At 44.3% G+C, this 144,179-nt stretch overlaps 2 protein-coding genes across 3 annotated transcripts; one reads left to right on the top strand and one right to left on the bottom strand.

Moving 5' to 3' along the window:
- The first annotated feature begins 29,532 nt into the window (after positions 1 to 29,532).
- Positions 29,533 to 85,132, top strand: LOC121554222 (beta-galactoside alpha-2,6-sialyltransferase 2-like). 2 transcript variants are annotated; one of them, XM_041867709.2, is made up of 7 exons: positions 29,533 to 29,931; positions 64,339 to 64,390; positions 64,529 to 65,684; positions 74,646 to 74,743; positions 75,460 to 75,561; positions 77,605 to 77,779; positions 84,179 to 85,132. In XM_041867709.2, the coding sequence occupies exons 3-7, from the start codon at positions 64,613 to 64,615 to the stop codon at positions 84,424 to 84,426; spliced, it is 1,695 nt and encodes a 564-aa protein (XP_041723643.1). In that variant the 5' UTR covers positions 29,533 to 29,931; positions 64,339 to 64,390; positions 64,529 to 64,612; the 3' UTR covers positions 84,427 to 85,132. The 2 variants fall into 2 exon arrangements, with proteins under 2 accessions (XP_041723643.1, XP_041723637.1); XM_041867703.2 differs by having other exon boundaries at positions 64,339 to 64,395.
- On the bottom strand, positions 79,150 to 141,795 carry LOC121554240 (parapinopsin-like). The gene is made up of 4 exons (XM_041867716.2): positions 140,775 to 141,795; positions 91,508 to 91,833; positions 89,513 to 89,746; positions 79,150 to 79,864 (listed from the first exon to the last, which is right to left on the bottom strand). The coding sequence occupies exons 1-4, from the start codon at positions 141,139 to 141,141 to the stop codon at positions 79,640 to 79,642; spliced, it is 1,152 nt and encodes a 383-aa protein (XP_041723650.1). The 5' UTR covers positions 141,142 to 141,795; the 3' UTR covers positions 79,150 to 79,639.
- Positions 141,796 to 144,179: the final 2,384 nt, after the last annotated feature.

Raw genomic sequence — 144,179 nt, 5'->3', positions numbered from 1 at the left:
TTAGCGAGCCGGGCAGTTTGACGACCGCCGGGAACAAGTGGAGATGTAATGTCCCGAGCTACCACAGTAGAGGCAGCAGTTGGTCTTACGTCTATGTTGACGCTCCTCCTTGGTTAACCCGTGCCGCCCCACTTGCATGGGTTCAGAATCGGGAGAGAGGACCTCTCCACTAATCCTTTGTGGTGGAGAATGATCGACGTGTTCTGGTCCACCACCCGACCCGACTGGGAACTGAGAAGCTGATCGATTGGACGGACCCCATTGCTTCTCCCTCCTTCGCTCTCGGACTCGATTATCCACCCGAATAGACAAGGCTACCAAGCTGTCCAGGTCACTAGGCTCCGGATAGGAGATCAACTCATCCTTGAGCTGCTCCGACAGACCCTGGTAAAAGGCCGCTTGCAGAGACTCCTCGTTCCACCCACTCTCCACAGCCAACGTCTTGAACTCGATCACGAAGTCGGCCACGCTGTGAGTTCCTTGGTGAAGCGAAAACAGGCGCCTAGCTGCGTCCCTCCCTCGGACGGAATGGTCGAAGAGCTTCCTCATCTCGGCCGTGAACCCCTGGTATGAAGCCATGCAGGGGTCTTGTCGTTCCCAAACGGCTGAAGCCCACTCCAGCGCTCGACCACGCAGCAACGCAATCACAAAGGCTATCCTAGCCTTGTCTGTGGCATAAGAGTAGGGCTGTAGATCGAACACTAATCCACACTGCATAAGGAAGGAACGGCATCTTCCCAGCTCCCCCTCATATTTATCCGGCGTCGGAACCTTGGGCTCACGGAAGGACACAGCTCCAGAAGCGGCAGGCGAGATGGGTGAAACCGGTAGTGGATCCTCCACCGGAAACTTGCGTTGGTTCTGGACCTCCGTCAGACCGGTAGAAAGGTTCCGAACTGACAACGCGATCTCCTGTAGTACCGTGCTATGATGGCCCAACATCTTCTCCTGATGGGTAATGGCATGGCGAACAGAGTCCAGGTCCGCTGGGTTCATTACTGGCCGGATCGTTCTGTCACGAGTTGCTAAGCCAGAACCCAGAAGCAGACCAGGACAAGGTAAGTTGAAACGAAGGTGAGTGTTTATTACAAATTCAAGAGTGATGCTGAATCCAGGGAACAGAGCGGGCGGCGTTGATTAGTTGTTGGGGGTGCAGTGGTTGATCCCATCCTGGAGTCGGCAGCCGCCCGACCACCAGGCAGAGGTTGGATGAAGGTTCCGGACGGGTGACTGCAGATGGAACAAAACGGGGGTAAGTAAGCAATAAACCAACAAGGTGCAAAAACAACAAAACTAACGCTAGGCTCTAAGACTGATACTCTGGTAAACCTACTGTTCATGGCTAACGATCCGGCAGGGAATGGATGTTAGGCCAGAGCCTAAGAAGGGTGATGATCAGGACCAGGTGTGCAGATTGCTGATGGGATGCAGGTGCGGAAATCAAGAGAGCTCCCCGGAGCGTTCCCGAACCCTCGGGAAACTGGAGATCACGAACAGAAAAACTAGTCCACAGACAGGACCCGACTCAGACTGCCGGGATCGTTACAGTCTCCTGGTTAGATAGAGTGGGTCACCTTCTCCTTTAGTTCACCTGTGGGGCACAAAACCTCTGACATACAGGTGTGGTTAATAAACAACCTTCTCACGTGTTCTGCTAGGGTGCTCTCTAGTTCTATGTCTGCCTGTCTGGTCCTGCCAACTGTGGCATTCTGTAAGGTCTTTCAAACACTTTCTCAAAGGGGGATAACCCATCTTCATCTGGGGTTACTCTAAATTTCTTCCCTTCACTCCGTGATAACTCTATAAAATCAATTTCCAATTGCTGGAAAGGGTACTTAGCCGGAGGATACTCACCCTGAGGTGCCCTTTGTCTGCCCTGGTGATTATTTTGAGCACAGATAACACATCTTTTTTTAAATAATTAGTAATCCCATGTGCAACAAAGTGTTGTCTAATCTGTTCTACCATCCATCCCTCCTTTTGACACATGTCACTGCCCATGTGTCAATATTATCACCTACCTAACAATCACTTAGGTAATATTGGTAATTTATCATCCAATTGCCATCCCTTATTTTTATTTATTGGTAAAATAAACTATCTTAAAGTCCTTCTCTCATGCCTTTAGAATTGACCAGTGTGGATGATTAATTAACACCAGAAAGTTAAAACAGAGTTCAGAGGCAATTGAAATTCCATCCCATAGTATACAAAACATTACCATTATTCTAAATATTTAATAAATGTTACTTATCCCAAGTGTTCATTAATCCTCATGACATTCATTCTCATAAGAAATCATATATACCCCAAACTCAGCCAAAACCTAAAAACTCCATAAAATTCACTGTGTGCTCCTCTAAGACCTATCACCCTTGACCTGCTGAAAACCCCCCAAAATTGAAACAACAAGGCTTTATAAACATCATACTAGGTGTGTTGTTTTTTATTTGAAAACCCAAATTAAAAAACAACAACCAAACAGCCAGGTCATGAGGACTCCTGATTTCTCTCTTCCCCTTCTGCCTACAGTTTCTTAACTGGTGCCCTTTCCTTGCACAGTAACTACACGGTTCCTCACATTCTCTAGCAAAATGTCCCGTTTTGTCACAATTGTAACACTTCCACTCACTCCTGTCTCCACTATTACCATTTCCTTCTTGTCTGTCTTTGCTACCGTAACCTCTCTTCTCTCCTAGGTATTGACTAATAGTCTCACTGTCTCTAATTCAACACAAAACCCCATCATCCAATGTACTCCCAGCAGAACTGAAAAAAACAAAACAGACTGTGATTTCCAGGACACTGCACCTTTGTTTCTGGCCTCACTATCTCCCAGAGAATTGGCCCTCCCTCAAGGTCCCTCACAATCTGCTCTTGGTAAACTGCAAACCTTTTATTGCTTCTGGTTTCATAGGGTATTGCTTCTGATACGGCCTATGATTAGATTTGGGTATCACCTGTACTGGAATTACCCCTTTTATTAATCCTACGTATGCTGGACCCCGGGACCACAAATGCTCTGGAACTTCTTTTAAGTCTGACTCCTGTTGTTCTGTCAACAGGTATTCCTCTCCTCAGCATCTGCTATTCTCATCTAAATGTACTATCTGTGGATGGGCTGTGTTGATCGCCACTCACAATATTGACCCAATCAGTGATCCTCTTACCCTTGGATACTCACTGGCCCATGTCTTTCCAGTCCTCTGCTGGCTCCTTTGCTAGGGACACATGTGGGCTCCATATTTCCCTGAACAGTCTCTGACTTTGGGGCCCTAGTTCCACCTCCACTACTGCGTGGGTGTTGTCATAGTGAAACCATTTCAAGGCTATAGTCCTTTCTGTGGTTTTAAATAATGCTTCCTCATATATTGCATCTGGACCTGGGTGTTTGTTATACCAGAGAGTACAGTGTAGGTAATCGGGGGACATTTTAGTGGGGCCTGGTACTACATCATCAGCAAGTTCCATCAAGGTTCGGGGAATATCAGTTATTCCCCTCCTAAACAAATCTTGCCTATACCAATAACATGGCTCCCCTTCCCCACAGACCACCATATTGTCTCTGACTATGTGTACTTTCATTCCCCTCTCAGCGGAAATGACAGCCACATTCAATTTAGTCATTACATCACGTCCTAGTAAATTTACCCGACACAGCTTAGATATCAGGATGGGTATGGTTGCCTCTCATCCTGATTGGTCATGTTTTAGGGTTATTGGGGCTGATAACCTTTCAATAAATTGATGACCAGAGGCAGATCGCACTATGATTTTCTCCCCCATCAATCCTGACTCCATCTGGCTTGTCTGTTGCACAGGTTGCTGTCCTGCAGGCTCCCGTATCACAAAGGAATTTAATTTTCATACCCATTACTGTCAATGTCAAATAAGGTTTCTGTTCCTGTTGAAGTGCTAAGTCAATAGTAGCCAATTCAAACACCTCACAATTTGGATCAAAGGGTTCCTTAGTCTTCCCCCCACTAGAGTCTACTATTTCTCCCCCAAGGACTAGTCACGCCTTATCTTCCTCTTCCTCACGCTCAAAGCTGGGGGATGGACTTCTCTCTCTCTCTTCTCTCTTTTCTCTCTTTTCTCTCTTTTCTGACTTTCTCTGCCCTTGTCCTGTACTCCTCTACCTCTGGCTCTTCCTCACCTTCATCTTGGCTCTGTCCTGTCTGTTATTCTGCTCATGATGGATTGCATGTCTCTCTGAGGCTATTACACAATTCAGTTATTTTCCCAACATACTCTCTGTGATCGGCCCATTGCAAAAGTGTCCTCTGGGCATCCCCTGAAACCCACTGCCCTCTAACGGCAGCCCAAACCTTACTATTCCTGTTTTGGGGTGGGTCATTCCTTCTACCGCTCTGGCCACGTCCTCTGTGTTCATGGCCTGTCTGCTAAATGGCATATTATTATTATTACTGTATACATCTAAGGTTGCTGGGGCCCCTTTCATTCCCCGCCAATAGATTAGGTAAGGCTATCAGCGGGTATTGGCCCCCTCCTACTCTCTCTCTCTCTCTCACTGCTTATTTCTCCTTTACACACCTTATGTATCTGTTTAAGCATGGATTCGAGTTTATCTGCGTCTAGACGTCCCTCAAAACCATACCTCTCCCTCCACCTGGTTACATAATGGAGATTTCTTCTATCCCTGGATTCCATTTTAATTACATAAAGTATTTCTCGTCCCCAGTAAATTCTGGGACCTCTTGTGAGGATTTGCCCCCCCATGGTTGGTACTGTTAAAAATCCCTTAGCCACCTCTTCTATATAACAAGTCAATTTAACAAGTAATTCAAAATAGCTTCACACAACAACACCTTGAATCACCCCTTCCTGTATATGTAATCTTGACTAGTCCCCCAGAATTATCTCATACTTTTACAGAGGGATTGATCCCCACAATGTAATCTTGATAATTCCTGACAGTCTCATACAACAGGAATGGGTTCTCCCTCCTCTATACAACCCCCTGGAATTATTCATAGGATGTGACTTTTGAGCAAACATTAGGTCTCACACGTATACAACCTTACATGATTATTGGTGTTATATCGGTAACCTGGAGTTTATAAGGCTCCAGAACGGATAGAGTTACAGCAAAATCTACAGTTGTTTGTGACTTTTGACTTTACTAATATTCTATTTCTCACACATGCTATTTTCATTCCTTCTGGTGTACTTTTTGTATTTGTTTAACCCGGATTATTTGTTGACTGTTCAATAATCTCTTACAGGTTCCATCCCATAGGTGTACTTTTAATAGTTCTTTCTATTTCAACACCGGGTAGTTTATTTTGGTAATGGCCTATTACCGTGAATCGTTACGGACCCACCAACAGGTTGACTAGTCCCCCAGAATTATCTCCTACTCTACGGAGGAGTCTATCCTCACAATGTAATCTTGATAATTCCTGACAGTCCCCTACATTTCACTTAAAATGGCTACGCATTGATCAATTTGCTACTTTTCAATATTTTAGCAAGTTCTCAAATCAATTTCACCAAGTAATGAATAAAGACTACTGACCTTATCCTTGCAGCCGAGATTCAATGTAGGTTTGGATTCCGTCACCGTCTCTGTCATTAATCAGGTGTCCTCTGGCCTGTTTTAACCCTTAATGTCAAAGGGCAGGACTTTCTATTTACGAATGTATCATTCGCCCGTCGACGGTTTTCAGAGTTACCTGGAATGACAGAAACAGGGTATTGGAGTCCGGCTCAGAAGGACCAAGCTGTTATGTGAATTATTTAACAAACTATTTTAGTGTCTCTGTGCGTCTCCCAAAAGGTTGTAAGTCTTAACCGTTACACCAAGAGGTCCGAACCACTTTACGAGGACGCTAGGTGTTGTGTTAACGTCGCTACATTACCCCCTTCCTTCATGAAAGTGTATCCCCATGCTTCTCTATACCAAGACCCTCACGTGTACACACCTATCTGATGGCGTCACAGGCACCATCCCACTCTATCAGCAATGTAGCAAACGGCAGGGCAGGGAAGTGAACCCAAATCACTGGTGTGAAAGGCAAACTCCCACTTGGTGGGAATTGTAACGTGGCTCATATAGCGAGGATTGCTGCAGAAAGTTGCTACCATCACTTTGCTGTTCCTGATGTCCCTGCCTTCAGCCCATCTTCTAAGAGCCAAACCAGTTGGATCCAGAGGGCGTTGTGTCAGCACTGCTTTGTGACGTGTTGACACATATAATTTTCAATCAGTGGCGACATGCTAATCAGTGGAAACAGATGGGATGAAATGACCAGAGCTTTAAGCCACGGGACGACCGCCAAGATAGGACGGCTCCATTGCTATGGAAACGGCTATGCTCGTTTGCATTGCTAATGGCCCTGATTACGGTGGGGGAAACGGCATTCTGGGATGGATCCGAGCGGTGACCAGATGTTCAGAGGATGTTTAGAGACCAAAGATGATACGTTCACTGACTCCATGGTCATCACATGGTCCTAGTACTGAACGGAAAATGATTATGATGATGATGATGATGTGGGGAAGGACAAACGCAAATAGAGGACGTAACAGTGATGACATCCATGATGATAACCATAAAGACGAGAAAGACAGTAGGAACTAGAGGATGACAATAACAGTGATGACATATAGCGGATAATGATGATCATGCTGATGGAGACTAATGAATTTGAGAGTAATTAAGCAGGAGATTAAAAGGGAAACCGTAGAGGTTTCAAAACATGAAGCTGACTAACTATAGTACCAACGGTGTCAGTCAGAGGAAGAGTAAAGGAGCTCACCGACTAACGAGAGAGGTGATTTCACTGAAAATGGGGAGATGGGGGGCATGAAAGAGGAGTGTGTCTTTGAGAGTAGCCTGACTCATAGCCCTGAGAGAGAGCCAACAGGAAGCCAGATGCAGGTTCCTACAGTATTTAGAGCAGCAAGCCTGATGAATGGCCATGTTCAAAGAGACTGCTCAGAGGAGGTATGTTGAAAGGTGAGCTACGCATGCATGCACACACGCACACACACACACGTGTCTCATACACAATGCTCTCTCTTTCTCATATTGACAAACATGCGTACACAAATCAAATCAAATCAAATGTTATTTGTCACATACATGTGTTTAGCAGATGTTATAGCGGGTGTAGCGAAATGCTTGTGCTTCTAGCTCCGACAGTGCAGTAATATCCAGAGGTGTGGACTCGAGTCATGTGACTTGGACTCGAGTCAGACTCGAGTCATGAATTTGATGACTTCAGACTCGACTCGACAAAATGTACAAAGACTTGCAACTCGACTTGGACTTTAACATCAATGACTCGTGACTTCACTTGGACTTGCGCCTTATGACTCGAGAAGACTTGCTACTTCCCATGAAAACTGGGGAAAAAAATTTTCACACGGCCGCGCCGCTCTCCGTTTATCTGCATCTGTGAAAAAAATGTGCACCATCCACCTGTATGCATACAGAGAGCGCGCGCTGCCTGCACGTTATCCAATCACTGTAGTCCCACGTTGTTTTGATTCGACAGCATCTAAGCAGGCACATTGCAAGACAACCAATGAAGCACATCAAGCAACAACGCGCCAGTTGTCAAAATGATACCGAAGATAGTTTGGTTTGGCTATAAAAATTACGAGGTAGTCGACAAAAAACGAGTTGCAATCTGCAAAACATGCGGATCGAAGATTACAGACGGAGCTGCCACAACGTCCAACTTTGTTCGACACCTGAAGTTGCACAAAGAAAGGTAAGTTTTGAACGAATGCTACGCACCTTATCGGATGTACCGTAACTTACTAGCTAGCTGCTGCATATTTACTGTATCAACGAGACAAACGCACGTCTCCCTTGCTGGTTCATGCTTACAAAAATATGGATTTTTGAACTGCTATTATATGGACATTCTAAAACGCTTTCGTGAAAAACGCTTAACGTTCTTTAATGTACTAAGACAGTGTTATTAAAAGACCAAACTCTGTAAATATCATATTAATAAAGTATACTATGTACAAAACATCAGATGAGCCCAGAATATGAACGCAAACACGTTTAATAACACGTTGCGTTTTCCTCCCATAGAAAACTATTATAAGAAAAGGCTTAACGTGTCTTAATATACTGAGACAGTAATATTAAAAGACCAAACTATAAATATCATATTAATAAAGTATACTAAATGTACAAAACATCAGATGAGGCCAGAATATGAACGCAAACACGTTTAACAACACGTTAAGTGTTTTCCTCCCATAGAAAACCATTATAAGAAAAGGCTTAACATGTCTTATGTAGGCTACTATGTATTCTGGGCTCATCTGATGTTTTGTACATAGTATGCTTTATTAATATGATATTTGCAGAGTTTGGTCTTATAATATTACTGTCTTAGTATATTAAGCATTAGCAACGTTAAGCGTTTTTCACGTTAAGCGTTTTAGAATTCAGTTTCAGAGTTGCTGGTGTGCTGCCTCATTGAGGTTGTTTATGTAATTTTGGTTAATCACAACTAAGCTGAACTGTCGCTGAAGACAAAATATCACAATTAAACAATGAATGCACCCCCTTTCACAACTCGGATGTAGTTGGTGCATCCCTAAACCCATCCAAGTACAACAGGAAACATAGTAAGACGTATACATTGTAAAGAGGAAAATGATAACACAGTCACAGTAGATCCACCATTAGCCTTCCCTTTTCATATCATGCCCAAACAGCAGACAGCGCATGGACAGAGTGCTACCGTAGTCTACAGTAGGTCTGTGAGGCAGCGCACCACTGGGATATATACAGTATATAATAAAATAATAACGATTATAGTAGTAATGTTCAGAGATGCAATAGATTATTATAGTGCAGTTCTTAACTAATGGGAATATTGTTTAGCTTATTTTTGGTTTAATTTGGTTTACTTTAGTTATTTAATTTATTCAATTATTTTGTTTTTCTATACTTTTCATGCCAACTTGCCATGGCCCCCCTAGAACCCCCTCGCGGCACCCAAGGGTCCCCGTCCCCACTTTGAAAACCACTGCTATAAAGCATATGACTTCAGTTTCTTGAGGGAAAGGGCTTTCTTATGAATTTTGAAGCAGTGAAAATATTCTTAATATTGCATACACTGACACTGAAATGTATTATCGTAAACCGTAGTGTACAATAGGCAATGAATATTAACACAACAACATTGATATGAGTAAAGAGTAGTTTCAAATACAACATGTGTGGCTGTAAAGGATTTTCTGACATCTGTTTCATATTCTTCTCTGTTACAGGTATGAAGAATACCAGATGAACAAAATCATCGTAGATGAACCACAACAGCCTTCAATCTCACAATTCCTTGACACTCGTGTAGGGCGTTACAGCCTGACCCACCCACAGCAGAAGGCCATCTCCAATGCGATACTGTCTGACTTGATTATTGATTGCAATTTCCCTCTGTCTATTGTGGAAAATAAGAGCTTTCGTCACTTTCTGGCTGTGCTGGACAGCAAGTATACCCCAGTATGTCGCCGAACGCTGACCACAAAAACAGAGAGCCTTGCTGAGGAGAGACGGTCAAAGTTAAAAACTCAATTGAGCAACACTGACCATGTTTCAGTCACTGTGGACATTTGGTCTGATCGAAAGATGAGGGGATTCCTTGGTGTCACTGTGCACTGGATGGAGCGAGATGCAGAGAGGGTACAGCTAAAGACTAATCTCTTGGCCTGCAACCGCTTCAAAGGCTCTCACACAGCAGAGCGAATCTGTGACCAATTTGAGGCAATATGTGATGAATACAACATCAAAGCTAAATTGGACTATATAATTAGTGACAATGCTGCTAACATGCGCAAGGCATTTACAGTCTGCTTCCCCAGCGAACAGGAGGAAGATGAAGATGCTGGAGATAATCTTGATGATCCTGAGCTATGGCATGACTTAACCCAAGAAGACCAGCAAACCGTCGATGCTGCTATGGCAAAGAAACAGCGCCTGCAGTGTTTTGCACACACATTGCAGCTGGTTGTGGGAGACGGTTTGAAAGAAACAAAAGCGGCATGTCCTTCTCTCTCCAAGTTATCAAAACTTAGCTCCCTGCTCCACACAAGCACAACGTTTAAAGACATCTTCGATGGTGAATTTGGGGAGCACAGAGGCATCCCTGCTGCAGTGAGCACGAGGTGGAATTCCACACTGCGGCAGGTAAAAGCAGTCCTTCATTGTGATCAGCAAAAGCTCTGCGCAGTTCTTGAGAAGGCCGGGCATAAAGAACTGTCATTCACACCACCGAGAGTGGAATCTGCTGAAGGAGTTGGTGGACATCTTAAAACCGTTCGGAGAAGCAACTGATTTGACACAGGGGGAGAAAGTCATTACAATCAGTGCAGTTGTTCCATCCATCTTGTCCCTCAATCACCATCTTGAGAAGCTGAAGCCTCAAGTTCGTTTCCTGAGTGGCCTGGTCAGAGGTCTGCAGGCATCCCTGAAAAAAAGATTTCTTGGGATCTTCATTAATGTAAAAATGGCCCAGTCTCAAGAAGGGATCACTGCCCCCTTTTCAGACACAGTCTACCTGAAAGCAGCTGCCTTGGATCCAGCCTTTTTGTCTGCTGTGGATTGAGCCCCATGTGCTGGTCAACCGTGACATCAAGGCAGAGGTGGCACAACGAGTTAAAGGTAAATATTATTGACTTGCAATGCAACTTAAATGCAACGTACAATAATTTGATCTTAATCTGATATAGGATCTAATGTGATATTAATCTGACTTTAACAATAATAAAAATTTCAGTCTTGAACAGTATCATCAACATCAGAAATAAGGGCTCTTTTGTTTCTGCTGTTGTGACACGTTTTTATTTTTATTTTTAGAATTGATCCTGCAAGATGCTGCAGAGACAGAGCAGCCTGTGCCGGTGCCTGCTGAAGAAGAACTAGAGGACATGGAAGGAGAAGGGCTGTTTGCTGCATACCATAAGAGGCAGAAAAGGGATGTTGGGACCCCACCAGCAGTACAGCTAAGTCACTACATTGACATGGCAGAAGGACAGAATGCCCTTTTGTTCTGGGCACTGAACAGTAAGACTCTTCCTTCACTCTTTCAAGTAGCCATCCGAGTCTTGGCAGTGCCTGCTTCTAGTGCTCCAGTGGAGCGAGTTTTCAGCCATGGTGGCATCATTCTGCGTCCCCATCGTGCACAAATGACTGACAGACTTTTGGCCAATTTGATCTTTTGCAAATGCAATGCAGTATAGGGGCCTCCCTCCACCTGTCCACAGCACGCATGCGCGCACACACACTCACTCTCTGCTCATCACCTGTCCACACAGCTCTCTCTCCTGTGGTAGGAGTTTCACATGGAGTAAGATCTGTTCATTTGCAGTGCAGGTTCCCACACTGTTTTCACTTCCAGAGCTTTGGTGTTTGTCCTTCCCCGTAAACCATTTTCTCTCTCTCTCTCTCTCTCTCTCTCTCTCTCTCTCTCTCTCTCTCTCTCTCTCTCTCTCTCTCTCTCTCTCTCTCTCTCTCTCTCTCTCTCTCTCTCTCTCTCTCTCTCTCTCTCTCTCTCTCTCTCTCTCTCTCTCTCTCTCTCTCTCTCTGCATTGTTCTAGTGCAATATGCTGTTCAAATACAAGCATTTTTTTTGTGAAAATTAAATGTTATGTTTTTTGCTGTATTTGATTAATGTTATTGTATAAAAAGGTTTAAATAAATAAAAATCTTACAGACATACATGATTTGTATACATTTTATTTCTGTGGTAAGAGGACTTGAAATGACTCGAAACTAAAATGGTAGGACTTTGGACTCGACTTGGGACTTGCCTCATCTTTGACTCGACTTGACTCGGGACTCGAGGGCAAAGACTTGAGACTTACTTGTGACTTGCATAACAATGACTTTGTCCCACCTCTGGTAATATCTAACAATTTCACAACATATACCCAACACACACAAAAAAGTAAGGAATGGGATTTAAGAATATATACATATATGGACAAGCAATGACAGAGCGGTATGGACTAAGATACAGAAGAATATTATAGAATAGAATGCAGTATATACATATGAGATGAGTAGTGCAAGATATGTAAACATTATTAAAGTGACTAGTGTTCCATTCCTTAAAGTGGCCAGTGATTTCAATAGGCAGCAGCAGCCTCTAATGTGCTAGTGAGGGCTATTTAACAGTCTGATGGCCTCGAGATAGAAGCTGTTTTTCATTCTCTCGGTCCCAGCATTGATGCACCTGTACTGACCACGCCTTTTGGATGATAGCGGGGTGAACAGGCAGTGGCTTGTGTGGTTGATGTCCTTGATGATCTTTTTGGCCTTCCTGTGACATCGGGTGCTGTATGTGTCTTGGAGGGCGGGTAGTTTGCCCCCGGTAATGCGTTTGGCAGACCGCACCACCCTCTGGAGAGCCCTGCGGTTGTGGGCGGTGCAGTTGCCGTACCAGGCGGTGATACAGCCCGACAGGATGCTCTCAATTGTGCATCTGTAAAAGTCTGTGAGGGTTTTAGGTGATATGCCAAATTTCTTCAGCCTCCTGAGGTTGAAGAGGCTCTGTTGCGCCTTCTTCACCACACTGTATGTGTGGGTGGACCATTTCAGTTTGTCGTGATGTGTACGCCAAAGAACTTGAAGCTTTCCACCTTCTCCACTGCGGTCCAGTCGATGTGGATAGGGGGTGCACCCTCTGCTGTTTCCTGAAGTCCACGATCATCTCCTTTGTTTTGTTGATGTTGAGTGAGAGGTTATTTTCCTGGCACCACACTCCCAGAGCCCTCACCTTCTCCCTGTAAGCGGTCTTGTCATTGTTGGTAATCAAGCCTACTACTGTTGTGTCGTCTGCAAACTTGATGATTGAGTTGGAGGCATGCTTGGCCACGCAGTCATGGGTGAACAGGGCGTACAGGAGGGGGCTGAGCACGCACCCTTGTGGGGCCCCAGTGTTGAGGATCAGCGAAATGGAGATGTTGTTTCCTACCTTCACCACCTGGGGGCGGCCCGTCAGGAAGTCCAGGACCCAGTTGCACAGGGCGGGGTTCAGACCCAGGGCCTCGAGCTTAATGATGAGCTTGGAGGGTACTATGGTGTTGAATGCTGGCAATAGTCAATGAACAGCATTCTTACATAGGTATTCCTCTTGTCCAGATGGGATAGGGAAGTGTGCAGTGTGATGGCAATTGCATCGTCTGTGGATCTATTGGGGCGGTAAGCAAATTGAAGTGGGTCTAGGGTGACAGGTATGGTAGAGGTGATATGATCCTTGACTAGTCTCTCAAAGCACTTCATGAAACCAGCCACTGGGGCGCCCGTCGTTGCAGTCAATACCAACATGTCCATTTGGGTGGCAGCGGTAGGCAGCTCCTACATGTACAGGAGCAGACCTTAAAAGTCACCGACACGCTCACTCTTTACACTTTCGAGCTTCGCGTCCAGCCCTTCGAAGTCAACAAAGGCGAATTCGCTTTAGGTAGGTGACTTTCTGAGATGGTGAATTTGCGTCATTACCCTTATGTTGTTAGCCGTATGCTACAGGTTACTAGGGTTACTAGAGTCAAATACAGCTAACATGCTTGAAACTGAGACATAAAACTGAGACATTGACTATAATAACCATTATGGGCTTCAGTAGAATAGGTTACATGTCTAGTTTGGTGAGAAACAGGTAAGTACTTGAGATCATGCCATGCTTCTGCCCCTTTTTAAACTGATTAACAACCAAATGATCATGAGAAGATGAGATGTTCCAAGTTGTGCTCATTGATTCTCTCTCTCTTCTGCAGCCCATCAATGTTCACTGGATGACACCAGCATCTTAATCCCAATCATTGTTGGTGCCGCCCTGGCCGGTTTGATTCTCATTGTAGTGATTGCTCACGTGATTGGTCATAGGAAGACCTATGTGGGATATCAGACCCTCTAAAAAGCAATCTGTGATCATGAATCTGTGATAATGAATCCAGGACACAGGTTGATCCTGGATGGCTGTCCCAAAGCCTGATCCTGGATGGCTGTCTCAGTGCAGTCTTTCAATTGACGACTGACTCGTACAACTGGAGTAGTTAGACTATAATCTCCTTACTTCAGCCACTGTTAAGAGCTGCTCTTGAGCAGCTTAGTCTAGCTTCGCTTAGGTTTAGACTTGAGGTTAGCCTAGCTTAGATTAGGTTTAGACTTGAGAGTAGTCTAGCTTCGCTTAGGCTCAGGCATGAGTAGCTTTATTCAGGTAAATCTGAAAATAAAAAATGCTCTCCAGGACCAGGTTGGACAACCCTACCCCTGTTATTTGTTTGTAATTTCAGTTTTGTTTGATTTGCTTTCTTTTTTCATTTTTTCTCCCTTGTTGTAAAGGAGCAAGCGCAGGATTATTTGTTAGCCAGTGCAATTTGTTCGAAACCTTTGGAACCAGTAAAGGCCTTATTTATTGAAAGATCTCTGAATGTGATTGCATCTGTATCACTTGCCAGATGATTCTCATTCAGGGTAGGGACGCTTTTGATCAAGTAGCACATTTCATAGAAACTCCAGTTAAAGTCCTACAGTTTGCACATTTTCACGAGGAGCTGTGACAATTGGGGGCTGTGCCCTTTTCACTATGAATCATGTACTTGCTCCCTCCCTACCTTTTGGCATTCCTTTTTTGTTCTTTTTGTTCTTATTTCATTTTTGTGTACATTTTAGTTCAACCTCTTGTGGTTTCATTCATCCACATAATTAATCGTAGCAGCGCAACATTTGGACTGACTTAAACATTTCAAATTTGCCTCGCTGCTCAATGAGACGTCATTGAGTAGCTTTGTTGATTTGGCTCAGGAACTCTTTTACTAACTAACCAGGATCAAGGTCTGCTGCTTTGCGCTCCTCGCACTTTCAGCCCATTACTGATCATCCACTAGTCAGTCAGTAGTTTGAATTTGCAAATGTATGACTTGACTGAAGTCTGTGTGGCCACAACTCGGGTAAAAAGAAAAGGTAGTATTACTGGCATATAGTTCTGTCTCTAAGTTGACTTTACAAAACAAGGGATCTGTCGTTTATATGTTCACACAAAGCAGTACTTGACATTATGGTTGCCACCAATGTCAGTCTGTCTCTGTGACTTGTGTTAGCCCTTTGACTGACTGGCTCACTTTGGGTAGTGTGAAATCTACCAAGTGTTTAATTTTTTGAAAAGTCCATGCCTAGTTTGAGGATGCAAAAGACAAACCTGAAAAGAAAGGTAACACAAAACCCCTCTCCTGTCATTACATGTTGGCATCAGGTTTAAAAAAGGGATAGCTCTGGTTATTTGCTGTCATTCAAACCTGTTCTTCGCAGATGGTGATATTCTTATAAACATACAGTGGGGAGAACAAGTATTTGATACACTGCCGATTTTTGCAGGTTTTCCTACTTACAAAGCATGTAGAGGTCTGTAATTTTTATCATAGGTACACTTCAACTGTGAGAGGCGGAATCTAAAACAAAAATCCAGAAAATCATATTGTATGATTTTAAAGTAATTAATTTGCATTTTATTGCATGACATAAGTATTTGATACATCAGAAAAGTAGAACTTAATATTTGGTACAGAAACCTTTGTTTGCAATTACAGAGATCATACGTTTCCTGTAGGTCTTGACCAGGTTTGCACACACTGCAGCAGGGATTTTGGCCCACTCCTCCATACAGATCTTCTCCAGATCCTTCAGGTTTCGGGGCTGTCGCTGGGCAATACAGACTTTCAGCTCCCTCCAAAGATGTTCTATTGGGTTCAGGTCTGGAGACTGGCTAGGCCACTCCAGAACCTTGAGATGCTTCTTACGGAGCCACTCCTTAGTTGCCCTGGCTGTGTTCATCTTCAATGCTCTTACTGAGGGAAGGAGGTTGTTGGCCAAGATCTCGCGATACATGGCCCCATCCATCCTCCCCTCAATACGGTGCAGTCGTCCTGTCCCCTTTGCAGAAAAGCATCCCCAAAGAATGATGTTTCCACCTCCATGCTTCACGGTTGGGATGGTGTTCTTGGGGTTGTACTCATCCTTCTTCTTCCTCCAAACACGGCGAGGGGAGTTTAGACCAAAAAGCTATATTTTTGTCTCATCAGACCACATGACCTTCTCCCATTCCTCCTCTGGATCATCCAGATGGTCATTGGCAAACTTCAGACGGGCCTGGACATGCGCTGGCTTGAGCAGGGGGACCTTGCGTGCGCTGCAGGATTTTAATCCATGACGGCATGGTGTGTTACTAATGGTTTTCTTTGAGACTGTGGTCCCAGCTTTCTTCAGGTCATTGACCAGGTCCTGCCGTGTAGTTCTGGGCTGATCCCTCACCTTCCTCATGATCATTGATGCCCCACGAGGTGAGATCTTGCATGGAGCCCCAGACCGAGGGTGATTGACCGTCATCTTGAACTTCTTCCATTTTCTAATAATTGCGCCAACAGTTGTTGCCTTCTCACCAAGCTGCTTGCCTATTGTCCTGTAGCCCATCCCAGCCTTGTCCAGGTGTACAATTGTATCCCTGACACAGCTCTCTGGTGTTGGCCATTGTGGAGAGGTTGGAGTCTGTTTGATTGAGTGTGTGGACAGGTGTCTTTTATACAGGTAACGAGTTCAAACAGGTGCAGTTAATACAGGTAATGAGTGGAGAACAGGAGGGCTTCTTAAAGAAAAACTAACAGGTCTGTGAGAGCCGGAATTCTTACTGGTTGGTAGGTGATCAAATACTTATGTCATGCAATAAAATGCAAATTAATTACTTTAAAATCATACAATGTGATTTTCTGGAATTTTTTGGCATTCTTTTTGATTCCGTCGCTCACAGTTGAAGTATACCTATGATAAAAATTACACACCTCCACATGCTTTGTAAGTAGGAAAACCTGCAAAATCAGCAGTGTATCAAATACTTGTTCTCCCCACTGTATAAATGCACAAAATTGCTCAGTAAGTTCAACATAAATTGAAAATGCGTGCTGCAATGTTACACCTGTGTATAGTATAGCCATTGCTGCGGTGTTGCTCCCGAAAGCTGCCAGTTAGTAAGGGAGCACTTGTGATCAGGGCTGAGGTCTATTCCATTTCAATTAAGTCCATTTCAGTAACTGAAATTCTAATTCCAATTTTCCTCACAGCTTTTTCATGAGGAAAATTAGAATTTCAGTTTACTTCCTGAATTGACTTAAATGAAATGGCATTGACTCTAACCCTGCCCAGTTAACCACTTGTAAGTTGCACCAATCGACAGAGTAGGAGAAAGGATGATTGTCCACAGGATGTGCCGTACATGTGTATATTTCTGTACTGTTAGAAGGAAAGGTGACAATGGCTAGTTGCTGTGTATTATCACCGTTTGCATGATGGGCCCCGTGTAGCTCAGTTGGTAGAGCATGGCGCTTGCAACGGCAGGGTTGTGGGTTCGATTCCCACGGGGGGCCAGTATGAAAGAAAAAAAAAATGTATGCACTCACTAACTGTAAGTTGCTCTGGATAAGAGCGTCTGCTAAATGACTAAAATGTAAATGATGACAGAGGTGAGTGCACACAGTCAGTCACCATGTAATCCAAGCCCAGTAGAAAGGCAGGGATATAAAGTGTTAATGATTTACATTCTGTACTGTACATTTATGGCATACCTGGTTAAGATGATAAGCACCTGGTTCATGTGTTCAGCTACCGTACCTGATTTGGGGGAGGGTAGGACTAGGAGTAAAAGAAAGAGGTGAGGTGGAGAGGTTTCAGGATATAAGTCATAGTATGTTTAGGGCCTAAGGCAACTTACTATGACTTACATCTTGAAACTACTTAGGCCGTACAGACCATTTACAGTTCACACACACACACACACACAGACAAACACACATTCCCAACCCCTTTACATTATGTAATTTGAGGTGTGAGAGAATTCAGACACTGATAGCTCACCTGTGAGTGTGTGAGTCATCTGCTCTGAAGTGCTCTGTGTGTGTGTTAACAGTCAATGTCTGGAGAAGTCTCTGAGTGAGTGTGTGTAATCGCTCATCCATTTGCAGTAGATAGATCTGTAAGTGTGTGTATAAATGTATGTTTATGTGTAAAGGTTGTGAGTATTGGTATGTATGTGTGTGTGTTTCTCTGTGACTGTGTGTATGTTAGTCCACTCTGCAAAGGCCTTTGAGTGTCTTTCACTGCTACACATCCTCTGTTCTTGATGTGGCATCTAAAGGGTCTTGAAATGTTTGGAAGCATGCAGATCTGTTGCTTTCATAGCACACAGCACACTGGCCAGTGTTAACTAGTGTTGATTCAGGAATTAAAGAAACCCTGTAAAGAGTTAACCTACCACACATTGGTGTAAAAGAACCCCAGTGTTGGTGTTAATAACCAGAGTTGAACCAAAACCACGCCCATCAATATCATATTTCCCAGCAAGCTCTCTTGCAGGTTGATTTTTTAAATTGTTTGTTTCAATATCTACGTTTTTGCACGTACATTGATTGATTAATTAATCTTATGCTACTCAACCATAAATAACAATTTTTTTTGGAACTATTACAATATTTTACTTGGACTTATTGTACCCTGTTACTGAAATGGTTGTTCCAGTTGATATATTTAAGGTATTCTCAAATCTTAGTCTTCCCAACCCTGGCAGTCATTCTGAATGCAGGTTTCGGGTGAATAAAAATTAAAAATGTTTGATATCCCCCACTCTGGCTGGATTCCAATAGGAATTACACATCACTTTGCAAGCCAGCATAATGTGAGTTGCAGGCCTGCAAAAGTTATACAGCTGCACCATCGAGAGCATCCTGACTGGTTGCATCACCGCCTGGTATGGCGACTGGTTGCATCACCGCCTGGTATGGCAACTGATCGGCCTCTGACCGCAAGGCACTACAGAGGGTAGTGCGTACGGCCCAGTACATCACTGGGGCCAAGCTTCCTGCCATCCAGGACCTCTATACCAGGCGGTGTCAGAGGAATGCCCTCAAAATTGTCAAAGACTCCAGCCACCCTAGTCATAGACTGTTCTCTCTGCTACCGCACGGCAAGCAGTACCGGAGTGCCAAGTCTAGGTCCAAAAGACTTCTCAACAGCTTCTACCCCCAAGCCATAAGACTCCTGAACAGATAATCATGGCTACCCGGACTATTTGCACTGCCCCCCCAGTAGTCACTTTAACTCTACCCACATGTACATATTACTTCAACTACCTCAACTAGCCAGTGCCCCCGCACATTGACTCTGCACCGGTACCCCCCTGTATATATAGCCTCCCTACTGTTATTTTATTTTACTTCTGCTCTTTTTTTCTCAACACTTTTTTGTTGTTGTTTTATTTTACTTTTTTATTTTAAAAAAATGCACTGTTGGTTAAGGGCTGTAAGTAAGCATTTCACTTGAATGTCTGCACCTGTTGTATTCGGCGCATGTGGCCAATACAATTTGATTTGATTTGATTTGATGTGGCCTCGAAACTATGGGTTTCAGGCCACTGTATTATGTACTGTCTTAAATACTTTAACTTTAATGACATCATACAGTATATTCTCTTAGGATCTCACTTGGTGAAGTCCACAGGACTGAAAATGAATCAATGCAACAACCATTTCTCTGTCACTAGAAAACACAGTCATGGGTGGAACCAAATACAGTACAGTTTGAAGATATGGAGAAAGTGCTTATCCAGTAGAAATCCCCGATCACACTTGTAGGTGCTGTCATGACGACGTTGGCTAGCTAAGCACATGTGCAGAAACAGGTGAACAGGCCTCGAGTCTTCTTGGGCATGACGCTACAAGCTTGGCACACCTGTATTTGTGGAGTTTCTCCCATTCTTCTCTGCAGATCCTCTCAACCTCTGTCAGGTGCACAGCTATTTTCAGGTCTCTCCAGAGATGTTCGATCGGGTTCAAGTCCGGGCTCTGGCTGGGCCACTCAAGGACATTCAGAGACTTGTCCTGAAGCCACTCCTGCATTGTCTTGGCTGTGTGCTTAGAGTCGTTGTTCTGTTGGAAGGTGAATATTCGCCTCAGTCTGAGGTCCTGAGCGCTCTGGAGCAGGTTTTCATCAAGGATTTCTCTGTACTTTGCTCCGTTCATCTTTACCTCGATCCTGACTAGTCTCCCAGTCCCTGCCGCTGAAAAACATCCCCACATCATGATGCTGCCACCACCATGCTTCACCGTAGGGATGGTGCCAGGTTTTCTCCAGACGTGACGCTTGGCATTCAAGCCAAAGAGTTCAATCTTGGTTTCATCAGACCAGAGAATCTTGTTTCTCATGGTCTGAGGTGCCTTTTGGCAAACTCCAAGCGGGCTGTCATGTGCCTTTTACTGAGGAGTGGCTTCTGTCTGGCCACTCTACCATAAAGGCCTGATTGGAGGAGTGCTGCAGCGATGGTTGTCCTTCTGGAAGGTTCTCCCATCTCTACAGAGGAACTCTAGAGCTCTGTCAGAGTGACCATCGGGTTCTTGGTCACCTCCCTGACCAAGGCCCTTCTCCCCCGACTGCTCAGTTTTCCCGGGCGGCCAGCTCTAGGAAGAATCTTGGTGGTTCCAAACTTATATAGACAGGTGTGTGCTTTTCCAAATCATGTCCAATCAATTGAATTTACCACAGGTTGACTCCAATCAAGTTGTAGAAACATCTCAAGGATGATTAATGGAAACAGGATGCACCTGAGCTCAATTTCGAGTCTCATAGCAAAGCGTCTGAATACTTATGTAAATAAGCTATTTCTGTTTTTTGTGTGTACTTTTTACCCCTTTTTCTACTCAATTGGTAGTTACAGTCTTGTCCCATCGCTGCAACTCTCGTATGGACTCGGGAGAGGCGAAGGTTGAGAGTCATGCGTCCTCCGAAACACGACCCGCCAAGCCGCACTGCTTCTTGACACACTGCTGGCTTAACCCGGAAGCCAGCTGCACCAATGTGTCGGAGGAAACACTGTACAGCTGGCGACCGAAGTCAGCGTGCATGCGCCCGGCAGCCACAAGGACGCCTTACAGCACGATGGGACAAGGACATCCCAGCCGGCCAAACCCTCCCCTAACCCATACGACTCTGGGCCAATTGTGCACCACCTCATGGGTCTCCCGGTCACGGCCGGCTGCAACGCAGCCCGGGATTGAACCTGGATACAGTGCCTTAGACTGCTGCGCCAATCAGGAGGCCCTCTGTTTTTTATTTTTAATAAATTAGCCAACTTTTCTAAAAACCTGTTTTCACTTTGTCATTATGGGGTATTGTGTGTAGATTGCTGAGGATTTATTGTTATTTAATCAATTTTAGAAGAAGGCTGTAACATAACAAAATGTGGAAAAAGTCAAGGGGTCTGAATACTTTCAGAAGGCACTGTATGTTGTGAAAATTAACAACTAAGGAATAATTTTTCACTTCTCTCATTGTCTAATCAAACCCCAAACCCCGGCCTGGTCTGTTTGGTCTGTTTCACAAGCGTTCCCGGAAGTCTCGCAATGTTGCGCCTCTGGGTTTAGAAACTCTTTGGTGGTACTGGTCATTCTAAAATTCACTCGAAATGAACCCTGGGAAATATGCAAATAAGGCTTAAAACCCTAAAGCAGGGATATTCAATTCCGGTCCTGGATGGCCGAAACATTACGGTTTTGATTTTTTTTGGGTTCTTCACAGAACCAGCCCATTTATGGTTCTTCAGAGACCCTAAAATGGTTCCCCCATGTCATCGCTCTCAAGAACCTTATTTGGTTCCAACTTGCACCTTTATTTTTAAGAATGTAGGTCATTGCTGTAAGACAATATGCTCTCAGCTAATATATCTAGCATACCTGCTAAAACCACGGTAAAATTAAATTAGAAGTATTGCTCTCTTTATGTCCATTCTCTTTGTGCAACTGTAACTTTACATGGCCATCCGGCTGGCCAGCTCTAGTTGTGTAGTGATTCATTATTCATGGACCTATATCTGTGCTCTGCTGTAATTGCAGCGTGCCGCAGCAGTGGCTGCATCTGATGGAGCACAAATGAATAAATAAATCGGGACGGAGGAGCCATTTGGACGTTTGACATTTACTGATGAGACAATTAAGAAAGCAGCGCACAAACACACAGGCAAAGGGGCAGGAAAACACACGCCCACACACATGCTGAGCACAAATGAAAGACCAACACACACAAACCAATAGTGGAGCTCCAACAAACACCCATTTGCCAACTCACACAAAAGCACACAAACATACACACATGACTGCATGAAAACTAACACAATTGCACACGTGTGTTATGTCTACTACCTCATTTGTAACTTTCTTTTTTCCCAGGGTCCTGTTCTATTCTAGAAGACACATGGACTAAAAGAAATAGGGGCACCAGATGAGGTAAGTCTTGGAAAAGACAATAAGATAAACACAAATGCAAACACACACACGCACGGACGCACACACACGAAAGCAGCTGCCATGCCTCATTCCATGGGACAACATAGATGAGACGTTGCTATATAGGCAGCATCCTAGAGATAATATGACTCCATGGCTTCATCAGGGAATTGTAGTTCTGCATAATGATTTTAAGGATTTAGCAGTCCAGCACATTCGGCTACAAGTCTTTCATGAGGTCTACATTTGGAGTTGACATGGTTACCCCTGGGCTATGAGTGTCACGCCCTGGCTCTGGGGACTCTTAAAAGTTGAGCCAGGGTGTGTAGTGTCTGTGTTGTGTTTTCTATGTTCATGTTCTAGTTCGTGTATTTCTATGTTGGCCGGGGTGGTTCCCAATCAGAGGCAGCTGTGGCTCGTTGTCTCTGATTGGGAACCATACTTAGGCAGCCTGTTTTGCACAGTTCATTGTGGGATCTTGTTCTGTATAGGTTTGTGTTGGTGAAACTTTTGACTTCACGTATCGTTTTGTTGTTTTGTTGTTCATGTATTAAGTACTCATTAAAAGATGTACGCCTATCACGCTGCACCTTGGTCCGGTTCTTACAACGATCGTGACAGAAGATCCCACCAAAACAGGACCAAGCAGTGTGTTCAGGAGCAAACGCCGGGTAAGGAACTGGAGAAGTTGGCGATGTCCCAGGTGGGCGAATGGTGGTCTTGGGAGGACATGTTCGTGGGCAGAGGGCCATGGGCAAAAGTTAAGGCCCTGGCGAGAGAGGAGGTACGGCGCCAACAGTGCCGTCGTCGGACAGGCGAGAGGCAACCCCAATAAAAAGATTTGGGGGGGCACACGGCATGGACGACAGGGATGCTGGAGGCAGCTACAGGACGTATCGGCGGATTAGGAGAGGAGGCCACCAGGTTTGGGGGGCTGGAAGGGAGGTTGGCGGAGCCTAGAGGTAGAGCAGAGCCAACTCCCCGTACTCAGGCTAGGCAGCAGGAGGCAGCGACAGGGCGTATCTGCAGAATAGGAGAGGAGGCCACCAGGTTACGGGGGCTATTGGTCATGAGGGAGCAGGAGTTAATTGGTCAGAGGGAGGAGCTACTGGAGGCGATAAGGGAGAAGGATAGTGTAGAGGCACGGCGAGAGGAACTGAGTAGGCAGCAGAGGGAGCGGAGGTTTATGAGGAAACCCAGTCCCGCTCCTCGCACCAAGCAAGTGGTGTGTGTCACCAGTCCGGTCCGGCCCGTTCCTGATCCCCGCACTAAGCCAGTGGTGCGTGTTCCCAGTACGGCCCGACCCATTCCTGCTCCCCGCACTAAGTTAGTGGTGCATGTTCCCAGTACGGCCCAACCCGTTCCTGCTCCCCGCACTAAGTTAGTGGTGCGTGTTCCCAGTACGGCCCAACCCGTTCCTGCTCCCCGCACCAAGCAAGTGGTGTGTGTCACCAGTCCGGTCCGGCCCGTTCCTGATCCCCGCACTAAGCCAGTGGTGCGTGTTCCCAGTACGGCCCGACCCATTCCTGCTTCCCGCACAAGGCCAGTGGTGTGTGTTCCCAGTACGGTCCGGCCCGTTCCTGCTCCCCGCACTAAGTTAGTGGTGCATGTTCCCAGTACGGCCCAACCCGTTCCTGCTCCCCGCACTAAGTTAGTGGTGCGTGTTCCCAGTACGGCCCAACCCGTTCCTGCTCCCCGCACTAAGTTAGTGGTGCGTGTTCCCAGTCCGGCCCGGCCCGTTCCTGCTCCCCGCACTAAGTTAGTGGTGCGTGTTCCCAGTACGGCCCAACCCGTTCCTGCTCCCCGCACCAAGCCAGTGGTGCGCGTCGCCAGCCCGGTCCGGCCTGTTCCTGCTCCCGCACCAAGCCAGTGGTGCGCGTCGCCAGCCCGGTCCGGCCTGTTCCTGCTCCCCGCACCAAGCCAGTGGTGCGCGTCGCCAGCCCGGTCCGGCCTGTTCCTGCTCCCCGCACCAAGCCAGTGGTGCGCGTCGCCAGCCCGGTCCGGCCTGTTCCTGCTCCCCGCACCAAGCCAGTGGTGCGCGTCGTCAGCCCGGTCCGGCCTGTTCCTGCTCCCCGCACCAAGCCAGGGGTGCGCGTCGTCAGCCCGGTCCGGCCCGTTCCTGCTCCCCGCACCAAGCCAGTGGTGCGCGTCGTCAGTCCGGCACAGCCCGTGCCTGTTCCAGCTGCTCCACACCGGAGCCTGAGCAATCCGCTCCACCGGTGTCCAGTCCAGCTCTGGCCAGCGGGGCCAGACCAGACCAGGGGCGCTACGGGGCGGCGAGAGAGTGGTGGTCACGCCCGGGAGCCGGATCCGCCTCTGAGGCGGAATGCCCACCCAGCCCCTACCCTCTTGAGTTTGGTTGGCGCGGTCGCAGTCCGCGCCTATGGGGGGTACTGTCACGCCCTGGCTCTGGGGACTCTTAAAAGTTGAGCCAGGGTGTGTAGTGTCTGTGTTGTGTTTTCTATGTTCAAGTTCTAGTTTGTGTATTTCTATGTTGGCCGGGGTGGTTCCCAATCAGAGGCAGCTGTGGCTCGTTGTCTCTGATTGGGAACCATACTTAGGCAGCCTGTTTTGCACAGTTCATTGTGGGATCTTGTTCTGTATAGGTTTGTGTTGGTGAACCGTTTGACTTCACGTATCGTTTTGTTGTTTTGTTGTTCATGTATTAAGTACTCATTAAAAGATGTACGCCTATCACGCTGCGCCTTGGTCCGGTTCTTACAACGATCGTGACAATGAGGTAAAGTATCTTCCCTTATGAACCATTCCTACATCAAAACTGATTATTGTAGGAACTATAGATGGGTTAGCTGACAACGTCACAAAAACAATGTGCACGCCTTAATGGGGCAGAAGTCTGTGAGTTACTGTGATTATAGATGGACAGATGGCTAGAAAAAATGGCAAGAAACTGCCATGTGGGGAATCGTGTCTCGTTTCAGCTAGTTTAATCTGGTTCTTGATACCATTTCTTGTTTTGAGGTGTTTTGACTGATTTCATGTCAATGCTTATATGCCAAAAATTCTAAGCCAACCCTGTCTGTTTTGCCCCATAGTTGCACATGCGTCGGTTTTGTTGCTAGGCAACCAACCGTCTATTGGTAGCTAAAATAGGAAATTACACTTTACTTTCTGACAATTTACCTCTTTAAATTGCAGTTCTTTGCTTCAAGTCAACTCGTGGCTGATGATCCCCCACACTTAAAGGCTCTATATTTCACATAGGTTACAACCTGGTAACAACCAATGATGTAGGCCTATATAAACCCTGGATTGCTGATGCTATATATTGGCCAATGAGAGGCTTTGAAGCCACAGGTCGGCCATATTGGCACTTCCTCCATAGGACAAAATTACATATATTTAAGTATTTTTGTTGTTGTAGTGGGGCTAGTAACATTAGTACTTTCTTTTTATGTTTAGCTCATATAATATAATTGAAAAGTGGTCGAGTAGTCGAAGAATGTGTCAATTTGTTAGTAGGTAAATGGAAGAGTGTCCTCCCCTCCTCGATAGTGTGACACTCTGGCTCCACGGACCTTGATATTTGAGCCAGGGTTGTTTAGTTTCATTGTTTGGGTGTATTTCTATGTTGGGGATTTCTGGTTGGGCATTTTCTATGTTTGGTTAATTGTTCTTGATTAGTCGTATGACTCCCAATCGGAGGTAACGAGTGTCAGCTGTCGGCTCGTTATCTCTGATTGGGAGCCATATTTATACTGTGTGAGTTCACTTTGTGTTGTGGGTTATTGTTTCTTTGTTGCTGTTAGTAGTATTCAGTATAGAACTTCACGGATCGTCATTTGTTGTTTTCTTCGTGGTTGCTTTAAGTTAATAAAGTCATCATGTTCACTCGCAACGCTGCGCATTGGTCTCCTCCTTCAGACGATCGTGACAGAATAACCCACCAAAAAAGGACCAAGCAGCGCGTCCAGGAGCAAGGGTCTGGACACAGGAGTTATGGATGCCTCCTAAGGACTTTTGGACATGGGAGGAGATTCGGGCTGGAAAGGGTCCTTGGGCACAACCGGAGGAACATCATCGCCCTCGTGAAGAGCTGGAGGCAGCTGCAGCCGAGAGGAGGTGGTCTGAGGAGGAATATCACCGCCCTCGTGAAGAGCTGGAGGCAGCTGCAGCCGAGAGGAGGTGGTATGAAGAGGAAGCGCGGAGTCGAGGCTGGAAGCCTGTGGTTACTCCCCAAAAAATTTTTTGGGGGGCACATGGCTTAGGCGCCTGGGCAGCAGGAGGCTGCCACAGGGAGAAAAGGAGAGAAGGCTATCGGATTACGGGAGCCATTGGCGAGTAGAGGGAGGGAAGTTGTTGTGGCACGGCATGAGAGACTGAAGTGTGTTCCCAGTCTGGTCCGGTCCGTTCTTGATCCCCAGTTAAGGCCAGTGGTGGGTGTTCCCGGTACGGTCCGGCCTGTTCCTACTCCACGCACCAGGTCCACGATGTGCGTCGCCAGCCGGCCTGAACTGGCCGTCTGCCCAACGGCGCCTGAACTGCCCGTCTGCCCAACGCCGTCTGAACTGCCCGTCTGCCCAACGCCGTCTGAACTGCCCGTCTGCCCAACGCCGCCTGAACTGCCCGGCTGCCCAACGCCGTCTGAACTGCCCGTCTGCCCAACGCCGTCTGAACTGCCCGTCTGCCCAACGCCGTCTGAACTGTCCGTCTGCCCAACGCCGTCTGAACTGCCCGTCTGTACTGAGCCTGCAAAGCCGCCCGTCTGCCATGAGCCTTCAGAGCCGTCCGCCAGACAGGATCAGCCAGAGCCTTCCGCCAGACAGGATCAGCCAGAGCCTTCCGCCAGACAGGATCAGCCAGAGCCTTCCGCCAGACAGGATCAGCCAGAGCCTTCCGCCAGACAGGAGCAGCCAGAGCCTTCCGCCAGACAGGAGCAGCCAGAGCCTTCCGCCAGACAGGAGCAGCCAGAGCCTTCCGTCAGACCGGATCAGCCAGAGCCTTCCGCCAGACAGGATCAGCCAGAGCCTTCCGCCAGCCATGAGCAGCCAGACCCGTCAGCCAGCCATGAGCAGCCAGATCCGTCAGCCAGCTATGAGCAGCCAGATCCGTCAGCCAGCCATGAGCAGCCAGATCCGTCCAGCCAGCCATGAGCAGCCAGATCCGTCAGCCAGCCGCGAGCAGCCAGATCCGTCAGCCAGCCATGAGCAACCAGATCCGTCAGCCAGCCATGAGCAGCCAGACCCGTCAGCCAGCCATGAGCAGCCAGACCCGTCAGCCAGCCATGAGCAGCCAGACCCGTCAGCCAGCCATGAGCAGCCAGACCCGTCAGCCAGCCATGAGCAGCCAGATCCGTCAGCCAGCCATGAGCAGCCAGATCCGTCAGCCCGCCAGGATCCGCCAGAGCCGTCCTGCCAGGATCCGCCAGAGCCGTCCAGCCAGGATCCGCCAGAGCCGTCCAGCCAGGATCCGCCAGAACCGTCTAGCCAGGATCCGCCAGAGCCGTCCAGCCAGGATCCGCCAGAGCCGTCCAGCAAGGATCCGCCAGAGCCGTCCAGCCAGGATCCGCCAGAGCCGTCCAGCCAGGATCCGCCAGAGCCGTCCAGCCAGGATCCGCCAGAGCCGTCCAGCCAGGATCCGCCAGAGCCGTCCCGCCAGGATCCGCCAGAGCCGTCCCGCCAGGATCCGCCAGAGCCGTCCCGCCAGGATCCGCCAGAGCCGTCCCGCCAGGATCCGCCAGAGCCAGCCAGCCAGGATCCGCCATCTAGTCAGGTACTGCCCCTTAGTCCGGTACTGCCCCGTAGTCCGGTGCCGCCCCTTAATCCAGTGGGGTTTAGTTGGGGGGTGGTCATGAGGAAGGGAATACGGAAGCGGATAGTGACTAAGGCGGGGTGGGGACCACGACCTGGGCCAGAGCCGCCACCAGGGACAGACGCCCACCCAGACCCTCCCCGAGACTGTAGGCTGGTGCGCCCGGAGGTCGCACCTTTAGGGGGGGGTAATGTGACACTCTGGCTCCACGGACCTTGATATTTGAGCCAGGGTTGTTTAGTTTCATTGTTTGGGTGTATTTCTATGTTGGGGATTTCTGGTTGGGCATTTTCTATGTTTGGTTAATTGTTCTTGATTAGTCGTATGACTCCCAATCGGAGGTAACGAGTGTCAGCTGTCGGCTCGTTATCTCTGATTGGGAGCCATATTTATACTGTGTGAGTTCACTTTGTGTTGTGGGTTATTGTTTCTTTGTTGCTGTTAGTAGTATTCAGTATAGAACTTCACGGATCGTCATTTGTTGTTTTCTTCGTGGTTGCTTTAAGTTAATAAAGTCATCATGTTCACTCGCAACGCTGCGCATTGGTCTCCTCCTTCAGACGATCGTGACAGATAGCCACTTTCATGGAGGATACTCTTGGCCTTTTATCAATTAGATTTTTTCACCTTCTGCATCCTCTCTCGCCTCCTTTTGAAAAAATTAAAAGTTAATTGAGGAGAGACGGCGAGGAGAGTGAACGTGGATGGAAATGCGCTTGTATGAAATGAGATGGTCCTTCTCCACATGTGTGTCATTAGGCAAATGACGTTTACAGGGGTGGATCCCAAAATAAATGTGTAAAGTGTTCAAAACAAATTAAGTTAGTTGTGCAAGATGTTTTATAGATAAAATAATAAGTAACATAGAGGGTGTGGCAGATTTCAAAACTCTTACATTTTAGTCATTTAGCAGACGCTCTTATCCAGAGTGACTTACAGTTAGTGAGTGCATACATTTTCATAATGGCCCCCCGTGGGAATCGAACCCACAACCCTGGCGTTGCAAGCGCCATGCTCTACCAACTGAGCTACACGGGGCCTCTTCTGTGGTGATACACATGAGTATCCTCGATGAAAGGTGGATATCGAGGAGGAGAGGACACTTGTTTGCCTACTAGCGAATTGACACACTGCTCGACCACTTATTGGTTTCCCCAAACCATCAAAGGAGAAAAGTCCCATGTGTATCCTAACAAAAGAGTTTTGAAATCTGCCACACCACCTTGAACCTTGAATCAGCTTTTGTTTTGTCAGAGGACAAAAACATGCACATGTTTAAAAACAATATGCTCCTTAATGTTTTATCTATACAATGTCTTGCACAACTAACAATTTGTTTTGAGCACTTTACACATTTATTTTGGGATCCACCCCTGTGTAAACGTCATTTGCCTAGTGATGCGTGAGTGGAGAAGGACCGTCTCATTTCAAGCAAGCCATTTCTATCCACCTTCACGCTCCTCGCCGACTCTCCTCGATTAACTTTAACCTTTTGCAAAAGGAGGCGAGAGAGGATGGAGGAGAGAGGACGCAAGAGGTGAGCAAATCTAATTGATAGAAGGCCAATGTGACAGACAAGACCGAATGTGCTAGCCTGACGACTCAAACTAAACTATTCTGCTGCTCTGTCGTTCGCTAAATAGTGTTTTTTCTCGTCCGTGGGCGTGGCGTAGCGTTTGGCCGGAGCAAGGAGTCTGGGTAGCCAGGCAACAAATGTGCAGCATTCATGCATCTGATTTGAAACAGCGGCGTGCAACCGGACCACTGCCCGTGCAGCTCGGTTAACGGGAGGAGAAAACGGACAGTACCCTAACCGAAAACAATGAAGACGGGCACATTTCCTAGGTAAGGCTTTGTTAGCTACCTACAGGATTTGCAGGCAGTTGCTCTTTACGCTTCAGAGCACTTTGTGCTAATAGCCCGCCGTTAGATACAGTGTAACGACGAGCAGTCACTGGGCAGAAGGAGATGTGGCTACAATGAGATTCAGCCAGCGATTTTTTTATTTTTGGGGGATGAATATATCAATAAAACAATTCGGGAAGAATATTCCATAGTAAATGAGGAGCATGAACTGTTTACATTAATGGTTTAATCTTTGCACAGTCAGAATGATGAAAGAACCATAGCCTAGCCTACTGCACCCTTATACTATTTTATCCTATCATCATCACTAGCCTACTCCTTGATACATTTAGAAGCTTACAATAACCTAGTTGGGATCATACAACAACCTAGCTGTACCTCATGCGGCAACATTGTAGCCAAGCCACACACGTAAACGACAGCCTACTTTGTAGGGAATCATTATGGTAATATTTGCCTGTTCACATCAGTCCAACTGCATTATGCCTTCCTGTGTTTTACGCATTTCTTTGTTTTACGCAGTAGCACGTGAAATGAGAAACTCGGGAAATGAGACAATCATCTGCTGTTAAATGTGCACTGTTAGACCACAAGTTCCACAAACTAACCACAGTTCCATTTGTGTATGTATGTTGTGAAACCCTGTCTGTGGCATAAGAAGAACGTTTGATTGTGGAGGACCTTGTGTCCATGTGAGTTTGGAGGTGTCCTGTCCTCCATCCAACTACGAACAGATAAAAGGAAGAGAGATAAGAGAGAACGGATGGAGGTGTAGAGGCAGGGTCAAATCTGCAATAGCAAAGTTTACAAAGTGTCTTCCTTCACATACTTCTGCCTGCACACCTCTTATTCTTAAAACTGGTAGTAGTACTAGTATCCCAAACCACAAGTTAATTTATTTGTCCCTGGTTAACTAATACATCTCCTCTACGGGTGACTCGGTCAATTACATTGAACACAGCGGCCATCAGTCCTTTGGCAGGCTGTTGGTGGCAGCTCATGCTGCCCTGTGAACCACGCTGTCTGCGCCAGGAGATGTCTGATTAAGACCATTTAGATCGCATCATTATTGACTTAAGCAGCTGTTTGAAACCAACCCAACAGTGTTATGGTCCAAATAGCCTTTGCATTAGACAAATTGAACGAAAACGCCGGTAATCACGCCATTTGAGAGAAATTATAAGAAACAGAAAGGACACAAGTGCCAAGGATGAAGAATCTTGGCAATTAACCCGATAAGCTAGGTAACAGTTGGGGTTTGGGAGTGAGTGTAGTCTATGAAGTGGTCAGATTCTTTGTTTCTTTGTCTGGGATCTACAGATGGGTCTAGGTTTGCCTCAGAATAGTGAGGTCTTTTTATTCCATCGCCTAATAAATTAAAACCAAGATTCATCTGAGGAAAAGGGGAGGAGGAAAGAGAGAAACACACCTTTTGTGTAAGATATTCAGCAGCATACACCAATCTACATTTGTATCAACCTACAGTCCTTGAATAAACAACATTTCAAATGTGATGTTTGATGGATACAAACACAGTAAGTGGTATAAAACCCCCAAACCAAAAAAAAGTGTGAGTCACATTCTCACTGACTTCTGAAATCATGTCCTTTTGCAGCATGGGGAAGGTGAACCAAAGAGGGCTTTCACAACTGATTTTTGAGGGCACTCTGCTACCTCGTGGCGGCAGTGTGTTCTTTGTAGTTGTAACCGGTGTGAAATGGCTAGCTAGTTAGCGGTGCGCACTAGTAGCGTTTCAATCGGTGATGTCACTCGCTCTGAGACCTTGAAGTAGTTGTTTCCCTTGCTCTGCAAGGGCCGCGGCTTTTGTGGAGCGACGGGTAACGGTGCTTCGAGGGTGACTGTAGTCGATGTGTGCAGAGGGTCCCTGGTTCAAGCCCAGGTAGGGGCGAGGAGAGGGACGGAAGCAACACTGTTACATAGTGATAGGGTAAAAAAATTGATACAGTTGAGTATTATTATTATTGACGATATTATATCTATACTCGTTTTCTCATGGCTCTCTCTTGTCTCGCTGCAGCTGACATAACAATGTTCTATATGTTTGGAACATTGAATCACAATTAAATCGCAGTATCGGAACGCAGTACATATAGAATCGTGATACATATAGAATCGCAATACAAATCATATCGGCTCCTAAAGTGCTTACTTTAATAATGTTTACATACTGTTTTACCTAATTTATATGTATATACTGTATTCTAGTCGTGGCTTATCCAATATAGCTACTTCTGTACACACCTTTTCTATTCATATACTATCCATACTGACTATACACACCATTCACATACAGTACATATATATTTATATTCCTGCAATTTTATCCCATTTTGCCATGGGGTTTTGTACTGTGTATTTAAATACTGTATTCTCGACAAAGCTCATTCTATTATTTCTTCTGCTGTACATTGCATGTTAGTAACACTGTTTATACACACCACATATTTATTTATACACTGGATTCTTGACATGGCTCACTCTAATATATCTACTGCTGTACATATTCTTAGTATATCTTGTGTAAATTCATCCGGTGTATATACCTATAGATTGCATTTGGATTACTGTTACAGTGCTATTTGACTGAATTTGATTAATTACGACATTTCAAGATATTTTTGGGGTATAATTATTTGTGTACTTGTCTGACATTTTACTGCATTGTTAGGAGCTAGTAACATAAGCATTTCGTTGCACCTGCTATAACATCTGCTAAACTGTGTACGCTACCAATAAACATTGATTTGATTTAAGTATCATGATAATATTGTACAGCGAGGTCCCTGGCAATTCCAAGCCCTAGTTCTTGTGCAGCTGGACAGTTTATGGTTGAACAAATCAAATCAAATTGTATTTGTCACATGCGCCGAATACAACAGATGTAGACCTTACCGTGAAATGCTTACTTAACCAACAATGCAGTTCAAGAAATAGAGTAACACAATAAAATAACAATAACAAGGCTATATACAGGGGGTACCAGTACCGAGTCAATGTGCGGTGGTACAGGTTTGTCGAGGTAATTTGTACATTTGTAAAGTGACTGCATAGATAATAAACAGCGAGGAGCAGCAGGGTAAAAACAAAGGGGGGGGTCAATGTAAATAGTCCGGGTGCCATTTTATTAATTGTTCAGCAGTCTTATGGCTTGGGGGTAGAAGCTGTTAAGGAGCCTTTTGGACCTAGACTTGGCGCTCCGGTACTGCTTGCCGTGCGGTAGCAGAGAGAACAGTCTATGACTTGGGTGACTGGAGTCTTTGACAATTTTTTGGGCCTTCCTCTGACACTGCCTAGTATATAGGTCCTGGATGGCAGGAAGCTTGGCCCCAGTGATGTACTGGGCTGTACGCACTACCCTCTGGGGGCGTGTTCGGCCCTCCTTTTCCTGTAGTCCACGATTATCTCCTCTGTCTTGCTCAAGTTGAGGGAGAGATTGTTGTCCTGACACCACACTCGTTGTCGGTGATCAGGCCTACCACCGTTGTCATCAGCAAACTTAATGATGGTGTTGGAGTCGTGCTTGGCCATGCAGTTGTGGGTAAACAGGGAGTACAGGAGGGGACTAAGCACGCACCCATGAGGGGCTCCCATGTTGAGGATCAGCGTGGCAAATGTGTTGTTGCCTACCCTTACCACCTGTGGACGGCCCGTAAGGAAGTCCAGGATCCAGTTGCAGAGGGAGGTGTTTAGTCCCAGGGTCCTTAGCTTAGTGATGAGCTTTGTGGGCACTATGGTGTTGAACGCTGAGTTGTAGTCAATGAACAGCATTCTCACATAGGTGTTCCTTTTGTCCAGGTGGGAAAGGGCAGTGTGGAGTGCGATTTGACATTGCATCATCTGTGGATCTGTTGGGGCGTTATGCAAATTGGAGAGGGTCTAGTGTTTCCGGGATGATGGTGTTGATGTGAGCCATGACCAGCCTTTCAAAGCACTTCATGGCTACAGGTTACCTTTGCTTTCTTGGGCACAGGGACTATGGTGGTCTGCTTGAAACATGTAGGTGTTACAGACTTGGTCAGGGAGAGGTTGAAAATGTCAGTGAAGACACTTGCCAGTTGGTCCGCGCATGCTCTGAGTACACGTCCTGATAATCTGTCTGGCACCGCGGCCTTGTGAATGTTGACCTGTCTACGGAGAGCGTCATCACACAGTTGTCCAGAACAGCTGGTGCTCTCATGCATGCTTCAGTGTTGCTTGCCTCGAAGCAAGCATAAAAGGCATTTGGCCCGTCTGGTAAGCTCGCGTCACTGGGCAGCTCGCAGCTGGGTTTCTCTTTTGTAGTCCGTAATAGTTTGCAAGCCCTGCCACATCTGACGAGCGTCAGATCCGGTATAGTAGGATTCAATCTTAGTCCTGTATTGACGCTTTGCCTGTTTGATGGTTCGTTTGAGGGGATAGCAGGATTTCTTATAAGCGTCTGGATTAGTGTCCCGCTCCTTGAAAGCAGCACCTCTAGCCTTTAGCTCGGTGCGGATGTTGCCTGTATTCCATGGCTTCTGGTTGGGATATGTACGTACGGTCACTGTGGGGACGACGTCGTCGATGCACTTATTGATGAAGCCGGTGACTGAGGTGGTATACTCCTCAATGCCATTGGATGAATCCTATAACATATTCCAGTCTCTGCAAGCAAAACAGTCCTGTAGTGTAGCATCCGCGTCATCTGACCACTTTCGTATTGAGCGAGTCACTGGTACTTCCTGCTTTAGTTTTTGCTTGTAAGCAGGAATCAGGAGGATATAATTATGGTCAGATTTGCCAAATGGAGGGCGAGGGAGAGCTTTGTATGCATCTCTGTGTGTGTGGAGTAAAGGTGGTCTAGAGTTTTTTTTCCTCTGGTTGCACATGTGACATGCTGGTAGAAATTAGGTAAAACGGATTTAAGTTTGTCTGCCACTAGGAGTGCCGCTTCTGGATGAGTATTTTCTTGTTTGCTTATGGCCTAATATGGCTTGTTGAGTGTGGTCTTAGTGCCAGCATCGGTTTGTGGTGGTAAATAGACGGCTACAAAAAATATACAGTTGAAGTCGGAAGTTTACATACACTTAGGTTGGAGTCATTAAAACTCGTTTTTCAACATCTCCACAAATTTCTTGTTAACAAACTATAGTTTTGGCAAGTCGGTTAGGACATCTACTTTGTGCATGACACAAGTAATTTTTCCAACAATTGTTTACAGACAGATTATTTCACTTATAATTCACTGTATCACAATTCCAGTGGGTCAGAAGTTTACACACACTAAGTTGACTGTGTCTTTAAATAGCTTGGAAAATTCCAGAAAATGATGTTATGGCTTTAGAAGCTTCTGATAGGCTAATTGACATCATTTGAGTCAATTGGAGGTGTACCTGTGGATGTATTTCAAGGCCTACCTTCAAACTCAGTGCCTCTTTGCTTGACATCATGGGAAAATCAAAAGAAACCAGCCAAGACCTCAGATAAAAAATTGTAGACCTCTACAAGTCTGGTACATCCTTGGGAGCAATTTCCAAATGCCTGAAGGTACCACGTTCATCTGTACAAACAATAGTACACAAGTTTAAACACCATGGGACCACACAGCCATCATAGATTTTGATGTCAGTTCATGCTGCAAGAGCTCTGATAGCTTGGATAACCTCCTCCGGAAGTTATCGTAATTACTGTGTAAGTCTATGGAAGGGGGTGAGAACCATGTGCCTCCTAGATTTTGTATTGAAGTCAATGTACCCAGAGGAGGACAGAAGCTAGCTGTCCTCTGGCTACACAATGGTGCTAACCTACAGAGTGCTGTTGAGGCTACTGTAGACCTTAATTGAAAAACAGTGTGTTTTAATAAATAATTTGGTGACGTGAATATATTTAGTATAGTTGTATCGAAAAAATTATAACTTTTTTTGTTTCACCATTTTTATTTTTATGAAATTCAATGAGGATGGTCCTCCCCTTCCTCCTCTGAGGAGCCCCCACTGCTCACAATCCACCCCCTTTTTCTCCCTGGTATAACTACAGAAGGACACTCTTAGCTCATGTCCTCTGATATTCAGAGCAGCACAGCACATCACAGTACAGTACCATATAATTATTCTTCCCTCCCCACTCTGCCTCTGTCTCATCCCCTGTCATATGGAAAGCAGGATAATATAGTCACAACATAGCCATGGTACAGTAGAAAGGGAAGAATTGGCTATGTTGTCTAAAGATTTAAACAAGTACATGGGCAGAGAAATCTGTCCTTTAATTGAGGGTTATGGGTTGATTAAGAACAGTGGTTATATGAGCCCAGCCTTCAAAGGAGGAGAGCTGCAGTCATCAAGACCAGCTGTGGCCCCGCGTACTGTCTGGGCGTCTGTGTCTGTCTGTGAGAGGAGAGGAAGAGGACAGGAGGGGCCATGAGAAACGTGGGAGGGATAGACAGTAATAAAAGGTTATAAACACCCTGTGAAGTCAAATGGAGGCTTTAGTGGGATAATCGTTTAGCTGTTGTCTTTCTCTCAGGTGACAGGAGGAGTAGGTTTGTTTTGCAGTGTGGTATACTGTTTCAGTAACAGTTTGGGCCATGTAACATGAGCTGAAAAAAAACTAATTTTCAAGATGCACCTAGATGGCAGAGAGAGGTCAAGCTGTCCGAAGAGTGGTCGAGTTCTGTGGCCGTAGTTTAGTGAAACCAGACTCCCTAGTATAGTCTGCTAGGCCTAACGCTAGGACTGTGACGATACCAGTATGAAATCCTGAAGCAGCCCGCACTCTTTGGTCCTTAAAAAACCTGCTGTTTGTAAAATATTTTGTTCTATAGCTTGAAAATAAGTGTGACTATGGATGACAACAATGATGTTTGTTTCCACTTTGTTTTGTTTCCTTGCCATGAAACTAACGAGTATCACAATACTGGTATCGTCCCAGCCCTACCTAACACGTGAAAGCCTGTGATGTAGGGGTGTGAACGTTTCAATTATGTTGGGATCCTTAACGTTAACTTTGCAGTTATCACAAAGCCGAATTTTCCGTGTTATAGCCTAACTAGACTGTATGGCCATAAAGGCCTGGGGAAAGTTGTGTAATTTAAATTAAACCAGAGAGGAAGAGGCAAACTTTAGGCTACTTTGCGAGACATGCTAGACAATTAAGACATTGCGAGATGCAGATTACCAGGTTCTGCCTGCCCCTGCTCTCTCGCCCTCACGCTGGCCTGCTTGCTCTTTCTCTTTGCTAATGAGGAGAGTGTGTGTTCAGTCTTCGGTCTGTTGTGTGTAGAATATCCTAGCTTAGGCTATTCATGAGACGATGTCGGCGGAATACAGAGGTATCTTCGGGCCAGTCTTGCGAGCACAGGGTAGGCTACACTTCGTTGCTGAGTAGGTGGGGTTGTTTTTGTCTCATATGAAATTACAATAGGCTACTGGAATAGCCTGTATTGATGACCCTTTTCAGATATATTGGTATGTGGCCCCTTGAAAGCGCTACGGCTACGGCATGTTTGTTTGTCTGTTAGGGTAGGCGACACTACAGCTTTTGAAATGACAACACGGCAATTTACTTGTCTGTAAAATAATGCTGCTTCTAAAGCGGGACTAACTTCCATCACTAGGCGACCAGAACTGTCAAGTTTCAAGGTGTACGTTCGCCCCAGTCTGAGGTCCTGAGCTCTCTGGAGCAGGTTTTCATCAAGGATCTCTCTGTACTTTGCTCTGTTCATCTTTTCCTCGATCCTGACTAGTCTCCCAGTCCCTGCCGCTGAAAAACATCCCCACAGCATGATGCTGCCACCACCATGCTTCACCGTAGGGATGGTGCCCGGTTTCCTCCAGACGTGACGCTTGGCATTCAGGCCAAAGAGTTCAATCTTGGTTTCATCAGACCAGAGAATTTTGTTTCTCATGGTCTGAGAGTCTTTAGGTGCCTTTTGGCAAACTACAAGCGGGCTGTCATGTGCCTTTTACTGAGGAGTGGCTTCCATCTGGCCACTCTAACATAAAGGCCTGATTGGTGGAGTGCTGAAGAGATGGTTGTCCTTCTGGAAGGTTCTCCCATCTCCACGAGGAACTCTGGAGCGCTGTCAGAGTGGCCATCGGGTTCTTGGTCACCTCCCTGACCAAGGCTCTTCTCCCCCGATTGCTAAGTTTGGCCGGGCGGCCAGCTCTAGGAAGAGTCTTGGTGGTTCCATTTAAGAATGATGGAGGCCACTGTGTTCTTGGGGACAGTCAATGCTTCAGAAATGTTTTTGTACCCTTCCCCAGATATGTGCCTTGACACAATCTTGTCTCGGAACTCTACGAACAATACATTCAACCTCATGTTTGGTTTTTGCTCTGACATCCACTGTCAACTGTGGGACCTTATATAGACAGGTGTGTGCCTTTCCAAATCATGTCCAATCAATTGAATTTACCACAAGTGGACTCCAATCAAGTTGTAGAAACATCTCAGGATGATCAATGGAAACAGGATGCACCTGAGCTCAATTTCGAGTCTCATAGCAAAATGTCTGAATACTTATCTATAAGGTATTTTATGTTTAATACATTTGCAAACATTTATAAAAACCTGTTTTGGTTTTGTCATTATAGGGTATTGTGTGTAGATCGATGAGGAAAAATGTGAATTCAATCAATTTTAGAATAAGGCTGTAATTTTTTAAAACATTTTAGTCATTTAGCAGACGCTCTTATCCAGAGCGACTTACAGTTAGTGAGTGCATACATTTTCATACTGGCCCCCCGTGGGAAACGAACCCACATCCCTGGTGTTGCAAGCGCCATGCTCTACCAACTGAGCTACAGGGGACGTAACATAATGTAGAAAAAGTCAAGGGGTCTGAATACTTTCCGAAGGCACTGTACACAAAGTAAGCAAGCATACTATATACAGTACAGGAAATATTTAAAAAGTCAGTTCTATTACCATATCTACATGTGCAGAGATACTGTAGTGATGGAGGTAGATATGTATAGGGGTAAGGTGACTAGGCAACAGGATATAAGATAAAGAGTGTGTAGAGTCAGTATAAATGTATGTGCATATTATGTGTAGTCCCGTGTAGCTCAGTTGGTAGAGCATGGCGCTTGCAACGCCAGGGTTGTGGGTTTGATTCCCACGGGGGACCAGTATGAAAAAAAAAAAGTATGCTCTCACTGGTCCTCTGTAGCTCAGCTGGTAGAGCACAGCGCTTATAATGCCAAGGTAGTGGGTTCGATCCCCAGGACCACCCATACACAAAAAAAAAAAATGTATGCACGCATGACTGTAAGTCGCTTTGGATAAAAGCATCTGCTAAATGGCATATTATTATTATTATTATTACTAACTGTAAGTCACTCTAGATAAGAGCGTCTGCTAAATGACTAAAATGTAAATGTCATGTGTAAGTGAGCAAATGATGGAGTGAGTGTTTGTGTGTTTGTTGGAGTGACTGTGTGTGTGTGTGTGTGTGTGTGTGTAGGGCCCTGTGAGTGTGCATAGAGACAGTGCAAATATTGAAATAAAGGTAAAAGGTAAACTCGCTCCATGTAGCTATTTTGTTAGCTATTTATCAGTCGTATTGCTTGGAGATAGAAGCTGTTCAAGCGCCTGTTGGTGTCAGACTTGATGCACCGGTACCTCTTGCCGTGCGGCAGCAGAGAAAATAGTCTATGGCTTGGGTCGTTGGGGTCTTTCATGATTTTCCCACCGCCTGATATAGAGGTCCTGGAAGGCAGGGAGCTCGGCCCCAGTGATGTACTGGGCTGTCCGCACAACCCTCTGTAGCACCATGCGATCCTAGCCTGCCTGCTACCTGCGCGCAGACCACTCTCTCCTTAAAAAAGTACTTTAAAGTTAGTTAAATATCACGACTTACCAAGACATTTAGTAGAAAGAAAGCACATCTAGCTACCCTACCATAAAAAAACAGCATAAACAGCACAGCAGGACATTGATCAGCAACGTTTATTGTTGTCAGGGAAACAATATAACATATGCCGTAGCAGAATTCTACTGTCGGAAAAGGTACAGACGCTTCTGATGCGACACTTATCAATTATCGACATGTTACTGTACTGCGTTCTTATGTCTAAAGGGTCGCAGTAGATATAACTTCACCGTCACTAGGGGGCATGTATATGTAATAGGACCATTATTCTGCATTGTGAATTGACTGGAATTTTCTGATTTTTTTCTTATTGTTTTAATGGAAAACCAATTTAAAAAATTGCTGTTTAAACGTTAAGAAAAATTGTCAATTTCTCACATCCCTACTGTGATGTAATCAACTCAAATCCTGTTATCCTCTCGCTGGAACATAATACTTGAGTGTGTGTGCGCGCGCGTGTGTGTGTGTGCACTTCACCTCCAGGGCTATCAGAGGTTACCCCAGCCCATTTATGTAATTGACTGTTTCTTGTCTTGTGATTAGTGGTAAAAATAGTTCCTCAAAATAGTTTTCTGGGTTTCCACTCTTCCAGACTCATTCTTAGAAGTCTTGCCCTAGTCAACAAAACAACGTATTCTATTTGAAACATACAATTATTTCAAATCTCATATTAAACATACATTTCTCTCTGGATACACATATTTTTTTCCTTCATCAGCCGCAAACTCTTTTATTGGTTTTGATTTAATAGTGCCACAACCTCCACCCCCCTGGGTGAGGTCACATGAGAGATACTGGTCCCCCAGAGTGTTGAGGGAAGGTCATCCTTCCTGTGGTCATTACTCCCAAATGGCCCTCCAGAGGACAATGAGAACGGCATATAGTGGACAGGGGGAAGTGTCCTTTAAGTGTCCCTGTGAGTTGACTCTGTCCATTTCTTCTAATAGAGTGGCTGTGCCGCATCCAGCCCCTGTATTTGTTAGGGTTGGGAATTGCCAGGGACCTCACGATACGATATTATCACAATACTAGGTGCCAATATGATATGTATTGCGATTTTCACTATTCTCATGATTCTATATGTATTGTGATTCGATGTTCCAAAAATATTGCTCACCATATGTCTGCTGCAGAGGGATAAGAGAGAGCCATGAGAAAACCAAGTTTTGATCAGTCATGTAAAAAAAAGTGCTGAAAACAAATTGACTCCCTACTTAAAAAGAAGATGGAGAACAAGCTATTAAGGAAAATACTGGTGTTTTGGTGCAGGTACAACCAACTAGTGCAAAAACTATTTTGCGATATTGTCATTACGATATATCGTCAGAAATAGTATCTCGATATGTACAGTTGACGTCGGAAGTTTACATACACTTAGGTTGGAGTCATTAAAACTCGTTTTTCAACCACTCCATGTATTTCAAGGCCTACCTTCAAACTCAGTGCCTCTTTGCTTGACATCATGGGAAAATCAAAATAAATCAGCCAAGACCTCAGAAAAGAAATTGTAGACCTCCACAAGTCTGGTTCATCCTTGGGAGCAATTTCCAAACGCCTGAAGGTACCACGTTCATTTGTACAAACAATAGTACGCAAGTATAAACACCATGGGACCAAACAGCCGTCATACCGCTCAGGAAGGAGACTCGTTCTGTCTCCTAGAGATGAACGTACTTTGGTGCGAAAAGTGCAAATCAATCCCAGAACAACAGCAAAGGACCTTGTGAAGATGCTGGAGGAAACAGGTACAAAAGTATCTATATCCACAGTAAAATGAGTCCTATATCGGCATAACCTGAAAGGCCGCTCAGCAAGGAAGAAGCCATTGCTCCAAAACCTCCATAAAAAAGCCAGACTACGGTTTGCAACTGCACATGGGGACAAAGATCGTACTTTTTGGAGAAATGTCCTCTGGTCTGATTAATCAAAAATAGAACTGTTCGGCCATAATGACCATCGTTATGTTAGGAGGAAAAAGGGAAACGCTTGCAAGCCGAAGAACACCATCCCAACCGTGAAGCACGGGGGTGGCAGCATCATGCTGTGGGGGTGCTTTGCTACAGAAGGGACTGGTGCACTTCACAAAATAGATGGCATCATGAGGAAGGAAAATTATGTAGATATATTGAAGCAACATCTCAAGACATCAGTCAGGAAGTTAAAGCTTGGTCGCAAATGGGTCTTCCAAATGTACAATGACCCCAAGCATACTTCCAAAGTTGTGGCAAAATGGCTTAAGGACAACAAAGTCAAGGTATTGGAGTGGCCATCACAAAGCCCTGACCTCAATCCTATAGAAAATGTGTGGGCAGAACTGAAAAAGTGTGTGCGAGCAAGGAGGCCTACAAACCTGTCTCAGTTACACCAGCTCTGTCGGGAGAAATGGGCCAAAATTCACCCAACTTATTGTGGGAAGCTTGTGGAAGGCTACCTGAACCGTTTGACCCAAGTTAAACAATTGAAAGGCAATGCTACCAAATACTAATTGAGTGTATGTAAACTTCTGACCCACTGGTAATGTGATGAAAGAAATAAAAGCTTAAATAAATCATTCTCTCTACTATTATTCTGACATTTCACATTCTTAAAATAAAGTGGTGATCCTAACTGACCTAAGACAGGGAATTTTTACTAGGATTAAATATCAAGAATTGTGAAAAACTGAGTTTAAATGTATTTGGCTAAGGTGTATGTAAACTTATGACTTCAACTGTATTGATTTCTTTCCCCCCATCACTAGTATTAATGGAGAAAAGTATGCTGGCTACACCGAGAAAAGTACCAGAGAAAAGTAGCTATGTCAGAACGCTGTCTGCTGATAGAAGGCCTGTTTGTGAATTCTCATCCGAGTGGAGAAGTGCAACTGAAGCACAAAATGTGTCTGATGCCGAGCAGAAATTACAATAAGAAGCAATTTTAGATCTGCATTTACAAAACGCAGAGAGATATTTCTTATGCGTTTTAGCTTAGATTTTTTTGTTAAAAATGAGAATTTGCATTAACGCAATTCTCATTTGCTAGTTATGTAATAATAATAATATGCCATTTAGCAGACGCTTTTATCCAAAGCGACTTACAGTCATGCGTGCATACATTTTTTTGTGTATGGGTGGTCCCGGGGATCGAACCCACTACCTTGGCGTTACAAGCGCCATGCTCTACCAGCTGAGCTACAGAGGACCACAGTGACTGACCGCCTCGATTCAGTCTTATGTAGCAAAATTTGAAATGGTGTTTTTTACATTGGATAAAAGTACTGACTCCGAGCTAGAAAATGGTATATCATACACTGCAGTTGAGGAACAAATGGGAAAGTAATTCTGCTTTGAAAGTTGATAAACTTGTAACCCCAGTTTTGAGAAAATGTCTCTTGAATGTTTTGGGACACCTACTGGAGAGCTCTTCTTTGTCTACACCCATTCAGCATCGTTCACACCCTCTTAAGCCTTAGCCCCACCCATCTCTTTAAGGATTCACATTTGAGGCCATGTGCTAAACAGTGTGTATGGTAGTGTACAACCAAAGATTTCAAGACTAAAGGCTGGTTTATACTACGTCTATCGACATGTCTGTATACAGTTGTCACAGTGACATCATGAACATTCTATTGTCGTCCGACATCAAACTTGTCGTTATGAAAAAGTATAAACACAAAAATGACAGGCTGCATAACATCAGCAGCCTGCAAGTCCAAAATAGCATAACTGGTGCATTTTAACACAAATAAACCCATCCGTTTGGTTCTGGAGGGGTGTTGGGGATCGTTTGTTATAAGCCTTGTGATCTCACAACCAGGTGGAGTACTGACACTCCTGACAGGCACAATAGGAGACTGTGACATTGCTCGTTCTGATATTTCTTCATTTTTATTTTTCAGGATTTGTGTGTAATTATTACTGCAATGTGGGAGCTAGAAACATAAGCATTATGCTGTACCTGTGATAACATCTGCAAAATATGTGTACGTGACCAATAAAATATGATTTGAGGTGTGTGAGGTAGGAGTGGGGCCCTAGTCAAATCAAATCAAATCAAATTTTATTGGTCACATGCGCCGAATACAACAGGTGCAGACATTACAGTGAAATGCTTACTTACAGCCCTTAACCAACAGTGCATTTATTTTAAACAAAAAAAGTAAAAATAAAACAACAACAAAAAAAAGTGTTGAAAAAAAAGAGCAGAAGTAAAATAAAGTGACAGTAGGGAGGCTATATATACAGGGGGGTACCGTTGCAGAGTCAATGTGCGGGGGCACCGGCTAGTTGAGGTAGTTGAGGTAATATGTACATGTGGGTAGAGTTAAAGTGACTATGCATAAATACTTAACAGAGTAGCAGCAGCGTAAAAAGGATGGGGTGGGGGGCAGTGCAAATAGTCCGGGTAGCCATGATTAGCTGTTCAGGAGTCTTATGGCTTGGGGGTAGAAGCTGTTGAGAAGTCTTTTGGACCTAGACTTGGCACTCCGGTACCGCTTGCCGTGCGGTAGCAGAGAGAACAGTCTATGACTAGGGTGGCTGGAGTCTTTGACAATTTTGAGGGCCTTCCTCTGACACCGCCTGGTATAGAGGTCCTGGATGGCAGGAAGCTTTGCCCCAGTGATGTACTGGGCCGTACGCACTACCCTCTGTAGTGCCTTGTGGTCGGAGGCCAAGCAGTTGCCATACCAGGCGGTGATGCAACCAGTCAGGATGCTCTCGATGGTGCAGCTGTAGAATTTTTTGAGGATCTGAGGACCCATGCCAAATCTTTTTAGTCTCCTGAGGGGGAATAGGCTTTGTCGTGCCCTCTTCACGACTGTCTTGGTGTGTTTGGACCATGATGGTCCTCTGTAGCTCAACTGGTAGAGCACGGCGCTTGTAACGCCAAGGTAGTGGGTTCGATCCCCGGGACCACCCATACACAAACATGTATGCACGCATGACTGTAAGTCGCTTTGGATAAAAGCGTCTGCTAAATGGCATATTATTATTATTATTATTATTATTATTATTATTATTATTATTATTATGATAGTTCGTTGGTGATGTGGACACCAAGGAACTTGAAGCTCTCAACCTGTTCCACTACAGCCCCGTCGATGAGAATGGGGGCGTGCTCAGTCCTCTTTTTTTTCCTGTAGTCCACAATCATCTCCTTTGTCTTGGTCACGTTGAGGGAGAGGTTGTTGTCCTGGCACCACACGGCCAGATCTCTGACCTCCTCCCTATAGGCTGTCTCATCCATTTTTCTGGATTATGTATGTATTATTATTTTCTAGGTATTCCTGCACTGTTGGAGCTAGAAACACAAGCATTTCGCTGCACCTGCGATAATATCTGTGTACGTGACCAATAAACTTTGATTTGAATGTGAAAATAATACAGTAGGACAATTCCACATTAATTGGATTACTCTTTGGCTCAAGATTTCTACACTTTAAAATGTATGCTAAACAAAAAGCATGGATTTCAAAGTTTAACAAACCATACAACTCTATGCGCAAGGACTACTTTGAACAATTTACACAATTTCACAAAAACACTGGAAGAACTGTGCAGATTCCAAGTTTGGTTTAGAATTATAGTAAAATCGTTTGTTATGGGTCCATATTTTACAAAAACTAATATCTGCTCCGAATTAAGATTAAAAGATGTCTGCAGAAAGAATGGGGTGTCAGCTATGACACCTTGAGTTTGAAAATATGTATTTTGGTTATTGAACTACAGTAGATGAAGTGGATTTACATTCGGTAATGGAATTACTGTAACGGAATTACATCATTGGTCCCTGATCTGTACTGTACAGAAATGCATAATTATGAATATGAATATCATTCTCTTCATGGTGATGTATCCTGAATAGGAACACAAAGGTAAAAATATGCAATATCCTTCTTTTGCATATGTGGGTATTATTCTACACACTGGCTGTTATTGTAATGAGCCCCCCACACACATTTGGACAAAATCTGAAACAATCGTAGACGTCTATGGTTCTCAAGTTTGTACAGCACAGTAGAGTATATTAAAGTTTATTCTACAGCACATTACATTATATAGTACTCTAGTGTGCTCTAATGTACTGTGCTGTCAATTTTTGATACATAGACGTCTATGATCGGTTTAGATTTGGTCCGTCCAGGGCGGACTGACCAAATTTCAACTACTTTTCAACGTCCATGGACGTCCGGTGTCGGCAGGTGCTCAGTGGGTGAGGATGCTTGTTACAGTAACGGGAAAGTGGGTAGGTGGTAGGTTTGATGGTAGGTGTCAGTAAGTCCCGGGAGAGGTGACATTGACTGGAGAGGGAGAGGAGAGAGAGAGTGAGAGGGAGGGGTTGTCCAGAATGCTTTCACAGTCTTGCTTTGACCACCAGACGACAGAAAGAAAAAAAACAGTTACACTGCCTTCAGAAAGTATTCATACCCCTTGACTTATTCCACATTTTGTTGTGTTACAGCCTGAATTCAAAATGGATTGAATATATGTTTTTCTCACCCATCTACACACAATACCCCATTATGACAAAGTTAAAACATGTTTGCAAATGTATTGAAAATGTAACACAGAAATATATAAAATTTACATAAGTATTCACACCCCTCAGTCAATACTTTGTAGAAGCACCTTTAGCAGCGATTACAGCTGTGAGTCTTTCTGGGTAAGTCTCTAAGAGCTTTCCACACCTGGATTGTGCAACGTTTGCCCATTTTTATTATTTTCAAACTTCTTCAAGCTGTCAAATTGATTGGTGATCATTGCTAGAGTGGTACTCAGTAATGTATTGGATTTGCCACAAACATAACACTTTGTATTCAGGCCAGAAAGTGAATTGCTTTGCCACATTTTTTGCATTATTACTTTAGTGCCTTGTTGCAAACAGGATGCATGTTTTGTAATATTTTTATTCTGTACAGGCCCCCTTCTTTTCACTCTGTCAATTAGGATGTTATTGTTGATCCACCCTCAGTTTTCTCCTATCACAGCCATTAAACTCTGTAACTGTTTTAAAGTCACCATTTGCCTCATGGTGAAATCCCTGAGTGGTTTCCTTCCTCTCCGGCAACTGAGTTAGGAAGGACGCCTGTATCTTTGTAGCGACTGGGTGTATTGATACCCCATCCAAAATATAATTAATAACTTCACCATGCTCAAAGGGATACTCAATGTATTTTTACCCATCTACCAATAGGTGCCATTTGCGAGGCACTGGAAAACCTCCCTGGTTTTTGTGGTTGAATCTGTGTTTGAAATTCACTGCTCGACTGAGGGACCTTACAGATAATTGTATGTTTGGGGTACAGAGATGAGGTAGTCATTCAAAAATCATGTTAAACACTATTATTGCACACAGTGAGTCCATGCAATTTATTATGTGACTTGTTAAGCACATTTTTACTCTTGAACTTATTTAGGCTTGCTATAACGAAGGGGTTGAATAATTATTGACTCAAGACATGTCAGCTTTTCATTTTTAATTAATTTGTTTAAAAAAAATAGTGTTTTGTTTTACTAATTACAGAAACATTTCCTATTGTAGCCAATTCAATTATAGTAATTATGTTACTGATTTTTTGGTAATTCCGTTACTGATTTGGTAACACAATTACAAGTTTTAATCACTTAATAATTAATAAACAAATTTGATAATTGGTAGGTCTACCTTTTACTTGTTACTTCTGTGAACTTTAATTATTCTCCCTCCTCATGAGGGAGAGGAATTAGAAAATATCTTAAAGATTTGTGGTTATTTGGTAACGGAATTACAAGGCACGAGGCAATATTTCTTAAACTTACAGAAGGCAAATAATTTATCCAAAACTAAATATGCGTAGATATTTTTTGTGTTTCTAATACCTTGAAAAATGTATATATGCCTTAATAAAAAAATTATAAAAAACCTCTCAGCTTTCATTTGACACCCAATTTGCCATGCTCCTATGAACTTCACATGTTGTTGCTCATGGGTCCTTTTAGATGGAAATGCCCAGTACTAGCATAATAATACGTATTTGAGAGTATTTTAGCACTGCTAATGCAGACACTGCCATTCTTGTTGTTGATGATGATCATTATTATTACATTTTCCAGGTTGTTCTAAATGCTTTCCATTGTACAGTATGGGGGAAACTCACGTCATCCACTAACAATGTGTTGATTTGGTAAGAGCATGACCTGGGGGATACAGATGGAGGGGGTTTAAACAGAGACCATAATACCCACAATAATACCACAATAACTTCAGTGGATCAGCTCATTATCATAGGTGGTCAACGGGCTTCCCTGAAACCCCATGAGACCCTACTAGAGCCTACAGTGAGGGAAAAAAGTATTTGATCCCCTGCTGATTTTGTACGTTTGCCCACTGACAAAGACATGATCAGTCTATAATTTTAATGGTAGGTTTTTTTTAACAGTGAGAGACAGAATAACAACAACAAAAATCCAGAAAAACGCATGTCAAAAATGTTATAAATTGATTTGCATTTTAATGAGGGAAATAAGTATTTGACCCCTCTGCAAAACATTACTTAGTACTTGGTGGCAAAACCCTTGTTGGCAATCACAGAGGTCAGACGTTTCTTGTAGTTGGCCACCAGGTTTGCACACATCTCAGGAGGGATTTTGTTCCACTCCTCTTTGCAGATCTTCTCCAAGTCATTAAGGTTTCGAGGCTGACATTTGGCAACTCAAACCTTCAGCTCCCTCCACATATTTTCTATGGGATTAAGGTCTGGAGACTGGCTAGGCCACTCCAGGACCTTAATCTGCTTCTTCTTGAGCCACTCCTTTGTTGCCTTGGCTGTGTGTTTTGGGTCATTGTCATGCTGGAATACCCATCCACAACCCATTTCAATGCCCTGGCTGAGGGAAGGAGGTTCTCATCCAAGATTTGACGGTACATGGCCCCATCCATTGTCCCTTTGATGCGGTGAAGTTGTCCTGTCCCCTTAGCAGAAAAACACCCCCAAAGCATAATGTTTCCACCTCCATGTTTGACGGTGGGGATGGTGTTCTTGGGGTCATAGGAAGCATTCCTCTTCCTCCAAACACGGCGAGTTGAGTTGATGCCAAAGAGCTCGATTTTGGTCTCATCTGACCACAACACTTTCACCCAGTTCTCCTCTGAATCATTCAGATGTTCATTGGCAAACTTCAGACGGCCCTGTATATGTGCTTTCTTGAGCAGGGGGACCTTGCGGGCGCTGCAGGATTTCAGTCCTTCACGGCGTAGTGTGTTACCAATTGTTTTCTTGGTGACTATTGTCCCAGCTGCCTTGAGATCATTGACAAGATCCTCCCGTGTAGTTCTGGGCTGATTCCTCACCGTTCTCATGATCATTGCAACTCCACAAGGTGAGAACTTGCATGGAGCCCCAGGCCGAGGGAGATTGACAGTGCTTTTGTGTTTCTTCCATTTGCGAATAATTGCACCAACTGTTGTCACCTTCTCACCAAGCTGCTTGGCGATGGTCTTGTAGCCCATTCCAGCCTTGTGTAGGTCTACAATCTTGTACCTGACATCCTTGGAGAGCTCTTTGGTCTTGGCCATGGTGGATAGTTTGGAATCTGATTGATTGCTTCTGTGGACAGGTGTCTTTTATACAGGTAACAAGCTGAGATTAGGAGCACTCCCTTTAAGAGTGTGCTCCTAATCTCAGCTCGTTACCTGTATAAAAGACACCTGCGAGCCAGAAATCTTTCTGATTGAGATGGGGTCAAATACTTATTTCCCTCATTAAAATGCAAATCAATTTATAAAATTTTTGACATGCGTTTTTCTGGATTTTTGTTGTTGTTCTGTCTCTCACTGTTCAAATAAACCTACCATTAAAATTATAGACTGATCATTTCTTTGTCAGTGGGCAAACGTACAAAATCAGCAGGGGATCAAATACTTTTTTCCCTCACTGTATATAACCACATGGATGGGCGTGTGTGTGTGTGTGTGTGAGAGAGCGAGTAAGCATGCGCTGCATTCTCTGTGTGTGTGTGTACATTTAGGTTAATAATTATTGGCACCCTTTATAAAGATGAGCAGAAAAGACTGTATATAATAAACAATACAAAAACTGCGCTATATGCTTTAAAAAAATCGGGAAATTATTTTATACTAATACAATTGCTCAGAGAAAGATACTTTGTTTAACAAGTAAAACAAATCTAAAAAAGATTGGGGTCAAGATTATTGGCACCACTGTTTTCACTCTAGCACCCTCCCCTTGCGAGGATAACGACTGAGCCTTTTTCTAAAATGTTTTATGAGCTTGGAGAACATGTTGAGAGGGATCTTAGACTGTACCTCCATACAGAATCTTTCCAGATCCTTGAAATCCTTCGTCTGCTCTTATGGACTGCCCTCTTCAATTCAAACCACAGGTTTTCAATGGCCATTGCTAAATTCGGATTTTGTGGCTACGAACTTCACTTTGGTGCTCATGGGTCCTTTTACATGAAAATGACTTCTGTGTCGTTATCCTCGCAAGGGGAGGTTGGAGTATTGATAACAGGGGTGCCAATAATTTTGACCCTTTTTTGTATTATTACTTGTTAAACAGAAATCTATTTCTCTGAGCAATTGTATTAGTATAAAATAATATAATTTCCCAATCTTTCTGAGCATACTGTTTTTTGCTCATCTTTATCAAGGTTGCCAATAATTATGGACCTGACTATCTTTTCACTAGGCTGTGTGTGTGCTGTGTTTGAGTGGCAGGCGGTGGGATGGCTGGAATGATCTGTGGGTCTCTGTGGCCTGCAGTGTGAGCTCAGCTCCACATACTAGGTACCAGCCACAAGGAGACTGGACCTAGTGCTGGCACACACACACACACACACACACACACACACTCGGAGGCATATCTGTACACACAAAGTAGGGAGGAGGCAAGGACGTAATGAGCTAAGGGTGGAAGGCAGAATGTAAGGAAATAACATTACTGTTGGCTATGCTGCTGGATTAAGGTTTTGGCGTAGTGTGTGGGAAGGATTTACCCTCCTGTGTTTAGCTCATAGGAAGAGGAGGAAAGATGAACAGCAGATTATCCCTCACTCCATCAGAGAGATCTGCCGGTCTCCATCCCTCAGCATTCCTCTCTCTTCCTCCTTTATCTCTCTTTTACCTTTATCTTTCTTTCTCCTCACATCTCTCTCGTCCTGCGTCTTTCTATCTCTCTCTCTTTCTGCCTTCATCTCTCCCTCTGCATCAAGTCTCTTTCCTGGCTGGCTGGCTGACTGGCTCTCTCTCTCTTAGAGCTGGCACAATTACCGTATTAACTGTGTAACCGATGGTTGTGGATGAAGATGGTCATGAAAATAAAATAACCATCATAACTGTTTAATTATTATGATTGTTTTAAAAAAAAATTGTGGAACTGTTTCTGCTTTAACATGGACTCTCAACAACGCCCCCCACAATGCAGCAGCAGCACACAGAAATAGAATGAATAGAACAAGCTTGGAACCTAGGTCGTTATCAATAAAACGTCACAATACGGTGCAGAGCTAAGTGCCATTTTCAAGGGATGTTATCTCTTTGGTTTTAATATCATCACCTTTTGAAGAGCATAGTCAGAACTACACATTTCCGATTATTCCACATTTAGCTCTATCAGAGTTATACAGCAGGTAACTGCATGCTTTTCATGATCAGTAAACATCAATTGATCAAGTGTTTTCAGATATGTGAGGGTAGCCTATCCATTTGGCATGTAGCTAGCTAGCTAGCTAAGCAAACGTGCCATTTAGCTTGCTTCATCAGAGATTAGGCTTTTGGAACGAGCTTGACATCGGCAAATCCTCATCCTGGTCAAGTTGTCAGTAAGACTACTTTCATCACCACTATAGATGGCAAGCAAATATAGCCATCTACCGGTAGTTGGCCGTCACAGCCCTAGTCTCTATCTGTCTCTATTTCTCGTCCTGTCCCTCTCTCTGTCCGTCTCTCTTTTTGCCTGATCAGTCTGTGGTTTCTAGGCCAGACACTGTGAGGGTATGGGAGTGGGATAATTTCAGAGAGAGGGAGAGCGAGAAAGAGCGAGTGAGTGTGAGTGTGAGAGGGAGATATGCTGGAAGGGTCATAATTTGATCCATGCAAGGCATGCATGCACTTTTTTAAAATTCATTTTTACATAGCGGTTCACTTCGCCACTCTACCTTTTCCTATCCTCTACCATCTATGAGTAATCCTGTTTTATAAAATACTGCTACGCAATCCAGCCATAATCCAATTGAACAGTCCTACTTTACTATAACCCAATACATCAGTATAATCTGTTGCTGTCCTATGTCAAGGTTTTTATTTTCTTAAGTTTTTATGAGCGTTTTGTCTTTTTGATCTTGTCTCCTTTGCACCTTCTGTGCTGTGTGCACTGAGCACCTTCCCACTCACACACAGATACCAAGCCCCTCCCCCTGCCACTCACAACAACAAAGACAAAAGATAACTTCTTCCTCTATGACAACAAGCAGTTTCAACTCGCTATTTACATTTGAGATTTGGTCCAACAAGAGCAGTTGATTCCTTTTCTAACGATACCCTTTTTATGTCTCAAATCCCAACATTGAGAACAGAGCAGACCCTACTAACATGGGAGTATCAATGAACAACACATCATTAATGCTCAATTTCATACCACGTACCGCTAGCATCATATTAGCCAAATATTGTTATGTGCTAGCTGTCTAGTCTGTGTTTTATAAATGTGCAATGAGCATAAAAATACTCATTTATATAAGGAATTGGCAACTCGTTCTCGTTCTGAGAAATAAGCTTCTTATCCAGGGAGGCAGGCCACTTGATTTCAACATCTAAACAAAGTGAGCAGGCTATGAAGTTCAAACAGTTGTAGAAGGACAGGAGGGTGTATTCTTAACAGTTCAACTGTTCTACCTTGTTAGCAAGCAAATAGATCCAAGTTGGCTAGACTTTAAATAGTAAGATTAGCTGGCTACTCACTAGCATGTGGGCTTGGTGTGCTTGAGAGATTGTTTATGAGACCTGTGTTAATTTTCTGTAAAGCCTGCTACAAGAAGTTGGTCATTAGTGGATGTGTATTGTTTGTTAAATTTGTAACAAAAAGGGTATTTTCATAGACAGACTAGAAAGCCACATCAGTGATTATTGCAAAAAAGCAGGTTAAACTATTTTAATAAAATAATAATAATTATTATTATTAGTGGGACTTATGGTTGTGGAATACTTTTATATTTAGCCTAGGTATAATTTCACAAGCCCTGAATTCATTTGATTATTCCTGACTGTTTTGAAATGCAGTGTATCGACCTTTAATTGTGCAACAAAGCTTATTTAGAGAAAAATAACAACATAAATAATCTAAATATAAATGGAGATATGATTATTAGGCCATATGGCCCAGCCCTAGTCCTGTGCTATCCTGTGGCAGCTATAGGAATCTTTGATGCTAATAAGAGCTAGCAGGGTTGCCAACTCAGATCAAACTCGATCCTAGAGATTATGGAATACCTTTAACATGTTTACGTTTCAGTTATGTTATATTTCATTCAGGAAAATTCCTGAAAATCTCCAGGCCAAACTAGTGGGTTAGCATAGCAACCTTCTGAGCTACCCTTTCCCTTCACTAGCAAGACTAACTGATATTAGCTACAGTATTAGATTATCTTTAGAGAGTAATATCACAGATAGAACAATGAGCCAGATATTTCACCAGATGTATAAATGTGAAGCATCCGGTTGGCGTTTCCACTCACTACAAAATATGGTGATGAGAGGAAGCGCAGTGGGAGAAGATGGTGCGAGATGGAAATCAATACAGTTTTCTGTTTCCAAAACTAGAATCTGTAACAAACAGTGGACTACGTTTTGTAGACCCTTTGCCAAAGTTTGTAAAAATTGCCTTGTTTAGAAGGAGTGCAAGGGCGAATTGAGTTATTGCACACGTGCAATTCACAGAGTAGGCGTTCCCTAATAGAAATATGCAAATAAATGTTAGAAGGTGCCAATAGGATCTCGCTAGCTCGTGCTTGGCTCTGCCCACCTCCTTGCTTGTTCTGCCCACTATGATTAATTTGCTTCCATTGGAAATATCACCTCTCTGATCCCTGCGAGTGGAGCAGGGTGAACCTGTAGGTGAGGGGCAGGGTCTACACAGGAAGAGAGTGGAGAGGGATCCACAGTTCATATAGTCTGGCAGGATATGAGCTCATTGATTTTTATTCTTCCTGTGCATCTTGCCCTTCCTTTGTGCCATCTGCATCTCTTCCCCTCTCTTTCCTTTCCTCTTTCATTTTCTCCCTCTTTCTCTCCCTACCCCCTTTCTCTCCCCACCACCATATTTCTCTCTCCTCTTCCTCTAAGGATTTATTCCATTCCATCCTTCTCTCGCTGGGATTTTATAATATCCGAGCGGCTCGGGTGTCTGCTCTGCTGTCATAAACTGTGAGGGAATTGATACTCATATAAATGCATTTGGTCTAATGAAAGCAGTAGTGGTGCATGTGTAAAATCACTGGGGAAGCCAAGCCAGGGAAAAAAAAGCCATATTACAACCTATGCATTGTGATAATTGCGTTGTTTACTCTATAACCGGTTAGTTCATATGCCTTGCGACCGTGATATATAGGCCTAAGGCCGAGACAATATGAAGACACAGTGGCAGAATAAATCCAACCACACCTTTGTTTAATCACAAAACCGGAGGAACCTCTGTCCGGTGAAAAGCATATTGCATGTAACATGTATGCACTCACTAACTGTAAGTCGCTCTGGATAAGAGCGTCTGCTAAATGACTAAAATGTACAAATGTAACAAACCGTTACATTACCTACTGGTCAAGCAAGTTAATGTTTCTGAAATGTTTGGATCACTAAACAACTTGATTTAGAACCACGGAGAGTTACCACAAGTTGCATAGAAAACAGGAGCTGCCTCCACTATTCCAGCACCATGTCAACATCATCAAATCACCTATGCTTAGTCTAATACAGTGACAACTAAAAGATACTAAAAACAATTTAGTCCAATCAACCTAAGCTAAATATGTGCCTGTCCTTGGTTCTGATTTGTGTGTGTGTGTGTGTGTGTATTCGTGCAAGTAGAAAAAACATGTTGACTCACCCTACTTGTAGAGAAACGCCAATGCCATCCTCCTCTCATTCATGTTGACGAAACAGTCTATCACTCTTTCATACAGTACACATTTTTTGTTGTTGTCCTTGGCTACCTGGCTAAAATGCTTGCTCGCTAGCCTAACTTAATTTAATGGGCAACGTTAGCTAGTTAACATTAGCCTTCTACATCTAGCTACATATTGAACTTCCATCCTCTCAGGCCAGGAGCACAATGTATGAATTTATGGTTGGATCAGAATCGCCATTATAATCATTGGCCAGTATGGAGAATTAAGTAAAACCACAGTCCAAATCATATCTCCATCCATAGCTAATTTAGGAAAGGGCCAATGATTAGCTAGCTAGCCACCGAAGGACAACATCACATTGAGATGCACAACGAGTTTCTGTCAATGACGTATGCTCTCGATGTGATTGGGGAGAAGCCAAATCCAAACTGGCTTCCCTTAACACTTTTTGGACTGTGGTTTTACTTCATTCTCACAGTTTATCTCACTCAGTTTAGCTCAAAGCTGATTGGCTATTATTTTATTTAAAAAAATATCAAGGGATGCCAAATGCTCGCTGGCTTTTCTTGCATTCAATGCTACGGGCGGCAACAATGTCATACTCTTTTGGACCAGACAGCATCAGATAGATGGTCTACACATACAGAGACAGACGGGCGCTGTTTCGCTCGCTTGGATGCTTTCTCCGGTGAGATTGAAGGAAAATTGTGAAACAGAGAGACTAAAGAAAAATAATGTTTTTTTTTTCAATTTTCTTGGGAAGCCTGGCTTCACTTGGCATCCATGAATACACACCACTGAATGAAAGTCTCCTGTAATATGAACTGTTAATGTGAAATGATTCCAATATCGCATAATAGTTTTAGTACAAGGCCGCGATGGGTCGTAGAACGCTCTTTTGTTTCAGTAGCAGCTCTTATGAGAGTGGCTGTTCAGACAGGGTCGAAATAGTATTTTGGTTTTCAATACAAAGGGTGCTTTATTTAGCCCTGCTGCCTGACATAATGGAACCAATAGAATAGTTCCGAAAGTGCAATGAAGTGCACGCTGGGTCAATTTATGTCTTGACAGCCTTATCCAAGTGACAAATATACTGACGTGTATATACAAATAATGTGTTAAGAGAATGTGTTGATTGGGTGCATCTCTATTCACAGTTTAGCTTTAGCAGCTCTGGGGTTTGAGTAGGACTGTAAGCTAAATTATTAGGGCTCTATCTGGCTTTAGTTATATCTCATGATTCTCTATATGAGATCGGGAAGGTTTTGGTAAGTCTTATCAACCAGCACACCAACAGAGATCCTCGTCCGTCTGTCTTCTGTTTGATCAGCGTTACTGAGGGCAGCTTGTGTGTGAATCAGACTTAAGCTGCAGAGCTGATGAATTATAGAGTATTTGCGCTGTATTACATGGTTCTGCACTACACCTCCCTTCTCCTCCTCCAATCATTCTCTCTCTTTTTTCCCAGTCTTACTGTATGTCATTCCTCCTTTTTCATCACCTCTTCCACTGTTCAAAAGCTCTGTGTATCTAGAGGACACATTTTACAGTAGAAATAGAACTCTTCCCCCCACCCCCTCTCTCTCTCAGTATGTGGTTTTCTCTGCCATGTCAAGTCATGACCATATAATGAATCTCCTCAGGGTAAAGGGCCTGCTAACGCTTAGGCTAGCTCCCTCTTAACTATTTTTCTATTGTATAGTGTATAGACTAAAAAATATAGTCTTGAGTGTATAGAGCTATAGGGCCTTTATGAATGGTGAGAATGCCGATGTAGATCTGAAACAATTGGACATTAATTGTAAGTAATATGGTGACATTTCACCTGGCTATTAGAAGACAAGGTGAAGAAATTGCCTTATTGTTTAAACAGACCAGATCCTCTTTGATTAGCAGGAGTGGGCTAGCTGATAGGGGCTAGGAGTGAATTTGGAATTGCGTATCCAACAACATGCGTCGAGAAGGACTTGATGTTTTGGACAGCACCATGTACACCTCCACTCTGGAACACTGTCACGTTCATTGAAGGACGGGACGGACCAAGGCGCAGCGTGATATGCATACATGTTTATTATAACGAAATAAACACACAACAAAACAATAAACCAACTAAACGTGAAGTCCTAAGGTAACACACAACAAACCTTATACGGAACAAGATCCCACAACTACACAGTGCCAATAGGCTGCCTAAGTATGGGCCCCAATCAGAGACAACGAGCAACAGCTGCCTCTGATTGGGAACCACACCGGCCAACATAGAAATACACATACTAGATAATACAACATAGAACATACACAACAAAGAATATACACACCCTGACTCAACATATAAGAGTCCCCTGAGTCAGGGCGTGACAAACACTCAATAATTTATGAAGAACAAAATGCTTAGCCTGTGCTTTACCTGTGTGTACAGTACACACATGCAGGTTTTAGTGTTGTCCCATTGGTGTACATCAGGGATGGGCAACCGGCGGCCCCCCTTTTGAAGGCCCTCGGCATCAGCAGTTTTTCTCGTGTTATGTCAGTCACTGATAGTCAGTCAATTATCCCATGTCAGCTAACATTTTTTAGATTGTGAAATTAGTTTTGCAACCAGCTATCTAAACTTGTTATCATGGTCAAATTACCGGCTGCGAGGCCTCCATTGATTTTGTTAGTCAGTCTCACTCCTATATCATATTAAAAACTGCAAACATTTCTCTCCACCCAATGGCAAAATGTGTAGAATTGCAGGAAATTAGTTGTAAAACGCAGACCCACGAGCATCTGCGGCCCCTCATGATCATTTCAGATTATTTGTGGCCCCCACCCCCATCAGTTGCCCATCCCTGTACATATTAGAAGGAATTCTACTCTACAGGAAAGTATTTTGGTCTCTCTTTGCACCTCAACTACTGAACTCACTCATACATTATACTCTTGTACACTCTTCTTCTTTCTTTCTTCCTCTCCTTCCTGTCTGAAGTTAGTGTTTTTAATGAGAAACCCAAATCTCCTGAGACCTAATTATTATCTTTTCACTCACAGGGCTCTAGACTCACTTTTTCCACTGGTGGCACTGTGGCAACCAACTTTTTCAGCTGATGGCACCAGCACATGATATGGTCGCACCAATTTTTTTATTTTCTTTAAAAAAATAAAAAATTAAAATCCATTATTTACCTGACCTGTGTACCATAATATACCTGCATTCCATATAGATGTCATTTGCGGGCTGAGCAAGTAGCGAATAGCCTATAATGACCTACCCTCCATACACAAATAATTACATTTTAACTTGACAATATCTTATTTACATTGATTGTTTGGAGGGGGAAAAAACCTTTTGCGCAATATCTAAAAGGGTGTTATTGAGACGATTTTTAACATTCACTCTACAATTGTAGGGCCCTATAAAATCAGTTTTATCTTTTGGTAAATTCAGTTTTCCTGGTTTTCCTGGTTTTTCAGGGTTTCACTCTCAAAATCACCCTTTAATTGCCCTTTCATTAAATTGCGTGCCTAGCAAGACTGTGTTTGGCTAGCGCTGTTTTTGTACTATACAATGTGCAGTGTAAACTACATGTGATGGCAGAGTTTGCTAAACAAATGCCCCCGCGATTGATACAAATCATCATGATCTCATTCTGCCAGGTAGGCCTACTTTGCAGTCAACAGTTTAATTGGTTTAAAGGTTTCTTGGGAAAGCCTTTAGAAATGTTCATTCAAACAGCGCATGATGACTGAGTTGTGCGTCGCAAAGATTCAACCAAGACATCGGACCAAACTTTTTCAATATCTGGTCTGCATACCCATTGTTGCATTCACATTGCTGTTTGAATAAATCTTGATAATAAATAAGTTAAGTAAATTGTGAACCAAAAACTAACGTGACCCGCTACATTTTTTTTTTTTACTGCCACCCTAGTGACCAATTAAAAATAGCTGTCGCACTGCCAAGTGAAAGGATCGCAAAGATGCGAGTGTTTTGGTCGCAGTTTTGAGCTCTGAGTTAGACTTTTTGAAATGTTTTCTGAATACAGTATTTGGGACCCACTTCAAACAAACTACAACCCTTTACCCTTTATTATTATATATTATTATTATATATTATTATTATATTATTATTATATGAGGCCTGTATTGATGTTTTATATACAGATGCTTCGGAAATCATTCATAGGCTAATACAGTATATCATGCATATACACTGAACAAAAATATAAACGCAACATGTAAAGTGTTGGTCCCATGTTTCATGAGCTGAAATAAAAAATCCCAGATATTTTCCATACGCACAAAAAGCTTATTCCTCTCAAATTTTGTGCACAAATTTGTTTACATCCCTGTTAGTGAGCTTTTCTCCTTTGTCAAGATAATCCATCCATCTGACAGGTGTGGCATATCAAGAAGCTGATTAAACAGTATGATCATTACATAGGTGCATCTTGTGCTGGGGACAATAAAAGGCCAGTTTAAAATGTGCAGTTTTGTCACACAACACAATGCCACAGATGTCTCAAGTTTTGAGGGAGCGTGCAATTGGTATGCTGACTGCAGGACTGTCCAACAGACGTGTTGCCAGAATTTTTCATGTTAATTTCCCTAACATAAGCCGCATCCAACGTCGTTTTAGAGAATTTGGCAGTACATCCAACCGGCCTCACAACTGCAGACCATGTGTAACCACGCCAGCCCAGGACCTCCACATCCGGCTTCTTCACCTGCGGGATCTGACAGCTGGTGAAACTGAGGAGTATTTCTGTCTGTAATAAAGCACTTTTGGGGGAAAGGGGGAAAAGCTCAGTGGGTGGGCCTGGCTGCCAAGTGGGTGGGCCTATGCCCTCCAAAGCCCACCCATGGCTGCACCCCTGCCCAGTCATGTGAAATCCATAGATTAGGGCCTAATTTATTTATTTAAATTGGCTGAGTTCCTTATATGAACTGTAACTCAGTAAAATCTTTGATATTGGTGCATGTGGCATTTTATATTTTTGTTCAGTATACATTGTACTGAGTGTGAATGTTTAAGCCAGTGGTCTCCAACAGGTAGATCAATTCTGAAAGTACATGCACTTTTTGATGTCTTCCTTTGCAAATTGTCATAAACATTAAGCTGCCGGCTAATATCCAATCAAAGGACATTCCTCCTTTTTCATCACCTCTTCCACTGTTCAAAAGCTCTGTGTATCTAGAGGGCACATTGTACGATAGAAATCGAACTTCTCTCTCTCTCGCTCAGTATGTGGTTTTCTCTGCCATGTAAAAATCATGACCACATAATGAACCTCCTCGGGGTAAAGGCCTGCTAACGCTTAACTCTGTCTCCTCTTTGTCCTTTTCCTCCCGCTCTTCCCCCACTTTCTCCTCCAACTCCTCTTCCTCTCGCTCCTCCTCCCTTCCTCATCAATCCTACTCTTCTCCACCACAAGATGACAAAGACCACCCATTCTCTTCCTGTCTCCGTCTCTTACTCACTCTACATTTCTATGCATCACTGTTTCTCTCTCTCCCTCACACTTCCAATCAGTCTCTCTGTATCATCTGCTTCATACATTTAATTTATATAATAACTTATAATAATAGCTTTCTCCAACTTTACGGAATATAATTCTCTTTGTCTTTCTCTATTTCCCCTGCCCTCCTGTCCTTCCATCTGTGGCACACATTTGTGTTGTTTGACTGAAGTTACTGAAGCACAGATCCTGATTACTACCATGTGAAATGCTCACCCTTCGACACACGCACAGGGATTTGTGCATGTTTATCACTCCCACACATCGGGCCCCAGTGGAGCACACAGGATGACATTGCCATGAGGAACCTTTTTGTTTTTGTCTGGCTGGTGTGTTTTTCAGTCTTAATGAAGGCTGCCTCTCACTGTTGTTACTGCCCCGGAGGTCAGATGGCACATTTTCACAGGTTGACCTCTAACCTGAAAGGTCTGAGCTGCAACACAGACTCACAGCACTCACAGCTCTTGTGGACAGGGTTGTAAGCCCTCAGAGAGAGAGAGAGAGAGCGAAAGAGTGGGAGGGAAGACACATTCACATTCACACTTCAATATAAAAAACTACACTCCGAGCAAGAGCTTATGCAAATGTCATCTTATCACACATACTACCCAAAACGTGTGAAAATAATATATTTTTCATAGCTGTCTATTTACCACCACAAACCAATGCTGGCATTAAGATTGCACTGAATGAGCTGTATAAGGCCATAAGTGAACAGGAAAACGCTCATCCAGAGGCAGTGCTCCTAGTGGCCAGGGACTTTAATGCAGGGAAACTTAAATCCGTTCTACCTAATTTCTACCAGCATGTTAAATGTGCAACCATAGGGAAAAAAACTCTAGACCACCTTTACTCCACACACAGAGACGTATACAAAGCTCTCCCTCGACCTCCATTTGGCAAATCTGACCATAACTCTATCCTCTTGATTCCTGCTTATAAGCAAAAACTAAAGCAGGAAGCACCAGTGACTCTGTTAATAAAAAAGTGGTCAGATGACGCAGATGCTAAGCTACAGGACTGTTTTGCATGCACAGACTGGAACATGTTCCGGGATTCTTCAGATAGCATTGAGGAGAGTACACCACATCAGTCACTGGCTTCATCAATAAGTGCATCGATGATGTTGTCCCCACAGTGACCGTACGTACATACCCCAACCAGAAGCCATGTATTACAGGAAACATCCGCACTGAGCTAAAGGGTAGAGCTGCCGCTTTCAAGGAGTGGGACTCTAACCCGGACGCTTATAAGAAATCCCGCTATGCCCTCCGACGAACCATCAAACAGGCAAAGAGTCAATACAGGACTAAGATTGAATCGTACTACACCAGCTCTGACGCTCGTCGGATGTGCCAGGGCTTGAAAACTATTACAGACTACAAAGGGAAGCACAGCCGCGAGCTGCCCAGTGACACAAGACTTCCAGATTAGCTAAACCACTTCTATGCTCGCTTCAAGGCAAGCAACACTGAAGCATGCATGAGAGCACCAGCTGTTCCGGATGACTATGTGATCACGCTCTCCATAGCCGATGTGAGTAAGACTTTTAAGCAGGTCAACATTCACAAGGCCGCAGGGCCAGACGGATTACCAGGACGTGTACTCCGAGCATGTGCTGACCAACTGGCAAGTGTCTTCACTGACATTTTCAACATGTCCCTGACTGAGTCTGTAATACCAACATGTTTCAAGCAGACCACCATAGTCCCCGTGCCCAAGGACACTAAGATAACCTACCGACCCGTAGCACTGACGTCTGTAGCCATGAAGTGCTTTGAAAGGCTGGTCATGGCTCACATCAACAGCATTATCCCAGAAACCCTAGACCCACTCCAATTTGCATACCGCCCCAACAGATCCACAGATGATGCAATCTCTATTGCACTCTACACTGCCCTTTCCCACCTGGACAAGAGGAACACCTACGTGAGAATGCTATTCATTGACTACAGCTCAGCATTCAACACCATAGTGCCCTCAAAGCTCATCACTAAGCTAAGGATCCTGGGACTAAACCCCTCCCTCTGCAACTGGATCCTGGACTTCCTGACGGGCCGCCCCCAGGTGGTAAGGGTAGGTAACAACACATCTGCCACACTGATCCTCAACACGGGGGCCCCTCAGGGGTGCGTGCTCAGTCCCCTTCCGTACTCCCTGTTCACCCATGACTGCATGGCCAGGCACGACTCCAACACCATCATTAAGTTTGCCAACGACACAACAGTGGTAGGCCTGATCACAGACAGCGATGAGACAGCCTATAGGGAGGAGGTCAGAGACCTGGCTGTGTGGTGCCAGGATAACAACCTCTCCCTCAACGTTACCAACACAAAGGAGATGATTGTGGACTACAGGAAAAAAAAGAGAACTGAGCACGCCCCTATTCTCATCGACGGGGCTGTAGTGGAACAGGTTGAGAGCTTCCACATGTCCACATCATCAACAAACTATCATGGTTCAAACATACCAAGACAGTTGTGAAGAGGGCATGACAAAGCCCATTCCCCCTCAGGAGACTGAAAAGATTTGGCATGGGTCCTCAGATCCTCAAAAAATTCTACAGCTGCACCATCGAGAGCATCCTGACTGGTTACATCACCGCCTGGTATGGCAACTGCTTGGCCTCTGACCGCAAGGCACTACAGAGGGTAGTGCGTATGGCCCAGTACATCACTGGGGCCAAGCTTCCTGCCATCCAGGACCTCTATACCAGGCGGTGTCAGAGGAAGGCCCTCAAAATTGTCAAAGACTCCAGCCACCCTAGTCATAAACTGTTCTCTCTGCTACCGCACGGCAAGCGGTACCGGAGTGCCAAGTCTGTCCAAAATACTTCTCAACAGCTTCTACCCTCAGGCCATAAGACTCCTGAACAGCTAATCATGGCTACCTGGACTATTTGCACTGCCCCCCCACCCCCCACCCCATATTTTTACGCTGCTGCTACTCTGTTAATTATTTATGCATAGTCACTTTAACTCTACCCACACATACATATTACTTCAACTACCTCAACTAGCCGGTGCCCCCGCACATTGACTCTGCACCGGTACCCCCCTGTATATATAGCCTCCCTACTGTTATTTTATTTTACTTCTGCTCTTTTTTTCTCAACACTTTTTTGTTGTTTTATTTTACTTTTTTTATTAAAAATAAATGCACTGTTGGTTAAGGGCTGTAAGTAAGCATTTCACTGTAATGTCTGCACCTGTTGTATTCGGCGCATGTGGCCAATAAAATTTGATTTGAGAAGAACCATTTGCATAGGTTTCCGCTCTTTGAGTGTAGTTCTTGATATGGATATGTGAATATATATTTTCCGTTGTGGGTTCATACTCCAGGGTGTGCATGTACCTTTTCATCTCTCTGTCCTCTGTTGGGCCACACCCCAGCCTGCCCCCTTTCCTGACTCAGTTTAGCCAAGGGTCAGTGGTTTATCATTGCTTCCATGTGTGGCCCAGTGTGGGATGTCTGGAGGTCAGGACAACCACAGGGAATCCCCTGAGACTGCTCCTCCTCAGCTTGGAGCTCCTTCCCTGGGCTTGGCCATCGCAGGCTCAGCCCTCGGGGCCAGACAATCATAATTAGGGGAGATGTCTCTTAGGAGCTGGCCTTTCCTGCCCTCCGTCTCTAGAGATGTGTTCCAACAATACAGGCCCAAAATACATCATTAAAAGAGGTTGCTAGAACTGTGCAGTTGAGGTGTCAGGCTAGTTAATATATTCTTGCTGTGTGTGTGTGTGTGTGTGTGTGTGTGTGTGTGTGTGTGTGTGTGTGTGTGTGTGTGTGTGTGTGTGTGTGTGTGTGTGTGTGTGTGTGTGTGTGTGTGTGTGTGTGTGTGTGTGTGTGTGTGTGTGTGTGTGTGTGTGTCTGTGTGTGTGTGTGTGTGTGTGTGTTATGTCTCCTACCTAATTTGTACCTTTTTGTTTCCCAGGGTCCCGTTCTATTCTAGAAGACACATGGACTAAAATAAATAGGGCCACCAGGTGAGGTAAGTTGTGGAAAATACAATAAGATAAACACACACACCAATACAAAAAGCTTTGAAAAGACATGGGGATTTCTCCCTTTAACCAAAAGCACTTTAGGTGAAGACTGTCACCTTTGACCTCTCACCTCTGCAGGCCCTCTGGCTGTCCTTTGCTGTGACCTGGCCTCTGACTGCTGATTGGAGCCGGCCTGGTGTTCGTATAGGTGTGTGTGAGGAGATGAAGTCCAGTATGCGTCAGTGGCGGAGGCTGGTGTTAGTGGGCATGTTGGCATGGGCCCTCCTCTTCCTGGCTCTGCTATCCTACTTCCTGGACGCCCGTGTGGACAACGAGGCCCTGACCTCCGCTGGCTCCTCGCTCTCCCAGCACCCCGACACGCGCCGCTTGTCCTCCATTCAAGCCGCCTCCCACCAGCAGCGCCATTCCATCATGGGCTCCCGACACGAACCCGCCTACACCACCTTTACCACCATCTACCCCAACCCAGACCCTAACTCTAACCATTACCCAGACTCAGAAGCAGAGCCTAGCCCCACTTCCACCACCCCAGAACCTGGCCTGGAGCTGAGCCAGAGCCCAGACAGCGGTCCCTACGGGACCAGCCAGGAGGGGGAGGGGGGCAGCCGACAGCAGCAGGACTACCTGGACCCCCAGACCCTGGCTGCATGGTCCTCCTTCGGCACGGAGAACGTGGGTTCCCACTCCGACCAGACAGTGACCCGTAGCCGCGAGAGAACCACCTGGACCGCCTCCGATGCTGACCGGGGGCCCAACCGAATAACGCGCAGATCCTCACGTGAGGACGGAGAGGCGGAGGAGGGGGTTCAGACGAACAACAGCCACAGGAGGAGGACTACAGTGTGGGGGCGTGGGGGGAAGAGAGAGGGGTGGGGAAAAGAGGAGAATGATTTAGAAGAATACTACTTCTCCAAGTCGGCCTCTGTGGTCCAGCGACTTTGGCGGGGAAGTGTCTCCTCTGGAATGCTGTCCCCGCGGCTGCAGCGCGCCATGCGTGACTACCTGAGTGCCAACAAGCACCACGTGGCTTATAAAGGAGGCAGGCGGGCCGCCCAGAGCTCCAGGGAACTGCTGTGTGAGCTGAAGGACCAGGCCAGGCTGAGGACACTGGACGGGTCCGAGCAGCCCTTCTCCTCGCTGGGCTGGGCCCACCTTGTGCCGCGCCTGGCCCTGGAGCAGCTCTACAGACAGGGTGGCCAGAGGGGCTTCAGGAGCTGTGCTGTGGTGACCTCCGCTGGGGCTATTCTGCACTCAGGCCTGGGGAAGGAGATCGGTGAGTGAAGGCTAGAGGGAGGGGAGAGGACAGGGGATGGGAGGGGATAGGGAAGATGGAGATGGAGGGAGGGCAGGGGGAGGGAGGTATGCAGGTTAAACGGGAGGAAGGGATTGAAGGTGAACTGGGATATGATGGCTGAAATTTCTTGAAGCTTTTATCGGTACAGTAAATTGAAAAAACAAACACTTTGTTTTACCTAATGCCCTGATAAATAGGACCCTGGTCTTGCCTATGTGTGACTGTGTGTATGTCAGAGTGTGAAATACAGCATTGATCCTGAGCTGTTTTCTCTGTGACAACCCTGTCTCTGTGGCAGTCTGTCTATGAGAGGGGAGAATGATGTCTCTTTACGAAGTGACATCCACAGCATTGATTGGAAAGTACATTTGTCATGTAACGCTATCGACTTCCCAATTCGCCCCACAGCGTTAGTGTTAGCTTAGCGTAGCGCAGTGATGTGACATTTTGGCTTGGGCTCTAAACTGTCTCACACATCAAGTAATAGACATCTGTCACACTGTAGTAACAATCTCTATGATTGGCTGAAAGGGCTTTGGCATAAGTCATTCAAAGCCAATCAGATCTCCAGAAGGGTCTTGAGGAGTTAGTTTGGAGATCCTCTATATACTGTACCTCTAGAATACTTTGGCTGACTGCATTGCAGCTTGTCTTTGTGTGTGTTCTGTTTTCTGTGTTGGCGTCTCTATGTGGGCATGGGGAGAGTGAACTCGGGGCCAGCTGGCTGACTTGTTTAATTGTATAGATTAGCAGGAAATCAAACCATATTGATCTCACTTAGTTACGCCACATCTGCCCAATGCTGAGGTGTTTCTGGAAATACCTTCCTATCTTCCCATCCTTTCCTTCATGTCAAAGTGTGTGTGTGTGTGTGTGTGTGTGTGTGTGTGTGTGTGTGTGTGTGTGTGTGTGTGTGTGTGTGTGTGTGTGTGTGTGTGTGTGTGTGTGTGTGTGTGTGTGTGTGTGTGTGTGTGTGTGTGTGTGTGTGTGTGTGAGCATGTGAGTGTATGTATGAGGTTATAGTCAATAAGGTGAGAGGTTTGTGAATCTGTAGTTGGACATCTGTACCAGACTGTAATGTTTCACTGGCACCGTGTGGTGAATTGGCTGAATAACACCCTCAACGGCCTTCTACATTCCTCACTGCTCTCTCCCTCCACAGCTCTCCAACCCCCCCCCCAAATCTGTACCAATCATAGATGTATGTTTCACAAGTTTGGACAGTAAACTAGAGTAGAGTTCAGTACAGCACAGTATAATACAGTACAATACAGTAAATTATACTGTGATCTACTCTAGTATGCTCTACTGTACTTAACTCGACTTTACAGTACTGTATTGTACTGACCTCTACTCTAATTTCCTTTACTGTACTGTGCTCTACTGCACTGTACTGTCCAAACTTGTAAAACAGACATCTATGATTTTATCTGTAAAAGGACCCGTAAGTAAGCATTTCGCTGTTCATTTACACCTGTTGTTTAAGAAGCATGTAACAAATAACATATCTTTTTTTTTATTGGTTCATATTTTAGGTGTATTTTTTGCCTTATTCCGTTTAGTTTTTCCCCAAATTCTGTTTTCTCTTTTTAGTTTTTCCAGGTTTCAGATTTTTCACAGGTTTTTTAATTGTTTTTTGCTCTCAAAATAGAAAAATAGAAAACACAAAATTAGATGTTGTAAGTCAACAACAATGCTTAAACCACATCAGGAGACCACTTTTGAAGTCTGGGAAAAATCAAATATATTTTTAATTTTGGGTGTAGATACCCTTTAATTCAGACTTATTTAAGCGTGTGATTGTAGAGTTTGCTAAACAAATCACCACTGGATTGATGCAAATAATAATGATATCATTCTGCCAGGTAGGCATATGCTACTTTGTAGTTAACATTTAATTGAGCAGGTTTTTGGGAAAGCCTTTCCATCTACCAGAAGACGGTTATTAGCATAATCGCTAACGGCTACACAAAGTGGTAGACAAAAACACACTCACAGACATGGGCATTCCCGCGTCTCCTTAGAAAGTTTAAGGAAAATACGAATCACTGATGCATTTTGTTCATGTCTTTTGATAATCTTTGGCAAATGAATACATTTTCTAATAAATTCAATACTTTTAGTGGATTTCCTACTAAGTTCAAAATATTTTTGAATATTGTTGAATTCCGTTTTAATGTCTGGATTCCGTGATTCCGTCCACGTTCACCGCATCGCGGATTTTATAGGGCCCTAATATTTGGACTGACCAAATTTCAACTACTTTTCAACGTCCATGGACTTCCGGTGTCCGTCGGTGCTCAGTGGGTGAGGAGGCTGGTTACAGTAAATGGAAAGAGAGGGGGCTCATGGGTAGGTGTCAGTAAGAGCTGGGAGAGGTATCATTAACTGGAGTGAGAGAGGGACGGGGGAGAGAGAGAGAGGGAGGGGTTGTCCAGACTGTTTTCACACTCTTGTTTGACCACCACGCAACAGAAAGAGAAAGAAAACAGTTCAGCTGAATTTAACAGTATGCCAGAGGACAGTAGCAGGTGACCGAACTGTGGTTTGTGACTACTATGATTTCCCATTGTAGCCAATTCAGTTGCAGTCATTCTGTTAGTTTATTTGGTAATTCTGTTACCGATTTGGCCAAACTAAATATAAATGTTGATATTAGTTGGCAGGGGTCTTTACTTCAACATTATTGTGTTTTGATGTATTTCTAATACCTTAAGACTTTTTCTGCTAAACGTTTTCTAACACCCCTTTTCCATCTGTTTGACCTGAAATCAAAGCCTTTGCTTATTCCTAATTTTTAGGATGGAAAATGGTTGAAAAATGTTTATATATGCCTTAAGTTCTCAAAAATATAGACTCAGCTTTCTTTTGTCTTTTTTTAATGTATTTTATTTTTGTCTTAAAAAAAAAAAAAAATCCAGATACAAACTTATACATACGAATAACAACTTACAGACCCACACGAACATTGACTACATCTCATCTGTCCAGACCCACATGCTCACATCCCCATCCCTAGTGCCTGCATTATTGTTTGCCACTTGGCATTAAATTGAACCAACTCGTTTTTTTTCGGTCACCCCATGCTATTTCAATAATTCAATAATAAATAATTCGATTTTTCCATTGTGAAAATTGATTTCCAAGTTTTTAGGATACATTTTTTCAAGATGAGTGATGAGAAGAGAATCGTCTAGCCCATTGGGTATCTCACTACACCCCCAAATGCCATGTCTTGAAATATGCAGACAGACGGATTAAAAGTAAATTGACATTTTAATAGTTCTGACAGCTAACTTTATAGCGCCGCCCATAACTTTTGAACTTTATAACATTCCCAGAAAATTTTGAAATGTTTCTCTTGTATAATACATTCTATACATTAGTTTATACTGGATTAAGCGTACATTTTCGTTAACTGTAATTTCGTTAGTTATGCTCCAACTTTCCCTCCATCTTGTACCAACATCAGTTATTTTTAAGTCTTGGTTCGAATATTTTATATATTTTTCTAAGAGATTGGAAGTTGGATATGCTCTCTGCAAGGTTTTGTATATCTTCCCTATTATATGAACATCCTTTTCTGACTCAAAATAAGATTCCCTCAAGCTTGCTCTGATGTCCAAATGTTTTCAAATCTAAATTTTGTGATATGTAACTTTTAAGTTGCATGTATTTGAAACTATCTACATTGGTCAGTCCAAAATTACTTTTTAATTATGTAATGTAAATAAATGTATTTCCTGTTACCAAGTCATGCCTTTAGTTTTCCATGTGGACCAATTTATCGGTGAATTCTGAAAACCTATCCTATGATTGTTCCATAACGTTGTGTTTTTAGGGAGTGATATTGGTTCTTGTAGAATACGTTTAACTTTCTTTCATATTGTTAGCTTTCATTTGACACCAAATGTGATGTGCCCTTATGAACTTCACGTTACTGCTCATGGCGCCTTCGACATGGAAATGCCCATATTGCTTGTACTTGACTGTTCATTTTAGATCTGGGAAGTACACTACAGTTCAAAAGTTTGGGGTCACTTAGAAATGTCCTTGTTTTCCATGAAAACATACATAGGAAATGTAGTCATTGACATGGTTAGAAATAATGATTTTTAATATAAATAATAATTGTGTCCTTCAAACTTTGCTTTCGTCAAATAATCCTCCATTTGCAGCAATTACAGCTTTGCAGACCTTTGGCATTCTAGTTATCAATTTGTTGAGGTAATCTGAAGAGATTTCACCGCATGCTTCCTGAAGCACCTCCCACAAGTTGGATTGGCTTGATGGGCACTTCTTACGTACGATACGGTCAAGCTGCTCCCACACAGCTCAATAGGGTTGAGATCCGGTGACTGTGCTGGCCACTCCATTATAGACAGAATACCAGCTGACTGATTCTTCCCTAAATAGTTATTGCATAGTTTGGAGCTGTACTTTGGGTCATTGTCCTGTTGTAGGAGGAAATTTGCTCCATTCAAGCGCCATCCACAGGGTATGGCATGGCGTTGGAAAATGGAGTGATAGCCTTCTTCAAGATCCCTTTTACCCTGTACAAATCTCCCACTTTACCACCACCTCAGCACCCCCAGACCATCACATTGCCTCCACCATGCTTGACAAGCACTCCTCCAGCATCTTTTCATTTAGTCTGCGTCTCACAAATGTTCTTCTTTGTGATCCGATCACCTGAAACTTCGATTTATCTGTCCATAACACTTTTTCCCAATCTTCCTCTGTCCAGTGTGTGTTCTTTTACCCATCTTAATCTTTTATTTTTATTGGCCAGTCTGAGATATGGCTTTTTCTTTGCAAATCTGCCTAGAAGGTCAGCATCCCGGAGTCGCCTCTTCACTGTTGACGTTGAGACTGGTGTTTTGCGGGTACTGTTTAATGAAGCTGCCAGTTGAAGACCTGTGAGGCGTCTGTTTCTCAAACTAGACACACTCATTTATTTGTCCTCTTGCTCAGTTGTGCGCCGGGGCCTCCCACTCCTCTTTCTATTCTGGTTAGAGCCAGTTTGCGCTGTTCTGTGAAGGGAGTAGTACACAGTGTTGTGCGAGATCTTCAGTTTCTTGGCAATTTCTCGCATGGAATAGCCTTAATTTCTCAGAACAAGAATAGACTGACGAGTTTCAGAAGAAAGTTATTTGTTTCTGGCCATTTTGATTCTGTAATCGAACCCACAACTGCTGATGCTTCAGATACTCAACTAGACTCAAGAAGGCCAGTTGTATTGCTTCTTTAATCAGCACAACAGTTTTCAGCTGTGCTAACATCATTGCAAAAGGGTTTTCTAAAGATCAATTAGCCTTTTAAAATGATAAACTTGCCATTGGAACACAGGACTGATGTTTGCTGATAATGGGCCTCTGTACGCCTCTGTAGATATTCCATTAAAAATTAGCAATTTCCAGCTACAATAGCCATTTACAACATTAACAATGTCTACACTGTATTTCTGATCAATTTGATGTTATTTTAATGGACAATTTGTTTTAGTTTCTTTCGAAAACAAGGACATTTCTAAGTGACCCCAAACTTTTGAACGGTAGTGTGCCTTTTGAGATGGGGGCTGCCTGGGGATCCAGTAATAGTACTTTAACAATATTGGTGCTCTGAAAAATAAATGGTCCTGTCCATCAGCCATACTAAATCAAATCAAATCAAATTTTATTTGTCACATACACGTGTTTAGCAGATGTTATAGCGGGTGTAGCGAAATGCTTGTGCTTCTAGCTCCGACAGTGCAGTAATATCTAACAAGTAATATCTAACAATTTCACAACATATACCTAATACACACAAAACTAGTAAGGAATGGAATTTAAGAAAATATACATATATGGACAAGCAATGACAGAGCGGCATGGACTAAGATACAGTAGAATATTATAGAATAGAATGCAGTATATACATATGAGATGAGTAGTGCAAGATATGTAAACATTATTAAAGTGACTGTAAATATTGTTAAAGTGACTAGTGTTCCATTTCTTAAAGTGGCCAGTGATTTCAATAGGCAGCAGCAGCCTCTAATGTGCTAGTGATGGCTATTTAACAGTCTGATGGCCTTGAGATAGAAGAAGTTTTTCATTCTCTCGGTCCCAGCTTTGATGCACCTGTACTGACCTCGCCTTCTGGATGATAGCGGGGTGAACAGGCAGTGGCTCGGGTGGTTGATGTCCTTGATGATCTTAAAGGCCTACCTGTGACATCGGGTGCTGTATGTGTCTTGGAGGGCGGGTAGTTTGCCCCCGGTAATGCGTTCGGCAGACCGCACCACCCTCTGGAGAGCCCTGTGGTTGCGGGCGGTGCAGTTGCCGTACCAGGTGGTGATACAGCCCGACAGGATGCTCTCAATTGTGCATCTGTAAAAGTTTGTGAGGGTTTTAGGTGCCAAGCTGGATTTCTTCAGCCTCCTGAGGTTGAAGAGGCGCTGTTGCGCCTTCTTCACCACACTGTCTGTGTGGGTGGACCATTTCAGTTTGTCGGTGATGTGTACGCCAAGGAACTTGAAGCTTTCCACCTTCTCCACTGCGGTCCCATCGATGTGGATAGGGGGGTGCACCCTCTGCTGTTTCCACGATCATCTCCTTTGTTTTGATGACGTTGAGTGAGAGGTTATTTTCCTGGCACCACACTCCCAGAGCCCTCACCTCTTCCCTGTATGCGGTCTCGTCATTGTTGGTAATCAAGCCTACTACTGTTGTGTCGTCTGCAAACTTGATGATTGAGTTGGAGGCGTGCTTGGCCACGCAGTCATGGGTGAACAGGGAGTACAGGAGGGGGCTGAGCACGCACCCATGTGCCTTATGGGGCCCCAGTGTTGAGGATCAGCGAAGTGGAGATGTTGTTTCCTACCTTCACCACCTGGGGGTGGCCCGTCAGGAAGTCCAGGACCCAGTTGTATAGGGCGGGGTTCAGACCCAGGGCCTCGAGCTTGATGATGCGCTTGGAGGGTACTATGTTGTTGAATGCTGAGCTATAGTCAATGAACAGCATTCTTTCATAGGTATTCCTCTTGTCCAGATGGGATAGGGCAGTGTGCAGTGTGATGGCGATTGCATCGTCTGTGGATCTATTGGGGCGGTAAGCAAATTGAAGTGGGTCTAGGGTGACAGGTAAGGTAGAGGTGAAATGATCCTTGACTACTAGCTAGAGGACGAAAACCACACATTTCAATGTCAGTGAGAACTTGGTGTCCTAAGGGGTTAAACTGAGTGTCGATCTATTGAATGCCAATACACAAACTGATGGTTGACTGGTGTCATTGATGAAGTGTCGGGTAGCTTTGCTGTGGAAGCCCATCCGTTGACGTGTCAGATCAACCATAGAGGATCATACATCCATGTGTCATGTAGCCCTGCTGAAGTCTAAATGGACTGATCGACCAGTGGAGAGGGACTGATTTAAAAGTGTCTGAGCTTAGCCATGACCATCAATCATAACATTGTGTGTGTGACCATGTACACTGAGTGTACAAAACATTAGGAACATGTTCTTTCCATGACATAAACTGACCAGGTAAATCCAGGTGAAAGCTATGATCGCTTATTGATGTCACTTGTTAAATCCACTTCAATCAGTGTAGATAAAGGGGAGGAGATGGGTTAAAAATGATTTTTATGCCTTGAGACAATTGAGACATGGATTGTGTATGTGTGCCATTCAGAGGGTGAATGGGCAAGACAAAATATTTAAGTGCGTTTGAAAAGGTTAGGTGCCAGTCATACCGGTTTGAGTGTGTCAAGAACTGCAACGCTGCTGGGTTTTTCACACTTAACAGTTTCCCGTGTGTATCAAGAATGGTCCACCACCCAAAGGACTTCCATCCAACTTGACACAACGGGGGGAAGCATTGGAGTCAACATGGGCCAGCATCCCTGTGGAACGCTTTCGACACCTTGTAGAGTCCATGCCCCGACAAATTCAGGCTGTTCTGAGGGCAAAAGTGGTGCAATTGAATATTAGGACGGTGTTCCTAATGTTTTGTACACTGAGTGTATGTGTACACTTCCTTGTGTTTGTTTGTTTGTGTGTGTGTGTGTGTGTGTGTGTGTGTGTGTGTGTGTGTGTGTGTGTGTGTGTGTGTGTGTGTGTGTGTGTGTGTGTGTGTGTGTTGATGCCTATGTATGTGCGTGCGTGAAGGTGTGTGTGTGTGAAGGCCAGTAGAAGGACACACTGCCTGTTTCTATGCTATGTACTAGCCTGTTGGTAGTGTGGAGACTGGACTGGGCTCAGTCTGAAAGCTTTGTTTCCTGGTGATGATGATCATAGAATTCATACTAGTAGAGCAGGTGCCTGTGAAAGTCCCTTCAGTTACACACGTTGACCACTAGAGAATACTCTTTCTGTGTCTGTGAGTAGTGATACTTTCATGTACTGTTGCATCAAAGCACAGAGCTGAATCCTGTACTTGGTTGCTCATTTACCGGATTGTCCATGTCAAATGGCCATTCACAGTGATCGGTCATTCAGTTAGTGTTTTGACTATGGCTGAAAGCAGAGGGCTTCTTCTGACTGTATGGATTGGAGAGGGGAGAGGAGCAGTCAGGGTGAAGTGGAAAAGGTCAGAGAGACTTACAAGTGAAGAGATTCAGCTTCACTGCCAGACTCTCAGGGTATCACTAGAGGTTAAGTAGATGCAGGCAGGCAGGTAGGCAGACTCAGCGCCAAGACCAATTAAACCATTGTATTTGGCCAGAGTAAACACTGTGCAAAGACAGACTATTGGATGTAATCTAGGGGCTTGTCATTTATGAGCACTTGATTGATTTTCTGTTTCTGAGGTGGCCTCTGATATTTGGCTGCCAAAACTTGATTGTCTTAGTTAAGTAACACTTGATTGACTTAGCAGAGTGACATTTAAATGTTTTCATTGAATGACACTGACTTTATTTCTGATGTGTTTTCTCTGTCTGTCCTGCCCCCCAGATTCCCATGATGCAGTTCTGCGGTTCAACGCAGCGCCTACAGAGGGCTACGTGAGGGATGTGGGGAACAAGACCACCATCCGCATCATCAACTCACAGGTGTGTGTCATAAGACTAACATGCATGTCACAACCTAAGAGGCACTACAACAGGCTTCACAACACAGCATGAATATGTGCCCGAAATCAAGTGCCATGTCTGAGTAAGTGGTTCAGCATTTTGAATAGGTCATTACTAATTCAAACACACAACAACAAGCATCCACATGAGCCTGATTTGCATATGAATGTGATTAATTCAAAGCAGGCACACGTGTAATGATCGTGTGTGTGTGTGTGTGTGTGTGTGTGTGTGTGTGTGTGTGTGTGTGTGTGTGTGTGTGAACCAGCTGTCCTCCAGTATTAGGTAGGCAGTGAGTGATCACCCTTAACCATTATGAGTAAGTGGGCTATCACCACAGTTCCAGTTCAGTCATCTTCTCCCAGTGAAGAAGCCATCTTCTCCCACTCTCAGCACAGAGAACAACATGCAGTAAAGACACACACACACACACACACACACACACACACACACACACACACACACACACACACACACACACACACACACACACACACACACACACACACACACACACACACACACACAGTAGCACATTCTACTACTGTCACACTAACAATCAAAGCAACCGCAGAGCTCATTCTACTGTGTACCCACAGCTCCCATGGAGAGAGCGAGTGTGTGTTTTCATGTGTGCGGGCACTGCAGTGCTGCATCTAGTTTCATGTATAACCTTTGACCCCTCCCCTTTACAGATCCTGGCCGATCCCAAGCACCGCTTTAACACCAGCTCCCTGTATAAGAAGGTGACTCTGGTGGCCTGGGACCCTGCTCCGTACGCTGTCAACCTGCACAAGGTGTGTGGGAGTGTTTGTTTGTGTGTATGTGTGTGTTTGTGTCCTCTTTCCCCCCTCTCTCTCTCTCACTCTCTCTTTCTCTCTCGCTCTCTCTCGCGCTCTCTCTTTGAGTAGAGGTGCATGCTCAGTCACAAGTCCCGGGGAAAATGACGAAGCCGTGATGATCATTGTGATAGGAGAATAAGAGACTTCCTGTAGGATAAAGGAGTGTAGAGATTACCTGTTCACCAAGAGTCCAATCCAGTTGTTCTGTAGACATAATGGGACCCATGTCATCCCAAAAGTTATACTTTTGACTCATCTGTCCATAGAACATTCTTCCAAGACTCTTGATGATCTTCCAGGTGCTTTTTGGCAAACTTCAGTCAACTTTTTGGACGAGATGGGTCCCATAATGTCTGGCGAAAACCAAACACTGCATTCCACAGTAAGAACCTCATACCAACGGTCAAGCATGGTGGTGGTAGTGTGATGGTTTGGGGATGCTTTGCTGCCTCAGGACCTGGACGACTTGCCTTAATAGAAGGAATCATGAATTCTGCTCTGTATCAGAGAATTCTACAGGAGAATGTCAGGCCATCTGTCTGAGAGCTGAAGCTGAAGTGCAGCTGGGTCATGCAGCAAGACAATGATCCAAAACACACAATCAAGTCTACATGAAAATTGTTAAAAAGCAACAAATTTGAAGTTTTGGAATGGCCTAGTTAAAGTCCAGACCTAATCCCAATTGAGATGTTGTGGCAGGACTTGAAACGAGCAGTTCATGCTTGAAAACCCACAGATGTCGCTGAGTTAAAGCAGTTCTGCATGCAAGAGTGGACCAAAAGTCCTCCACAACAATGTGAGAGACTGATCAACAACTACAGGAAGCATTTGGTTGCAGTCATTGCAGCAAAAGGTGGCACAACCAGTTATTGAGTGTAAGGGGAATAATTACTTTTTCACACAGGGGAATTGGGTGTTGCATAACTTTGTTAATTAAAGTATCCATTTATTTATTTATTTGTAAACTCAGGTTCCCTTTATCTAATATTAGGTTTTGGTTGAAGATCTGATAACATTCAGGATCAAAAAATTGCAAAAATAGAGAAAATCAGAATACTTTTTCACTGCACTGTATATGCATCTAGCTCGCTTTGTTCACTGCTTGCTTGTTACAATACCAATTTGCTGAGGCGTGGAGCTCCTCAGTAATAGCAGAGAGCTGAATGGCAGTCAGACATGTTGCCTATCAGTCTCCAGAGCCCTCACCCACCCTCCCAGGCAATTACACCCTGCAGTGGGACTCCACTCACTGGACCATTTATCATATTACACACAGGGAGAGGATTGGTAGGTGTGTGTTGACGTTTTCTCAGACTCTGAACATTGATCCAATATGAGCAGACTGCTGTGCTGCCTCTATAATATCTATGGGCCTGGATGGAATGTATGAATTTCATCTCACCCCCATTATTACTGAAAACCATAACCTGACTACTACCAGTCTGATCTCTCCCTGGATGGAGGGAGAGGGGGATGAGGAAAAAGGGAGAGAGGTGGGAGGGGAGGAGGGGGAAGGAGAGAGGGAAAGAGAGGGGATGGAGTTAGCTGGAAGATAGGGAAGGAGAATGGAAAAAGGTGTACAGCTCGTGCCGATGGTTGAGATAATTTACATCCATTGTGAAACAGAAATGGTTTTAAAAGTACTGTACTCCTCAGGCAAAACGCATGTGAAAAAGAGATTAGAGTTTATTCCTGTGGTTTTTCCTGCAATATGTTATCTAGCATTGTCCAATATGTAGTTGGTCCAGGAATATGTTGCAAAATGTCATAACATATTCCAGGAATAACTACAGGAATCAACTTCCTTCAATCTGTCTCTTTGTTTAACTCTTTGTCTGTCTGTCTGTCTGTTTCTCTGTGGTATGCCAGTCTAGAGTAGACTATAACTATTACCCCTCCCTCCTCTCTCGCTCTCTCTCCCTCTTTCTCTGTCCCCCTCTCTCTTAAACCCCCTTCCTCATTCTCTCGCTATCCCCCTTCTCTCTCTCTCTCTGACAGTGGTATGCCAGTCCAGACTATAACCTGTTCAGTCCGTACATGGAGCACCGGAGGCTCCATCCCACCCAGCCCTTCTATGTCCTCCACCCCAAATATGTGTGGCAGCTCTGGGACGTCATCCAGGGCAACACCCAGGAGACCATCCAGCCCAACCCACCCTCCTCAGGGTTCATAGGTGAGACTGTGTATACCCACATGTGTATACACACGTACAAGCAAGCACATTGACATACACACGCACACACACACACTCACACACTTACACAAGTGTTCTATAAAGCAGGCTCTGTGGTTATAATGTTAACGTAAAAGTCCGATATGCAGCCAGTCGACCCCTCCATGTTGTGTAAGACAGTGCTTGGACTCAGCATCTGCTTGGCGTCATGTTATTGTATTATTATAAAACAGCCCTACAGGACCTATAGCAACACTCACAGGGCTATTAAAACCTAGCGTACGTCAGAATCAGAACAGTGTCATCCTTATTTACAGCTATTAGGACCCCAGGAAGAGGTGTGGGTGTGTGGGGGGTGTACGCCACAGTGGGTTTAAGAGCCACAGAAGGTTTCTACATCTCTCCCCATCCTCCCCTTCTCCAGACCACTTCCTGGGTTATGCATGCATCAAGTAGTACAGGGCTGTATGGTGTGTTGCAGTAGGATTTGGGGTGTTGTTTATGTATACGGTAGTCGTTGAGTCAGACCCCCATATGTCCAATTTGGGGAGAACGATGTCTCACAGAGATTTTATTGAAGGACTATCTTTGTCCCTAATAATGAAGTGTAGTGGTGTATTGCAGTGTGATATTACAAATTGTTTACGTAATTATAATATTATAATTAAGTACATTTCAATTGCTCAGTAGACCAGTGAAATAAAAAATCACACAAGAAACACACAGAGACACGTTGAATTCAGAGCTTTCTTTGTACAGGTTCTGATGAAGGGGGAAAGGGCAGGGGAAGAAGACTGGGAGGGGGGTGGTAGGTACCCCAAACATCACACATGAGTTCATGAGTTCAAAGCCACTTCTCCCCAAACAAAATGCTGGCAGGTCCGGCAATAGTCCCATTCTCAGTCTGAGATCCATGTAGTTCCACAATAGAAAAGTCCAAGATCAAACCTTCAGTCCGAGATCACCCACAGTCACAAGATCACCCACAGTCACCAGTGTACCAGTATCCTTCAGAGCTGTACTGCTCAGTATTTGTTCTCTTGATCAACTTTGATAGTCTTTGTAGTCTTTATCAGCTCTTTACTGGATATCCCATAGCTTATTGCACTGCAGTCAGTGGCTGTATCTCAAATCGCAGCCTATTACCCTTACTTCTTTCCAGAGCCCTATGTAGTGCACTACGTTCGGGAATAGGGTGCGATTTGAGATGCAGCCACAGACCTTCTCATCCGTCTTCACAGTCAGGACAGTACAGAGGATTGGAGTAGGGTAACCGCTGGGTGGGTGTGTGTGTGTGTGTGTGTGTGTGTGTGTGTGTGTGTGTGTGTGTTTGTGTGTGTGTGTGTGTGTGTGTGTTAGAGAGGTGGGGTCAGAGTGTGTGTGTGTGTGTGTGTGTGTGTGTGTGTGTTGGGGGATGAAATATGACAGAGATACACCGTTTTACTTGGGCAATGCGGTGTGTTTAGAGAATAATTGAGCAATGGTTTTTACACCTACACAGAGACAAGCAGACTGAGCCAGAGAGAACAGGCAGAGTGAGATCAAATGGTACACACACACTCATACACATAATTCATAACCACACACACCCTCTCTCCCTTTTGAATGCAGCACACATGCTCACTCTATTGTACAGCCCCCGTCATGCATACATACACAGAAACATACTTTCTCTTGCACACACAGCATGCACAATTTCACTCCTACATACAGGTAAACACAGCAGTCAGTAAACAAATGGAAGGGGTTGGGCTCGAGCAGACGAGAGCATGGGGCCTGGAGCCTATTGGTCGGCACGGTACAGTAGCTAGCTAGCTGAGCCATGTATCATCATCCACTAGGCCTTCCCGGCGTGCCCGCTCATGAGGGAGTGACCTCGGGCGGGTTGATGTTAGTGTGCTCGGTGGCCGGGGTGCTGCAGCCATGGTTCTGGATGCCCGTGGAGATCTGGGCGGTGCACGCCACCGTGTTGCTGTAGACGCGGCGGTTAAGCTGGATGGCGGTGGTCTTGGAAGGCATGGAGGATTGGCCGTTCTCCACGGAGCGCCGTTCATACCGGATCAGTATCAGGAAACACTTGTAGAACTGAGGGGAGGGAGGAGGAGGGAGAGATTATAGGGGAGAAACATGGCAGGGCAGATATGGAAGAATGGGGTGAGGAAGACCAAAGGAAGAGATGGAGGAAAAGGCTGTTAGTATTTACATTTACATTTACATTTTAGTCATTTAGCAGACGCTCTTATCCAGAGCGACTTACAGGAGCAATTAGGGTTAAGTGCCTTGCTCAAGGGCACATTTACGTCATTTAGCAGACGCTCTTATCCAGAGCGACTTACAAATTGGTGCATTCACCCTGCTTACTGCTTGGTGGTAGCATAAAACCTGAATGTGGAAGGTGTCTCTACAGCAAAGACAAGCGAAAACTAGCATTCATACATAGAGATCCTTTATTTATCATTTTTATACCGGTATTGTTCCATGTTACCATAGTAGCTGATGATTCTATGGGCTCTATCCTGTTATCTCTGGGTTGTATGAACAGGGTCATTCAGGAGTGCTAATATAATGTCACTTCCATTCTTGGTCAATAAAGTTTTAACACTTCAACTGCACTTATTATTTGGTGACCTTCTCGCTTGATTGTATATAACAACAACACACGCACACATGCACACTCGTGGAGAGAGATAGGTCATGGAATGGACACCCACACCTCTGTTCAGTCTCCCTTGAGAGGTTGGACAAAGGTAAACAGGAAGTGAGGTGGGAGAGAGGGAATGGCCCTTTAAGGACTTCAGTGCATCAGCAGAGTAGCGTGTTCTTGCCGTGTTTAGCGTGACCTCACAGGCCATTAAACATGCTACATACAGTAGTACATCACACCAACACGGATGCCCCCAGACCCATGTACATTATGTCAACTCAGCTGTCTCTTCCTGTATTCCTATTTCTCACTCTCACGGTTGACTGACCCACGAGAGATAACATAGTGTACATCAGGAAGGCAGAGTACCCGTACACTGTTTAGATGATCCTGTAGTTCCTATAGCAATGTATACTCTAAACTTTGATGAAGACCCTTTGTGGTTGAAACATTGCCAAATAACTGAGTGCACATTATTTTGGAGTGGCGGTAGAGTGGGAAAAGAAGCTGATACTAGCTCTGCCTCTTTAGTCCTGGCTGGCACAACACAGAGACAGAGTATAAACAGATGTTTTTGTGTGTGTGTGTGTATGTGAACAAGAATGGATTTGGAGGTGAATTTAGGGTGTTTATGTGTGAGAGAGGCACATGGTTACTCAAGGTATGCAGACTGTAGTCTCTGTATGATGTGTATTTATGTAAACAGTGTGTCATGTGTGTACTGGGTGGTTCATAATTGGTTGGTATCCAAACTCAATGTATGTTCTGTTTTACTATAGTTAAGTGAAACAATAGTGCAACAGAGCTTGGATGCCAGGCAACTTCATAATCACGTAAATCAATGTAAGGACTGCGTGTTTTGTAGAATGTATAACTTGTATGTGTGAGTGTGTGTGTATATACTAGACCAGTGGTTCTAAACTGGTGGGCCGCGACCCAAATTTTGGTCGCGGGAGGTTTTGAATGTATATATACACTGAGGGTACAAAACATTTAAGAACACCTTCCTAATATTTGGTTGCACTCTCCCTTTTTGTCCTAAGAACAGCCTTAATTCGTCGGGGCATTGCTCGACAAGGTGTTGAAAGCCTTTCACAGGGATGCTGGCCCATGTTGACTCCAATGTTTCCCACAGTTGTGTCAAGTTGGCTGGATGTCCTTTGGGTGGTGGGCCATTCTTGACACACACAGGAAACTATTGAGCGTGAAACCCAGTAGCGTTGCAGTTCTTGACACAAACCGGTGCACCTGGCACCTACTACCATACCCCGTTCATAGGCATTTAAATATTTTGTCTTGCCCATTCACCCTCTAAATGGCGCACACATACACAATCCATGTCTCAATTGTCTCAAGGCTTAAAAATCATTTTTAACCTGTCTCCTCCCCATTCATCTACACTGATTGAAGTGGATTTAACAAGTGACATCAGTAAGTGATCATAGCTTTCACCTGGATTCACCTGGTCAGTCTGTCATGGAAAGAGCAGGTGTTCATAATGTTTATACACTCAGTGTAGATCTTTTTTTTATGTAAAAAATGTGGGATGTAAAAACGTGTCTGAATTTAAACAACTAACCGGTAGAAAGTGTGTAGAAATAATAATGAACCTACATGAAAAAATTATTGGGCAACCCATTCTGCATCATATGATGCAAAATGCATCATACTGGCTGTATTTCTGTATTTTCAAAGTTGTATATCTTTAAAACTTGATTGCTGACATGCAAAACATTTTGGGACTATATCAACAACGGACAAATAAAACAAATACCTAAAGAGTTTTTGGGTGGAATTGTCCTTTAACCACAGTATTTTCAATATAGAGCTAATAGCAGCGCTATTTAGTAGATTTTGTGGTCTCAAACAAGTGAGCTTGCCAACATTCTTCATCAAGAATATGAGCAATATGGAATTATTGACAATGGAAAAGGTGGGAATGTTGTTCTCTTATCTAAATACAGTGCATTCAGAAAGTATTCAGACCCCTTCCTTTTTTCCACATTTTGTTACGTTACAGCCTTATTCTAAAATGGATTACATTTATTTTTTCCCTCATCAACCTACACACAATACCCCATAATGACAAAGCGAAAACAGGTTTTTAGACATTTTTGCAAATGTATTAAATATAAACAACAGAAATACCTTATTTACATAAGTATTCAGACCCTCTGCTATGAGACTCGAAATTGAGCTCAGGTGCATCCTCTTTCCATTCATCATCCTTGAGATGTTTCTACAACTTGATTGTTGTCCACCTGTGGTAAATTCAATTGATTGGACATGATTTGGAAAGGCACACACCTGTCTATATAAGGTCCCACAGTTGACAGTGCATATCCGAGCAAAAACCAAGCCATGAGGTCGAAGGAACTATCCGTAGAGCTCCAAGAGAGGATTGTGTCGAGGCACAGATCTGGGGAAAGGTACCAAAAAATGTCTGCAGCATTGAAGGTCCCCAAGAACACAGTGGCCTCCATCATTCTTAAATGGAAGAAGTTTGAAACCACCAAGACTCTTCCTAGAGCTAGCCGCCCGGCCAAACTGAGCAATCGGGGGAGAAGGGCCTTGGTCAACGAGGTGGCCAAGAACCCGATGGTCACTCTGACAGAGCTCCAGAGTTTCTCTCTGGAGAACCTTCCAGAAGCCCAACCATCTCTGCAGCACTCCACCAATCAGGCCTTTATGGTAGAGTGGCCAGATGGAAGCCACTCCTCAGTAAAAGGCACATGACAGCCCGCTTGGAGTTTACCAAAAGGCGCGTAAAGGACTCTCAGACCATGAGAAACAGGATTCTCTGGTCTGATGAAACCAAGATGGATCTCTTTGGCCTGAATGCCAAGCGTCACGTCTGGAGGAAACCTGGCACCATCCCTATGGTGAAGCATGGTGGTGGCAGCATCATGCTGTGGGGATGTTTTTCAGCGACAGGGACTGGGAGACTAGTCAGGATCAAGGGAAAGATTAACGGAGAAAAGTACAGAGAGATCCTTGAGGAAAACCTGCTCCAGAGTGCTCAGGTTCACCTTCCAACAGTACAACGACCCTAAGCACACAGCCAAGACAACGCAGGAGTGGCTTCGGGAAAAGTCTCTGAATGTCCTTGAGTAGCCCAGCCAGAGCCCGGACTTGAACCTGATCGAACATCTCTGGAGAGACCTGAAAATAGCTGTGCAGCGACGCTCCCCATCCAACCTGACAGAGCTTGAGAGGATCTGCAGAGAAGAATGGGAGAATATCCCCAAATACAGGTGTGCCAAGCTTGTAGCGTCATACCCAAGAAGACTCAAGGCTGTAATCGCTGTCAAAGGTGTTCAACAAAGTACTGAGTAAAGGGTCTGAATACTTATGTGAATGCATATATATGTTTTTTATTTGTAATACATTTGAAAAACATTCTAAAAACCTGTTTTCACTTTGTCATTATGGGGTATTGTGTGTAGACTGATGAGGAAAATGTAAACAATTTAATCCATTTTAGAATAGTGCTGTAACATAACAAAATGTGGAAAAAGTGAAGGGGTCTGAATACTTTCCGAATGCACTGTAATTGCTACATTTACTGTCAATATAGTATAACAAATAGTTTTCCAGATTGCATTTCAGCCCAAAAAAATTTGAATATGCGATGTGAATATTGGGTCGCAACTGCGACAACCTGGTTAAATTTGGGTCCCGAGGAAAGACCAGTTGAGAACCACTGTGCTAGACCATCTAACCCCTTTTTCTCTACCTTGTCGTTGTAATGACAGGCATCCTCCTCATGATGGCGCTGTGCGACGAGGTCCACGTTTATGAGTACATCCCCTCGCTGCGGCAGACAGACCTGTGCCACTATCACGAGCGCTACTACGACGCAGCCTGCACCCTGGGGGCGTACCACCCTCTGCTTTACGAGAAGAGCCTGGTGCAGCGCATCAACACGGGCCCAGAGCGAGACCTGAAGAGGAAGGGCCGCGTCACACTCCCTGGCTTCAGCACCGTCAACTGTGACTTCTGAACTATCAACTCATGAACTCTGACCCTTAGAAGAAGCCACATGTGGAACCACCACGACCCCACAGGACTAAGGGAAAACGGTGCAATAATAACCCTCTGGACTCTGACCTCTGGGGGAACCTGGAGGGAAACACTTAGAACAGTGGAGAACCCAAGCCATAGCCCCTCTGTGTGGGATGGGATCAAACCAGAGGGTGCAGGTCTAGTCTAACTACATTTATGTCAGGACTTTTCAACAGAACCCAGACGGAGAGAAACCCAGCCTTCCTCAGAGGATAATGGACCCAAGACGGCCTGATGTGACTGTATCTCCCGATCTCTGCCATTGCTGAGCCGGAAGAGAGGAGGAGAGCTGTATAGTGTAGCAATAGATTAGTGTTATTAGATACTTTTTTTTATAAATATCTGGTTGTGTTTTGCTGTTGTGAAACGTTGTGTTTTTCTATAGTTCTGGTTGCTCTTCTTCCTTAAAAGGACTTAAAGGACAGTCCACTGTTTTTAAATGGTGGGTGTTTTGTGTTTTTTTAATGGCTCTCATGGGGGGGTAAATTAATGTTTGAGAAAATGAGCAGTGGTCTGCACGGAATGTCTCAAACACGTCCATACCAAACACACACTTTTGAACACGTACAAACTCAGCATACACCAGCCACACACTCCCGACAACACGTAACAAAAACTTGAAGTTTAATTCAAAATGTACCTCAGTACAACTTCAATGACAATACAAGACACATGCTCATACATACAGGTACATGTATCTCAATACAGACACGCTGGGACTACACCATACACTCCTCACCTCAGTATTACCTAACCAAGATGGTACATTGTTTTTTATCACATTTTTCTGTGTTCAAATGTCCTCTTCTAGTCTTATTTTAAAGTCTTATTTCGTGGTGTTGTTTTCATCAGGGTTTAGATTGCTGTTGCTGCTGCTGCGCTTTATGCCCAATCACTCTCTGCTCTTCTCTTCTCCTCTCACAAGCTGTACCGGACCACTTGCCAACTCATGAAGAGATTGTCACACTCCCACTTAGCTCTTTAAGACTGGCTGACTGGCTGCCACTTCAAGGGCATGCACAGCTCTGTGTCTGGCGGGTAGTTAGGTACCAAACCCTGGAAAACCCTTTGGTTGCCCATTCCTGGGCCTAATCCAATACAATTACGTCATTTTAAAGATTTGTGAACACCAAAGGATGCGAGGCTAGGGGATAGGAGCTAGGCGGTAAGAAGGGGACTCACAAAGCATTCTTACAACAGCTGTAACCCTGTGCCTAGTAGCCAACCGAACACTGGGTTGCCTTTCAAAACACCCAAAGACTGATCATACTGTATGCTATCCATTTAACTGCAGTGTCATTGTTGTGTTTGTATTGCTGATTTAATCTTTTAATAGTAAAGATTTAAAGAAGGCTGCTAGTCACCTCATAGTGTTGCTCAAACCGTCCAGTGTTCTGTTAGTGTAGTGGCAGGCTGGGGTAGGAGAGGTCACTAGTCAAACTCCCTTACTTTCCAGTGTCCACCCCATGCCAAAAGGGAATTGAACATCTCTTTAAAAGCAGCTGTAACTACTACGATGATTGACCTGTCTCTTGAAATGAATGTAACCACACCACACCACACCTCCCACTGTCAAGGCCAAACCTCTCCCTAGGACAGTTCTATCTACGAGCACACTACAGATGTAGGATCTTAATTTGAGCCAGTTTGTTACAGTAGGAAGATAATCCTGTACAACAGGAAATTTGAATTTATTATGTGGATTATAGTAAATTTACTTTTTTTGTAGGGGTTGATACATTTTTCGTAAGGGAAAATCAAGTCTGAAATGTAAAAGTGAAAATTACAAACTTCAGAAGCCTTTTTAAACCTCAAATACACTACAAGTTTTAAATGTCCTGCATTTCAGGACAGTTCTCCTTCAACAGGGTGATCAAATTAAGATCCTACATCTGTACCCGGAATATGTGCCATAGTTAGTCAAGTGAATAAGGGTTTCAGTCTGCAGGGTTCAGTAGCTGGACTGCCTCTCAGGCACGTCATGCTGATTATGGTTTGTGGCATTCAGCAGAGCAGAGCATGGTCTAGTTCTAACTTAAGCCTATCGTTCCCTATGTCTTTACCTTTCTCATTTTGACTGAATCCTCCAATATTGTTCTGAAAGTACTATTTTGCCTGGGCTTGCTGCAGGCTGCCACGGTGCGCTACTGGATACCTTTTCTTATCATGGCAGGGATTTGAAGCAGTAATATCTCCAGACTCACTCTGTGTCTGGTTTTAGTGGCTTTCTTGTTTACACTGACTCTGTGCCAGACCTACCTGCAGTGTGTTTCAGATAGCTATCTCGTGTGTGTAAAGTCGAGGAGAGGGGGATCACTCATAGAGATCCTATAGAGCATCCTATATTGCTCTATATTCTATGGGATCACTATCTGGCCATGCTAGAATGGACAGCGGAGGCTCAGTTATTTCCAACCGCAAATCCGCGTACAACTACTAAGCCCCACCTTTTTCCCAAGCTGACCCTCCTATAAGACCAAACCGATCATGCACTTGTTGTCCATCAGATTTGCCATTATGGACACTATAGTCCTTTCTTTAATGGCCAGATGGTGACCATTCCCTGGGCAGGGACAACTGGGAGGGGCTGACATTGGCAGCCATAGTGACAGAATACAAAGATGATATTTGTGTATTCGTGCATTTGTTATTTTGGAAAGTGTTGCTGTGCCCTTGCTCCAGGAACAGTGCTTAACCAGGGTTGCAGAAACAAATTGATCCAGTCGTAAACATGGCAGTCAAACGCTGCTTGGAATAAACAGAGGCATCTGCTGAAGAGATTGTTGTTATATTCAGTTGATAGAGGAGTGAAGAGAGACTGAACAGGAATACCATTTAGAGTTGGAGCCGTTTTAAATATGTGATGGGAAGGCTATGTCTGTGTAAGGGGAACGCTGATGGCTCTTTGCCTTATACAGTGTGAATGTCTAGCAGATACTTGAGGTCAGCTTGATTGAGCTTCCTCTGATCAATGACATAGTGTTAACAGTGCAAACCCTGCCCAACCGGTGTGACAGACCATTAGCTTGGGGAGCCAACGTAATTATTTTAGGGTTTAGGTAAGTTTACTCAGCACGCAAGCATGGTTCCGAATAACTGTTACACCGGCACGCCAGGCAAGCAAAATATTTTGAGCCACATCTGCTATCTCATTAACACATGGCTTGAAGGAGCCAGACACACCGCTGCATCTAATGATTTCCCAAGGCCAACCTCTCACTGAGAGCTCTAACAGGGAACAGAGGGGGGCTATAATGAAACTGTCTGGAATAGTCTCGACTCGCACGACTATCATAAGTATCATCTCTGATTCATCTCCATGCATTATTATTGAAGTGTTCAAATCATTACATGTAATTGTTACGCTTGTGATTGTAACACATTGACAGTGCAAACAAATAATAAAAATAATAACTTTGTTTATATTCCGATGCACAGAGCATGCAAATCTATCCGGAGCAGGGCTAAGAGTCTTAAACTGTCCATGTATGTGTACTTGTTTATTTGGATCCCAATTAGCGTTTGCAGAAGCAGCAGCTACTCTTCCTGGGGTCCACAAAAAAACACAAAACATATGACAAGTAACAAAACACTGATAGACAAGGACAGTCACACAAATTGTAATTACAACGATATACAAACAGTACAACAAAAAAAGAATACAAACAATACAACAAAAATATTGTCTGTACTGTGCTTTACTCTGTACTTTACTGTAAGAAAAACAACAGCATTAGAGCTCCAAGACACGTAAAAAAGACCATGCTGGAGAAATATACGATTTTTCTACCTGCGCTGTGCAAATCTCTAAGTGTATATTGTGTGCGTAGGGACATTCTATCCAGCTGGAAACGAGAGCAGCTATTATTAGTTCCGTAGAAGCACTTCTTGATCAAATGCAATGCCTTTGGCAACGGCAGTTGAATCTTGATACTGTGCCATTTTGTATTTTTGCTGGTGCATGTGGGTTAGTGGGTGGTTGGAGGGGGGTGTATGTTTGTCTTATAGCAGGTATTTTTAAGGTGCTATATGTTCCCTTCAGGGGGGTGTTATAGGATAAAGATGACCAATGTCTCTTTATGGTCCATAGAGAATGATAGAGGATGCTTCTTTGTATCTATCCCATTATGGCTTCTGTGAGCACACGGGCGGTGCCATTGAGGCCATCTCCATTTTGAAGTAGTCAATTTTCTATTTCTACTACTTCTATGAGTTGGCAAACAAACCTGAAAGTGTGCAAACTGGCACCTGGAGTGTGTTGTTTGAACAGGTATAAAGCCAAGGTTAGCGATTTTACTGCCACCTGCAGTTATGGAATGTTTGCTCACGAGTATAATTAATTGGCTGTTTGATGCCTCCTGATGACCTGGATGGAATTATGTGATCTTCCTTAACCCATAGAATGTACCATCCAGTTGACTACTTAAAAATGGGATAAGTTCTCAATGGTGCTGCCCATGCTAAAATAGACTTTTGGGTACTAGAATCCTGTTATCATTCTCTATGGAATGGATGGACATGCCAGGTGCATTGTGTTCAGCACAGAAAAACAAAGAGAAAATAGTTAGTTTTTGGAGGTCACTGCTTAACTTGATCCCTCCTCTACAGTTGCTCTGTACTCTCTTCGTCTGTCACTTTTATTTTTTTAACTACGTTTTTCCTTTTGATTTGTCATTGCAGGTTTCTTTATTAAATTTGAATAGGTATTTAAGTTGACTGTTTGTATAAAATTAAATTGTTGTTAATTTATTGTTCTATTTTTACCATGTAAATAAAGGCATTTGATGTGTAAAAAAAAATCTCTCCAGAGTAATAAATCCTTAGGTCGGGATTCAATCTGTGGAGCGCTGTTGGCAATGCGCCATTTATACGTAATTTCCGATTGAGCCGACGTGCAGCGTTAACGTGAATGCAATCGGGAACATTGCCTTTCAAAGCTATATTGTTGACATCCCAACCTTAGATTACCAACAAGACACACACACACACATACACACAATACCCCCCCCCCCTCACTGACTCACCTGTTTGTTCATGAGGATGTAGATGAGAGGGTTGATGACTGTGCTGCTCTTGGCCAGGAGCGAGGGCACCACGGCGGCCACGGGGGTGATGATGCCGGGCCGGCCAAACGTCGCCATCATGGCCACCACGCCGTAGGGCATCCAGCACAATATGTAGCACACCACTGTGGTCAGCACCATGAACAGGATGTGGTACTCTCTCCGCCGGGCCGCTGTCCTACGTATCTTACCCACCTAGAGACAGGCGAGATGAAAGGAGAGAGTGAGTGAGCGGAGAGGAGAAGAGGAGAGGGGAGGAGACAGTATGTTTCATCACCCCAGGGAGAGAATATAATAGTCCTTTATCCAAACAGAAATGTACCTGTTTGCTGTATTTATATTCTCAACCCCTTTACACCACACACACACATATTCGAGAGGGAATAGTGTCTCTCTCTCTCTCTCTCTCATCCCTGCAGTGTAGGTTCATTGTTCTGCCTGAGGGCTTCTCTCCAAACCCACAGAGAGCCAGTGATAATCAGTCCATCCGTTTTGTGCCGCTAACCTCCCATTTCAGCCATGAGACGACTGATGCTCCATTCATCTCCCCCACCCTCCCTGTCAGCCCAAATAACGAAGGGGACAGCAGAGAGAGGGACAGAAAGAGATTCCATACTCCTCCCTCCATTCTAGAGGACTAAGGCACTGACCCTCTCTCTCCATCCTGTTGCGCCAACCCTTGAACTCTGTGTCTTAACCTTTTGACCTAATGCCTAAGGTATTCTGGTCGCTCAGGCAAGGTTTAATTATCACATGTATCTGTGACTTGAGTCGCATCTGCTGAATTTGGATTTCTCGTTGCCCTGACCTGGACCTTCTAGCACGCTTAAATTTAAGTGCGCTATCGGGACCACTCACTAATCGTACTTGTCTGAATTGCTGAATTACTGTGGGGATCTGAGGGGTTGGGCACTGGGGCTGTCGTCATAAGACTGTCCCAATTCGGTCGTAAAAACTTGCCTGGCTACCCATTCACATCGCTCCGGTCAAACGCCACGCGCACTAATGTTTCTTCTCCACGACGAGTCTGGATTTGCTCTCCTCCCAGACTTTGAGAATGCGAACACATTCTAACCATTCTAAATGGTCCCAGAAACCGATGGGTTGGGCCAACACGAATCATGAGTCCCATAGGGCGGCGCACAATTGGCCCAGCGTTGCCGGGGTAGGCCGTCATTGTAAATAAGAATTTGTTCTTAACTGACTTGCCTAGTTAAATAAACAATAAAATAAACACTGAAGGAGGCCAAAACGTATGCTATCCTGATGCATTAAAAATAATGAAGTAAGCTTTATGCAACATCTTTTTGGGTGCGGACCCATCACAATTTATTGCTTATCTGGATTCACATGTTTTACGCACCAACCAAACTTTTGGGAGTGTGCAATGGTCCTCTTTTGATTATATATCTGAGGGGTGAACATTTTGGAGCAGTCACTTAGCGTGAAAGAGATTTAACCACCTTCTCAAAGTAGTGGACTGAGAAAGGTCCTAAACCAAACTCATGTCGACTACACACACTGGTTGGGGCAATATTTACACACCGTAGCAGCTTCACTTGAAAATTAGTTTTGGCAGCATGAAACCCCCCAGAGATTTGTTATTGGAAGGTCCTGAACTCAAGCCAAACTGCTAATTTGATTGTAAATGTAGAAACACAAAGTAATGGCGGATAAAATGACAAGGTTGAAACCACCTTCTCCAGACTCACTGGGTGTTCTAGGGGGCTGATCTTGGAGTTAATTCACCACCCAACACAACATGTATGTGCAGATGTATGGAGTACATCTTGATTAAAACACAATAAGGGTTTAGTTAAGTTTTGATCAGAGTGCTGATATTGATCTCTACAGGGAGCCAGATTCAATTCAATTTGGAGGGCTCTCCAACTTGTTAACACACATACACACACACACACACTCACCTCTACCCCACCACACCCCCCCTACCCACACCTGTTTGACGGCCCACAGCAGCCGACAGTAGCAGTAGACCATGATGACGATGGGCAGACCCAGGCAGAAGATGAACAGACAGATGATATAGGCGTGGGACTGAGCCGTCCTCAGGGTCCATGACACAGAGCAACTGGTGCCGGCACCCTCCAAGTCGTAGCTACTCCAGCCCAGCAGGGGGGGCACCGTCCAGATTATGGAGTAGAGCCAGGAGCCCCCCACAGCCAGCAGGGGCTTGCGGTAGTCAGGACCACGCTTGTTGTACACGGTCAGGGTGCTGTAGCGGTCGTAGGACAGGACCACCAGGGAGATCAACGACACGATACCTGGGGAGAGGCAGGCATATTATTAAAATGACAACATCTAACCTTTCTGTTATTTGCATGCAATGTAGAAATGTTTCTGTCTATCATTATGTTAAATGCCTTGTTGATGATGTCATAAATGACGCTTTGGCGAGTTTACAATATGATGATGTCATGAAGACACTGGTGATGGGCATCAGCCAATTAAAATCGTGCTAGAATGCTACATTGTACAGTGGTGTAAGGTACTTAAGTAAAAATACTTTGAAGTACTACTTAAGTAGTTTTTTGGGATATCTGTACTTTACTTCACTACAGTCCTACTTTTTACTCCATACATTTTTCCTGACACCCAAAAGTACATGTTATATTTTGAATGCTTAGCAGGACTGGAAAATGGTCCAATTCACACACTTATCAAGAGAACATACCTAGTCATCCCTACTGCCTCTGATCTGGCGGACTCACTAAACACACACATGCTTCATTTGTAAATGATGTCTGAGTGTTGGAGTGTGCCCCTGGCTATCCGTAAATTTAAAAAACTTGTGTCGTCTGGTTTGCTTAATATGAGCAATTTGAAATGATTTATACTTTTACTTTTGATACTTAAGTATATTTTCGGAAAGTATTCAGACCCCTTGACTTTTTCCACATTATGTTACGTTACAGCCTTATACGAAAATTGATTTACAATCTACACACAATACCCCATACTGATAAAGCAAAAACTGGATGATATACATTTTTGCACATTTATTTTTAAAAAAATCACTGACATATGACATTTACATAAGTATACAGACCCTTTACTCAGTACTTTGTTGAAGCACCTTTGGCAGCGATTACAACCTTGAGTCTTCTTGGGTATGATGCTACAAGCTTGGCACACCTGTATTTGGGGAGTTTCTCACATTCTTCTCTGCAGATCTTCTCAAGCTGTCTCAGGTTGGATGGGGAGCATCGCTGCACAGCTGTTTTCAGGTCTCTCCAGAGATGTTCGATCGGGTTCAAGTCCGGGTTCACCTCCCTGACCAAGGTCCTTCTCCCGATTGCTCAGTTTGGCCGTGCGGCCAGCTCTAGGGAGAGTCTTGGTGGTTGCAAACTTCTTCCATTTAAGAATGATGGAGGCCACTGTGTTCTTGGGGACCTTAAATGCTGCAGCAATTTTTTGGTACCCTTCCCTAGACCTGTGCCGACACAATCCTGTCTCTGAGCTCTACGGACAATTCCTTCGACCTCATGGCTTGGTTCTTGCTCTGACATGCACTGTCAACTGTGGGACCTTATCTAGACAGGTGTGTGCCTTTCCAAATCATGTCCAGTCAATTGAATTTACCACAGGTGGACTCCAATCAAGGATGATCAATGGACACAGGATGCACCTGAGCTCAATTTTGAGTCTCATAGTAAAAGGTCTGAATACTTATGGAAATAAGGTATTTATGTTTTTATTTTTAATACATTTGAAAAAAATCTAAAGACCTGTTTTTTCTTTGTCATTATCGGGTATTGTGTGTTGAGGAAAAAAAATACATGTAATCTATTTCTGAATAATGCTGTAACGTAACAAAATGCGCTGTATATTTAAAACCAAATACTTTTAGACTTTTACTCTAGTATTTTACTTAGTGACTTTCACTTTTACTTGAGTCCTTTTCTACGAAGGACTTTCTTTTTTTGTTGTGACTTTTTCAACCACTCGCATTGTAGCTGGTCCCATCCGATAACCTGGTAGGCTACACGTTAGCCCTACACTAACCTCACCAGCTGACAGTGATTATTTCCTGTAACAAATTCCTCATCAGCCTATCAAAGATCTTAGACATTATATCCACCAACCAATGGCATTTCTTAAAATAGGTTTATCGTACACTGTAAAAATTTAAAAAAGACGAAGAACCTTATGGACTTGTCAAATAGCAGTCATGTACCATTATTGCAAGATTTGCATTTCTTCTGGGTGGCACACACTGCTAAAGAGGATGACTTAATATTGATAGTGCACTTCAACCATGGATTCGAATCCCCTCGTAGCAAGGTTTTTTGCTGAGGAAATAACTGTTCACTGCCGGTCCTTAATGCACGATTCAAAACGCATATGTGACAAAGTGAATGATGATAATAATAGTAATAATAATAATAATAATAATAATAATAATAATAAGGCATATAAAACATTGTGCATGTAAGTGTAGCCTACATAAGAAATTAATTGGTGTTTTGGTCTAAAAGTAACGTTAAACTATGCTATTATATTTGGTATGTTAGGCCTATGTAGAATACTAATTAATCATTAAGGGATCTTGCGAGGCATTGATTCAGCTTTGATCTAAACTTTATTAAATATTAAACAAGCCCCATTCTGAGAAGTGGCGAACCATGGCTCTGGTGCGCTCCGGCAGATCTACACCCCTGTATAGCAGTATCCTATGCGATGGTCTGCAAGAGGGACTCCAAGAAGCTCCTCATTAAATGGATTTGTAAGGTTTTGGCTGCTGTCACATCCAACTACGTTAACATTTGTAATTGGCTTATACAGATTTTGTTACAGGAAATAATCACATCCAGTTGGTGTTGTTAGCATAGAGCTAAATATGCCAGGTTATCTGATGGGAAAAGCTGACACGTAGCGTTCTATCACGTGCAGTTACATAAACTATTTTAATTGGTTGATACGGATTTTGAGAGGTAGAAAGAGCATGGCCCCGAAGAGTTTAAAATGTGATGATGTCATAAAGACATTCAGGTCATTTTAGAATGTGATGATGCCATAAAGACACATGGTTTAGAATCTAATTATGTCATAAAGACACTTGGGTGGTTTTAGAATGTGATTATGTCATAGAGACATGATGAGTTTAGAATGTGATGATGTCTCAGGTCGTTTTAGAATGTGATGATGTCATAAAGACACAGGTGAGATTAACCTGTGGTTACCTACAGTGGGGAAAAAAAGTATTTAGTCAGCCACCAATTGTGCAAGTTCTCCCACTTAAAAAGATGAGAGAGGCCTGTAATTTTCATCATATGTACACGTCAACTATGACAGACAAAATGAGGGAAAAAAATCCAGAAAATCACATTTGTATGATTTTTAATGAATTTATTTGCAAATTATGGTGGAAAATAAGTATTTGGTCAATAACAAAAGTTTCTCAATACTTTCTTATATACACTTTGTTGGCAATGACACAGGTCAAACGTTTTCTGTAAGTCTTCACAAGGTTTTCACACACTGTTGCTGGTATTTTGGCCCATTCCTCCATGCAGATCTCTGTCTTGTTTTGTATGCTTTGTACAAAATAATAAAATGCAGGACGACAGGATATTTATAAACGTAGCTCTTTATTAACTAGCTATAACTGGCATGTCCATGTGTCTCTGGCCATGATCATCTTTAGAATGACCTCACCACCTGGGTGGTCTTAACCAATCATAGCACAGTATGATATGACAGTATAATGCATCCAATTACAATTCAGTATGCTGACACATATGAATATTACATCCCCCTTCTTTAAAAAAAAGAAAAAATATGTAGAACAATAAAGCGTTTCTTTTGAATATATGCTCTGTAGTTTGAACTCGAGGTAAGTAACCATTTACACTGCACCAACTGCATCAACATAACAGACTCTGAAACAATGATTCAGCATACTGTTACTTTTAGAACAAATATTTCTCAGCAACTCAGCTTTTCACTGTAGCAATGACATCTCAACATATCAAACAAATACAATACCAAAGCATTTCAAGTTAACTTTCAATAACAAGTTTACAGTCTGGAAACTCTTTTAGGGCAGCGATCCGCCTACACCCTTTGACATTTCACAGGTCTAGGACAGCTCTAGGCTTGACCTCTCTTCCTGACCTTGTGTGATATGAAGCTGAGCATGCTTCTGTGTCAGTCAACAGTTCTTGTGGTGTTGCAGGTAAGTATGGTGTATGTTGTGTTGTGTCTGTGTTCATCCCGTTCTCTTTCAGGGGAACAGCTCATCTCGTCAGTGTGTTGTTCTTTTGTGTTCAGTAGGTGACGACGATTGCGGCGGTACACCGCTCCTTCTGCGGTGCGAACGTGATATGAACATTCAGTGTCAGCTGGTTGGATGACGACTGCTGGCTTCCAGTAGCCATGCTCCTGGATTCTAACTGACTCTCCGTCGTTCAGTGGTGGCAGTGGTCTGGCTGACCTGTCGTAGTATCGCTTTTGCTGTTGTTGCCTCTGTGCACGTTTTGCATGCATTTCCTTGTAGCTGACGATCTCAGGTTGCAGCTGCTGGTTGGTGCTGGGAAGGATTGAGCGAAGTCTGCGGCTCATCAACAGCTGGGCTGGTGATTTGAAGTTGTCAACTGGAGTGTTGCGGTATTCAAGGAGACTGAGGTAGGGGTCTCTCTTGTCTGCTTTTGCTTTGTCCATGAGTGATTTAGCGATCTGCACAGATTTTTCAGCAAGGCCATTACTTTGAGGGTAATGTGGGCTTGTGGTGACGTGTGTGAACTCCCATGCTTTTGTGAAGGATTCAAACTCATTTGATTTGTAACAGGGCCCATTGTCAGATATTAAAGTATCTACAATGCCATGCCTGGCAAAGGCTGCTTTCAGCTTGTGTATCACAGCTGCAGATGTGGTGCTGTGAAGCTTGTCGAGTTCGAAGTACCTGCTGTGGTAGTCCACTGATATAATGTAGTCCTCGTTGTTCCACGTGAACAGATCGGTTGCCACGACCTGCCAGGGTCGGTCTGGGATACGGTGAGGTAACATTGGCTCTTTGGTGTTCGAGGGGCGTCGTTCAAGACAGGTGGGGCATTTACCAACCATGTCCTCTATTTGTTTGCACATTCCGGGCCAAAACAAAATGTCCCGTGCTCTCTGTTTGCACTTTTCCATGCCCATGTGTCCAGCATGGATCTTTGTCAAAATCTCTTCTCTGAGACTGGTAAGAATGATGATTTTCTCTCCTTTTAAAATGATTCCGTTGATCTGTGATAGTTCGTCACGATGGTTCCAGAACTCTGAGACGCTCTGAGGGCATTTTCTCCTCTCCTCAGGCCATCCTGACTGTATGACTTTCCTCAGCTGTGTGAGTTGTGTGTCTTTTTCGGTTTCTGCTCGGATCTCCTTCAGTTTTGTGTCACTAACTGGTAAGTTGCTGTACACAGTGTGCACCTGCATGTCCATGCCTTCACTGAGGCTGCTGTCCTTGTAGGTAAGAAACTTCCTGGAGAGTGTGTCTGCGACAGGGATGTCTTTGCCTGGACGGTGAGTGATTGTGAAGTCGTATTTTTGTAGTTGAAGGATCATTCTCTGTAGCCTTGGCGGGGCTGCGGCTAACGGTTTCCTCATGATTGACTCGAGGGGCTTGTGGTCTGATTCCACAATGACTTGTCGTCCATAGACATACTGATGGAAACGCTTACATCCGAACAGAATGGCATACAGCTCCTTTTCGATTTGAGCGTAGTTGATTTCACAGTCTGTGAGAGATTTGGAAGCGTAGCCGATGGGTTTTCCTTCTTGCAGTAGCACTGCCCCTAGTCCATACTTCGACGCGTCCACCTGGAGTCTGAGCTCTTTGTTGGGGTCGTAGTAGGCAAGGATTGGTCCTGGTTCTCTCGTGATCAAGTCTTTCACTTTCTGGAAAGCGATGTCGTGTTGGTTGTCCCAGAGGAACTCACTGGACTGCTTTAGCAGCTGACGCAGGGGTGCATTAGCATTGGAGAGGCTGGGTGCGAACTTGGCTAAGTAGTTGACCATGCCAAGCACTGTTTCCAGCTCTGCGCGGTTCTTTGGTGGCTCCATTTCCTTTATGGCTGAGATCTTCTGCGGATCTGGCTTGATTCCATTCGCTGTGAGAAGATGTCCGAAGTAGCTGACCTCTGTAGCGCCGACTGTGCTCTTCTCGGGGTTGAGCCGGACTCCTCTCTCGTGGGACCTTTGCAGCATCGCGCTGAGGTTTCTGTCGTGTTCCTCTTTGGTTCGACCATAGACAAGGATGTCGTCCACAATTGCCACGACTCAGTCGAGGCCTTCGTACACCTCGTCGATCTTTCGCTGAAACTCGTCTTGGGCTGAGATAATCCCAAAAGGCAGGCGACGGAACCTGTAGCGTCCAAATGGTGTGTTGAACGTTGTGAGCTTAGATTACTCTTCTGTGAGCTTGATAGCCCAGTAGCCTGATCTGGCGTCCATGACACTGAAGTAGCGTGCGCCCGCTAGCTTGTGTGTGATGCCATCTAGCGTCGGTAAGGGGTAATGGGGGCGTTTGATAGCTTTGTTCAAGTCTCTTGGGTCGAGACATACTCTGAGCTTGCCTGTGCGTGGTTTCTCCACCACCACTAACGCGTTGACCCAATCCGTCGGTTCTGTAACCTTGGTGACGATGTCAGATTGCTCCATGTTCTCCAACTCTTTCTTCAGACGGGCGCGGAGAGCAAGTGGAATCTTTCTCGGTGGGTAGACCACAGGGGTTGCGTCTGGGTCAAGGTGAATGGTACATTCTCCTGGGAATAGTCCTATTCCTGTAAAAACATCAGCAAACTCCTCCATGACATTCTCTATCTCTACTGGTGCTGTCACTGATAAAACTAGCTTGATAAGGTCCATGTCTAAACATGCTTTAAGATCTAGCACTGCAGGTGCTCGAGTGTCAACAACGTAAAAGTCCAACATCATGTCCCTTTCCTTGTATTTGCATTTGAGAGTGCATGTGCCTTTTACTGGGAGCTGTTCACCACCATAACCAGTCAGTCTGCGCGTGGTGGGCTGTAGCTCACACTCAGATGTCAAGCTTCTGTACTTACTCAGAGAATAATGTTTACTTGTGCACCAGTGTCTAGTTTGAATTTTAGCTCTGTGCCTTGTCTTCCTATCTCAATGTCAGCAAAGGCTTGCTCTGTCTCTGATATCTGACTTTTCTGTGTCACTGAATCAATAAACAGTTCTTTGATTGACATTTCATCTTCACTCACTGTATGTACTGTTTTTCCACGGTAAACTCTGCACACTTTTGCAAAGTGATTCCATTTTCCACATTTAGTACACTGTTTGCCTTTAGCTGGGCAATTCCCCTGTTCGCCATGCACTTTGTATCCACAATATCCACATGTTTTGGGGCGTTTGGAGTCTGTGTCGCTCTGTTTTGGAGTTCTGTCTGTCTCCGTTCTGAAACATGCTTTCTGAGCACCTGAGTTGTGCTTTGATGTCTGCCTGACTGTGTGCACTGCTTGTTCACGTGATGCGCTCGTGCTGCCGCCTGAAATGGTTTTCATCTGAACCTGTGCTAGCTCGTGAGATCTGGCTATGTCGATAGCTTTGTCCAGCGTTAACTCTGGTCCAACATTCAAAAGTTTCTCTCTCACTCGCGGTGAGTGTATTCCAAATACAATACGGTCCCTGACCATCTCATCCTTGTTTGCATAATCACAGTCTTTCACAAGCAGACGCAGCTCAGTGACAAACTGTTCAAACGATTCGCTAGCGCCTTGTACTTTCTCATGGAATTTGTACCTAGCGAAAATTGTATTGGTCTTTGGCACAACATATGCTTCAAAACGATCGTAGTATGTTTTCAGTACCTTTGATTCAGCCTCGGTAAGTGTCCATGTGTTGTAAATGTCTCTCCCTTTTTCACCGATCCAGAGGAGCAGGTAGCTGCACTTTTCCTCTTCTCCTCTTTCTTTCAGAGGACCCGTGAACATCACGTCCACATGCTGTTTGAACTTACGCCATGCATCGGGTAGATTTGTAGATCCCAATCCATTCGAGGTGAAGGAACTCCAGCAAAATCCATCTTTTAGTCCTTTTACTCTGACACCATGTCTTGTTTTGTATGCTTTGTACAAAATAATAAAATGCAGGACGACAGGATATTTATAAACGTAGCTCTTTATTAACTAGCTATAACTGGCATGTCCATGTGTCTCTGGCCATGATCATCTTTAGAATGACCTCACCACCTGGGTGGTCTTCACCAATCATAGCACGGTATGATATGACAGTATAATGCATCCAATTACAATTCAGTATGCTGACACATATGAATATTACAATCTCCTCTAGAGCAGTGATGTTTTGGGGCTGTCGCTGGGCAACACGGACTTTCAACTCCCTCCAAATATTTTCTATGGGGTTGAGATCTGGAGACTGGCTAGGCCACTCCAGGACCTTGAAATGCTTCTTACGAAGCCACTCCTTCGTTGCCCGGGCGGTGTGTTTGGGATCATTGTCATGCTGAAAGACCCAGCCACGTTTCATCTTCAATGCCCTTGCTGATGGAAGGAGGTTTTCACTCAATCTCACGATACATGGCTCCATTCATTCTTTCCTTTACACGGATCAGTCGTCCTGGTCCCTTTGCAGAAAAACAGCCCCAAAGCATGATGTTTCCACCCCCATGCTTCACAATAGGTATGGTGTTCTTTGGATGCAACTCAGCATTCTTTGTCCTCCAAACACGACGAGTTGAGTTTTTACTAAAAAGTTATATTTTGGTTTCATCTGACCATATGACATTCTCCCAATCCTCTTCTGGATCATCCAAATGCACTCTAGCAAACTTCAGACGGGCCTGGACATGTACTGGCTTAAGCAGGGGGACACGTCTGGCACTGCAGGATTTGAGTCCCTGGCGGCGTAGTGTGTTACTGATGGTAGGCTTTGTTACTTTGGTCCCAGCTCTCTGCAGGTCATTCACTAGGTCCCCCCGTGTGGTTCTGGGATTTTTGCTCACCGTTCTTGTGATCATTTTGACCCCACGGGGTGAGATCTTGCGTGGAGCCCCAGATCGAGGGAGATTATCAGTGGTCTTGTATGTCTTCCATTTCCTAATAATTGCTCCCACAGTTGATTTCTTCAAACCAAGCTGCTTACCTATTGCAGATTCAGTCTTCCCAGCCTGGTGCAGGTCTACAATTTTGTTTCTGGTGTCCTTTGACAGCTCTTTGGTCTTGGCCATAGTGGAGTTTGGAGTGTGACTGTTTGAGGTTGTGGACAGGTGTCTTTTATACTGATAACAAGTTCAAACTGATGCCATTAATACAGGTAATGAGTGGAGGACAGATGAGCCTCTTAAAGAAGAAGTTACAGGTCTGTGAGAGCCAGACATCTTGCTTGTTTGTAGGTGACCAAATACTTATTTTCCACCATAATTTGCAAATAAATTAATAAAAAATCCTACAATGTGATTTTCTGGATTTTTTTTTCTCAATTTGTCTGTCATAGTTGACGTGTACCTATGACGAAAATTACAGGCCTCTCTCATCTTTTTAAGTGGGAGAACTTGCACAATTGGTGGCTGACTAAATACTTTTTTTCCCCACTGTAGGTTACCCCATTGGCTCACAGAAAATACTTGACCTTTTTCAAATGCAATTTTCTTGTTGTCTGTTTTTTTGTGTGAATTACAAAACTACATTTAAGAAATGTACAACATGTCTAAAGATTACTTTTCAACGTTGTCCGCTCCCGACATTCTCACTATTTAGAAAAATGTACAGTGGGGGAAAAAAGTATTTAGTCAGCCACCAATTGTGCAAGTTCTCCCACTTAAAAAGATGTTAATATGGGTTTTATTTAAAAAAAGTATACATAACCTCTAAAATATATGTAAACAGACCATAAATGTCTACATTTGTCTGAGTTGGCACATCTGAGAATAAACTTTGATGTTCTAAAAGCAGTGCAACAATGTTGCCTTTTTCCTCCGAAGACAAGTATGCCAAAAAGATGTCAAGGTTTTCTAGAATCTCTGCGTTACTCAACCGTCCAACAGGCACGGTTGAGCTTTCCTCATGCTCTTAAGGAAGACTATAGTCAACGGTGACAGCAGTGGCTACAGGCAGAACATCACTACCGGTTTCCACCGACTTCTCCGCCCGATCATAGCGGGTAAGGTATGGTTTCAACATGTTGACATGACACAATGACAGGAATAGGCTGCAAATGTACAACCGATACAGATTGGTTCGGTTTACCCGTCCGCTGGCAAACGCGACAGGATTTACAGTAAGCCACAACATCCTGTTTCAGACCAGGCCAGAAGAAGTTACGCAAGATACGGTCATGCGTCTTGTTAACCGCAAGATGGCCTGCCATACTACCATCATCAGCCAACCTCAGTATCTCTTGTCGAAGCGTGACTGGAAAGACAATTTGAGATACACTGGGCCAATCGTCTTGCCCAGAAGTGGCGCGAGAACGCCATTTCCTCATTAGAACACCATCTCTGTCAAAGTAACCCACACAAACGTCATCAAACTCCACTGGGCGTGTCTCAGCAAAAAGACACCCTCCAAAATGAAGGATTGGGCCCCCCAGTGTCTCGCAGTATGTTCACCGGCTGCTTATAAGCATTTACACACTGCAGAGACACGAACCCGTCCAAAAACCATACATATCTGATCCAAATTGAATTGCTCGAGAAGTATCTTTAAATCCTCAAGGTCCCTGACTTATTGAGAACCACACCACCGATCAAAAAGACATGCTTGTTCCCTTGAAAACTCAACATGGCTTTGTGATTCTGTCTTTCGTAATTTACAGAACTGTTGTCTGTATGCCTCTGTAAGCCCGAAGGATAGCAGCTTTAATAGACTTTGGGTTATTCTACCACTTTCTCCTTGTTTTCTGCTTCTCCTGTTTTCTCTGAAGGAATCACTTTCTTTCCTTTACCTAGTTTTGTTTCCCTGGTTTTTGTGAAGACCACCACCACTTTGACTTTGACTTTTGGTTGTCCACAGCTAACCAACTGGGCTATCAAACCTAGGATGTCTGCATGACTCAAGACCACATTAGCCCACCGAGCTAAAGCCTAGGCATTAGGTCAGGGAGCTAACACAAGTCTTCTGGTGTTCTAATTAACTTGTGTTGCCAATTGTGTACATTCATATCTGCATTTACCTTGTAATGTGTCCTTGAGACTTGTAAAGGAGCTATATGGATAAAATGTATGTTAACATTTTACTGTAGGTGTCCTTATTCATGCATTCATGAAGCCTTTATAACAGCTATATAACAAATTATAACATTTGTCATAAGCTGTCATAAATAGTTATGAGTAACGGCATAAGATTTTATGAAACTAGTTATAATGGGTGTTTTAGATAACTGTTCGTCCTGTTGGCATATGCTCTAATGTCAACTGTTCTTACATGCTACATATGTGTCTACCAGATGTTATAATAGGATGTTATATCATTTACCAAACTCTGTGCCACATTATTACATTTAATGGAATGATGGGCATCATAAGCATGTCATATGCCGTTACAGAGTGTGCACAGATACCTTAAGTAAAGTGAGGTGTTATAAAACAGCTTAATACCACAGTTGAGAGTATCACAAAACCATTTTAGGATCTCCAAGAAACATGGGCAAATGGGAGCAGAGATGTATTTAGGATTATTTTTTATTTTTTTGACAATGAGACAATAAACTGCTCTGGGGCACAACAGGATTTGTGACAGCTGTTAAAAAAGGAAGATGTGCAGGCTACAGTAACAATGACAGCTGTATTATAAAACATTGGTAGTTAGTCAGGTAACGTTAGCTAGGTGGATTTTGACAGTATTGCCACTAGCTAGCAAGCCATTCATTCACCTGTAGGGCCACGACATGAGCACGAGCAGTCCCACTGTGCCCCCATCTATGCATAGCTAGCTAACTAGGTAGAGCTAGTGCTAGCAGTTAGCTAACTAACTAGCTTGCTAGCTAAAGGAGGAATTCCAGATTATAAAGCTGACTTTGCAGCACATCACACAATACATTCTCCTTCACATACAATTTAAACACAATTGCTTTTTCATCTTAATACACCTTGTTTAACTCAATGTAACTAACTTTATGTTATGACACCAATACAGGGGCCACAGATCTGGGTGCCTTGTGAGAATTTGTCGGCGAATGGGTAACCCACCTCTACCATCCGTCCTTTTGGCCAACGTGCAATCATTGGAGAATAAACTGGATGAGGTCCGTTCGAGACTATCCTACCAACAGGACATTAAAAGCTGTAATATCTTATGTTTCACTGAGTCATGGCTGAGCGACAACATGGATAATATACAGTTGGCTGGGTTTTCCTTGTTTTGGCAAGACAGAACAGCTACCTCCGTAAGACAAGGGGTGGTAGTCTGTGTCTATTTGTCAATAACAGCTGATGGGTGATCTCTAATATTAAGGAAGTCTCAAGCTTTTGCTCGCCTGAGGTAGAGTACCTCATGATAAGCTGTAGACCACACCATTTTCCAAGAGAGTTTTCATCTATATTTTTCGTAGCTGTCTATTTACCACCACAAACTGATGCTGGCAGTAAGACTGCACTCAACAATCTGTATAAGGCCATAAGCAAACAAGAAAATGCTCATCCAGAAGCGACGCTCCTAGTGGCCGGAGACTTTAATGCAGGAAAACTTAAATCCGTTTTACCTCATTTCTACCAGCATGTCACATGTGCAACCAGAGCAAAAAAAACTCTAGATCACCTTTACTCCACACACAGAGATGCTTACAAAGCTCTCCCTCGCCCTCCATTTGGCAAATCTGACCATAATTCTATCCTCCTGATTCCTGCTTACAAGCAAAAACTAAAGCAGGAAGTACCAGTCACTCTTTTAATACGGAAGTGGTCAGATGACGCAGATGCTAAGTTACAAGACTGTTTTGCAGCACAGACTGGAATATGTTCCAGGATTCATCCGATGGCATTGAGGAGTATACCACATCAGTCACCGGCTTCATCAATAAGTGCATCGATGACGTCGTCCCCACAGTGACCGTATGTACATATCCCAACCAAAAGCCATGGATTACAGGCAACATCCTCACTGAACTAAAGGCTAGAGCTGCCGCTTTCAAGGAGCGGGAGACTAATCCGGACACTTATAAGAAATCCCGCTATGCCCTCCGACGAACCATCAAACAGGCAAAGAGTCAATACAGGTAAGATTTAATCCTACTACACCGGCTCTGACACTCGTCGGATGTGGCAGGGCTTGCAAACTATTATGGATTACAAAGGGAAGCCCAGCTGCAAGCTGCCCAGTGACACAAGCCTACCAGACAAGCTAAATGACTTATATGGACGCTTCGAGGCAAGCAACACTGAAGCATGCATGAGAGCACCAGCTGTTCCGAACGGCTGTGTGATCACGCTCTCCGTAGCCGATGTGAGTAAGACCTTTAAACAGGTCAACCTTAACAAGGCCGCAGGGCCAGACGGATTACCAGGACGTGTACTCGATTAGAAAATGAACACAGGGAAAATATTCAAGTTAGATACATATTAACTTAAGTGATAACTCACTGGTATTGAATAATTATCAATAAAGAGATGGAATGATAGTGCTACTGTGCCTTCCTTCTTTGAATCACTGATTTGATTCTGACATGGTTAGATTGGTGAAAGCAACAGCTTCACCAGAGTTTCATAACATTCGGGGCTCAACCCTGAAGAACAGGGGTGTAAAAAAAACAAAAAACGTTATAATAAAGCATAGTATGCATATCCGTCATAATTGCGGTTCCGAGAAAAGAATTGCCTTTCTAAAATTATTTCATGTAATTATTGATTTTTTTACATTACTGCTACTTGCTGTTTATTATCTATGCATAGTCACTTTACCCTTACCTACATGTACATGACCTCAATTACCTCGACTAACACGTACCCCCGCACATTGACTTGTTACCAGTACCCCCTGTATATAACCTCGTTATTGTTTTTTTACTTTAGTTTATTTAGCAAATATTTTCTTACTCTGCATTGTTGGTTAAGGGCTTGTAAGTAAGCATTCCACAGTAACGTCTACACCTGTTGTATTCAGCACGTGACAAATAACATTTTATTTTATTTTATCTATGTTCTTTGCTGTTGGTTTGCCAATGGCTGATCGTCCCACCCTTATTCTTCCGATTTGAGCGATATGATTCGCTGACACAACAGCTGTAAATAACTTTTAATTGGATCTATCCATTTGTGTCAGCAAATCATATAGTTGAAACTTAATGGGCAGTTTGGAGATCCAATGAAAAGTTATTTAGAGCTCTAGTACCAAAGAATCATATCGCTGAAATTGGAAAAATAATATTGGGACTAATATAACATGTGAGAGAACTACAACTTTATAATAAAGCATAGTATGCATATCAATCATATTTGCGGTTCCGAGAAAATAATTGCCTTTCTAAAATTATTTCCATCAATTCTACATCATGTTACGTGAATAGAGACATTACAATCATGTTTTTTAATAGCACAAAAATGACCAAAATAACAGGCTACTCTGACAATGACATACTGAGATCAACAATCGGCTGTCTGCTGTTCATTGACAGCCACATCTCAACAATCAGCTTTTTGATATTTGTTGTATGGGCTGCCATTTGCGGGCTGACAATACTTCACTGTGAAGAGGTTACTGTGCATATTCCAGTAGCTTAATGGCAGCTGGTTCACAGGAAGTTCATGTAAAATTTTCAATAACTTACTGTCAACTAGTTGCATGGGGGTTATTGTAAAATTCACAGTAACTTACTGTAGCTAACACATCACACTCATTGAGCTGATGGTCTGGTAGGGAAGTGAGTATTACCATGACATAGCTATAAATAAAATATCATATGGCTCTTTTTTTCCAGGTGGCTCTTTTTTTCCAGGTAACAAATTTACAGCAACTTCTGGCAACAACTAACCATTAACTTACTTGAAAATGCACAATAACCTCTTCACATGCAGCTTGTTACTGACATATTATCTTACAAAGTTTGCAGAACAGACAGTGTCAAAGCAGGTGCTTAACTTGATTGGCATAACGTTTAAACTGATTCAACACGTCCACTGACGGTTGGCACAAATGCACATACAGTACCAGTCAAAAGTTTGGACACACCTACTCATTCCAGGGTTTTTCTTCATTTTTTAAAACTATTTTCTACATTGTAGAATAAAAGTGAAGACATCAAAACTATGAAATAACACATATGGAATCATGTAGTAACCAAAAAAGTGTTGAACAAATCATAATATATTTTATATTTGAGATTCTTCAAATAGCCACCCTTTGCCTTGATGACAGCTTTAAACACTCTTGGCATTCTCTCAACCAGCTTCACCTGGAATGCTTTTCCAACAGTCTTGAAGGAGTTCCCATATATGCTGAGCACTTGTTGGCTGCTTTTCCTTCACTCTGCGGTCCGACTCATCCCAAACCAGCTCAATTGGGTTGAGGTCGGGGGATTGTGGAGGCAAGGTCATCTGATGCAGCAACCCATCACTCTCCTTCTTGATAAAATAGCCCTTACACAGCCTGGAGGTGTGTTGAGTCATGGTCCTGTTGAAAACAAATGATAGTCCCACTAAGCCCAAACCAGATGGGATGGTGTATTGCTGCAGAATGCTGTGGAAGCCATGCTGGATAAGTGTGCCTTGAATTCTAAATAAATCACAGACAGTGTCACCAGCAAAGCACCCCCACACCATAACACCTCCTCCTCCATGCTTTACGGTGGGAAATACACATGGAGAGATCATCCGTTCACCCACACAGCGTCTCACAAAGACACGGTGGTTGGAACCAAAAATCTCAAATTACAAATTTCCACTGGTCTAATGTCCATTGCTCGTGTTTCTTGGCCCAAGCAAGTCTCTTCTTATTATTGGTGTCCTTTAGTAGTGGTTTCTTTGCAGCAATTTGACCATGAAGGCCTGACTCACACAGTCTCCTCTGAACAGCTGATGTTGAGATGTGTCTGTTACTTGAACTCTGTGAAGCATTTATTTGGGATGCAATTTCTGGGACTGGTAACTCTAATGAACTTATCCTCTGCAGCAGAGCTAACTCTGGGTCTTCCTTTCCTGTGGTGGTCCTCATGAGAGCCAGTTTCATCATAGCGCTTGATGGTTTTTGCGACTGCACTTTAAGAAACTTTCAAAGTTCTTGAAATGTTCCATATTGACTGACTTTCATGTCTTAAAGTAATGATGGACTTTAAGTAATGATGGACCCCCCTACCTTGTCACAATACAACTGATTGGCTCAAACGCAATAAGAAGGAAATACATTGCACAAATTAACTTTTTAGAAGGTACAACTGTTAATTGAAATGCATTCAAGGTGGCTACCTCATGAAGCTGGTTGAGAGAATGCCAAGAGTGTGCAAAGCTGTCATCATGGCAAAGGGTGGCAATTTGAAGAATTTCAAATATAAAATATATTTTGATTTGTTGAACACTTTTTTGGTTACTACATGATTCCATATGTGTTATTTCATAGTTTTGTAAAACTTTAAAAAAAACTTTAAAAAACTTTTAAAAAATTGAATGAGTAGGTGTCACATAAGTCACATAATTAGTTAAATAAAGTCCACCTGTGTGCAATCTAAGTGTCACATGATCTGTCACATGATCTCTGTATATATACACCTGTTCTGAAAGGCCCCAGAGTCTGCAACACCACTAAGCAAGGGGCACCACCAAGCAAGCGGCACCATGAAGACCAAGGAGCTCTCCAAACAGGTCAGGGACAAAGTTGTGGAGAAGTACAGATCAGGGTTGGGTTATAAAAAATATTTGAAACTTTGAACATCCCACGGAGCAACATTAAATCCATTATTAAAAAATGGAAAGAATATGTCACCACAACAAACCTGCCAAGAGAGGGCCGCCCACCAAAACTCATGGCCCAGGCAAGGAGGGCATTAATCAGAGAGACAACAAAGATACCAAAGATAACCCTGAAGGAGCTGCAAAGCTCCACAGCGGAGATTGGAGTATCTGTCCAAAGAACCACTTTAAGCCGTACACTCCACAGAGCTGGGCTTTACGGAAGAATGGCCAGAAAAAAGCCATTGCTTGAAGAAAAAAATAAGCAAACACGTTTGGGGTTCGCCAAAAGGCATGTGGGAGACTCCCCAAACATATGGAAGACGGTACTCTGGTCAGATTAGACTAAAATTGAGCTTTTTGGCCATCAAGGAAAACGCTATGTCTGGCGCAAACCCAACACCTCTCATCACCCTGAGAACACAATCTCCACAGTGAAGCATGGTGGTGGCAGCATCATGTTGTGGGGATGTTTTTCATCAGCAGGGACTGGGAAACTGGTCAGAATTGAAGGAATGATGGATGGCGCTTAATACAGGGAAATTCTTGAGGGAAACCTGTTTCAGTCTTCCAGAGATTTGAGACTGGGACGGAGGTTCACCTTCCAGCAGGACAATGACCCTAAGCATACTGCTAAAGCAACACTTGAGTGGTTTAAGGAGAAACATTTAAATGTCTTGGAATGGCCTAGTCAAAGCCCAGACCTCAACCCAATTGAAAATCTGTGGTATCACTTAAAGATTGCTGTACACCAGCGGAAGCCATCCAACTTGAAGGAGCTGGAGTAGTTTTGCCTTGAAAAATTGCTGCAAAATGTGGCTCTACAAAGTATTGACTTTGGGGGGGTGAATAGTTATGCACGCTCAAGTTTTATGTTTTTTTGTCTTATTTCTTATTTTTTTCACACAAAAATATTTTTTTGCATCTTTAAAGTGGTAGGCATGTTGTGTAAATCAAATGATACAAACCCCCCAAAAATCCATTTTAATCCCAGGTTGTAAGGCAACAAAATAGGAAAAATGCCAAGGGGGTGAATACTTTCGCAAGCCACTGTACGTACAAGGTACCGATCTGTACCATATGAGTTCATATGTGTACCTGTGAAGTGTACCTTTGACCGTTGTGTACCCCAGGGAACAACACTGTAGTGTACCCTAACCATACAATATATATATTTTTAGTATATTAATATACTGTATGTTCCAAGCAATAAGTATGAACCTGGTGGCACTGCAGAAACATCGATGCACTCCCAACCAAGAGGTTGCAAGTTCAAAATCCAAAATAATTAATGTATACTTTACAAAGTCTATTGTCCTTGAGCACTGCTAGTTTTACGTTAATGGTACATTGGTTGTGATAATTGGACAATTATTTACTTGATTCTGGGCAGCTTTTATCAAAGTGCAAAAATGTATTCTTGCCAATAAGTCTGTGGTCCATATCTCTTTCAAGCTCACAGATCTGGTGGTGTAGCTGAACTGTAGCAGGACATTTCAGGTTGCTAGCGACCGAGAGGTTATGAGTACAAATCCCATTTAAGATTAAGTCCAAATTGGGGTCACAGTACAATATTTTACAGTGATTGAAATCAGAATACAGCAGCATACTGTCATTTTATATAAATAACACCTTCAAGTTTTTGTATATATTTACTTTATTTTTACTGCAACTTTAGGCAAATTGCAGAAGTGTATTCTTGGCAATAAATATATTGCCAATCTCCATTATGTCCACAGACCTGGTGGCACAGCAGAAATGTTAAGTAGCTAGCAACCAAGAAGTTGTGAGTTCAAATTCCAAGTGAGGTTGAAAGTCACAAGTATTCAGCATACAGCATCATATAGTCCTTTCACATTAACATCTTAATTTAGCTGTAAAAATACAGTAACACATTCATGGACATTTTGCCTCCCCATGTTGTCACATTTATTTCACAAGATCGTGTTGTCACGTGTAGTTTTTTATTATATATTTTTATCTTTAACTCTGCATTGTTAGAAAACGACCCGTAAGTAAGCATTTCACTGTTAGTCTACACTTATTGTTTATGAAGCATGTGACATATAACACTTGATTTGAAAAATGTAGGGGAAGGTTCTAATGCTAGATGTTGATGGACTGAGAGATCAGCCAATTAAAAACAGCGGTTGTTTCGTCTGCTTCTGCCATAGGCTTTCATTCATGTACCATTCTGAGGCACTGTGAAACCAGACGGTTCGACAGAGCGAGAGAGAGAGCCGGCTGGTGGACAAGATTATGGCTCTATGAACTACGTGGTGCATTCAGTTGACTGGTATTTGTTTTGCAACAGCACAAAAGATTTGGGGCTGACCCAAAATCAATCGGGGCTAAAGCCCAAAAAGCCCAGTCCTGGTGACGTCCCTGGAAAGCAATGAGGTGGGAACCTGCAAACCAACAATGCCTTCACCAATACTCTAATATAAAGGAATGGAGGAATAAATATACTGTACATTGTAGAGATATTCAAGCAGGGCCCTATTTCATCAACAAATATAATAATGCACAGATGAATAGAAGCATTTTGTCACTAAAGCAGAACCCTCTGAAAACGGTTCTAGATAGAACCAATTCAGGTCAGATACAGAACCCTTTTGAGGTTGGAACTAACAGTGGTTCATTGGGATCTGTTCAGACGGTGACAGAGTGGTTAAATTGACCACTGGGATTAGTCACATAACTCTTAATTATGTTCTAGTAAATATATATATATATATATATATATATATATATATATATATATATATATATATATATATATATATATATATATTTATTTTTTCTTTTATTTCAGCTCATGAAACATGGGATCAACACATTTATATTTTTCTTCAGTATACAGTATACAGTTTGCCCACTGACAAAGACATGATCAGTCTATAATTTTAATGGTAGGTTTATTTGAACAGTGAGACACAGAATAACAACAAAACAATCCAGAAAAATGCATGTCAAAAATGTTATAAATTGATTTGTATTTTAATGAGAGAAATAAGTATTTGACCCCTCTGCAAAACATGACTTAGTACTTGGTGGAAAAACCCTTGTTGGCAATCACAGAGGTCAGACGTTTCTTGTAGTTGGCCATCAGGTTTGCACACATCTCAGGAGGGATTTTGTCCCACTCCTCTTTGCAGATCTTCTCCAAGTCATTAAGGTTTCAAGGCTGACGTTTGGCAACTCGAACCTTCAGCTCCCTCCACAGATTTTCTATGGGATTAAGGTCTGGAGACTGGCTAGGCCACTCCAGGACCTTAATGTGCTTATTCTTGAGCCACTCATTTGTTGCCTTGGCCGTGTGTTTTGGGTCATTGTCATGCTGGAATACCCATCCACGACCCATGTTCAATGCCCTGGCAGAGGGAAGGAGGTTCTCACCCAAGATTTGACGGTACATGGCCCAGTCCATCGTCCCTTTGATACGGTGAAGTTGTCCTGTCCACTTAGCAGAAAAACACCCACAAAGCATAATGTTTCCACCTCCATGTTTGACAGTGGGGATGGTGTTCTTGGGGTCATGGGCAGCATTTCTCCTCCTCCAAACACGGTGAGTTGAGTTGCCAAAGAGCTCCATTTTGGTCTCATCTGACCACAACACTTTCACCCAGTTATCCTCTGAATCATTCAGATGTTAATTGGCAAACTTCAGACGGCCCTGTATATGTGCTTTCTTGAGCAGGGGGACCTTGCGGGCGCTGCAGGATTTCAGTCCTTCGCGGCATAGTGTGTTACCAATTGTTTTCTTGGTGACTATGGTCCCAGCTGCCTTGAGATCATTGACAAGATCCCCCCGTGTAGTTCTGGGATGATTCTTCACCGTTCTCATGATCATTGCAGCTCCACGAGGTGAGATCTTGCATGGAGCCCCAGGCCGAGGAAGATTGACAGTTCTTTTGTGTTTCTTCCATTTTCGAATAATCACACCAACTGTTGTCACCTTCTCACCAAGCTGCTTGGCGATGGTCTTGTAGCCCATTCCAGCCTTGTGTAGGTCTACAATCTTGTCCCTGACATCCTTGGAGAGCTCTTTGGTCTTGGCCATGGTGGAGAGTTTGGAATCTGATTGATTGATTGCTTCTGTGGACAGGTGTCTCCCTTTAAGAGTGTGCTCCTAATCTCAGCTCATTACCTGTATAAAAGACACCTGGGAGCCAGAAATCTTTCTGATTGAGAGGGGGTCAAATACTTATTTCCCTCATTAAAATGCAAATCAATTTATAACATTTTTGACATGCGTTTTTCTTGATATTTTTGTTGTTATTCTGTCTCTCACTGTTCAAATAAACCTACCATTAAAATTATAGAATGAACATTTCTTTGTCAGTGGATAAACGTACAAAATCAGCAGGGGATCAAATACTTTTTTCCCTCACTGTATAAGCAGACAATAAAAGCTCTTAAAATATTTGATGATGACATTTCTCTAAAACAGGCTATAGGCTACATATGCACCACCAAGTTAGAACCGTAGGCTAAATTATGAGGGGAAAAGGGACCAAATTATTAGGGTGAGGCACATGGGCTACTAACAGCTTACTACACAACATACACTTAGTATTACTTTCTTAGCTACAGTATACATATCTCTCTGGCATATTACATCATTTATGCAGCAGCATACAAGACATTTTTGGAGTCACCTTGTAGTGCTGTGCTCACTTGAACAGGAAGGTGGCACGGCGGTCCTTTGTGGGCAAATTTTGTCATCAAACTTTGTCATCGAAGTCTGGTATTCTCTGGATTTATGGTGCTTTCAAGACAACTGGGATCTCAGAAAAAAACAAGGTTGAATCATGACGTTAGTGATATTCAGGTAGGAGCTCTAGAAAGAGGCCCGAGTTCTCGACTTGGAATTCCGAGTTGGATGACCGTTCAAAACATATTTTCCCAGTCAGAGCTCATTTTTTTCTGAGTTCCCAGTTGTCTTGAACTCATTGAACTCTGAGATTTCCCAGTTCCGAGTTTCCAGTTGTTTTGAAAGCGGCAGAAGTCATGCTGGATTGACAGCATGCCAATGTTGAATGTTTATCCTTTTAAGCTTGGAAAAAAGATCCTTAAACCCAGACTTGGACCACATATCCACTCCACTGAATAGCAGGCTAGTGATTGCTTTGCAATGCTTGCAGCTAGCCACTGATTCCTTCCAAACCACTCATTGTTGAATTTGCGATTTCCAACTTGCTATGTAATGTTTATGTCCAATGGCTGATGAGCACCGATACGTTTTATCTATAATTTCTCTTCATAATTTCTCTTCATATGACAAGGATTGAAAAGGATTTGCCAGTAGATTGTCGACTTGATTCATGATGATGACTGAAAGTATGACGTTGACATGATCAGACCAATCAAAGCTAATGTAGATATAATGTGATTTGAAGTCATTTTATCTGTGGCCAATGACCTTGAGCCTTCTTGGATGGGCACTTCTAATGTGACTCTATGGCAGCACCCAAGGGGCTTGAATTTTGGAGCTCTCCCCGTAGATTTTGCGGTGACGTAGTGTCCCCATGAGTGACAGAACACTGAGCCAATCACGGCGCAACTAGAGAACATTACCAACCCCTATGCTCCGTATTTTCTGCTGGTTGCCCCACCACCACAGAAAGCACTCAAGAAAGCAAAAAAGAGACCATGTTTGTATGCAGCTTTATTAACTCAATCATTTTTTTGTTACATTGTTTGCAAACTGATATGTGACACGTATTAATGCCAAAATAACATGCAAAACAAGCAACAACAAAAAAAAGTGTTGGAGTGTGCCCATGGCTATCCGTAAAAATAAATAAATGATGCTGTCTGGTTTGCTGAATAATCTTAAGCAAATCAGACAACACCATTTGATATTATTATTATTATTATTTAATTTTTTGGGATAGCCAGGGGCACACTCCAACACTCAGACATAATTTACAAACGAAGCATGTGTGTTTAGTGAGTCCTCCAGATCAGAGGCAGTAGGGATGACCAGGGATGTTCTCTTGATATGTGCGTGAATTGGACTGCTAAGCATTCAAAATATAATGAGTACTTTTGGTTGTCATGGAAAATGTATGGAGTAAAAAGTACATTATTTTGTTTAGGAATGTAATGAAGTAAAAGTAAAAGTTGTGTGTTCATTGTAAAGTCCTCCAAATTCTGTCTCAGATGGTTTGGATTACTCTATCAGAGCAGTAGACCTGGCCCTTTTGTGTAGGTGCCCAGAGTTGATGAAGCCTTATACACTCACCGGTCAGGAAGGAATTTGAAATGATTTATACTTTTACTTTTACTTTTGATACTTAAGTATATTTTAGCAATTACATTAACTTTTGATACTTAAGTATATTTAAAACCAAATACTTTTAGACTTTTACTCAAGTAGTATTTTACTGGGTGACTTTCACTTTTACTTGAGTAATTTTCTATTAATGTATCTTTACTTTTACTCAAGTATGACGATTGGGTACTTTTTCCACTACTGCACATAATCCTCCGTCTAAGAAAAAAAGGGCGAGAAAAAAAAAAGACTTAAGTGAAAGCTTCCCGTCATCTATTTTGACAGATGTGATGTTGAGATTTCAGAGTCGTCCCGGGAGGTGTTAGAGTTTGCTCGGCACTCTGCTAAAAGCTCATTATCACTCTGAACACAGACGAGCCACTGAGAACCCCTGGGACGCCTGGTAAAACAAAGAGACATGAAGAGACAGAGTAGTAGCAGGAGTAGTGGCTCTACATCCTGGTGAGCAGATTCAGCCTCAAGTATTCCAGGCAGTCTCTCCTCTTCATTACTCATCTCCTATAGAAGTAAAGGTGCCTGGAAGAACCTTTTGGGTTGCCACACCGGCGGAACCTTTCCAGTGCAAAAAGGTTCCCTGAAGAGCGTTTTGTTCTTCGAGGAACCTTTTAGCACCCTTCCAGTGCAAAAACCTTTCTCAAGGAGCCCCTCTGAAAAGGGTCTTCGAGGAACCCCTGTGTAAAGGTTCAAACCGGAACCTTTTTGTGATGGGAGGGGTTCAATTTTGAAAATGTTTAATAATATATTGTAGAGATGGGAGGCGTGGCTTATTAGAGGCATGGCTTTCGGAACTCATTCAATTCTGTCAGCCTCATTGAAGCTACAAAACTGTCAGTGTTCAACCTAAACATGTGATGTCAATACAACAGAACAGATGAACAGGAATGACATTTACTCTAACAGGGGGCCAAGAAAATATATATCCTAAAGCCCGTACTAAGCCACGCCTCTTCTACAGGGTTCCTCCAGGAATCCGTTGCTACAATGAACTATTAAAGGTTCCTCCAAGAACCCCTCAACTAACTGAAGTTGTATTTATGAACCATTGACTAGCAATAGCTCTCCAGGGGTTCCTTGAGGATCTCCAGGATTCCTCGAGTCACCACTAATTACAAGAGTGTAATAGACTGCTGTGTCCTCAGTGTACCATCCTTTCTAGCGGGTGTGTTAAGAAAGAAGCAGCTATGAGGTTGGTTAGAATGTATAAGCAGCAAGCATAGTATGACATGCCACTGGTTTTGAGTGTCTGTGTATGTGGAGGACTCAACACTATACACGTCAGCTACCACAGCGACTGAAATGACTGCAACACTTAACAAAGAGCTGCAGTTAGTTTCAGAACGGGGACCGAGTGGCGCAGCGGTCTAAGGCACTGCATTGCAGTGCTAGAGGCGTCTCTACAGACCCGGGTTTGATCCCGGGCTGTATCACAACCGGCCATGATCGGGAGTCCCATAGGGCGGCACACAATTGGCCCAGCGTCGTCCAGGTTAGGGGAGGTTTGGCTGGGGTGGGCCGTCATTGTAAATAAGAATTTGTTCTTAACTGACTTGCCTAGTTAAATAAAGTTTCAATTAAAATAAAATAATGGGTGGCAAGGAATAAGTTAGTCCTAAATATTTTTTTTAAACTAAAAGCATTGTATTTGGGACAAATCATTCACTAAACCCTAAACCTCAACTAAATCTTGTAATGAATAATGTGTAAATTGAGCAAGTTGAGATTACTAAACTGCTTGGAGTAACCCTAGATTGTAAACTGTCATGGTCTAAGATGGGGAGAAGTCTGTACATAATAAAGTGCAGTCTCTGCCTTCTTAACAACACTATCAACAAGGCAGGTCCTACAGGCCCTAGTTTTGTCGCACCTGGACTACTGTTCAGTCGTGTGGTCAGGTGCCACAAAGAGGGACTGTTTAAACTACTAGCACACAGCTCGGACACCCATGCATACACCACAAGACATGCCACCAGAGATCTCTTCACAATCCCCAAGTCCAGAACAGACTATGGGAGGCGCACAGTACTACATAGAGCCAAGACTACATGGAACTCTATTCCACATAAGGTAACTGATGCAAGCAGTAGAATCAGATTTTTTTTAACAAATAAAAATACACCTTGTGGAATAGCGGGGACTGTGAAGAGACACACACAAAGGTACAGACACGCATACACACACACGCTAGCACACGCACTCCACCCACACGTACATTGTAATATTGTTGTATGGTGTTATTATACATTTTGTATTGTAGATATGTAGTGGTGTAATAATGTTATATAATGTACTTTTTATTTTTTGTTTTATGTGTGATGTAAGTACCTTAATGTGTGTGGACCCCAGGAAGAGTAGCTGCTGCCTTATCACGAGCTAATGGGGATCCCTAATAAATACAAATACGATTTGTTTGTACTTCTGTCTTTTACCCACATTGACTATTGTTGGCAATCCACTGCTCACCATAACAGCGAACAAGTCAACTGTTCAACCAAGAGCCCCAAACCATCAATCAAAGCTTTTTCGTTGCAGTGTTTCTTGTTTCCTTCCCGATTGCAGGACTAAGAGAGCTTCAGAAAATGCAGGAAATCAAAGCATAAAAAGAAACATTCCATAGCATTATGTCCTAGAGCCTCTGTCAATTGTGATATGGGGCATATAAAGTTTACACACTAAAAATATTTATAAGTTGGACAATTGAAGGTTACTCCAAGTAGTCTGCCAGAGACCTGAAGATACGTGTGTTTGATGATCTGAATAACGAGCCTAATCTCTGTGAAACTGCCACAGTCAGCCAAAGCCAAAGTCTGCCCCCAGTCAGCTAACTCATCAGGGAGCTTCCTGTCCAAGACTTCAGCTGCCAGGGCAAAAGAGTTGAGGGGTCAGTGATGATAATGATTATGATGATGATAATGATAATAATAATGCCAATGGATGCATCGTCATCATCATTATCATCATCATCATCATTACCACAATGCCTACATAATAAAAGGGGGCCTCAGACAGGCACATTCTTACATTCTACGAGTGAGTAGAGATTTTTGCCAAAACAATCCAGTTTTCTCCGCTCAGTCAATTTCTTCCTGCTTATCCTGCTCCCTTTATCCTTGACTTCAGGATGTTCCATGAGATCCATGTTAAGAAAAAGGGCCGGTGGGGGTGTTAGAGGATTGGCTGGGGTTTCAAAACCTAAGTAGTGGTTATATCTGATTATAAAATTAATGAATAAAAGTAAACGAATAAAGATAAAATATATCCATACGATATGACACAGGAAACCACAGAGAATGTGAGTCTCTATAAAATATTAGTCATTAGTCTGTGTAATACTGCGTAATACTAATACATACAGTAATACTGCATAATACTGGGGGATACTGCGTCATACTGCAGGAGAGTATGTAATACTTCTAAATACTTCACAAAACTGCATACAGCACTGCATTGAATGTTATAATAATGCTTAATACAGAGCACTCTGTCATACTGTGTAACGCTGAACTACCTACATTGGCTTCAGACCAGCAGATCAGTCGTGGTACATATTAAACGACAGCTTCTCTCTCTAAATAGTAATGATGGGTGACACTGCGCTTCAAGTTTGATTGGTGTTTGTTTAAGTTGATATGTGTTTATTTGTCCTTATCAATGTTAATTTCTCCTGACTGCATAACTCTGCTCTAAGGAGTGACGTAACTCACACTGCACAAGACAGAGTTCTTTGTTTTCTGATTAGAAGCTTTCAGAGTTTTAGTGCAGCAAATCCTCCAGCACTGTCGGGTTTTGTTGGGTTACCAGTGATCCACAGGTTGCTTAATTAACTTTCTGGGCATGTAAGCAGTGTATGGGTGTTCTCATGTCTTTTGTATGCTTTTTAATTACCCTGCACCTGAAATGCGGTAAATATACCCTGAAATAAACAACCAGGACGCATCTCAGCCACTCTTTGATGGGGAGGGCTCCCATGTCTCTTCTGCCTGGCTCGCGCCGATTACTCACAATGAACTTTGATGTAGAGCAGGCAATAATGTTATTTTTTTGGCAGTGCCGGGTCTCCTGCTGTGCGAATTTGATTGAATTCCACCAAAATGATATAAAGCTGAAAAAGCTGTATTTCCTGCCACAGTTGGGTGAAAGAGGTTTAGTGTCAATATCTAAGGCCATAAAATGTCATTATAGAGACGTATCTATGCCCCTGCAGCTGAGATCTCTCTGTATTGCAATGATCTGGTCGTAGAAAACAGAGATTATCCCTGCAGTGTCTGGCTGTGTGTGTGCTTGTTGTGTGTGTGTGTGTGTGTATTTATGTGTGTGTGTGTGTGTGTATTTATGTGTGTGTGTGACGTAGAATGGACTGGGAATAAATTGTACAGCTGTAAAGAGCAGAGAGCGAGGAAGTGGAGAGTATGGAGTGATGAAGTAAGAAATGTTCTAATTGGTGGAAAAAGAGACAGTTCATGAGTTATAAATAGATATGAGTTTGGCCAACTTTAGATATGAATGCCATATTGCTGCTTCTGAACAGGTAATAATGTTCAAAAGCATTCCTAATAAGCATTTGGATTCTTGCTTGGTTTAAGATTTAAATAAATATAGGCCAGAGGCGCTATCATGGCTTACATAAAATTGTGTCAAGTCATTTTAGAACTTTGGGAGAGAGAACAGATAGGGAGAGGAAAAAGAATGTGATAGAAAAGAGCGAGGGGAATGTAGCGTGAGATAAACTGTCGAAAAAGAGGTGCAGAGAAATAGATGGGATGAAGAGACATAGTAACACAAACACAGACACAATCAGTTTCTTAAAGCGAACTTACATCTTCATGACAATATTAAATATTTCATATTTCCATTTTAGCATGACACAGCCTATTCTGACTATAGATCATGTTCCGTGGCATGCTGGGAGTTTGAGGCGCTACTTTACTCAGTTCCCCCTGTGAGGACCCGTCAAACACAGACAGACATGTTACAGTAGTGAGAGTAGACAAGTCAAAAAAGCAGCCAGACCCAAAGAAATGTTCACTGTGTTTAGAGAACGTCCAATCAGTCATAGTGGAAGTGAGAATAATGAGAAAGATGGATATAACAGAGCATATTCCTTATATAATGGTCTTCTGGCAGAATGAGATATTCACTGCTTGTTTGAGTTAGATAACTGCTGTGTGTATGTGTGTGTATATGTGTAGTAGAAATGCAAATCAATTTCATTGCAGCACAGAACATTTGCTGGTTCACTGCCTTGAATGATTTTTCAATCTCACTTATGTACTTCTTGCTCCAAGTTTGTGTTAAGTAATATCTGACACATATTTATTGAACATTAGCGCAGAAGGAAGTGAAGTCCACAGAAACATGAAAATATTAATCTGAGGAAGCAGGTATATACACTGGCCTGCGGGGAGCAGAGCAAGAAGAAAGTACATGTGTATAATTATGTAAACAACTGCCTCCTAGAGAACTCTATTCAACATGAGGAATTCAATGTATTTGCCCTACAGGAATGCCTTTCTACTTTAGTGAGAACTTCCTCTTCCATCAAGTACTTCTCCCACTCCAATACTGTGCATTCAAATTGCTATGTTCCCCAACATAATTTTTGCTCAATCTCTCATTCAGACTTGTTCACTTCACTCTGCCATTTGTCACCTTCTACCAATTATATTTTATTCAATGGCTGACGGGATGGTAGTACAAGTATTCACGTGTTTCATACCTCCAAGTTGTCAAGGTTGGAGGGAAGGGAGAAAGGATAGGAATGAAAGGAGCAAGGGTAGGAAATAAGAGAGCAAGGGCAAAAATGAAGGGAGCAAAATAAAAAATGAAGCAAGCAAGGGCAGGAATGAAGGGCGCGAGGGCAGGACTGAAGGGAGCAAGGGAAGGAAAGAAGGGAGCAAGGGCAGGAAAGAATTAGGAGTCCTCTGTTTAGAACCCAACCCAGCCCTTTGCCAGCAGAGAAAGAGACTGCAGTCTGATTGTTAGCTGATCAATATTCATAAAGCACTGCACCCAGGAGGCTCCTCATAATCTACAATTCTTTCTACATTAACATTCACAAATCAACACTGAGAGTGTTAAATCAACACTAGGTCCACACTTTTCTTTTTACCCCTTTTTCTCCCCAATTGGTAGTTACAGTCATGTCCCATCGCTGCAAATCCCGTGCGGACTCAGGAGAGGCGAAGTTTGAGAGCCATGCATCCTCCGAAACACAACCCCGCCAAGCCACACTGCTTCTTGACACACTACTCGCTTAACCCGGAAGCCAGCCGCACCAATGTGTCAGAGGAAACATCATACAGCTGGCGACTGAAGCCAGCGTGCATGCGCCCGGCCGCCACAAGGAGTCGCTAGTGCACGACGGACAAGGACATCCCAGCTGGCCAAACACTCCCCTAACCCAGACGACACTGGGCCAATTGTGCGCCGCCTCATGGTTCTCCCAGTCGCGGCCGGCTGTGACACAGCCCGGGATCAAACCCGGATCTGTAGTGACGCCTCTAGCACTGATCAGTGCCTTAGACCGCTGCGCCACTCGGGAGGCCCCACTTTTCAGTGTTAAATGAACACACTGCTTAGTGTAAAGCCTTTAGTGCTGAGAGATTTGTACTTTTTGAGGTCGGTTTGTTTTTTCGGTTCGATTCAACAATATATTTGATATATGTTTTTGACATTAAATGCATTATCAAATAGAGCTAACCTAACATAGAGACAACGAGCTACAGCTGCCTCTGATTGGGAACCACACCGGCCAACATAGAAATACACATAATAGAACACCAACATAGAAATACCCAACATAGAACATACACACCCTGACTCAACATTTAAGCGTCCCCTGAGTCAGGGCGTGACAGTACCCCCCCCAAAGGTGCGGACTCCGACCGCACAACATAAACATAACAGGGTAGGGGCCGGGTGGGCATTCCGCCTCGGAGGCGGATCCGGCTCCGGGCGTGACAACCACCAATTCTCCGCCTCCCTGTTGCGCCCCTGGTCTGGTCTGGACCTCGGCGCGCTGCTTGCCCTCTCCTTCCTCCCACGAAGTACCAAGCCCTGTCTGGACCCTGGTGTGGGAGACCCCGAACCTGGAGAGGGGCTGACGTCTGGGTCTGGACTGGAACCGCTGACTGGAGCTGGACCCGACGACGGTGGAGCGAACTGTTCTGGCTCCGGAGTGGAGCCGCTGACCGGAGCTGGATCAGGCACCGGTGGAGCGGACTGCTCTGGCTCCGGAGTGGAGCCGCTGACCGGAGCTGGACTGGACCCCGGTGGAGCGGATTGCTCTGGCTCCGGAGTGGAGCAGCTGACCGGAGCTGAACTAGGCACGGGTGGAGCGGACTGCTCTGGCTCCGGAGTGGAGCCGCTGACCGGAGCTGGATCAGGCACCGGTGGAGCGGACTGCTCTGGCTCCGGAGTGGAGCCGCTGACCGGAGCTGGACTGGACCCCGGTGGAGCGGATTGCTCTGGCTCCGGAGTGGAGCAGCTGACCGGAGCTGAACTAGGCACGGGTGGAGCGGACTGCTCTGGCTCCGGAGTGGATCCGCTGACCGGAGCTGGACTGGACCCCGGTGGAGCGGATTGCTCTGGCTCCGGAGTGGAGCAGCTAAGCGGAGCTGGATCAGGCACCGATGGAGCGGACTGCTCCGGACTGGAGCAGCTGACCGGTGCCGGACCAGGCACCGGTGGAACAGGCACGGGCCGTGCCGGACCGGACACACGCACCACTGGCTTGGTGCGAGGAGCAGGAACAGGCCGGACCGGGCTGGCGACGCGGACCATTGGCTTAGTGCGGGGAGCAGGAACGGGCCGTACCGGACTAGCGACGCGCACCACTGGCCTGGTGCGGGGAGCAGGAACGGGCCGGGCTGGCGACGCGCACCACTGGCTTGGTGCTAGGGACAGGAACAGGCCGGACCGGGCTGGCAACGCGCACCACTGGCTTGGTGCGAGGGGCAGCAACAGGCCGGGCCGGGCTGGCGATGCGCACCACTGGCTTGGTGCGAGGGGCAGGAACAGGCCGGGCCGGGCTGGCGATGCGCACCACTGGCTTGGTGCGAGGGGCAGGAACAGGCCGGGCCGGGCTGGCGACGCGCACCACTGGCTTGGTGCGAGGGACAGGAACGGGTCGGGCCGTACTGGGAACACGCACCACTGGCTTAGTGCGGGAAGCAGGAACGGGCCGGACCGGACTGGCGACACGCACCACTTTCTTGGTGCGAGGAGCGGGCCTGGGTTCCTTTATTAACCCCCGCTCCTTCTGCTGCCTAACCAGCTCCTCTCGCCGTGCCTCTACACTTTCCTTCTCCCTTATAGCCTCCTGTAGCGCCTCCCTCTGACCGAATAACTCCTGCTCCCTCTGAACCAATAGCCCCCGTAACATGGTGGCCTCCTCTCCTAACCTGCAGATCCGCCCTGTCGTGGCCTCCTGCTGCCTCTTCGTCCACACCGTGTGCCCCCCCCAATTTTTTTTTTATTGGGGTTGCCTCTCGGGTCTCCGTCGTCGGCACTCCTCTTCCTGTGAGGACTCCTCCGGGAGCCCCCACGAGTTAGGGAACAGAAACTCGTCGTCGTCGTCGTCATCCTCCGACTCCTCAGTATAATACTGTTCCCACTCCTCTTCCCAAGGTCGTAGGGACCCAAACTGAAAACCAACTGGGTGCAGTGGTCGGGGCTCTTCTCTCACACTCCCCGACCACCCCTTTAGCCCCCCCAAAAAAAATTATTGGGGCTGCTTCTCGGGCCTCCTCCTCGGCCGGCTTCCGTGTTGCCGTTGCTCCTCTCCTGCCTGGGCATCTACCCCGCGAATATCTCTTCCCATGACCACAATTTGCCCACCTATGACATGGCAATTCGCTCTTCCTGGGCACGCTGCTTGGTCCTCGTTAGGTGGGATCTTCTGTCACGTTCATTCATCAACGGGTCAGACCAAGGCGCAGCGTGATATGCATACATGTTTATTTGACTATTAAACACAACGACAAAACAAGAAACGAAACGTGAAGTCCAAGGTACACAAACAACATACCTAACACGGAACAAGATCCCACAACCCACTAGTGCCAATAGGCTGCCTAAGTATGGTACCCAAACAGAGACAATGAGCTACAGCTGCCTCTGATTGGGAACCACACCGGCCAACATAGAAATACACATAATAGAACACCAACATAGAAATACCCAACATAGAACATACACACACTGACTCAACATTTAAGCTTCCCCTGAGTCAGGGCGTGACAGTATGTAACGATCCCGGCAGTCTGAGTCGGGTCCTGTCTGTGGACTAGTGTTTTGTGTTCGTAGTCTCCAGTTTCCCGAGGGTTCGGGAACGCTCCGGGGAGCTCTCTGGTTTTCCGCACCTGCATCCCGTCAGCAATCTGCACACCTGGCCCTCATCATCACCCTTTTTAGGCTCTGGCCAAACATCCAGTTCCTGCCGGATCGTTAGCCATGAACAGTAGGTGTTCTGTGTATCAGTTTAGAGTTTCTAGCGTGAGTTTTGTTGTTTTGTACTTTGTTGAGTTTTTGTGTCCTTACCTCCGTTTTTGTTCCACCTGCAGTCACACGTCCGGAACCTTCACCCCACCTCTGCCTGATGGTCGGCGGCTGCCGAGCCATCACTGGACCTAGTGCTGCACCTCCAACTACTCATCCACGCCGCCCGCTCTGTCCCTGGATTATTCTGCACCTTTTGTTGTTTCTAAATAAACCCTCACCTTCGTTCAACTCTCCTTGTCCTGGTCTGCTTCTGGGTTCTGGCTGAGGGAACTGTGACAGAACGATCCGGCCAAATATGAACCCAGCGGACCTGGACTCTGTTCGCCATGCCATTACCCAGCAGGAGAAGATGTTGGGCCATCATAGCATGGTACTCCAGGAGATCGCGTTGTCAGTTCGGAACCTTTCTACCGGCCTGACGGAGGTCCAGAACCAACGCCAGTGTCCGGTGGAGGACCCACTACCGGTTTCACCCATCTCGCCTGCCGCTTCTGAAGTTGTGTCCCTCCGTGAGCCCAAGGTTCCGACGCCGGATAAATATGAGGGGGAGCTGGGAAGATGCCGTTCCTTCCTTATGCAGTGTGGATTAGTGTTCGATCTACAGCCCTACTCTTATGCCACTGACAAGGCTAGGATAGCCTTTTTGATTGAGTTGCTGCGTGGTCGAGCGCTGGAGTGGGCTTCAGCCGTTTGGGAACGACAGGATCCCTGCATGGCTTCATACCAGGGGTTCACGGCCGAGATGAGGAAGCTCTTCGACCATTCCGTCCGAGGGAGGGACGCAGCTAGGCGTCTGTTTTCTCTTCACCAAGGAACTCGCAGTGTGGCCGACTTCGTGATCGAGTTCAAGACGTTGGCTGTGGAGAGTGGGTGGAACGAGGAGTCTTTGCAAGCGGCCTTTTACCAGGGCCTGTCGGAGCAGCTCAAGGATGAGTTGATCTCCTATCCGGAGCCTAGTGACCTGGACAGCTTGGTAGCCTTGTCTATTCGGGTGGATAATCGAGTCCGAGAGCGAAGGAGGGAGAAGCAATGGGGTCCGTCCAATCGATCAGCTTCTCAGTTCCCAGTCGGGTCGGGTGGTGGACCAGAACACGTCGATCATTCTCCACCACTAAGGATTAGTGGAGAGGACCTCTCTCCCGATTCTGAACCCATGCAAGTGGGGCGGCACGGGTTAACCAAGGAGGAGCGTCAACATAGACGTAAGACCAACTGCTGCCTCTACTGTGGTCGCTCGGGACATTACATCTCCACTTGTTCCCGGCGGTCGTCAAACTGCCCGGCTCGCTAAAGTTGGGAGGACTTTTAGCGAGCCAGTTTCAACCTCTCAGTACCTCTGTCAGACCCCGCTTCCCGGCTACCCTTGTGAACAGGAATCAGAGCTTAGCGCTTAACGCTTTTATCGATTCAGGTGCCGATGGAAGCTTTCTTGATGCCGAGTTGGTGGAACAGCTGGGGCTTTCCAAGGAGCAATTGCCGGAAGCCATTGAAGCGACCACTCTGAACGGCAGTAGTCTGGCACGTATCACGATGAGGACTGAACCGGTTAAGATGCGGTTGTCGGGGAATCATTCTGAGATGATTTCATTTTTCATTCTGCCGTCTTCCCATGTTCCTCTGGTCCTTGGATACCCCTGGCTGAAGGAACACAATCCCACGTTCGATTGGGTGACGGGCAAGGTAACGAGTTGGAGCCTTGATTGTCATGCTAACTGTCTCAAGACTGCCTGCCCCCATTCGGTTCCCAGTCAGGTGATTGAGGCTAAACCCCCAGATTTGTCCCTGGTTCCCGAGACATATCACGATTTGGGGGAAGTTTTCAGTAAGCAGAAGGCTCTGTCACTTCCTCCCCACCGACCATATGATTGTGCCATCAACCTGGTTCCTGGAGCTGTCTACCCCAAGGGAAGGTTATACAGTATCTCCCGACCTGAACGTGAGGCGTTGGAGACCTACATCAAGGAGTCCCTAGCTGCTGGTCTCGTTCGTCCCTCGTCATCACCCCTGGGGGCAGGATTCTTCTTTGTGGGAAAGAAGGATGGCTCTCTTCGACCGTGTATTGATTATCGGGGGTTGAATGACATCACGGTCAAGAACAAGTATCCCCTGCCCTTGATGAGTTCTGCCTTCGACTCCTTACAGGGTGCTACGGTGTTCACCAAGCTAGACCTACGCAATGCGTATCACCTGGTCCGGATCAGAGAGGGGGACGAGTGGTTGACGGGTTTCAATACACCGATGGGTCACTCGAGTATCAGGTGATGCCGTTTGGACTGACCAATGCTCCAGCGGTATTCCAGAGTATGGTGAACGACGTCCTGAGAGATATGATCGGTCTCTTCGTGTTTGTTTACCTGGATGACATTCTGATCTTCTCGAAGGAACCTTCCGACCACGTCCAGCATGTCCGGCAGGTTCTGCAGCGATTGTTGGAGAATCGCCTGTTCGTGAAGGCCGAGAAGTGCGAGTTTCACGCCCACACTACATCCTTTCTCGGGTACATCATCTCCAGGGGTGAGATTAGGATGGATCAGGAGAAGGTTAGAGCGGTTCTGGAATGGGCCCAGCCCGGTACGAGATTGCAACTCCAGAGATTTTTGGGGTTTGCGAATTTCTACCGCAGATTCATCCGGGATTACAGCCGTGTGGCCGCTCCATTAACTGCCTTGACTTCCAGTATCAGGACCTTCAAGTGGAATCCGGAGGCGGATCGAGCGTTTCTGGATTTGAAGAGGCGATTCACCAACGCACCGATTCTCTCTCAACCGGACACGGCCCGTCAGTTCGTCGTTGAAGTGGACGCGTCTGATGTGGGAGTTGGCGCCATCCTGTCGCAGCGATGCTCCACGGACAGTAAACTCCATCCCTGCGCCTACTACTCTCGTCGCCTTTCGCCTGCAGAGAGGAATTACGATGTGGGTAACCGGGAGCTTCTCGCGGTGAAACTTGCCTTGGAGGAGTGGCGCCACTGGTTGGAGGGGCGGAGCAACCGTTTATTGTCTGGACTGACCACAAGAATCTTGCTTACGTGCAATCGGCTAAACGTCTCAACTCCCGTCAGGCCAGGTGGGCGTTGTTTTTCGGACGATTCAAGTTTGCCCTGACGTTCCGACCTGGATCTAAGAACGGCAAGGCGGACGCCTTGTCCCGGATGTTCTCCAAGACGGAGGAGAGTGGGTCCAAGACCGAGACTATTCTCCCCCGGAACTGCGTCGTGGGAGCAGTTATGTGGAAGATTGAGGAGGAGGTGCTGGCGGCCCTTCGGACTCAGCCCGGTCCCGGTAACGGTCCACCCGGTCGGTTGTTTGTGCCTGAGTCGGTTCGTCCTGCTGTCCTCAAATGGTCCCACGCCAGCAAGATGGCTTGTCACCCTGGCGTGGCTCGGACTATGGCGTTTCTTCGCAGACGTTTTTGGTGGCCTGCCATGGCCGAGGATACTCGGGGTTTTGTTGCTGCCTGTCCAGTGTGTGCGCAGAATAAGAGTACCAATCGGCCCAGCGCTGGACTACTTCACCCCCTTCCTATTCCCCGGCGTCCATGGTCGCATCTGGCCCTGGACTTCGTCACGGGGTTGCCCGCTTCTGAGGGGAACACGGTCGTTCTGACTATCGTGGACAGATTCAGCAAGTTCGCCCACTTTGTGCCTATTGCCAAGCTTCCCTCTGCCTCGGAGACGTCCGAGATCCTGGTTAGGGAGGTTTTCAGGGTCCACGGTTTGCCCAGTGATATCGTTTCCGACCGTGGCCCTCAGTTTACCTCTGCTGTCTGGAAGTCCTTCTGTTTGGCCATTGGAGCTACAGTCAGTCTCACATCTGGTTTTCACCCCCCAATCCAATGGTCAGGCGGAGAGAGCCAACCAGAAGATGGAATCCACGCTACGCTGTCTGGTCTCTTCCAACCCCACCTCCTGGGCCTCTCAGTTGCCTTGGGTTGAGTATGCCCACAATACTCTCCCTACATCTGCCACTGGGATGTCTCCCTTCCAGTGCCTGTATGGCTACCAACCTCCCCTGTTCCCTTCTCAGGAGAAGGAGCTATCAGTGCCTTCTGTTCAGGCTCATATTCGTCGTTGCCACCGGACCTGGCATCGGGCCAGAAAGGCACTCCTTAGAGGTTCGGATCGGTATCAGCTCCAGGCGAATCGTCGCCGGATCCCCGCTCCCACCTATACCATCGGAGATAGGGTTTGGTTGGCCACACGGGATCTTCCGTTACGGACTGAGTCTAGGAAGTTGTTACCGAAGTTCATTGGTCCGTTTGTGGTGGAGAAGGTGATCAATCCGGTGGCAGTTCGACTCAAACTACCGAGGACGCTCAGAGTCCATCCCACCTTTCATGTCTCCTGCCTCAAGCCTGTCTTCCTCAGTCCTCTGTTGCCTCCTCCGCCTCCTCCTCCTCCTCCTCGGATGATCGGAGGTGGTCCTGCCTACACGGTGCGTCGCATCATGGATTCCAGACGGCGGGGCCGGGGTTTCCAGTATCTCGTGGACTGGGAGGGGTATGGTCCTGAAGAGAGGAGCTGGATTCCGCGGCGACAGGTCCTAGATGCTGACCTCATCAGGGATTTCTACCGCCTCCATCCTGGCGCTCCGGGAGGTCCGCCCGGGGCGTTCGTCGGAGGGGGGGTACTGTAACGATCCCGGCAGTCTGAGTCGGGTCCTGTCTGTGGACTAGTGTTTTGTGTTCGTAGTCTCCAGTTTCCCGAGGGTTCGGGAACGCTCCGGGGAGCTCTCTGGTTTTCCGCACCTGCATCCCGTCAGCAATCTGCACACCTGGCCCTCATCATCACCCTTTTTAGGCTCTGGCCAAACATCCAGTTCCTGCCGGATCGTTAGCCATGAACAGTAGGTGTTCTGTGTATCAGTTTAGAGTTTCTAGCGTGAGTTTTGTTGTTTTGTACTTTGTTGAGTTTTTGTGTCCTTACCTCCGTTTTTGTTCCACCTGCAGTCACACGTCCGGAACCTTCACCCCACCTCTGCCTGATGGTCGGCGGCTGCCGAGCCATCACTGGACCTAGTGCTGCACCTCCAACTACTCATCCACGCCGCCCGCTCTGTCCCTGGATTATTCTGCACCTTTTGTTGTTTCTAAATAAACCCTCACCTTCGTTCAACTCTCCTTGTCCTGGTCTGCTTCTGGGTTCTGGCTGAGGGAACTGTGACACAGTATTTAAAGGCCTACCTTCAAACTCAGTGCCTCTTTGCTTGACATCATGGGAAAATCAAAAGAAATCAGCCAAGACCTCAGAAAAACAATTGTAGACCTCCACAAGTCTGGTTCATCCATGGGAGCAATTTCCAAACACCTGAAGGTACCACGTTCATCTGTACAAACAATAGTATGCAAGTATAAACACCATGGGACCACACAGCCGTCAGACCGCTCAGGAAGGAGACGCGTTCTGTCTCCTAGAGATGAACGTACTTTGGTGCGAAAAGTGCAAATCAATCCGAGAACAACAGTAAAGGACCTTGTGTAGATGCTGGAGGAAACAGGTACAAAAGTATCTATATCCACAGTAAAACGAGTCCTATATCGACATAACCTGAAAGGCCGCTCAGCAAGGAAGAAGCCACTGCTCCATAACCGCCATAAAAAAGCCAGACTACGGTTTGCAACTGCACACTTTTTGGAGAAATGTCCTCTGGTCTAATGAAACAAAAACAGAACTGTTTGGCCATAATGACCACCGTTATGTTTGGAGGAAAAAGGGGGTTGCTTGCAAGCCGAAGAACACCATCCCAACCGTAGAGCACGGAGGTGGCAGTATCATGCTGTGGGGGTGCTTTGCTGCAGGAGGGACTGGTGCATTTCACAAAATAGATGGCATCATGAGGAAGGAAGATTATGTGGATATATTGAAGCAACATCTCAAGACATCAGTCAGGAAGTTAAAGCTTGGTCGCAAATGGGTCTTCCAAATGGACAATGACCCCAAGCATTCTTCCAAAGTTGTGGCAAAATGGCTTAAGGACAACAAAGTCAAGGTATTGGAGTGGCCATCACAAAGCCCTGACCTCAATCCTATAGAAAATGTGTGGGCAGAACTGAAAAAGCGTGTGCAAGCAAGGAGGCCTACAAACCTGACTCAGTTACACCAGCTCTGTCAGGAGGAATTTATTGTGGGAAGCTTGTGGAAGGCTACCCGAAATGTTTGACCCAAGTTAAACAATTTAAAGGCAATGCTAGCAAATACTAATTGAGTGTATGTAAACTTCTGACCCACTGGGAATGTGTTGAAAGAAATAAAAGCTTAAATAAATCATTCTCTCTACTATTACTCTGACATTTCACATTCTTAAAATAAAGTGGTGATCCTAACTGACCTAAGATAGGGAATTTTTACTAGGATATTTTAATTTTATTATTTCACCTTTATTTAACCAGGTAAGCCAGTTGAGAACAAATTCGACCTGGCCAAGATAAGCAAAGCAGTGCGATAAAAACAACAACAACACAGAGTTACACATGGGATAAAGCAAAACATACAGTCAATAACACAATGGAACATCTATATACAGTGTGTGCAAATGTAGTAAGTTATGGCGGTAAGGCAATAAATAGGCCATAGTGCAAAATAATTACAATTTAGTATTAACACTGGAGTGATAGATGTGCAGAAGAAGATGTGCAAATAGAGATACTGGGGTGCAAATGAGCAAAATAAATAACAATATGGGGATGAGGTAGTTGGGTGGGCTAATTACAGATGGGCTGTGTACAGGTGCAGTGATCGGTAAGCTGCTCTGACAATTGATGCTTAAAGTTAGTCGGGAGATAAGAGTCTCCAGCTTCAGAGATTTTTGCAGTTCGTTCCAGTCATTGGCAGCAGATAACTGGAAGGAATGGCGGCCAAAGGAGGTGTTGGCTTTGGGGATGACCAGTGAGATATACCTGCTGGAGCGCATGCTACGGGTGGGTGTTGCTATGGTGACCAATGAGCTAAGATAAGGCGGGTATTTGCCTAGCAGTGATTTATAGAGGACCTGGAGCCAGTGGGTTTGGCGACGGATATGTAGTGAGGGCAAGCCAACGAGAGCTTACAGGTCACAATGGTGGGTAGTATATGGGGCTTTGGTGACAAAACGGATGGCACTGTGATAGACTACATCCAATTTGCTGAGTTGGGTGAAGGAGGCTATTTTTACTAGCGTTTAAGAGCAGTTGGAGGCTACGGAAGGAGTGTTGTATGGCATTGAAGCTCATTTGGAGGTTTGTTAACACAGTGTCCAATGAAGGGCCACCCTCCCGAGTGGTGCAGTGGTCTAAGGCACTGCATCGCAGTGCTAGCTGTGTCACTAGAGATCCTGGTTCGAATCCATGCTCTGTCGTAACCGGCTGTGACCGGGAGACCCATGGGGCGGCGCACAATTGGCCCAGCGTCGTCCAGGGTAGGGGAGGGAATGGCCGGCAGGGATGTAGCTCAGTTGGTAGAGCATGGTGTTTGCAACGCCAGGGTTGTGGGTTCGATTCCCACGGGGGGCCAGTATGAAAAAAAAAATATATATATAATAATGTATGCACTCACTAACTGTAAGTCGCTCTGGATAAGAGCGTCTGCTAAATGACTAAAATGTAATGTAAATGTAAATGTATGTATACAAAATGGTGTTGTCTGCGTAGAGGTGGATCTGAGAGTCACCAGCAGCAAGAGCGACATTATTGATATACACAGAGAATAGAGTCGGCCCGAGAATTGAACTCTGTGGCACCCCCATAGAGACTGCCAAGGGTCCAGACAACAGGCCCTCCGATTTGACACATTGAACTCTATCTGAGAAGTAGTTGGTGAACCAGGCGAGGCAGTCATTTGAGAAACCAAGGCTATTTAGTCTGCCAATAAGAATGCGATGATTGACAGAGTCGAAAGCCTTGACCAGGTCGTTGAAGACGGCTGCACAGTACTGTATTTTATCGATCGCGGTTATAATATCGTTTAGGACCTATAGCGTGGCTGAGGTGCACCCATGACCAGCTCGGAAACCAGATTGCATAGCGGAGAAGGTACGGTGGGATTCGAAATGGACATTGGTCTGTTTGTTAACTTGGCTTTCAAATACTTTTGAAAGGCAGGGCAGGATGGATATAGGTCTGTAACAGTTTGGATCTAGAGTGTCACCCCCTTTGAAGAGGGGGATGACTGCGGCAGCTTTCCAATCTCTGGGGATCTCAGATGTTACGAAAGAGAGGTTGAACAGGCTAGTAATAGGGGTTGCTAGAATTTTGGCTGCTAATTTTAGAAAGAAAGGGTCCAGATTGTTTAGCCCAGCTGATTTGTAGGGGGGCTTTGGGGGGTAGGGGTAGCCAGGTGGAAAGCATGTCCAGCCGTGCTTATTGAAATTCTCGATTATCGTAGATTTATTGGTGGTGACAGTGTTTCCTAGCCTCAGTGCAGTGGGCAGCTGGGAGGAGGTGCTCTTACTCTCCATGGACTTTACAGTGTCCCAAAACTTTTTGGAGTTAGTGCTACAGGATGCACATTTCTGTTTGAAAAAGCTAGCCTTTGCTTTCCTAACTGCTTGTGTATATTGGTTCCTGACTTCCCTGAAAAGTAGCATATCGCGGGGGCTGTTCTAATGATAATGCAGTACGCCACAGCATGTTTTTGTGCTTGTCAAGGGCAGTCAAGTCTGGGGTGAACCAGGGGCTATTAGTTAGGTTCTTAGTTCTGAATTATTTGAATAGGGCATGCTTATTTAAGATGGAGAGGAAAGCACTTTTAAAGAACAACCAGGTATCCTCTACTGACGGAATGAGGTCAATATCCATCAAGGATACCCAGGCCAGGTCAATTAGAAAGGCCTGTTCGCTGAAGTGTTTTAGGGAGCGTTTGACAGTGATGAGGGGTGGTCGTTTGACCGCGGACCCATTATGGACGCAGGCAATGAGGCAGTGATCGCTGAGATCCTGGTTGAAGACAGCGGAGGTGTATTTAGAGGGTAAATTAGTCAGGATGATATCTATGAGGTAAACATGGTGAAAAATCCATGTTTACGGATTTAGGGTTGTACCTGGTAGGTTCCTTGATCATTTGTGTGAGATTGAGGGCATCTAGTTTAGATTGTAGGACGGCTGGGGTGTTAAGCATATCCCAGTTTAGGTCACCAAGCAGTACAAACTCTGAGGATAGATGGGGGGCAATCAATTCACATATGGTGTCCAGGGCACAGCTGGGGGCTGAGGGGGTCTGTAGCAAGTGGCAACAGTGATAGACTTATTTCTGGAGAGGTGGATTTTTAGAAGTAGAAGCTCAAACTGTTTGGGCACATACCTGGATAGTATGAGAGAGCTCTGCAGGCTATCTCTACAGTAGATTGCAACTCCGCCCCCTTTGGCAGTTCTATCTAGACGGAAAATGTTGTAGTTGGGGATGGAAATTTCAGAGTTTTTGGTGGTCTTCCTAAGCCAGGATTCAGACACTGCTAGAACATCAGGGTTGGCGGAGTGTGCTAACGCAGTGAGTAACTCATTCTTAGGGAGGAGGCTTCTGATGTTAACATGCAAAAAACCAAGGCTTTTACGGTTACAGAAGTCAACAAATTATAGTGCCTGGGGAGAAGGAGTGATACTGGGGGCTACAGGGCCTGGGTTAACCTCTACATCACCAGAGGAACAGAGGAGGAGTAGAATAAGGATACGGCTAAAGGCTTTAAGAACTGGTCTTCTAGTGCGTTGGGTACAGAGAATAAAAGGGGCAGATTTCCGGCGTTGTAGAATAGATTCAGGGCATTATGTACAGACAAGGATATGGAAGGATATGAGTACAGTGGAGGTAAACCTAAGCGTTGGGTAACGATAATATAATAATAATATAATATTCCATTTAGCAGACGCTTTTATCCAAAGCGACTTACAGTCATGCGTGCATATATTTTTTTTGTGTGTATGGGTGGTCCTGGGGATCGAACCCACTACCTTGGCGTTACAAGCGCCGTGAGCTACAGAGGACGATGAAAGAGATTAGCATCACTGGAGGCACCGATTGAGCCGGTCTCCGTGTGTATGGGGGGTGGGACAAAGGAGCTCTCTGAGGCTGGTTGAGCGGGACTGGGGGCTCTACAGTGACATTTTATAATAAGAACTAACCGGAACAGCAATAGACAAGGCATATTGACATGGGAGAGAGGCATAAAGCAATCACAGGTGTTATTCGAGAGAGCTAAGACAACAACTGGTAATGGCGACGAAAGTTTGGGCTGAGGCTAAACAGATAAACAGGACAGATAAACAGGATGGGGGTACCGTGTAAAGGAACAGTCCAGCAGGCATCAGCTGTGCAGCTGAGTGATAATAAGGTCCAGTGAACAGTAATAGGTGAGTACGGGAGCAGATCGAATGGCTGCTACAGCACAGGCGAGCAGGAAGCACGGCTGTTGATTGCGTGTACTAGCGGGCCGGGGCTAGCAGATGGATCTTCGTGGTCGTCGCAACGGGAAGCCTGTTGAAACCACATCAGACGATTACATCGGCAGACCAGTCGTGATGGATCGGCGGGGCTCCGTGTCGACACTAGGAGGTCCCGTCCGGTTGACAGAAAGGTAGATAGCCGGGCGATGGGCCTTGCTCGAGGCTAGCTCAAGGCTAACTGGTGCTTACTTCGGGGGCGGTGGTGATTAGCCAACAACATCCATTTGGTTGCAGCTAGCTAGTTTCGATGATCCGGTGTTAAGGTCCAGTGATTCAGTGATTCCGGCAGAAAATTCGATATGTTCTTGGTCGATAGCGCGCTTTGCAGACAGTGCAGGCTGGCCAATAATAGTCCAGGCTAGAGCTGGCTGGTAGATAGTGCAGGCCATGGACAATGGTGAAAACCGCTAATGGTGGCTAATAGCAAGTAGCTAGTTAAATTTAAAATGTCAGGAATTGTGAAAAACTGAGTTTAAATGTATTTGGCTAAGGTGTATGTAAACTTCTGACTTGAACTGTACATACATTTTACGTATGGGTGGTCGCGGGAAACGAACCCACTACCCTAGCGTTACAAGTGCCATGCTCTACCAACTGAGCTACAAATAATAACGTCTCCGCCCTAACAATGGGAGTCGTTGTCCTAACGTCGGTCAATTAGTTGTTTAATAATTGGGGGAAAAAATACATGTAAGTTAATTGTCAGCACTAAAAGCCTTATTTGCATATTTCCCAGAGTGCAACAACCATGTGTCTGTCACTAACAAATACAGTCATGGGTGGTAACTCTACAATTCACTCGAAAGGCAAGGCACTCTGGGAAATATGCAACTAAGACTTTACACTAAGTAGTGTGGTGATTTAACACTGGAGAATTTGCTGTATACACGGAGGGAGCCTTATTTTAACAAGATTTCCATATAAAAATGGAAAATGTACTGGCAAAAAATTACCAGTACAATTCAAATTGCGAATTGCGCATTAATAAATTGGCGACTGCCTGTATGCCCTCCCACTTATCTGTTTCATGTCTCAGGTAGCCCGCAAAAACCAGCATGGATAGAATGTAATTATTGACTAATATTTACCATATTCTAATAATTCACATGTGCCAACTTATCGCCACAGTCGGTACCATGGTGAAACTTGTACTCCTGCAGATCTGAAATAATTGGATGGTGAAACTTGCCAGCCAACCAGAAAGGCAAGGCGAAGCAATTCAGGCATTCTTGAAAGTTAGGACAATCCTTGTCCTGCAAAGAAACATTATTTTTATAGTTGACATTTTTTATTTTGCAAGCAGTAGACATTTAGAATTAAATGTGGAGTTGAACTTTATAGTTAAGCGGTGACATCACGTGCCCCACATACCTTCAAAATGATTCGCAATCACAATTTATTAGAAAAACAGTTTCCATCATCATTTGTTACAATTAAGAAAGTTTGACAAAAACAAATCTACCCCGTCGAATGGATAAAAATGTTGGCGATCTTTCGAAAATGTCTCCTATATCTGCCGTTTGCACAAAACGTCGCAATTATTTTTTTGCAACATCGCTTTTGTCGAATAAACCTGGGTCAATGGAAACCTGCCTACTGACTCTCCGTTAAATATACGGAGCTGATATATGTATACATCTGAAAAAAAGGTTTTACAAATTATGGACATTCACTTCAATATATTACAGGGAATGTCTGTAAAAAGAAGTGGCTCAAAGCATGTTTTTAACAGATACAGTGGCTTGCAAAAGTATTCACCCCGTTGGCATTTTTCCTATTTTGTTGTCTTACAACCTGGAATTAAAATGGATTTTGGGGGGGGTTGTATCATTTGATTTACACAACATGCCTACCACTTTGAAGATACAAAATATTTTTTTACGTGAAACAAACAAGAAATAAGACAGAAAAACTGAAAACTTGAGCGTGCACAACTATTCACCCCCCCAAAGTCAATACTTTGTAGAGCCACCTTTTGCAGCAATTACAGCTGAAAGTATCTTGGGGTATATCTCTATAAGTTTGGCACATCTAGCCACTGGGACTTTTTGCCCATTCTTCAAGCCAAAACTCCTCCAGCTCCTTCAAGTTGGATGGGTTCCGCTGGTGTACAGCAATCTTTAAGTCATACCACAGATTCTCAATTGGATTGAGGTCTGGGCTTTGACTAGGCCATTCCAAGACATTTAAATATTTCCCCTTAAACCACTCAAGTGTTGCTTTAGCAGTATGCTTAGGGTCATTGTCCTGCTGGAAGGTGAACCTCCGTCCCAGTCTCAAATCTCTGGAAGACTGAAACAGGTTTCCCTCAAGAATTTCCCTGTATTTAGCGCCATCCATCATTCCTTCAATTCTGACCAGTTTTCCAGTCCCTGCCGATGAAAAACATCCCCACAGCATGATGCTGCCACCACCATGCTTCACTGTGGGGATGGTGTTCTCGGGGTGATGAGAGGTGTTGGGTTTGCGCCAGACATAGCGTTTTCCTTGATGGCCAAAAAGCTCAATTTTAGTCTCATCTGACCAGAGTACCTTCTTCCATATGTTTGGGGAGTATCCCACATGCCTTTTGGCGAACACCAAACGTGTTTGCTTATATTTTCTTTAAGTTTAAGCTATGGCTTTTTTCTGGCCACTCTTCCATAAAGCCCAGCTCTGTGGAGTGTAAGGCTTAAAGTGGTCCTATGGACAGATACTCCAATCTCCGCTGGTTATCTTTGGTCTCTTTGTTGCCTCTCTGATTAATGCCCTCCTTGCCTGGGCCGTGAGTTTTGGTGGGCGGCCCTCTCTTGGCAGGTTTGTTGTGGTGACATATTCTTTCCATTTTTTAATAATGGATTTAATGGTGCTCCGTGGGATGTTCAAAGTTTCTGATTTTTTATAACCCAACCCTGATCTGTACTTCTCCACAACTTTGTCCTTGACCTGTTTGGAGAGCTCCTTGGTCTTCATGGTGCCGCTTGCTTAGTGGTGCCCCTAACTTAGTGGTGTTGCAGACTCTGGGGCCTTTCAGAACAGGTGTACAGTGGGGAAAAAAAGTATTTAGTCAGCCACCAATTGTGCAAGTTCTCCCACTTAAAAAGATGTGAGAGGCCTGTAATTTTCATCATAGGTACACGTCAACTGTGACAGACAAATTGAGGAAAGAAAAATCCAGAAAATCACAATGTAAGATTTTTTATAAATTTATTTGCAAATTATGGTGGAAAATAAGTATTTGGTCACCAACAAACAAGCAAGATTTCTGGCTCTCACAGACCTGTAACTTCTTCTTTAAGAGGCTCCTCTGTCCTCCACTCGTTACCTGTATTAATGGCACCTGTTTGAACTTGTTATCAGTATAAAAGACACCTGTCCACAACCTCAAACAGTCACACTCCAAACTCCACTATGGCCAAGACCAAAGAGCTGTCAAAGGACACCAGAAACAAAATTGTAGACCTGCACCAGGCTGGGAAGACTGAATCTGCAATAGGTAAGCAGCTTGGTTTGAAGAAATCAACTGTGGGAGCAATTATTAGGAAATGGAAGACATACAAGACCACTGATAATCTCCCTCGATCTGGGGCTCCACGCAAGATCTCACCCCGTGGGTCAAAATGATCACAAGAACGGTGAGCAAAAATCCCAGAACCACACGGGGGGACCTAGTGAATGACCTGCAGAGAGCTGGGACCAAAGTAACAAAGCCTACCATCAGTAACACACTACGCCGCCAGGGACTCAAATCCTGCAGTGCCAGACGTGTCCCCCTGCTTAAGCCAGTACATGTCCAGGCCCGTCTGATGTTTGCTAGAGTGCATTTGGATGATCCAGAAGAGGATTGGGAGAATGTCATATGGTCAGATGAAACCAAAATAGAACTTTTTTGGTAAAAACTCAACTCGTCGTGTTTGGAGGACAAAGAATGCTGAGTTGCATCCAAAGAACACCATACCTACTGTGAAGCATGGGGGTGGAAACATCATGCTTTGGGGCTGTTTTTCTGCAAAGGGACCAGGACTGACTGATCCGTGTAAAGGAAAGAATGAATGGGGCCATGTATCGTGAGATTTTGAGTGAAAACCTCCTTCCATCAGCAAGGGCATTGAAGATGAAACGTGGCTGGGTCTTTCAGCATGAAAATGATCCCAAACACACCGCCCGAGCACGAAGGAGTGAGCTTCGTAAGAAGCATTTCAAGGTCCTGGAGTGTCCTAGCCAGTCTCCAGATCTCAACCCCATAGAAAATCTTTTGAGGGAGTTGAAAGTCTGTGTTGCCCAGCGACAGCCCCAAAACATCACTGCTCTAGAGGAGATCTTCATGGAGGAATGGGCCAAAATACCAGCAACAGTGTGTGAAAACCTTGTGAAGACTTACAGAAAACATTTGACCTGTGTCATTGCCAACAAAGGGTATATAACAAAGTATTGAGAAACTTTTGTTATTGACCAAATACTTATTTTCCACCATAATTTGCAAATAAATTCATTAAAAAGCCTACAATGTGATTTTCTGGATTTTTTCTTCTCATTTTGTCTGTCATAGTTGACGTGTACCTATGATGAAAATTACAGGCCTCTCTCATCTTTTTAAGTGGGAGAACTTGCACAATTGATGGCTGACTAAATACTTTTTTCCCCACTGTATATATACTGAGATCATGTGACAGATCATGTGACACTTAGATTGCACACAGGTGGACTTTATTTAACTAATTATGTGACTTCTGAAGGTAATTGGTTGCACCAGATCTTATTTATGGGCTTCATAACAAAGGGGGTGAATACATATGCATGCACCACTTTTCCATCATTAATTTTTTAGAATTTTGTGAAACAAGTTCTTTTTTTCATTCCACTTCACCAATTTGGACTATTTTGTGTATGTCCATTACATGAAATCCAAATAAAAATATATTTAAATTACAGGCTGTAATGCAACAAAATAGGAAAAACGCCAAGGGGATTAATAATTTTGCAAGGCACTGTATATACAGATATTAGCTTTGTAAAATAATAGAAATTGTCCGAAAAAAATGTTCCAGTACATTCTTTTTTTTTACAGTGCAGGTGTGGTGTGTGTGTACGTGTGTGTTTTACCGTGTGTGTATGTGTGTACGTATGTATGTATGCATGTATGTGTGTGTGTGTGTGTGTGTGTGTGTGTGTGTGTGTGTGTGTGTGTGTGTGTGTGTGTGTGTGTGTGTGTGTGTGTGTGTTTTAGCTGCTGCCAGAAACCAACTAGGTCTCACAGTCTCACGTCAGAATTAAACATTCAACCCCCCTCTACTCTACAGGAACTCTAAAGTCTTACGTGCTTGTCAGAGCTCTAACTTTAGTCCATAAGGAACTTTTGTGTTGTTGTGATCCCTGCGAGAATAGGCCTACTGAGGACAGTAACCTCGGCTCTGCTGACTGAGAATAAAAAATATATATATATATTTAAATGTTTGTTAACATGTATATATAAATCCAATCAATTAGGCCTATTATTATTATGCTTTAGTGTATATAGCCTTTGTCTTCTATGTTCGTATTACACAATGCATTGTGTTCGTTAATGGTATACAGTGCGTTATGGCATTGTATGCTGTGCCTTCTTTGTGTTCACTACACAGTGCGTTTTAACTATCCTGCTCTGCGTTAGAGCGTTTCAAACCACTACACCCCCGTCTCACCATCAGAAACAACTGTAGCTTAGTGGGTACCGTTACTATTACGCACATTACGCATCTTGACATCGATGCAGAGACAAACTCTCCCGAAATAAAACTCGAAATATCCGTTGACACATTGTGACAAGTTGGGGACACATTTAGGAAACATCTTGTTGGTTAGCTATTCATTTATGTGGAAATAACTTATTTGAAGACATTTAAAATAATGTTCTTAAAACTTAATTCGAGTATGAGCAGCTGCTACCCAGTGATTTAGTTACCGGAGCTATTCCAATTCTTGCAGCGCTGTCAGTTAAATAAACGATGAATAGGGCAGGCTACACCATCCATGAGAGTTGTTTTACGACTATGAAATGACACTTGAAGGATTTAACGATGATAAAAGTTTAAAGTTCCATTCATTGTCTAAATATACAGCAGCCCTACCTTCTCACTCACAGCGCATGCAGTGAGCCTTTATAGGCTACAGGCTAGAGAGGTATCCGACCAACTCACCAAAGCAGGAGTTGATGAATCCGTACCACAAGCAGCCGTGGCGCCCCAGGAGCCACTTTCCCTTGATACTGGAGGTAAAGCTCAGCGTGGTCCCGAACATGCACACCAGCATGTCACTCACGCTGATGTTGAGCAGGAGCATGTTGACCGGGGTACGCAGCTTCTTGAACTTGCAGAAGAGGAGCAGTACGACGAAGTTGTTGAGGAAGCCGAAGGTCATGATGAAGCCCAGAAACACGGAGAGCACGATAAAGCCCGTCCTGGAGAGTGTCTCTTTCGGAGTGTCGCTCCATTCCCGGTCGAGGAAGCTGAACGGGTCGTCGCTGACGTTGTAGCTATAGTTGAGGTCAGCCAGATCATAAATCATCCTGGTTGCTGTTCACGAAGGCTAGCTTCATATTACTCTGGCTGGGGGAAGTTTGGCTAAGTTGGGGCAGGCAGTGCGCACGGAACTCACACCATCATTACCTGGACATGTCTCTCTCTATCTCGCCGCCGGCGTCAGCGCTTCCCCGGAATGTCCAGACCTCGGTTAAGGCCTACAAGTACAGCTGGTCGCGTAATCTACGCTGTTAATCACGGTGAAATATAATTTGTCGAATATTATTTTAAGGTTAAAAAAAAAAATCCAGTAGTGCTGTAGTTCTGTCCAGCTTTTAGCATCGGTTGGGAAAAAAGTGTACGCTTATTTTATATAACGTTGTTACAAGTGCAGTTCACAAAAGACGTGACGATATTCTGTCCCATCAACTCTAGTGAAGGTTGGAGGATGTGATATCTCAACTGCAAGGCGATGGCGCAAGGCAATCCCTGGGTGTTCAGCGAGGCTGGTCCCCGGTGTCCATCGCCGTTACGCGCAGGCTTTGCAGTTCATTCACAAGTCTCGAGTGGTGCTTAATGTGTCTTGCACACTGTAACCACTTGCTAGGAAATTACAAAAATACATGATTGATTATTTCTCATTATATTATTGCTGACCCACATACACTAAGCGTGCACTAACCGTTTATCTTAACTTGGCAGATTTCTTACCAAATATTTCACATGGAATTTAGATTTAGCCTACAGTATTATGATTGTGTTCAATAGAGTATATAATTTAATTGGCCAGGCGACTCTAAAATGTGCCTTTCTTTTGTCTTTATGATATAAATCCCAGCTTCAGTTCTTGTGTACCGTGCTCCTTTGCTACTGTTGAATTTAGTGAGCAGTCAGGACACGCGAGAGTCCTCGGTTCCTTGGGCGAGCACCGTACAGCTTATTATAGCCAGATCTTACGTCACGAGAGAGAGAGAGCGCGCGAGAGAGAGAGAGAGAGAGAGAGAGAGAGAGAGAGCGCTTCTGGAAATAAACCTTTCTGTAACAGCAGAATTCGAGCTAGAAAACGGGTAAGTTCATCCAAAATAAATCATTCTGGACATGCTGTGAGCTGCAGGATTCATCAAACTATTGTCTGACGCTCTTTTCAAATAATAAAATATTTCACATTCTTACTTTTTTTTGTCTGGTTGTCTTGCATATACAAATGTATTTTTCTAATTCAAGTTAATAATCTTAAAAATATATATTTGTTATCACATTTTATTAACTGTACATTTTGGTGTGCTATGGTCTCGGTTGAGAGGTCTGGGGCTTTATGGAGAGTGGTTGGTTCAAGGTCCAATCCCAGCTGTGCACTCATTTTCTGTACTTGTAAATCTGTGCATGGCTTGTACATGTTTAATTCTAACTGTAATCAGTGTTCGGATACACTTCCGGACATGCAACTAATTCCTTTCTATTAATAAAGACCCTCTGTTCCATTATTTCTTTGTTTTTCATTGTGTTACATTCTACAGTAGGTTTTCATGAAATTATAGAAATTCCGAAGGAAAGTTGAATGTTCCTCACTGACATAATGAAGGCTTTATTTGGTTTGCTTTCTTGGCTACATTTGGTTAAACAGCTAGCACATAACGTTCTAAGAACCATATGTTTCTTAGAGCTTGGTGAGAGCATGGTCATCCTATGGTTATTTTGCATACAACCTTCCTATAACTTTCTGGGAATGTTGCTGGATAGTTGCTTGGCTTTGGAACATTCTCAGTACATTTAAGGACCTTGACAAAATAATGCTATTTTCTTGGTATTTCATTAGTTTAACAGAACGTTTCCTTAAAGTTCAAACATGGTTACATTTAATTTCATTTTTGGGTAATGTTCTAGGAATGTTCTCCAACTGGTTTGACACTGGTTTGACATCCTCATGGTTCTATTTAAAGTCCTGTTCTGAGAACGTTAATAAAACCTCACAGGAAAAGTTTCAGGGAACCATAGTAAAACGTTCTCAGAACCTCTCTGCAACCAAAACATTTATTTTCCCAGAACCTGCGAAACAGAATGTTAGAAGAATGCTCAAAAACACTTATGGCTTCGTTCCCAAAACCAATGCAAAACCAAAAACTAACATTCCCACAACTTCCAAGGAACCAAATGTGTTAGCTGGGTATGTTCTGAGGACACATTTAGGCTTGGAAGCCTTCAGGGCATCTTGCTGGTTTCACAGTTCTCAGTGTATGAGCTCTCAGATGTGAGAGGACAGGGAGCTGGTCTTGCCAGAGGCTTTGGTGCCAGTGTTGATGCTGCTATGCTTTGAATTCCATCCCCAGCTGTAAGCCTTAGAGAGAGAGAGAGAGAGAGAGAGAGAGGGAGGGGAGGGGGGCTTTGAGGACAAGGAGGAATGATGCTCACCTCATCATTGAGGTGTATGCATCGAAAAGGCAAGTAGAGGTCAAGAGGGATTTCAAATAAGAAATAAACCTGCACACTGCTCTTGCTCGTATCACTTTTTTCTTTTTAAGCTTACATGTCAGCCAATTGGAAGGCCTCTGACGAAGGCCCTGATGAAGGCTAAGAGGCTGACACGTAAGCTTTAATTAAATAAGTGATACAAGCAAGAGGGAGAGAGAGGAGACGTTGTACCGTATCTTTGGCCCAATGTCAAATCAACCCTTTGCCCCCACTTGGTACATTTTGACTCCGACTCCAGGATATGATAGGCCTGGATAGGTAACGGCTCAATCTAGCCCTGTGGCAGGCTGAGTGGAGTCTCCACCATGTTGCTTGATTCTATCTATCCTGTCCTGCTAGGTCTTACCTGCAAGGGAAGTATAGGAAAAACTAAGAGGTATAGAGGTTCTGGCTCAGTTTGACATTGGAGCTGCAATTCAATCAAACCTGTAATGTTTATGCTGTGTCCTGTTTTGAAACGACACACACTTCTTACTCTGAAAACTGGAAACTTCTATCTGTGACCAGAGTCTCCCTGGTAGTAGTAGATTTTGACAGTAACTGTTCTGTAATTTTATTTGGGGAAAATAGTTATTGCGTAAATACAATGATGCCGTTACATGACACATTTGTTAA

The sequence above is a fragment of the Coregonus clupeaformis genome, chromosome 4 (genome assembly GCF_020615455.1).
Source record: "Coregonus clupeaformis isolate EN_2021a chromosome 4, ASM2061545v1, whole genome shotgun sequence".
NCBI classification, from domain to species: domain Eukaryota; kingdom Metazoa; phylum Chordata; class Actinopteri; order Salmoniformes; family Salmonidae; genus Coregonus; species Coregonus clupeaformis.
The sequence above is the reverse complement of the archived record's forward strand: the minus strand, read 5'-3'. Positions and strand labels throughout refer to the sequence as shown.

Bases quoted from the DNA above. Each gene is read 5' to 3' on its own strand.
- LOC121554222 (XM_041867709.2), top strand. From the start codon at position 64,613: ATGAAGTCCAGTATGCGTCAGTGGCGGAGGCTGGTGTTAGTGGGCATG. The intron at 65,685-74,645 runs GTGAGTGAAGGC...CCTGCCCCCCAG, and splicing joins AGGCCTGGGGAAGGAGATCG to ATTCCCATGATGCAGTTCTG. The intron at 75,562-77,604 runs GTGTGTGGGAGT...TCTCTCTGACAG, and splicing joins ACGCTGTCAACCTGCACAAG to TGGTATGCCAGTCCAGACTA.
- LOC121554240 (XM_041867716.2), bottom strand. From the start codon at position 141,141: ATGATTTATGATCTGGCTGACCTCAACTATAGCTACAACGTCAGCGAC. The intron at 91,834-140,774 runs GTGAGTTGGTCG...GCCTCTCCCCAG, and splicing joins ATTCATCAACTCCTGCTTTG to GTATCGTGTCGTTGATCTCC. The intron at 79,865-89,512 runs GTGAGTCAGTGA...CCCTCCCCTCAG, and splicing joins ACATCCTCATGAACAAACAG to TTCTACAAGTGTTTCCTGAT.